The sequence below is a fragment of the Python bivittatus genome, unplaced genomic scaffold (assembly GCF_059951505.1).
Source record: "Python bivittatus isolate LINGU-HERP-01145 unplaced genomic scaffold, Pbiv_v1 ctg000020_np1212, whole genome shotgun sequence".
NCBI lineage: Eukaryota > Metazoa > Chordata > Lepidosauria > Squamata > Pythonidae > Python > Python bivittatus.
This window is the reverse complement of record NW_028277030.1, coordinates 101,062,011-101,206,189: the sequence shown is the minus strand read 5'-3', so window position 1 is coordinate 101,206,189 and position 144,179 is coordinate 101,062,011. Positions and strand designations below refer to the sequence as shown.

The window sequence follows — 144,179 nt, the reverse complement described above, 5'->3', positions numbered from 1 at the left end:
GACTAATTAAGTCTACCATACCATGAGGGGAATAGCAAATGCCTATAAAAGCCAGCTGTTGGTGTTGATCACAGCGCTCAGGAACATTTAGGTAAGGAAAATTCCATTTCAAAATATTTTTTCCATTTCACTGATGATGTAGAAAATAAATTCATTGCTGAATGCCAGTCACCAGCATGGCCAATGGTTAAGTGACCTGATGTACAAACCAAGTCTTTCAGAGAGCCAAGCTGCGTGAGCTGCAGGGGTACAAGACATAGTGCAACACTTCATGCTAGAAGTGAAGAATTTGTTTTACAACATTGAAAGAAAACCTATTTTAGGAATCTGAAGACCAAACTAGGTAGGATGTTGGGAGATCTATAACTTGGGGATATAATTTTTTTGTCCCTAATAGAAGAATTTTATTTTCCAGGGCTAGTGGTTGTAATGTTTGGAAAAGGAGCTGGGAAGAAAGAATGAAGTCGGAAACCATCTATTTATTTTCTGTGTTTATAAGCCCCTTTCCATAACAAAAGGAATGGTTTTCTAGGTAGAAAGAAATATTTGGATGCAACCAATAGAAAGCTGCTTTCTAAGACCTCTGCGTGTCCCTTTCAACCAGTATGCTTTGTAATGGCTTCTAAGAATTGTAGGGCTTGTCTGCATGTCTTGGTTGTTCTATTGTGAAGACGGCCCATTAACCATTTTTTGAGGAAATTAACACATGAAATTATCCTCAGCCTACTTATGGTCCACTGCAAAGGCAGCCTCCACCCATTTTTCCTTGCTGTATTTCAAAAATTATGTTTTTCAACTTCTGGCAGCAAAAGCCATACTGAGTGGTCAATCTGCAGTAAATGGTTTGGAGCTGATTTTCAGGTGGGGCCTATCCTGCTCTGATTGGTCATTGGGATCTACTGCAAGCACACACATCCCCCTGGTCCCCAGCCATGGGTTTTCAGGGTTTTTCCCCTTTTAGCAGTGGGAAAGTCCAATCTCTCCTCCTCCTCCTCTCAAACCATTGGTGGCAGGACAACTGGGATGGGATGACCAGTAGCAGCTCTTTTGGGTAGCTGTTCTTCAGTCTTATTGCCTACTGGCAGAGAACATTTTAACCTTTGAAATAGACTCAAGTTGAACTGACACAAGCAAGATCCTTCTGCCAAGAGGATGTACTGAAACTCAAATAATATTTTCTTTAATAAGAAGTGGGTAATATTAGCAATCTCCTTCATGTATCATGATAGAAGGAAATCATACACTTTCCAGGGATGAATATTTTGGCTAAATATTTTTCTTTATCAAGTACTAAGCAAAAGATCACAAGATTAGCACAAAATTATGCTAAACAGGAATACATAACTACCCCAAATCACATTTGTTTCCATGTTCTTTTTATCTGTTATTTGTTGCTCCAAAATAGTGTCTGTTATTTGTTGCACCAAAATAACCCTGGTACACTCTGGGTGATTTTCATTTATTTGTTTAGTTCATTTGTTTGCTTGTAGCAGCCTTGTGTATGAGGTTGATGTGGCAACCCCATACAGATAGGTTGACATATTTGACTTGTTGCTAGTTGTAGCAACCTGGGCTGGCAAGGCTGTGAATCCTGGCATTCAATCAGCAAATTAGAATACAGGTCATTAAATTGTGAAAGTAGAAGGACAGTCAAGGTATACTTTACTCCTTGTTTTTCTGTATTCTAAGTAATCCTTTCCTGCTTTTAAAAGGCAGGACTGAAATAATGCAGCCACATTCCATGCTCATTTATATAACATGCCTGTGTATTGTTACTACACATATTAGCCTGATGATATAAATGCCAACATATTGTTTATTTGTAGGCAAGGGAGAGATAAATGGAAAGGTAAAGTTAAATAAAGAGAAGTGAACATCATAAAAGTCATTGAAAAGTGTGCTTCTCAGGTTGACCCCTTTATCAACTACCAGCTGTTGTGTTCCTCCACAGTTCCACTTGCCCCCTTACTCTGGAGAAAGGAGATTTGCAATTTTGAGAGCCAGAAAAAACACAGATGAAGAGAACTGCCTCTGATTAAATTACTCTTTTCTCTTAACCAGCTATGAGACTATTTGGAGCTCTTCCCCTTCCCTTTCTTGAGAGATAAGTCCCTGGAACCTAGACTGTGTCATTTCTTTCCTCAAAATACCCAGTCTATGAAGAAAGGAGTTTATCTTGGATTATTTCTAAATAAATTGCATTGGGGTATAGCTTTTTTAAGGACCACCCTACTCTTAGGCCAAGGAAATGGTCATTTTGGCAGCAGATCCTGGCAAGTGATAGCAAGCTGTTGGAGGAGCAAGTGAATCCCTTGTCTTCAAGGGACAGTCCCCAAAAGAATTCTAATTGAAAGTGAAAAAAGGAGATGGATTATGGTTTTGGCTATAATGAAGCACTCTTCCACTAAGAGTGGATGAAACCTGAATGCCCTGCAAAACTGAAGCCAACCTAGATTTGAGATGGCCACCTAAAGAAGGAGATGGAAGAGATGGAAAAAGGACAGGTTTTGTTGGCCCTGAACTGAATAGCTCCTCTTGGCTGCTATTTGTATTTCAAAAGAAGCTGCCATCTACACAGTTATAAACCACAATTTTAGGCTGCTTAAATGTTTCCAGCATCTAAGAAAGCTAGTAGCTACACTGCCAAGATTTTATTGAGTTAGTTATTTGATTCTTCACTTTCATTTTTTAAAAATTATCTAAGTGGATTTTAAAAATACAAATTTAAAACTGCCACAATAAACAACACATTAGGACAGCTTGGCCAAATAAATATTTTGTTAAGCTTTCAGCACTCAATGAAGACCTACATGTTGTCCCAGACGTGGGGTTGAACTAAGGCTAAGTTGTTTAAGATGTTGCAATCTTGCTTTGATGTTTTAGTTTTTGTGATTATATATGGCTTTATTGGACTGTATTATTACACCCTGTTTTGGGATTAACTTTTAATCAAAAGCAGGCCAAAACAATATAAACAACTGATATTTACAAGTGGTGGGTAAATAGAAAGGATTTCACTGGTGCCACAAAGGTGCCAAACTTTGTTTCAGAAAAAGCTCTCTTCAGGAAAATTCCTTCTTGCTTGTTGCATGTCCAGGTGAGTCAGCAGAAAGAAACAGGTTTACTTTTGATGCACCTACCTGTATGACTAGTTGGCCTGCCCTGTCTCTTCTGAAGCCAGAACAATTCTGCACTTACATGAATCAGCAGCAATTCTAGGTTGTTCTTTCTTTCTTCTGTTAATTCTGAATTCACTCTGGATTTTCCCAGTGACTCACAATGGCATTTATTGCTTGGCCCTGAATTTTTGGGTCTGTAATTCCAGTACTGTGATTTTACATTTCCTATTTATTTATTTATTTATTTATTTATTTATTTATTTATTTATGTGTGCTATTTGTGTGTGACTTATTTAATGATCTTCCTCTTAGTGACTTCAGTTATGCCTTTAAAATTAAAGATGAGAAAACAACCATCTCATACACAGAATTCCAACTAAAATCAACACAACCAATCTAGTTAAACTATTTATATATTGTCTTCTTGAATAAAATCTTTGGTTTCAGTATGTGTTCATTATGAAAAGGATACTTAGATAAGTCACCTGGGCCTCCTGCTTGGATATTTATAGCCCGATCCCCCTTGTTCCTCTTGTTTATCATCCTCCTTTCCCTCTGAAAGCCAGATTGTTTGGGGAGACTGATTGTGGCTTTGCCCATCTATGATGTCTGAGATCAGAAAGTATCCAGGGCCTAAATCCATCATCCTAATGACCCCTGGAGGAATTACACCAACACACTGTTTTTCACTGGTTGTGCTTTTTAATAAATGAGATCAGATAGGAGAGGTTTTATTGGGAAAGAAAAACTTAATTCTATCTATTCAGGTCTTGTAGCACAGTATTATACAGAGCTTCTCAACCTTGTTGACCTGAAGATGTGTGGACTTCAACTCCCAGAATTCCCCAGCCAGCCATGCTGGCTGGGGAATTCTGGGAGTTGAAGTCCACACATCTTCAGGTCAACAAGGTTGAGAAACACTGGTATAATAGAATATAAGGGCTGGAAAGGACATCTAGTCAAGTCACTTGCCCTGTGCAGAAATTCACTGCTACAGCATCCCTGGCAGTTGACCATCTAGCCTCTATTTAATTGGGTCAATTTATCAGCTGCTTTAGCATGCTAAAACTATGGGCTTGTCACAGCAGGGAAATAAAATTAACATAGTAGTGCGGTCCTGCATGCTGCATTTAATCGATTTTACTCCCTAATAAGCAAGACCTGCATTTGAAAAGGTCTGGACCTACTTCTAGTTTTTGTTAGAAGCAAAAGTTAACAGGAAGGATAAAATTTCTTCCACCTTAAGATGGCAACTGGAAGTTGAAGAACCTTCATTATCCAGACCTAGAAGTATATTTTGTTGTGCAAAAACAATTGCAGAAGCGCTAACCCTGTATAATAAAAGGTAACCCCATCTAACATCAGGATTCACTTTTTCACACTGAGATCTAGATCTCTGAGTGGAGTCCTGGGAACTACACTTCACAAAGTGAATTTCATCTAATTAGAGTTAATGATTACTCCCCATCAATTTATTTTCACCCATGTCACAGTGGCAACTTTTGAATGGACTCTAGAAGCCACACTGAAAGTTTTGAGGAGTCACATCTGCTTTGTGAAAGCACATACTCCTGATTTAGCACAAAGGTACAAAGTGTATATGTTAATTATAGCATTATGTATATTCACATGCCAAACCCAAAGGGGAGAAACAATGGCATGCATAGATATCCAAAGCCTAGGGAGAAATACAATTAAAGTAGGAAATAAAAAGCAAATAATCTCACTGAATTAGAGGATAAGATGCATCTGACTGTTGCAGCAAAACACACATCACATGCACACCCAACTTTAGATGCTATAAAACAATCTTCTCCAATCTGTATCCTCTTGATGTGATGGGACTGCAGTTCCTAGAATTTCCAGACAGCATGTCTAAATGAATAATCTGCAGGGCACCAAGTTGGAAACCTGGTTTCAAAAACTAATGAATTTCTGAAGGTACCTGTTTCTTACCTGCAACATTGGCTATGTTTGGATGCCATGACTGACCAAGTCATCCACTTGCCTACCCAGCGGGCTTCTTCCCAGGCAGCAGCTACACATGATGGTCCATCATTTGGTTCATTGGGAAGCAGCCCTTCATTGGGAAGGCCCAGTGTGCAGAATATGCCCATTTTCATGGGGCTGCTGTAGACTTAGGTAATTTCTCCAAAAGCGATGCTCAGTGTTTTCTAAAGCAATCTATCAATGTGTGAAAATAACAGTATGAGGAGAGGCTGTATATCACTTCAGCAAAGGCTGTTGGATAATGCTATGAAGATGCTCTAAGTCTAATACAAAACAGGGTTTAGTCTCTGCCTTGGAAGCTAGAAGGGACAGTTAACCCAACTCTCCTCCTGGAAAACAATTTTCATGATATTTCTGATTGAGGGGAGTTACTTCAGCTTTGAAGCAATCCCAAGCTAGGCTGAGCTAAAACTAACACCTACTGTGTTAGCTACGTGTGTCATGCGAACAGGACTTAGAAATAGCAAATGGAGGGCCTTTCCTGGTTGCTTTGATTTCAGCAACATTATCTCATAACAGTCACTTCTGATTTAGCATTCTGTCAAAACCCCATATTTTCCATCTTTTTGACCTCTTGTTTAACAGATGCCATTACAAAACTGCCAAGCTACCACAAACCAATTTCTGAGCTATCACAAGTAGACAAGTGTCAGAAGCCTTGCAACTTCTGCTGTCCCTGGGGACCTTGGTCAGTCAGACTCAGTATGAAGCCATTTCCTATATGCCCACAATACAAAAGAAGGAAACAGCAATTTGGCTGTTGAGATTTGAAATCCTTTTCTTGTCAGGTGGAATGTATCATCACTGTCCATGTTATCTGGAATTGATTCTTGTTGTTTGGCTTTGTATGCATGTCAATAATTCTAATGACAATTTGCATAAGCAGTAAGTTTACCTCTTTTATTCTTAAAAGAGAAGCTTTTAAATTTTGAAAAATACCCATAACGCATCTCCATGTAGCTTAGAATACTGCCAACTGCTCCATTCTTAACACACACACACACACACACACACACACACACACATATTCTACCTCCCTCTTCACCCAGAGCAGAGTTGCTATTAAGGAATTGGAAAGGAATCCAGAAGTTATGCTGTAAACTCTTTCTCTACTTTCTTATTTTTGAAATTCCTTCACTGGGAAGCAAGAAAAGGATACAGTTCTACCACCCCTGAACTTCATGGACATATGGCTGTTCCACACCATATATTTTCACTCTGTCTTATACAATATCTTGCCTGTTGTCTCCAGACATTCTGACACAGCTCAGAATGATGATACAACCAGAGCTGGTGAGAAGTTTCATAGAGCAAAGAAGGAAGTTTCACAGAACAGATCAGAAGGAAGTTCTGCTTACAATAAGCAGACAAAAAGGTGTTGTCCTCAGTTACTGGATTTCATTATCAATATATTCAACAGTGTAATTCAACACTGACTCGGGGATGTTTTTTTCATATAGCCAAACCAACATCCAATCTTTGATACCATCGTGGTTGCTGGTTCACACTGTAGAACAACAACAATGTTGACAGGCAGATGCATCTTTTTAAAGTCTAAACTCTACACTTGGACTAGAGCAGCTTTTCTCAGTCTGATGTCCTCGAGATGTTTTGGAGTTATATCTCCCAGAATTCAGACAACTGCTGACTGGCAGTTTGGGGAGTTTAATCCGCACAGATTTGGAAGGCATGAGGTCAGAAAAAGCTGTGTTATGTCTTTATTTCTTGGGTCAGGGCCAGCTGTAGTTCCTAAAGCTCTTTATGCAGTCCCATTTCTCCATCTTTACCTAAATTCCTTTTGTAAATAAACTAACATTTAACTTTGTTCTTTAAAGCCAGGATAAGTGGGAAAGAGTTGAGGACGAAAATCAGTTTATGAAGAAAAGTAGAGTGACTTAAGAACAATTAGTACTTTTTATTGTTGTTGTCTTACTGCTTTACTCTTGATAATGCTTGATGTCAAGCCTGCCTTTCTTCCTTGGCCCACCTACATGCAGCTTTTGATACATTCCCAGAGACCCACATGTATACCTGTGCTTGATATGATGTATAATCATGCTTTCCTGGAATCAACCAAAATGTTACAAAACAAGAAGGAAATGTTTAAGGGCTCCACACTTCTTAATATTGTTGAGTGTTATGCAAAGCAGAGGATGGAAGAAGAGAAAAAAGAGCGAGAAGGAAATCAGCTGATGTAGCTGTAATGACTATTTCCCTGCTAGTGGCTTAGCGTCTTTATATCACCTACCTCTGAACTATATTAAAACCAATAGCTTTAGAAGAAAGATATTCATACAGAGGTGTGTGAAAAGGACAAAACAAAATGCATCCCAGGAACACAGGTTATTTTCCCACTATTGTCTAGAGTCTTCTATCATTGTGTCAAAATAATGGTAATGAAGATAGGCTTGATATTACTTCTTTGATGGCTGGGTGGTGCTATGAGTCACTAGTGGGGAAATGACCATAGTCCATCTAGGGCTGCAACTGACTCTCAGCAGAAACATTCAGAAAACTATTAAAATATAATGAACTGGAATGCAGCCCCCTTATTGTGCTAATGGGCTTGACATCTCTTTATAATGAGGCACCACTTGAGTTAATTGAGAGTAGTTAGCACATCTCTGATTATTTTATAGCTGCCCTTCCATTCAATTAACACTTCACTTCTTCCTTCCCCTTTCCCATGAATTAAGAAGGAGGGCAAACTGATCTGTCAATTGTTTAAAAAGAAAAGAAAATTGCCTGACCTGAAGACAAAGTCGAGTGGCTGACCTTGAAAAACTGGCTGGTGTATTTTTCTGAGTGGAGAAAATATGCCTCTGCAGGAGTCATTATGGAAGAAGAGCTGCTGTCTCCTGCGGGTATATCTGAACTGTGTTTTACATCAAATGGAACATTATCCTTTCAAAGGGCACTTTGAATCTACCTCAGGCTGCCCGTAAACTCATCTATGACACAGGTTGATCACAGGATAAGGAGCTAACTCCCTCACAGATAACCTGTTTTAGGAAAAACAAAAACGTAACAGCTTTGGGGATAAATATTCAAGACAGCTGTTTGGGAAGTCAAAACTACATTCGCTTAACACATCCAAGAAACCTTGGAAGCTGCAGTATGCAGCTGTGTTTTGTTAATTACAGATCAAACTTTTGCATTTCAGTTGAGAGGCAGCTGCTTGAAATGTTACAGTTGCAATTGGATACCAGAATTATGCTATACCATGTCTGAAATATGAAGTTAGTACTGTAATTAAGGCAGAACAGCTTAAAATGTCACCATGAGTTGCCGGAAGATCTACAGCGTCCAAAGGCTCCAGCGTTCTAGAAACAGTCTTTGGGCTTTTGTGTTTAAGCAGCTAAAGGAGGCTCTGATTTTAATTTTGACTAGAATAATGCAAGTGGGGAAAAAGGGGCTTAATTGTCCCATATTAGCAGAGATTTCCCAGTTTAGATCACCTACTCTGTCACCCATCGTATTTGTTTCACATGGGGAAGGAAGGAAGGAAGGAAGGAAGGGAGGGAGGGAGGGAGGGAGGGAGGGAGGAAGGAAGGAAGGAAGGAAGGAAGGAAGGAAGGAAGGAAGGAAGGAAGGAAGGAAGGAAGGAAGGAAGGAAGGAAGGAAGGAAGGAAGGAAGGAAAAGAAATGCCCCCCCTATTCAGGGGTTTAGCATTGGGGGGAAATGTGTATCAGAGAAAGAAGAATATGGGGAAATAGCTGACTCTCTTTCCTCAGCAATAAATAAGTGAAAAACTAGATAAGATGATAAAGTTGTTCCATTATATTTGGTTAGATTCTGAAATTTTGGAATATGGCAGTCTGCCAGCAATGCTAATAGAAGATTATGTATGTATTTTAAGATACAGACAGGCTACCTATAGGAGAACCACCCCTTTCATGAAGGTGTGCAACATTAAGTATCAATAATACCCAGTTAGAATCTTTTTCAAAAAATGTAATATCTAGTAAAAAATCCAAATAATAGAAGTAACAACATTAAAATCAATGGCAAAGTGAAAGTAATGGGATGGCAGAGGAAATGTAGAAGAATAAATACTGTACTTGGTGATGTCAAATGCAATATGAAAATTGTGATATTAAAACCACAATGGGTATAATTTATTTTTCAGCAATTATAGTTCGATAACATAATTTATTTTAACATGATAAAGTCTATTAAAATAAGACTTCATAAAGCAATTGTCAATGGATATATTTCTCCATCCTTATGGTTCAATGCCATATATACTTGGAGTTTTGTACAAGTGGGTGGCTGCCAACATTGAGGAATGTATAAATATATATATAACTGTTATAAATTATATCTTGTAAATTTCATGGAGGTTTCTTCCAACTGATAATTATGTTAGATTGCAACATTAGACTTAATCCACCCTACAGTTTCTAATCAGTTTAATCCTACTTGATCACCTTTAGAATAAATATAAATAGTGTATATTTGGAGACCTAGTAATGGTTCCTGTCCTTTTTTGTGTCTCTATGATGGTGCCTTATTATCTATTAACTACTAAAACTCTCACGTCTGTAACCTTCAGCTGGGCTAAACGGTGCATCCTAAGGCAACAATTTTTGAACCAAAGTACCTCAAATGGGCTAACTTACAGAATGTGTCCAAGATCTGGGACCCATTATGCCCATGGGATTGAAATGTAGGAAATTTGTGGCTGCTTCAGCACTGCTGTGCTGCTGTGCCGCTGCAGTCAGCCCAGGTCATGTGATCATCATTTATGGGAGGGGGAGGGAGGAAGGAAGGGGGAGGGAAGGAGGAAGGAAGGAAAGGGGAGGGAGGGAATAAGGAAGAAAGGAAGATTTCCAATGCTCCCTGACAGCTTCCCACAAAGTCAATGGGGAAGCCAGCAGCAAGTTGGAAGTCGGTCCTACTCCCAATGTTTTTTTGCCCACCCTTGATCATTCTGCTTCTCTGTTTAAATAAGGAAATACCTTTGAAATGATGACCCAACAGTCACTGGTTGTCTAGTGTGTCTCTAAAATTCCCACATGTTCCTATAACTGGGCATTTTCCTATTCATCTCAGGAATTTTACAAAAAACTCTAAAGGTTTCCCCTATGATATACCTGTTCAGCTTTGTCAATATAAAAATATACCAGTTATAATGTTAGCCTGAGGGAAAATCTTGTTTCTTTAACTAAAAAATTATTATCATAGTTTTCTTGTTATCTAACACTGGGCTTGGTTCCAGGAAGGGATATAAGCAAGGAGGTCATCTTCATTCTTTTCAGTTCTACCAAATAAACAACATTCCTCATTCCTTCTTCCTACTTTTCGAAGAGGGGTGATCTGTTTTTCTTCCTGATTGTGTCCCCCCCCCCCCCATGACAACTAATCAACAGAGGAAGCCTAATAGAGTGGTAGAATGCTGGTGAAGTAGAATGAAACTGCAGGTTAGATCATGCCACTTTAGAAAGTAGGTGAGGAGATATGATTTTGCATGCTCCCCCCTTAAAAACATGGACACTGAAAAAAACTGAGCCAGTATTGCTCCTTATTTTTTCCTTCTTTATACAGAAGCATTTTTAAATACCATACAAAAATGTGATCTCCTACCTACAGTAAGAATATATTCTTGGGGCCCAGTGTACTTCTCTTAACAGTGTATTCATAAGATGATGATATCTCTTTCTAAATATATTGTGAAGACCATCAATTCTGGCAGGTTTGAAAAGAAATTTAGACAAATTTATGGAAGAGAAACAGATTTCTGGGCATTATGGCTGTACATTATCTCCATTTTCAGAGAGAGTTCTAGTTGCTGAAGAACATCAGTCAGAAGAAGTTACTCCAGTCATATTTGCCTTTGAGCCTCCCAGAGGGAACTGTTTGGCCAATGTTGGAAACAGAAAGATGTACTAGCTAAACTGGTACCATCTAGCAAGATTCTTTTACATTTTTAATACTGTGACTTATATATTTGGAAATGATTTCTATCTTAATGAAAATTAGTTAGAATTCATCTGTACATTCTGAGAGCATATCAACCCCTAGCTGAGGTGTTGAAAAAAATATTAGTTCTTTCTTTGTATAACTCATCAACTACATTATTATTAGGGCTTTGTTTTACAATGAGACAAACACAGAGCAAAAGATGTGGGTGCTGAAACTATTATGAATGATAATCTAATTAGTTCCATTTTAATTTGGTTGCAACACAGAGGTATTTCCATTGAGCTTTATTTAAAAGTTGTTCAACGTATGAAGGACATATTAAAATTTATGGCTTTGAAAACAGAAGAAAATTATTGGATTTTGGATGGAAAATACCTTAGGTAAACAGGAATGATACAAAACAAGGCTACGTTCTTATCTGCAGAAACTGCTTTATTGGCACTGCATTTCCAGATTCTTATCAGGTTTTGCCAGCTTTCACACTTTTCTATTACACTACATCATTGCAGTATGAAATTTGTTATTGTAGTACTTCAAGACGTAACAAAAAATGAAACAAGGTGCAGAATTTGTATAAAATGGGATAATGTATAAGATATGGATGATATCTGTATATGGTAACCTATAAAAATGTTATGCATACATACTATTCAGGGTGGATTATAGCAATATTTTTTTCCTGAACTATTATCGCATTGTTCCTAATGATATCTTAAGCTACTAACCTGCTTCCATTACTGCTGCTGCCTTTAATATGGAAATAAATGAAGATCAAAAGAACATGAGACACCATTGCACGTGTGTCCTCTATGAATTAGTCTAATGCTATTTTGAAGCCCTCTAAATTAGTAACTAACACTGCATCCTGTTGCAATAAGATCCACAAATTCACCTTACATTGTATAAACTACTTCCTTTTTTACCCATTTATTAACCAGTGATACCCTTCAAATTGCCAAAGTGATGCATTCAGAATAGCAATATGGCTTTATTTGCTTTGATCCTATTCTATCCTAAACTTTATGACAGTAATGACAGCTGATCTACCAAAAAGAAAAATATAGAGTGCTCTTGTTCAATAATTTAGCTAGGCAGCTATGATCCCTTTCAGGTTGTTCCATTTCTTTACTTCTCCCTCTGATTTCTGGTATACACAGCACTTACCTCTGTGATCACTTAGTGTGGCCAGCCTCTATTGGAATCTTTGAGGGATTTCTTTAAGTGCAGTAATCTACTTTGTTGGGAGGAAAAGGGCCTTGTAATTTCCTCTGTATTTCCAGATAAAGAAAAAAATTACTACACTGCTAAATAAACACAACAGCCACAGTTTTGCTCTCCTTTGTGGGGACTGGGGAACCATGAGCCTCACCTCTAGCCTTTTCCCTCCTGCAAAGATAAACCAGATTGTTGTAAAATTACAGCCCATTGGCTCTCATTCTCTGGTCGAAAAAGGCAAGATCCTTGCTGCTCTCTCACCCACTCCTAATGTTGTGAAAGGGCTTAAAATCTGTCTGCTGCCCAGTAAAAGTAAAGAAGCTTTTGAATTATGTTATATATTAATATATTAACTTGTTTATTACATTTGTACATCACTTTCCATTATTATACGTTTCATTATATATATGTGGTGGAAGTGAGTACTGAGAATACACATGAATGAATACATGAGTGAATTTTATATTGTGCGAATATTTTAAAAAACCCTCTGCTTACACATTTGTGGGTCTTGACTCCTGGATCCAGAGTTTTCCTATCTGTGGTATAAAAAATACCTTTAAAACACAAAGAGAATGGATACATACTTCCCATTGCTCACACAGAAACTTCCAAATAACCCTGCCGTACTTCATGTATTTGTCCAAAGCCACAGTAATTCAACAGCAATTTTAAAAATCTAAATTAATGGGTAGCCTTGTGTTTTTATCTTATTTTACACATTTATATCTCACATTTCTTCTAGGATTTCCAAGTGCATCATCTCACATTTCTTCTTGAGTAGAATTGAAGATAATTCAATTGAAAATCTTGTGAAAGTCCTTCATCCAGGAACTGGTCAGTTTCAGAACTGTTTAGCTGCATCTTATGCCTTCAGAGAACCCAAAGTATATTCATATGCTACATTTTTGTTTTCCTTCTGCCAATGCCCTCAAGGTAGTTCACAACTTAAAAGAATGGAATGGATATTAATGAAAAGCAATGGGAAGAGAAAAGAGCAACCAGTAACTTCAGGAGTATAATCTTGGGATGGAATTCTTGGCAAGAGCCATCAAGAATTCTTGGATATGATAATGATGGAAAGATTAAATAGAACTATTGATACGCTCTAGTTTTCCACATGGACATAACCTTCTGTTATTTTTTCTCCAGGTTCTTTAAAACAGCTGAGTGAGACTTTCTTTTCTACTCTAAGTGTCAGCACCAATAGCATACCTTTCCTAAAACACAGTGCATTTAATCTTGTGTGGGTTGTGAGCCAACTTATTCCACTCCATGTGAGGCATTCTTGACATCTTCTGTTTATTTCACTTAGGAGATAATATATGATTCATGCTTAAATTCAATTATTAACATCATTGTACTGGTGAATACCAGGTAGTCTAATAAATACTCAGCAGCACTTCAATTGTGTTTTCAATTGGTATTTTCAGGTCACTAGCTCATGGAGCTGCTAGATATACAATAGTCTCCCTTGGTAATTGGCTATGGTTGAATACTGGTAAACAACTCTTGCTAAACAAGTTGTCACTCTTCTGATGACTGTTTGTGAAACATGGGGCATTTGGCAATGCGAAAGAACATGTAGCAGAATTATGAACCTGTGTCTGAAATGAAACAACAAATTGTCCTTTAATTACCTCTATTCCACAGGCTTTCCAGAACATCAGCTATAGTACAAAAGAAAGAAAATATCAATACAGAATTTCTATGATTTAAGAATGCACGGTACTATAATTCATTGAATACTAAGTTCCTACTGGGATAGGTGTCTTCTATTCCATTATTTATTTGATTTATACTTGGCTTCTTTACCCACAGGACACTAAAGTAATCAATGAAATGGATCCAGAAATTCAACAAGATATACATAAGAGTTCTTTGTTTCAGCAAAGAAAATAGTTTGCCTGAATATATTACTTGTTTCTTAAAGAAATAATGAGTGAATGGAATGCTTTCACTCAGTAACTTGTGAAGTTAATTAAATCATTGCTTTCTTTGACATCACACAAGATACTTACAGTGCCTTCAAAGATTATTTTTACATTGCAGGTTGAGTTAATAATTTTATTCCTTTTGGTGGTTTGACAGAATCAATTCATAATGTAAAAATATAAACTAACATAATATGAATAATGAGACAAAAACAAATGCTTTCACAATTATTTCCATAGAATTTTGATTATATTATAATGGGGGTTAAAAAATGCATAACTGTGGCTGGATTATATCTCAATTATTCTACTACTGTAAAATGTATGAACAATAATCAGCAATTAGAAATAGAGATTTGGTAATGAGGTAATCAAGAGCCACTGATGTACACAAAAGATAACTGGAATGGCACACATGCTACAAAATTTCTAAATGGCTTAATAAGCATTTATTTAAAGAACCATTTACCCCTATAATATTTCTGAATGTATGGACTTCATTAAAGACCCAGCTCCAGATTCGCTTAGTGGATTAAATAAGGCATAAGTGACTTTGAAAAAGATAGTTTCAGTTGTGGCTTTCCTATGGATTCCTCTGCTTCCCCAACTGGTGAGATGGTATTCACACTTTTATCATTCAGATGACATTAAGACTTCTGATTGTCCAACACTGTAAACATCTTTTCATAGCTCTTGTTGTTGTGGGACCCTATTTTCTTTTTGGTTTGATATTAATCGATGCATTTATCCTCATTGTTTCGAATGTAGGAATGCGAATTATTATCTGCACTGTTGTCTGTTCTTTAGATTGTTAAATTTATTTTCTGCATGTCACTTTAAGTATAAATAATAAAGCACCTATAAATACTTTAAACAAATAGGAATAAATTCAGAGCCTATAGAACTTGCATATTTAACCATATATAATGCCAACAAGTGCATTAGTTGCTTGACAGGCACAAATATACAGACAGATGACAAAAACATTATCTACAGAGTTCCCTTGGGCAATCTTCAACACCTTTTCTGTCAAATGTGCATCTTCCAATGTTCAATCTATCTTGGATTTCTTCTTACAGGTTGGCTCTTACACTCTAGTTATTACATAAATGTGAAAACTATGAAAAAAGAAATTATCTGAATCCACCCTATTTATTTAAAACAGTTTCCTTTTCGCAAACTATGCAAACTAATTCCAGTTGAATGTGAGAATTCTTCCTTTTGCCTGGAAACATTAGCTAGAATCAATTAACTACTACTACTACTATTTTCATAACATGTAACAAAAACAAGAATTGAAAATCCTGTCCTTCCCTAATCAGCATTGTTACTCAATGAAAAACATGAGCTCTTATTTTGACTAAGCTATGCAGGAGTCAAGGAGTTCACACAAATAGTATTGCATGGGAATATTGTTTGACTAAAATCTAAATATAATTAGGCTGTTACACTGGAAATGGGTGGCAAATACTGTACTGGGCAACCCTGTGACCAGAAGGACAGAGTATTAGACTTCAACTGGAAGTCAGCTAAAGCCTGAAATGTAACAACAACAACAGATTAAATTTGTATGCCACTTGACTGGTGTCCTTCAGATGTACTGAACTTTAATTTCCAGAATCCCAATGCTGACTAGGATTTTTTGAAGTCAAAGTCCAACATGTATTTCACTTCAGGGAAGGTCAAATACACTGCTAGAATAAAAGAATGCATGTGGCACCTAAATCAGTAACCCCTTTTAATAAAAGTTTGAAGGAAGTTGATAAAATTAGTATTAGTTATTGTGTTCCACTAAAATTGGAATTTTACTGAGAATAGCATGGCCCTGCTATTAGTTATTTATGTGACCTCTGGAATAAGGCACTTAAATATCCTGTCAGTGGAGGACAATGAGGGGAGCTAATTTCACATTATTTAAAGCAAATCTCCAGTGTTGCTTTGCAAAGCCATTTTGCCAAGGTGCTTTATAGAAAGCAAAGAAGGAAACTTTTGAAGCTTTGCACAGCCGTAAATAAAAACAGTTCTAATTTTTAAGATATAGAGATGATTCTCTGGCTATTGGTCTAAGCTAAGAAGATTGCGATGGGATACCAGAACACAAAATTTGAATGTTAAAGAAGTTATTCTCAAATCTTCACTAGTCATGCAAACAGCAGCTGAGATATCCCTTTAGTTTAAATGAACAAAAGCAATGTGGAATGGTTTTGATTTCCATAAAGATTAAATTTAGTTTTAAAGCATGTAGCTATCTACTAACAGAATTATCTGCAAGGGAAAGACAGTTTTAAATTTCAAGACTGAAAGAAAGAATTGTCTCTAAAGGAAAGGGCCCAGACTCATTGCATTCCCTTTGCTTTTTTGTGAGAGACTTTTATAAAGTATACTTGCCTAACCAGCTTCATTTTGGATCAGTACTTGTCATTGCCTCCCTCTGGAGAAGAACCTCTTGGTGCTATAATTGTGCATTGTCAGTCGGGGTAGTCTCAGGGCAACTGAAGTGAATTGGATAAATTGGAAGGCATCATGATTACCTCCAAAGCTGTGTTTCTTAACCTAAGCAACTTTAAGATGTGTGGACTTCAGCTCCCAGAATTCCTCAGCCACCATACTTGGTACGAAAAAGTACTTCCTTTTATTGATCATAAATCACTCAACAAATACCTGTGAGGGATGATCTTACGTTCTAACAGTGTGAGAAAATGAGAAAAACTTTCCCTCATCCACATTTTCTTTAGCATGTATCATATCATATATTTCTATCATGTTTCCTCTTTCTCATCTTTGCTATTACTTAAAAAACCACTACTCTGTAATTTATCTCTGTTGGGGAGTTGCTCTAATCTCGTAATCACGTTAGCTGCTCTTTTTTTTTTTTACCCCTTTTCTACTTCTGCAATATCTTTTTCCAGGGGATAAATTGCAGTCCAACTGAAGTCTCACCAAAAAAGATTTGCTAGATTGGCTGTTGATGATTGTTTAAAAATCCTAACAATTGCAAACACAGAATTTGCCTTTCTTTTTACAGCTGTTATACATTATTGACATTTTCATCAAGTTATGCAGCAGGAATCTAAGATATCATTTCTTATTATTACCATTTCAGATTCCATTAACATATATGCAAAATTTGAATGGGGGGGCAATGAGCATCTTGTTTAAATTTATTTGTATTTGCCATTTTGGGGCCCATTCACCCAGTTTGAAGAGAGTATTTTAGCATTTTGCAATACCTTTTTGAATCGACTAGCCTCAAGAGTTTGGAAATCAAGAAATCTATGTATTTCACTATGTATCAGTCCAATTACTGATAATTTATAAATTAATGAAATAGTATCATTCTCCTTTCCAATTGCAGAGGAACCTCATTATGAATATCCTTCCAACTCAAAAACGACTTTTATTCCTGCTCCCTGCTTTCTGTTCTTCAGCAAATCACCAGACAAAAAAAACACCAGTCATCTTATCTTATGAGTTCTGAATTTACAAGCAGGATATACAAAAAATGGCTTATTAGAGGAAAAACGTGCATGAGCATTTGCACCATTTGATATAGACTTTAAGGATACACAGGCAAACTGATGTTAAAGTGGGAAAAATTAATTTAAAGTTACAAATAAGAAATTGGGACAAATCAAATGGGAAGCTTCATCCATTTCTGTTACATGCAACTCTTCTTACATGGAAAGAATGCAGAGGGGAATGGCAAATCTGCATACAAAGATTTTTGCCCGTGCTAAGAATTTCACGTAACATTTCAAGTCAGAAAGGTACTTCTCAGGACATGGCACTTGATTTGTACTGTTAGTGATGAACCAGACAAATTTGTTTACAATCTAGTAATCACAAATATTGGTGCCATCACTAAAACTATCAGGTCATGGACAGATTTAAGGGGGGGAAAAAGTCGGGTTTTTTTTATGTTTACTGACTTTTCAAATCCTGATATTGGCAACTTATCAAAAGCCAGTTTTACTGGCTGGGCCACTTATGTAATGCAGGATTGGAAACTGCCTAAGGGGAAAGACATACGTTTCTGTGGGAATTGCAACTAAGGGAAACCTTCAGTGAGTTTAAATCGTCGTCCCTGTTTGTCATTTGCATAAGGATCCCATAAACAGACTTCAATCCAAGAAAGGGATTGTTATCCAGCAAGGTACACAATAAAGACTGGTTTATCAGAGGGCCTATAAAAATACATGGAAGCTTTAAGTTCAGTGCAGTTTTTCATATTTGCAGCTTCCAGACAGCAGGTGATCAGAACAAAAACAAAGTAGGTTTTACACACAACATACAAACTTCCTTCCTTATTGAATTAATGGAGTGTGAGTGATGGGAAATGAATTTGATATAGACTATCACAGAGTTAGGAGTGCTTAAACCCACAACTAACTGTTGGACTGTGAGTATGACTAAAAGTTAGTTCAACAAGGCAAAGAGGCTTATTCTACTTTCTATGAGGAGGTGGCAAAGTATGGCGCTCCACATATTGTTGGATTTCAGCTCTTATCATTCTTAGCAAAAATGGCCAATGGTCAAGAATGCTGGGTATTTGAGTGCCATAGTCCGAATTGTATATGGATATGAAGGTTAGGTTTATACAGCACACTAAACATCATTCAAATTTTTGTGAATAAACAGGATTCATAGGATAGGCCAAGTCCCAATCAAGCAAATCATATTATGATTTTGCACAATGTATGAACCTAGCCAATAAAAAACCAAGTCCAGATGCAAATATTCTTATAAATTACTACCCCCAAAGAGTGATAGTACTTGATGGCCCTGTCTTTGGTATGTCTTCCATAACTTTTTTCTTAAAGCTGAAATCTTTGAAAATTGTGCATAAGGTTTAGGCATCATCATCAAAGTTCACTGCATTGCTAACTTATTACATTATTTTCAATGTATTGCTTTATGTTTACCATTTTTCTCACCCTGAATGTATCAGTCAGAACATGTACTTCCTACTGACAAGATGAGAGTATAGTGGCTTGCAAGGTTGTCCCTAGTTCTGAGATCCTAGCTTTCATAGAATAGTATCAGCATGCTTGGGATAAAACTAGGGTTTGGTTGCACTTGTGACATCCTGGCCAAAATGTGCCTATACTGACTGCATCACCCATACCATTAGTAGACAATGTTCTGCATGTGGTGCAGATGCAGTCAAGGCTGCTAACCTAGTTCACATATTGTCTATATTACTAAAAAGCATTATATGAAAGGCTCAATTGACCAAATCCATGATGGTCCACAGAGGTCAGTATCTTTGGGACAATCTCATAAAGACCATGGCATATGGCAGATTGTGACTTGGAATGTAAAAGGTCTAAGTGGTAAACTGCATGAATTAATGGACTGAAAGAAAAGAAATAGATTTACTATGGGTGTGACAAAGAGAAAGGAGGAGGATCTAATAGATCTGAATGAAGGTGGTCTTATATTGTGAAGGATGATTGATAAATACATGGAGGAAAGGGAATATATAGGTTTCATTAGGACTGAAATATATCTCCAAAAACATGAATTGGGATCATCTAGATTGTTATGGGTGCATATGTGCATAGAAATTCATATATTTTGTGATAGTTGTATACTATGCTCCAGCAAATGGTGACAATGAAAAAAAAAATAGATGAGTTTTGAGAAAAATTGGGCAACATTCCCTAACTGAATGTGATCTAAAATTATTCTGTTAGATGACATGAATGGATTGGTGGAAATGAGGTAACAGAGTAAATAAAAAGTAACTGGGTGATTTGGAGACCCAAGAATGAAACACAATGGTGAGTGATGAGCATATACTTAGAAAAAAATCTGTTTTGAATAACTGGCTTAAACATAAGGCTATTCATATGTACACATGGAAAAGGAATGAACCAAAAAGTATGATTGACCTGATTGTTGTATAAGAAAGACTGAGAGAATTACTGAATGATAAAAGAGTAATGAGAGATTCTAAATGTGGAACAGATCATTTGGTAGTGTGAAGGGTAGGTTTTGGAAAAAATGGATATGGAGGAGGAAAAAAGTAAAAGAAATTAGAGTGAAAGAAGAAAGATTCAAAAGAGAAAGTACAAGCTTTTATGAAAAGTATCAGAAGATAATCAAAAGAATGAATGGAAAGTGGACAGATAATCTCTCAAAAGAATGAATGGAAAGTGGACAAAAAGAAGCAGAATGTGAAGGCTGCTTGGAATAGCTGCAAGAATTATATTACAAAGGGCCACAGAAATGTTCAGAGTTATACTAATGGGAAATATGAAAGAGGATGATTGGTGGAATTATGAAGTGAAATAGCACAATTCAAAGTACTGATTAGCACCCATAAAGCCCTTCATGACACAGGGCTGGCTTATTTGCTGGGTGACCTGTCTCCAATCATTTCTGCCCAACCCACAAAATCCGACAGAGTGCTCCGGGTCCCTTCCATCGAACAATGCCATCTGATGGGACCCAGAACATGAGACTCTCTGTCCTGGCACATTCCTTATAGAAGAGCTTCCCCCTGAGGTTCAGATGGCCCTGACCTGCTGGCCTCTTGAGGTGCTAAAGATCTGGTTCTTCTCCTGAGCAAAGGGCCAGGCTGCTGAGTAAGCCCATCTTTGGTGAAAAGATTGTGTGCCTAAAAGTCACCCTAAGCATGAGATGTTATTTTTGTTTTTTTTATCACTTATGGTTATTTTTCATGGATTGTTAGCCACCCAGAGTCATAGGCTGAGTGGGTGGCTATATGAATTGAAGTAATAAATAAAAGAACAAACAAATCAATAAATAATCAAGCAAACTGTGGATGAGAAATAAAGATAAGGAAAGCATGCAGAGCCTGGCTTCTGGATTTCTTTACAACCTCCTTAGCAACAATAGCCAGAAGAGAAACACACATTTTCTTCTGTGTATCAAAGTAACATGTTCCATTTGGGTATGTCTCTCTGTGCATCTCTCTTTGCAGCTGTCTGTGTTTTGGGGTACAGGAAGGGGTGGCCTCTGTATGTTCCATTCTGAGTCATGTGAACAGAAGAGAAAGCTGAGGGGAGAGGGATAGAATGGAACATTTGCCAACACGTTGAGCTGTTTCTTAAGAGGGGCAATTTTCAGGAATCTAGTTCTACATAGCTCCTGGCCTGATCTGGTCCATTTCAAACTTGATTTCTTTTTTTATGGGAGAAGGGAGGGTGGGCTTCTTGCCCTATACCAAATTCGGTCCTACAGTATTCTATTCAGTTTCATACAGCTATCATGCCTACAGATACACAGAGTCCCAATCCTCTTTACATAAATTCTTACTTAGTTTTGGTTACCTTGGAAAGAATAAAGAATGCATATCGGAGAATGGTGCTGCTAAAAATGAGGATAAGAGAAGATTATTATATAGAATATATATAGAGAAAAATGTAGCTGCAAAAAATGTTATCAATGAGAGCAAGGCACAGTTAAATTTAAAAAGGAAGAGAGAATGCAGAGTGATTTTGATGGAAATAAAAAGTAGTTTTGGAAGCAAGTGAAAAGAGTTCAGCAAGGAACCTCAAGCACAGTGAATGGAATTAAAAAATGATGAAATGATTTGAGATGAAACTGAAGTGAGAGAATGATGGAAGGAGTATTTGAGAGATTTGTATGGGTATGACATTGATATATTGAAGAGTGGAATTGGAACAAATGCTAAAGAAGTTAATGTGAAAGAAAGAATTGATGAAAAGTCATAAATGCTGTGAAAATGTTTACAAATGGCAAGCCTGCATGAGTAGCTGATATAACTGGAGAAATGTTAAAATATGGACGTAGTTGCTTATGAAGCAGCTATGCAGTTTGTATAATGTCTTTATGAAGACTGCATCAGTGCCTGATGACTGGGAGAAGGCCACTATTATTCCCTTGTGCAAAGGAAAAGATAGCACAAGTGAATGCAAATGCTACAGAAGCATTAGTTTATTATATGTCTGGGAAGTGTTTTGCCAACTTCTAATTGAAAGGGCATAAGAGGTGACGATGAAAATTCAGAATTTGGGAAGGTGGTGTGTAGACCAGAATTTTGCTCTTCAGCAGGTTATTGAGAAACACGTGAATATCAAGGAAAAAGTACATTGTACATTTGTTGATTTAGAGAAGGTGTATGATAAAGTGAATAGACATGAACCTTGGAATGTTTTGTGCAGATGTGGAGTTGAAGGCCAGCTGCTGAATGTGATAAGAACAGTATGGAATTAAAGGATGCACGAGAATAAATGGAATCATTAGTGAATTGTTCAGCATTAACAGGGAATAAGGCAAGGATACATAATGTCCCTTTAGTTCTTTAATATAATTAAGGATAAATGTATAAGGACTATTGTAATGATGGCAAAGTCATGTTGCTTGAAGACATGAACGTATATGTACTTTTTTATGCAAATGATGCCCTGCAGCTGAGAGCCTGAATGACTTGCAGCCAATATCAAACAGATTACATGATGAAATGAGGAATATGATCTGAAAATTAATGTATCAAAGACCAAGATAGCTTGTTTGGCAAGATAAACGAGGTGAATGATTGCAAATTAAATGACAAAAAACCTATAGCAAGTTGTACCTTCGTAGAATCTGTATTAAAGATGTGAAAATAAATAGAAACATCTGAAGATGTGATAATGCTAGTAGAAAGGTAGTGGATACTATGTAGTCTGTTATGGATGAATGTTTGTAAAAGAGTAGAGTATGCTTACTCTGTTGGAGGGAACAGTGTTGTAGGGGAATTGGATCTGTATGAAAAAAACTTAACAAAAATTGAATGCAGTGGGAACACATACATGTGTGCAGTACTTGATTATGTCAACTTTTATCATCATGTTGGTGTCAGGTTTTAGTAACCACATAGATAAACCTTCTCTAGAATTATCTGTCCTCAGTGTGCAATAAAACAAAAAAGTATGTTGAGATAGTTTGATTACACAAAATGAGTAAGGACTGAGTAGTAAAACAAACTTATGAAGGGAAAATGAATGGGTCAGGAGGAAAGACTAGGAAACTTGTGGTTGGATAGAGTTGATGAGATTCTTAAAAAGGAAAAAGTGAATCAAATGCAATGTATGAAGCAATGAATGACATGATGGAAGCAAGGATGGTATGCAGGGCCAGAGAAGTATGAAAAGATATACTGAATGTGTTGATATAATCTATATTCCTTTTTTCAGTGTTATAACTTTAATTTCCTTTGTGTACTATTTTATTTATTTTACAATATTTATAGACTATCCCAATCCAGACAACTCTAGGCAGTGAATATCAAATAATAAAAATAACATACAGTAATAATACATATCATAAAAATTACCCATGATGAATGCCCATAGTCAACTAGAGCTGAGAACATGTTGGAATTATTCAATTTTTACTAGTTGCAATGTGCAGCAAAGAACGGGGTTCAGTGAACCTCTGGGAGAAGCATGTTCCAAAGAAGGCTTGTTGCTTAGCCCACACCCATGTTCCCATCTGGGTGAGAATTCTTAACAGACATTCTCTAGGTGTTTGGAGCAGACAGGCAGAGTCATTTCTGACAAGGCATTGGCTGATGTATCTTGGTGCTGCATACATAGGGCTTTAAAACTAATAAGCAGCACTCTGAATTGGGCCCATAAGTCTACTGGTAACGTGCAAAATAGTTGTTAACATTGGTGATATTCTACAGTGGCAGGGCAGTCCTTTATAGTTGATTCCTTACCACCTTCTCAACAATCTTCTCTAAAAATAGAATACTGAAAACTGGGTGAAAGTTATAAAAAAATGGCCAGATCCAAGAAAGGCCTCAAAAGAAGCCTGGCTCCTTCAATGCAGGAAGCATTAGACCCTTTCTCAGGAAACCATTTCCTATCTCCTGGATCTCTCACTCACTCTCCACCTAGCCACCCAAAGGAACCACGAGGGTCTTGGATCAAACTTGTAGATGACAGAGTTCAAAATGCAAAGAACCATATCACCTTCCTCAAGTTCCACAGATTCAAAGGAATCCCAAAAGGGAACACAAAATGCTCCCTTACTCACCACAGTAGACTCTGCCCAATTGGTGCGTATTCATCTGGAATGCCTGCAGGCATTTTGCCCACCAATCTTTCCCTAAAAGAGTCTGAGCTACTCTGATTCTTTTAGGGAAAGGACTGATAGGTAGGAATTTGCAGATGCAATAAAGTGCAAGAATAATTAATGCTTCACCACTCACATCCTTACTATGTAGGTTCAAACATAAGCTTTTACCAATGCTCAGTCATTTCCACCTCTGGTTTTTCACCACTGTTGCTTTAGACAACTTTTCATTCACTTAAATGTCCTCAGCTCCTCAGTAAGCTAAGGAGCCACTGGGGATCAGTGCCCGGGAAGAGGCCTTGTTGGCACAATCTCATCTGGTGCTCTGGCCATCTCCAGATTCTAGAAATTGAACAAGTAAAAGAGAAAGCCCACCAAATGTGGAGAAAATCCCTGAGTGGAAATCCTCTGGGTCTGTTAGACACCAGGAGGTGTCATTCTTAAGGATTAACTTATTTTAGGGGGGTCCAGGGCATCTGTGATCCATAATTTGACAAGAAAGTGATCTGACTATGAGAGATTTCAGTGTCCTCCATCCTCAGATCATTTCTCACCAGCTTCAAAGTAAAGAGCAGATCAAGATTGTGGACCCCCATATCTGTGTGCACTCTGATTACTTATGCCAAGCTCATGGTAACCATGGAGGCCATGAACATAATAGTATTATTATCATTATTAATACTAATAAATCCCTCCTCTAGTGCATGGAGGTTGACCTGACACCAGACCCAAGATGAGATCCAGGAGCTTATGGAGGGCTACTCCTGGGCAGCTAGATTATCAATACACCATCAGCAGCCCAACCCTAGCTTGTTGTTGTGGCCCAATTCCATGCACAGGTACTTATATCCAGTCACCTCTGAAGCAATGTTTCTTGTCACTCTGAGAGTCTCACACATAGTACTTTCTTATTCCTTTTCTGTGCTTTGCCTAGGAATGCAGGGATGACCATGCATGCATATATGTGAAAGTTAATGTAAAATAGGCTTAGATTTTACATTAGATCACATTCAGGTGATGATTAGATGGCACCAAGCCAAGAATCTCTTGGGATTGTGACAATCTATAAATTAGATAGATAGATAGATAGATAGATAGATAGATAGATAGATAGATAGATAGATAGATAGATAGATAGATAGAATTTGCAGTCCAGTTTGGGTAACCTTAATGAAGAACAAGATATATTTAAATGTATAATCAGCATCTGAAAATCTTCATAATCACTCCAAAAGAACAAGGGCCCATAAAGCTGACAGAAAGAATAATTACTGGAATTTGGATAATGAGTCTCTTCTGTTTTACTGAGTAGTAAGAACTTAGGAGCAACCCTGCTGCATCACACTAATCCATCATTCCGTTTCTCACACCACCGATTAAGATGCCCTTGGGAAGCACACAAGCAGGGTATCAAGGTAATTTTTTACTTAGTTCCCAACAACTATTTTATTATTTATTATTTATTAACTATTCATTGTGAACTGCCCAGAGTCATTCTTTGAGTGAGATGGGTGGTGACTAAATTTGAAATATAAATACGTAAATGAATAAAACTAGGATTCAGTGTTATGGTGTCTGTGAACATGGAAATGATGTACAGTAATTATGATGATAGCCATCATCTTCCATTCATTTCGTATACTCCCTTACACAATTGACTAAGCCAGGCACGGTCAGTATTTGACACAAGCACTAGGAATAGCCCCAGATTTCATTACTCTTCCAAACCCTTCTCACTGCATTGCTGAACTCTGGTTTCTTATTATCTTGACATAGGAAATGCATGCAAATTGTAGTGTAAGCTTAAAGTAAACATACCACACTTTTTAAAGGTAAAGACAAAAATTACCAAAAAGCAAGAAAAAAATCCCAACCTCATCCAAAATGCTTGATGTGGTCCTGTTATCTTTCTATCGCCCTCCCAATGGCTCCTGGTCCCCACCAACCTGTTAAATGCTGCACCTAGTTGTCAAAATATTGCCCTGATCTAAATTAATGACATAATAATCATAATGTGATGTAACTATGTCCTTGATGAAGAATTTAAGATTTTTTAATTCTAATCCTTAGGCCACATTCCTAGGAAGGCAAACCCTGAGCCAATGGAATTTACTTTTAAGTATACTTCTGAATATAGTTGCAGTGCACATTTGCAAGAAGAAAAGCCACACACAAAAAGAGGGGTGTTATTTTCATCTACTTTACTTGTAAATTCATGGGATGGCTATTTTTGTCAACATGATTAGACAGCTGTATTCTAAAAGCACAGCTTGACTGAAAATGCATCAGCTAATGAGGCAGTGATTGCAGGCAGGACCCTAACTTGTCTCCAAGATGAAGTTCACTCATTATTAAGACTGCATGTAACACCGTGTTCTTTATTATATTTTGTTCACTCCAAAAACCAAACTCTACGCATTTTCTTTACAATATTGCAACTCCATGCTGTTTTCCCATTAACTGTGATGTCATTTGTTGACAAGAAATTAACCTTTAAGGAAAGAAGGGCTGGGAGATAGGTGGCATTACTAATATGGGTATGAGTTTCTTTATTGGTTTAGTAGAGGAAAAATTATTTGCGGAAGAGGAATTAATGGAACTGCAATTAAGTTGAAACTGTATGTAATACATCAAATGAATGTTATTTATTTGTAGTTTCTTAGTTCTCCAGGTTCAAAATTAGTAGTTAACTCTACTATTAAAAAAAAAAAAACAACTGTTGTAGAACTCGATAAGAAGTTATTTGATGAATACACAATTATGTTTGTGCAGTTTACTATACCAATGAGGGCACTGGAGCTGTCCAATTTCTTTACCCCATTGCATCAAAAACAGCCCAATTGGTCTAGCTTCTGTGTGTGGATGTGGGTGTGGGTGTACAGACAGAGATAGAGATGATAGAGACAGAGAGATCCAACAGAAGAGAATATCTGTAGTTCAAGATTGAACTATGGAGTCCTTGGTGCTCTCTGAGCTTGGTGGTTTGCTTGCAAATGTTTCATTACCCAACTAGGTAACATTATCAGTGTGAGTGAATGTGGGGTTTGCTCCTTGTTTATATACAGTAGCTTGCCCTGCCACTGTTGGTGGGGGTGTGGTTTTCTCCTTGGTAGTTCCTTGATTAGGGTACTGTTTTGTGCTTGATTGTTTGCCTGGTGTTAATCCTTGCTTATCTGGGTGTTGGCTGCTGGAGAGGATGCATTATGATCTTTTTGTTTCCTTCTTAGCTTTTTTATTGCCTCTTTTGAATGGTGTGTAAATATGGTTTACCTCTATGTGTCTATTGATGGCTGATTTCTCTGAATGCCAAGCTTCCAGGAATTCCTAGAATTTTTGTACACGATGTTACCTAGTGTTGATGATGTTACCTAGTTGGATAAGTAAATGTTAACAAACAAACATCTGCAAACAAACAGCCAAACCAGAGAGCTCCAAGGACTTCACATAGATATAGAAATAATATTTCTAAGTGACTACCCTAACCCTAACCCCAACCCTTGCCTCCAAGTGCATTTTATTTCTTGATCAAAATACAGGCTTCCATGCTTCTAACATGATGAAAGCATAGTATGAAGACAAGCCCCCCTCATGGGCAAAACCAGCTGCTGTATTTTGGGGGCCTTTGCCTAGATCCGTTGAGAAACTTAGGGCAATACCTACTGGGCAATATTATAGAGAGAGCCAGTTTGGTCCAGTGATTAAGGCACCAGGCTAGAAACTGGGAGACCATGATATTCTCTCTCTCTATATAGACAATATATAGACAGCACAGTTTATGCTGGTGAGAGAATGTAACTGGCAGTAGAAACTGCTCTTCAGTTTTTGCACCCAAACATTTTCTCCAAGCCTATTGAGCTAATACATTCATCTTTGTTTTGAGTCAATGCATAGGACACTTTGCATTGATTTATTTGCCTGTTTGTTTTTCATGTATAAATTAAACAGCTGTCATAAAACAGGGTTCTTTTTTTTTTTTAGTTCTCTAATTTAAAGCTAAAGATCTGTAAGTAGAAAAATCAGATCATAAACTGCTAACACCTGGACAGCAGACTGAGTAGTCCCGCAGGTCAATCACAATCTTCCCACTATGGGGTGATGTATTGCAGGGCTACTTAAATTAAATTAAAGCTCTACTTAAATTAAATTAAAGCCATTATTTTAAAATTTGCATCTATATACTCCATACAGGTCCAACACTGTAAATATAAATAAGCATACATTTATATCTTCCTTTCTTCTCTTTTCCAGTATATTAATAGCCACTGTATGTGGTGAAGTTATTACTTTACAGTAAACAAACTGGAGTAACAACATCAGTTTTTGATTGTTCTTTGTTTAGCACCACAATATTTATTTGCTTTTAAGGAACTAGTCAGAGATCAAGATATGACAATGAAGACCTTTTTATCCTATTAGATTACCAATTTAGGGGGAAAAAAAAGTAAATGTACAGATCTCAGGGATGGTTCTCAAATGTGAAGCCAAACATAAAGGCCAAAGAACATTTAACCTGTAGAGCTGTTTCTAACAGGAGATGATCTGAAAATCTACACTTAGGATACCTATTTAAAGATATATTCAAAAATACATAATATATTAGGATAGTTAATGTTAAAAGTTAGTGTGTGTGTGTGTGTGTGAGAGAGAGAGAGAGAGAGAGAGAGTCACATGATTGTGGTGGTTTAAAAATCTAATAATTAAATAAAAAACACACTAGTACAAAAGTTTTAAAATATTTCATGCTTGTCGGAAGAGCTTGGCATCTACCTGAGGTTATCAGCCAGATCTTCCAACGGGGAACATTCCACAGATGAAGAGATGATTTTAAGAATCCTATTTTTACAGTTTTATAAAACATAACACTCTAATTATTCTTGACAGTTGGCCTGTCAAAAATACAGCCTGTTTGAGGCTCTCTGTGGGATGTGCAAAGTCCAGTATAGCTCTCAAACTGACAATACTTAGACATCCCTGACCTAGGCCAAGGGCCTTCAAAATATCTTGTGCTTTAGTTCCCATAAATCCCAGTCAATACAGTTAATCCATCACTGCTCATGCTGAATTATGGCCCAGACATTTTAAGGGCACTAGGTAAAAAAAAAGCAGGGCTACTGTAGGTTTTCAGATGTATGAGGGAACTAAGGTATTGTTCTTTTGTTTTAATGCTGCCTGACATCAGTCTGACTGCCTAAATCCATCTCCTGGTTTTAAAGAAATCCTGTAACCGAATATTGATCATTGGTGATTTACAAAGACAAAAGTATTGTATTCCCCGTGAGTCCAATATCTCTTCTTTGCTATTGGATAAAGGAAACATCTGGGGAAGGAAAGCATGCTGAAAGCTCAGTCAGCCGAAACAAAGAATTTAAGTTGTTTGTCTTAGGGATCCCTGCCTATAATTCACTCTACTGGAAAGGTGCTATACCCTTAGGGCACTATTCTGTGAAAGGATGGTGACATCAGCAGTTCTACATTAGTGAATTGAGAAGAGCACATTGGTCAAAAATGGTCATATTTTACCACAGGAAAAATGGTTTCATACAGCACACTAGTCTAGATCAAAAAGGGCCCAGGTAGTCTGTGAATTAAGCCATCACATTAAGTCATATTATGTTATCCCCACTGCAATTCTATTGTGATTAACTTGGGTTAAAGTTTAGTATTTTGTGAATCCAATCACTATATTAAGTGCAATGATTAACCTGGTAAAATTATGACCAAAGGTGTGAAAATGGATACTTAAAATTTTGGAGTATAAAAGAGGACATATTACTTTGTTACAGATGATCTCTCCTTGAATAAAACATCACAACTCTTTAATTGGTACCAGTAATAGGTCAAGATTAAATTGTATTAGTATTAATTTTTATTTTCTCTCTATTATAATTAGATTTTCAATTCTTTGCTAGCTGGCTTAATTGCTACTTCTACCCATTTGTTTGCTTAATGTTTGACAATTAAAATAAAATATTAAATCTTTCTATCTTAATTTATTCTGTTCTACACACACACACACGGTTTCTTGTTCATTAATCAGAACTAGATCTCCCAGAAGTTCATTTTTATTCTTGTTGTCACTGATATACCTTATGAATTATAGTAAACCATTCTAATCAAATGTAATTTACCTGGTTTGTAACTAAGATAATGTGTGGTGAGCGACAGTATGAGAGAATGCTTAGCAGCAGCAAGATAGTTAAGGGAGTAAACGTGGCCATTACAGAAGACATTCTTGGGCCTGGCTGGGAGTGGGGGGAGGGAGAGAGTAGGAGCAGGTAAAGAGCCTCAGAATAACTGCCTTAATTATACTAGATATACTAAGTTATGTAGGAAATTTACTTTGGTTGTCTTTCAAGATTTTGTTATGTTATTCTACTAGCAATAAATATCTTTCCAGAAAACTAAGTGGACTGATTGACTGATGGTTCTTGTTCCTGGGTCTGCCAGCCTCATAAGGGCTTGACAGATGGGAAGGGAAGTACAGTGATACCTCGGTTCATGAACTTAATTCGTTCCGCGACTCTGGTCGCAAACCGAATTGGTCGTGAATCGAATCAAATTTCCCCATAAGGTTCAATGTAATTACGGTTAATCCGTTCTGAACCATATGTTGTTGTTTTTTTTTAAACTGCAAAAATATGACACAAAGTACAGCACGAAGAGAGAGAAAGCTAACCTTGCTCAACGCGACTTCTGGCGTGGAGGACAGGAAGGCGGGTGGGGAGGCGGATATTGCTTGGAGGGAGAGTCCCCCTCCCTACAGGAAGCCGCAACCACGTGTCACTGGAGGGAAGATGGCCACGGATCCTGTTCGTAACCCGATCCGGCGTTCGTGAACGGAGGCAAAATTTTGCGAACAGAGCTGTTCGTGAACCGAATTGTTCGTGAACAGAAGCGTTCGTGAACCGAGGTACCACTGTACAAAGGAAAATACAATATTCCTCCTCCCTCCCTCCCTCCCTCCGACCACTCACGTTTCAGAGAATAGCAAGGTAAATAGGTAGGTCTTTACTTATTTTCTAAAAATCCAGAGTGGATATTTCCCAGGTCCACCAGAAGTTCATTCTAACAGTCTGGTGCTGCTATGTAGAAGGCACTGAGTAAGTCTGGCATTGGGTAAGGCATTGGGTATGGTTGGTACTGGGTAAGGTGATCCAAATATCTAAGTCCGGCAGGATTTTATCATAAGGACCAGCTCCTTTAATCAGGTCAGGTATACCTTAATAGCCAGTTCACAATAGGGGAAATGCGTGTACCTATTTTTTTTTTTTAATTGAACAGTATCTTATACAAAGAAAGAAAGAAAGAAAGAAAGAAAGAAAGAACTAAGCAAAGTGTATACCATAATATGAGGAATAATATAACAAGTAATATGAATAAATAAAAAGTAAAACACACCATTAACAGAAAAGTCTGAAAGTTGTTTATAATTTCCATATACCATAAGAACTGACAAAGTTACGCCTGTTGCTATTAACATAATGAATATGTTACCAAACTTGATAAAAGATTCTTGCCTCTTAAAATTCATTAACAGTGGGTTTTTTTCTAATAAAGCAACTGAAAAAAACCTCTTTTAATCTATGAATCAATTGTTACATTTTCAAGAAATTTCCAGTATTGTGCAACAGTTAGTTTTGCTGCCAAAAGTAAGGAGACAATCAACTCATTTTTAAGAGAACTGTTAGATTGCATGAACAGATGTGAGAAGCCTAGCTCTGGAGATCATTTGACTCTTTGTTTTGTAATGATACTAATTTCGCTAAAAAAATTACATCAGAAAGGTACTATCTTCTCACATGTCCACCAGATATGTGTGTACAGCCTCTCCACCATTTTGAAGAATGATTATGTAAACTGTATGCTACTCTAGCAGAGGTTAAATGCCACCTTTGTAAAACTTTCATTTGCAACTCTTGGATAGAGGCAGGAAGAAAAGTTCCTGATTTCCACAACAATTGCCATTTTGGTTCCACTATTGGGTGGCCTAGATAAGGGTTCCTCAACCTCAGCAACTTTAAGATGGGTGGACTTCAACTCCCAGAATTCCCCAGCCACTTACCTCAGGCATCCTTTAGACCAGAAAGGAGTGGGGGGTGGGGTGGTCCCCTATTTCATTTTGCTATAATAGCATATAAATCTTTGACATTCCTTTTGATGTGCCAAATAATTTGATATTGAATTAATTGATATTAAATTAAGACATTGAGCTAATGCTCTGTAGTTTCTCAGGTCCACCCCTTTCATTAATTGAATACTGCAGTTATTATTTGTTCTTCTCCAGTCTTCTAGCTTCTCTCTAGTTCTTCAAAATTCTCAGACTACACTGAGTGAGTGGTTCTGAGATGACTTTTGCCAGTTTCTTGAGCACCCCGGAAGGGGAATTCTGCAATTTAAAATCATGCAATTGTAGACCTCTTACAATCAGATTCTGAGATCACTCTTTTGGCAAGCAGCCACCAAAAAGAAAAAGAGAAACAGAGCATTTATTTTAATAGGCAACTTAGAAAAAAATGAGGAACAATGTCAACAGACAGATGGCTGTAACCTGGCTAAACTGTTACTCTCATATAAGCCAAACCAAAGATATCCGATGTTTATTTGTTTTATAAGTTTATTGTAAAATAAAGCAGACACAGAAATTAAAGGACTTAGGTCACAATAAAGAAAGTAAGTGATTTACCTGGGTATTTTCCTCTCAGCTATTACAGGAATTGCAGACTAATTGTGGCACTACCTGTAGCTTTAATCGCAGACCTACAGGCATCACATGAATCATTAATTTCAGGGATCAGATGCTGTGCTCTTGGCTGACACCATTCCATCAGGATCAGCTACTAGAGATCTGCTTAGCCATTATCTTCTTAAATTAGTCTTTGAAAAGTTATTTCCCAGTGAGATTAGAGAGAAGAACTGAAGTTTCAGAACTCATGTGACTTAAACAACCAGTCTGTACTTGACAGCTCCCTCACTCAGATAATAGTTTCATTTCTTCAGCTTCATGTTGCATGAATTGCACTTGACAATTTCCCTGAGCTGGATACCAAGGTCAGATGGATATACTGATTTAATATAACTCTAAAATATTCAAGTGAGATGGGTTGTTACAAGATGTTTTGCTGACACGCAAAACCTGAAGTTTTGAAGACTCCTTTTGCTTTATTTACCTCGTATATTTCAAAGGGATTATTTGCATTTTGATTTTTATTACCTTTAATTTTCATCTCTGAGAGCAAATCAGTCATTTACTTTGTAAAAATTCTCTGTACTTTCTAAGGTGTCATGAATATGAGACTAGGGGACATTTGAGGAAGATAAACAGTGTGCAAAAGAAGAGGTAAATAACTTCCACTCTGCTATTTCCCCCCATACTCACCTTAATATTTACTAGCAAAATAGCTCAGAGGAGAAAATATAGTGGAAAAGAATGGGTGAGAAAGAGGTTTACTGATTCTTCTTCACAAACGCTTGCCTCACATTTGTCTCACAATGCTAATAAAGATTTGGGGATACTGGTGCCCTCTGATGTATCTCTCTGTCCTAAAACTGAAATCTCTGAGAGATTAAGGGGTGGGGCTTGCACTGCAACGCTGTAACGCTGCTTGCATCACTTTAACCCCTCTTGCCTCCCATTATGGGCACTGCTGACCATGGCCCCAATAGGCATACAGTCAAATAAAAATCCCATCCTACCCATCGTCCTATTTCGTACAGTGGCCAGTCAGATTCTGCGAGAAATCCACAAGCAGGAGTTGGGACCAATAGCCAGCTCTGACCTCCCTGAACTAAAGCACCTCCTATATGCCACTGTGCCATTAAAGAGCTTTTCCCCCAGGTTCCTTTGCTTACTCAGACTCTCCACCACCTTCTCCACCCCACTAGGCCATGTTTCTTAGCTGGTCCCTAGCTGATGGTATGCAGAGCCTTGTCTTCTGTAAATAAAGATAACCCCCCCTTTGAATGGACCTCAACTCCTGGTGACTTCAAAGACAAGTCTATCTAGTTTTCTTGACAACAATACAGAACTGATTCATATTGCCTTCCATTGTGGCATTTTTTCTAACTTTCCAGCCTAGTGTATACCTCTAGTTTTTTTGGTGGTCTCCTATCCAAGTATTAACTAGTGTACTGAGGCAGTTAAAGTGTTGGATTAAGATTGAGAAGACTGAGGTTCAAATCCATCTTTAGCCATGGAAGCTCACTGGGTGACTTTGGCCAGTCACACATTGGCAATGGCACCTTCCTCTGATGTTTTCCAGTGACTTGTATTTATTTGCAAGATACCTGGAGAGAATATATAGCCATCAAGGCTACTTGTAGAATTCACCATTACTATGTCTAATTTAAATACATTCTTCTGATATTTTTATATTTACGGGTTCCAACTATTTAAATTAGCTTAACCACAACTAACTTTTTATCTCAAATATGTTTTACTTATATTTAGTAGAAGCAATTGAACTTACTTTAGAAACTACAATAATTTTATTGTTTCAAATAGATTTTTATCACAATCCTTCCTCCTCTAACATTTTCCTGTTTAGTACTAAGTGGGCAGTCCACTAGGAAATAGCAGGTCTGTGTTAAACTTAAGAAGCTAAAAAAATCCAGAGAAAAAAGCAATGGCAAAGTTCCATATTATTGTCAATAAAACTATATAGAGAAGTAGTCCCATTGGCCTACTTCACATACATGAACGGTTAATTTATATCCAAACGGTGTGAGAGTTATAACACATGGCAACCTGTTTGTTGTTTCAGATTTTGAGCCTTTTTTATCTAAGAATTAATCTTATTATTTATCATGTGTATAATCCAGTGTGACATTATCATTTTTTTAATTCTGAGATTTGAGTAGGATAGTTTTAGAATTATCTCCCAACTGAGATCAATGGGATTTTAAGATAAGTAATTTTGATTAAAACTCTACTGCATAAAGCCAATAAATTTATTTCAGTTTGATAGTAATATTTCATAGTAGAAACAATCCATATTTTTATAAATATGTTAAAGGTAATGTAAATCAAACAACTAATGTGCATAGCAACCAGCTATTGCACATATTTACTATGCTTTTAAAAGAAGAATGCATCAACTCTGTCCAATTAGAAGGAATTTGTACATTTTCCCATTAAGGGAATACTCTCCAGCAGACTTGGGAGAATGTGCCTATTTCAATAGGGACTTGAAAGTTTTATGTATCTTCTTGATACACTTCTTACATATATTGGAAAATGCATGTAGATTAACAACATTGTGTACAACAATCAGTCAATATTCACATTTACAGTCAGTAGAAATGTGGAGATGCCCAAGGCATTCAGAACATAATCAGTGAATGCATGTTATCTATGGTAAACACAGTACAAATTTGCACGTTAAAAAAGTCATCCAACATAAAACCTGTGCAGGAATGGCCCTGAGGGAGCAAGTGAAATGGTAGAAAATGTTATTTGAATTCACATTCTTCCAGGTTGGTGATAGGAATGCCAGAAATATGGATATCAATTTTTGTTGGAATATATTGTCTTAAAAATTAAAAAATAAACATTAAAAAAGTATGTCTTAAAAATATGTTACTTATTGGGGGGGGGGGGGCTAGTTTCTGTTAAATGATACCTGAGAAAAAGTTGAAGCCCTTGATGGCCACAGATTTTACCCATTTAAGTACAAGAATGTCCTACATACCTTCAAGTATCAAAGCAGCTAACTTTCTTATAGCAAGTAGCACATCCCATCACAAACAAGGAAAAAATATACTGAAAATGCCTTCTTTGTGTTCCATACTCATACAATTTTATTCATTACATTAGAAGTATTATATCAATTTAAAATGTTAAATACCTTACTCTTGCCTAAGATAAGAAAAATCATTCATAAATAGATAGACAGACAGACAGAGGTTTAGCAGCATAAGTAATAGATCATACAAATTGTCACATATGTTAATAATTCTGTTTCCAATTTGAAATGATTGCTTGGAAATATTCTCAGTATCACAAATATCTGGCAACAATGCTAACACCCTGTTTAAGTATTTCATAACATTTTTAATGTTGAAACAATAAAGCTATTTCATCCATTTTTATTTTCCTGTTTTTAGAAATGTTCTAATATTGCCTTGAAGCTAAATTTATATTCTCCAATAGTACTTTAGATGTCAAGCTTCTAGCTTGCATTTCTAGTGGGAATTATTTCTAATTGCCTAACATTGTACCCTGAAGCCTTGAAAAGTTTGCAGCTACTATAGAGAGAAACCTAAAATGTAATTTTTTGAGACCTTACAGGTAGACTGGAAAATGGGCAGACACTACCAATAAAGTAAGTTTTACCAATTCATTTTGCCCCTGAATTTCAGCAGCATAGTTTCAAGCTAATGTTGGGAAATTGGCAGACTCATTTTCAGCAGATTCATTTTCTCAATGCTGCTCAGTGATATCACAGAATCTCTTCATGACCTTCTTTTATTGATTATGCCACAAGATTTACCTCACCCCGCAGGATTTTTCTAACAATGAAATGACCTCTAGATTACTCAGAATAACCCTTCTGAAGCTACTTTCTCCTCTACAGCAACATTCCTATTATTTTATCTCCGTCCTTCCTAATTTTTGATATCTAAATAGTATTTGCCAGGTTCAACAATGTCAGTAACGTTTTCCCATCATGGTATTCCCACATAGTGTCTGGTTGGACAGGTTTTGAGAGCACTTCATGAATGGAGGTGGTATAATGTTGCAAATAATATCCTGCAAATGCTAAATTTCAATAAGGAATATCCTTTCTAATTGAGTGTAATGTTAACTTCTAGTCTAAATATTCTTGGTGAATATGTCTCTTTGATAAAGCTTATTTAAGAATCCCATCTCTTGCTTTGTGGAAGGAATACAAAGTGCCTTAAAATCAGACAAAAAGTTCCAAACTATGCTAAATCTTACTTTCATTGCTGGCATGACTTAACACTTTGAAAAAGAGCACGGCTCATGCCAACATTCATCTTAATAACATGACTATTTCTTTTGATCTGCAAACTGAACATAATGCCATGTATTCAAAGGATGTAGTGCATGTGAGTTTATTGTGCAATAAGTCTTTGAGGTTGCTGAAAGAGTTACGTTTTTGTGGTCGTCATAACAGATAAAGGCAGCTGCCCTCTGGAAACAACTCTTTATTTGTTCTACAGGAAAATGAACAAATATAAAAATTATATTTTCACCATATAGTGTCTACATTAACTGTTTAACTGCCAGCGTTATTTCTACTGTATCCACTGATTATGTGAGCTCATCATGGATTTTCCAGTACCTTTTATGGCAGTGTTATCCAAACTTGGCCACTTTAAGATGAGTGGACTTCAACTCCCAGAATTCCCCAGCCAGCATGGCTGGCTGGGGAATTCTGGGAGTTGAAGTCCACTCATCTTAAAGTGGCCAAGTTTGGACAACACTGTTTTATGGTGATGGAAGTGATTCTCACTCTGTTATCAGTGCTGTGTAATTGCTTCTGGTGCTTTGGCTTTCCCTATCTTTAACTAATAGTAATCCACCATCAAATCAACAGGAAGTATATTTAAAGCCACAAACTTTTATAGTTGCAACCTAATATTGGAGTTAAACATAAAAGATTTTGAATCATACTAGGGAAAGATGTGATTGGGCTTTGGCTTAGTCTTGGGCCCAACAGATCCTGAAACAATTCAAGAAACAGGGCAGAACTAAATAAATCCATAACTATTCCAGAAAATGAAGCAGCAATTTAAAAAAAAAAAAATTGAAAGGCTACCAATTGGGTGGATAGCTCAATATTATAAAGAGTTAGATGAAGAACTGTTAGAACCATTGACAAAAATAAAAGAGAGAAAGGCAATACCACAAACATGGGAAGAAACATATGTAACCTTGATTCAAAAAGAAGGGAATGATCTGGAGAAACCTCAGACATATGGACCAATTTCTTTACTGAACATAGACTATAAAATTTGAACCACAACATCAGCCAAACATCTAATGAAGCGTGTTCTAGAAATCATGCATAGAGATTGAACAGGTTATATTCCCAAGAGGAAAATGCAGGACAACAGCAGATTCATAATAAATGTAGTAGAATTTATTAGCCACAAGAACAAGAAAGCAGCAGTAATCTTTTCAGAAACAGCCTTTGACAATCTGGAGTGGCCATTTCTACTAGCAGTATTAAATAAAATGAATCCTGGAGAGGAATTCAAAGCCTGGGTAGAAAACAGACCAATGGCAAATGGCAAAGATCACAGCTCATGGAACACTTTCTGCAAACTTTTCCGTAAGCCAAGGCACCAGACAAGGTTATCTACTCTCCCCTTTACTGTTTGTGACAGCTTTAGAAGTATTAGCAGATAAGGTTCAAAAAGACAAGAAGTTTCAAAAAGTATCAGGTATCAAGATTCAGGTTGAGGAATATCAGTTGAAATGTTTTGCAGATGATGTAATATTATCATGCAATCAGAAAGCGCAGTAAGACAGCTGATGAAAATAATTAATGGTTTTGGTGGATTTTCTGGATACAAAATTAACAAAAAACACGAAGATAATAACAAGATATTTAATTTGAGAAGAAGTTCATTTTGTGCAGAAAGAGTCTGGTTGCTAGTTAGCAAAAGACTCGGTGAAATATCTGGGATTGTACCTGACAGGTAGCAATAAAGACATATTTCAAAATAATTATAATAAATTATGTAGAGAAATTTAAAAAACATATTGAAAGGTGAAAAAACTTTAAAAACTCCTGTTTGGGCTCTATTGCAACTGTCAAAACATTTGTTTTGTTTTTTAAATTTCAAATGGTGCCAATTTCAATCTCAGATAAAAATCCTGCAAGGCTGGCAAAGAACAGCCAACAGATTTATATGGAATGGGGGAAAAAACTAAAAGTAAAAAGTAAAATTCAAAATTTTATAAGATTCAAAAGATAGAGGTGGACTTCAAATTATATTACCATGAAAGCTGGATTACAGAATGGATAAAATCCTCAAATAGCAGAATGTCATGCCCCCTCGCCTCCAGGAGCTAACCACTGCTCTATACAGCCACTTTGTCCTGGATTGCCAAGCTGCTATGTTCACTGTTGGTTGGAAATTGCTGGGGTTGTTGTTTGATTTGTTTTTTATAATCTTGTGGTGGTTCATTAACTCAATAAACTATCCCCAACCTTAGAAGCTTATGCTCCATCTTCCAGCGGCCACCCTTTTCTACTCAGGCTGGGTGAAGTATGCTCCTCTTGCGTTCTCTTACTCCTCCTGACCGATTCATGATTTAGAAAGCATGTGAGTTAGTGTGTGTTAGGTGCTGCTGATTCATTTTTAAAAAGCTTTTTCTAGACTAACAATCCAAATCATGTTAGCCTTGTCTTTTATAGAAAGGAAAGGGAAGAGCTGGAACTAAGATTTAGTAATTATCCTATGCTTTGTTCAGAGAGTGTTAAAAGTTATTGTACTTATTTTATTTGTATGTCTTACTTTATTTGTATTTTATTTAAACTTGCCTCCATGGGAAGGTTTCCACTGAATGGAATAAAGCCAGGATTTTAAAATGTATCACTATCAAATTCTATTTGTGTCCTATTTCATTACTTTGACTGCTGTTATGGATGGCTTGCCCCCACTATCTTACTATGCATGAGAGGGTTCTCCATAGATTTTCACCTGAACCTCACAGGCTTAACTGCTGTGGTTTCACCTATCTTGCAATCTGAGAGCTGTTCTGAAAATTATGAGGCTATCCCACACCTCTCTCATACTGCTTCATTTCTCTTCAACTTCCACCATAATGCAAATGTCATGGCCTTTGTGCAATAACACTTAAAGCTGAGTGTTATTATTACATTCATTTCTTTTAAATTGCATTGTACTTTGAACACCACCCAGAGTCTGTATGGATTGGGGCAAATTATAAATACTCTTAAACAACAAACGAAGGGTAAGAGAAGCAGATCATTAGCAGTACATGAGTCATGGGAAAATTTAATATTATTTGAAATAAGCAGCCATATTACCACTCACATAACTCAACAGCTGGAAGGTATCTAGCAAGATCAGTTCTACCATTAGGTAGAACAAAGGACTACTTCAGAAGCTAAGTAAGCAGTTGCAATCCTTGGCTCTTTCTTCACTGTTGCAAGATAGATTTATACATTCCCCATGGCCTTTGTCTGGGCATCCTACTGGTATGGAAGTTCTGTACCATAACTACTGTTAAAGTAATATTCAGCTGCCTATTCAGCAGATTTTTGAACATGGAATGAGGAGAGGGCACAAATTTGCCTCCAGTGCAAGCAGCAAAACATCTTGACTTAGCCATGGATGGGAGCAGGAAGCCAATTGTCCTGACCTTCCATTATTTCTCCATAGCTTATTTCAACATTTTCATAACAAAACAGTCAAATCCAGCTCTTTTAACATATAGCTGGTCCTCGTTTAATGACCACCCTTTCAGCGATTGTTCAAACTTGTGACAGCGCTGAACAAGTTGTAGTTACAACTAACTGGTCCTTGAAGTTCCAGCTGGAGCAGCACCCCTGCAGTCACATGATTGTGATCCAGGTGCTTGGCAACTGGCCCAGATTTCCAACCATCGCAACATCCCACAGTCACATGATAGCAGTTTGTGACCTTCCCTGCCAGCTTCCCACAAGCAAAGTCAATTGTTCACGTGAGGTCCTTGCTTAATGATCTGTGTAGTCTTCACTTAACGATAGTAATCGGGGACTGCTGGAACTGCCATTGCTAAGCGATGAAGTCACGTGGCATCATGCTTTACGACCACATTGCTTAGCGATGGAAATTCCGGTCCCAATTACCATAGTTAACTGAGGACTATCTGTTTTGTCTAAACCATGCCGTCACTCCAGAGCTATGTATTTCAAAGATAAAAATTGATTGTGCATCCTCAACTTCTTTCATCTTATATCATCTGGTTCAGTCATTTACTGCTTTCAGGTGAAAGGCAGCCAGAAGGCATTTTTTTAACTGGTCAGTCCAGATCGTGGAGGAATAAAACCAGAGAACTGGTATGAAATAGATGGTTAAGAGATGCAGGAGATAAAAGAAAGGGCAAAACAAAACAAAAACAAAACAAAACAAAACTGTTGAGAGATTCTTTCCTACCTGCAGGGCTGCCAAGGTTCTGTACTGCAGGTTAGATTGACATTTTCCAAAGTCATTTAAATCTCTCTTAGTTTCTTTTGGATTGTTTGGAAATAAACATAATATAGTACTTGAATGAACTTTTGCGTGTTTAAGAATAAAGTACACTGTAAGGGAAATAATATGTTACTTTCAAAAGCAAAATAAAACAAAGCTGTAATCCTTTCTATATTTTAGGAATTGTGTAGAAGCAGCATTTCCCTTATTTGATCCCTCATCTCATTTATAATCCTTTATCTAAAACAATGATCATTCCTTTTCCTCTACAAACTAAAGCAATTTAAAAAAAACCCTAAAATTTAAAATTCTTCTGTGGCAAGATTTTATCCCAGATTCTTTTTTATAAAGTTGAAGTTTGGAGCTAGCATAATAATTTATTCCAGGCTCTTGAAATTATACAGAATCCATTCTTTAATCATGAATGTGATGAGTATGTGTTTAAAAGAACTCAAAGAAGTTACTGACAATCTGAGCAAACAATGTTCCATCAGGTTGCAAAGAGTCAGAAGCAACTGAGTAACAGCAACAACAATTACAATGCTTTCAATGATTAGTAATGTTTTTATCTATTGCAACTGTTGCAATAGATCTTGGCCTATTTTCAGTGAATTGATTCACAAAACATTGATTAATTATTATAAACACATTTGCCCACATATATCCAAAATACCTTGGAAAGCCTTTTGAGTGGATGTGCTAAGCCGTTGGGAGGATCAGCCACATCAACATTTAAATGTGCACCCGTCTAAATGGATTGCACAACCCTAACCATTAGCCTCCAGTCAAATGGAGCTCTGCAGTGCTCAAATGTCAGCAAGCATAGAAACAGGCATCAGTTGTTTATTCCAGTTCTGTTCTCTTACAGATATTTCTATGATGAATCGTCTACGGGAACAGAATTACTGGATTTATTTATTTAGGCATGGCTTTGGGACTGATAGGCAAGCCATAAAATGGTAGTCTGAAAATAGACCATCAGAGAACTAAGTACCTAGTAAACATATCTTTGTGTAGATTGGATTAGATTTTCACAGAACTAAAGTATCCAACTGTGCTAATAGTGGTGATCAGTGGGATATATCATCAAATTCTACCAAGGCAAAGTTCTATATATAGTGCCACTTCTAGACTGAAGATCTGCCTCATTACTGGGTGCTGGTCTAGGACTGTGGAGATAAAGATTCAAGTTTACCCTCAGCCATAGAAAGTAATTGGGTGACTTTGAAGCATTCTCACTTTCTTAGCCCAATCTATCTCACAGGGTTTCTGTGGTAGGAATACAACTGCAGGAAGTTGAACTATGTCTGCCACTTCCAGCTCCTGGAGAGAAAGTGGAATATAAATCTTAAAAACCATCATTATCACGTCTGTGTGCAAAAAGATCCTAAAATTTCAGTGAGACAACTTTCAACTGTTTGAGGGCAGGTTGCGGTACTAGAAGTGATTTGCTTCCCAACTACTTCTGGTGTAGTCACTGCAACACAGGAAGGCATCCTGTAGCCTTTCTAGAGTCAGAGGAGGATAAAGTGGTGCTTTTGTTTTGAGAACATGTTGCTCATCTCTCTCAGTGTGTGGCTTCTTTTGTCACAACAGCCTTAAAAGCAGCTACTTGGGGATCATGGAAACTGATTGTGAAGTAGATTCCCCCCCTTTAATAGTCAAATAAATGGGATTAATTTGGTGAAGGTTAATTTGATTCTTCTGCATCTTGCTGTATATAAATGCCCTGTGGCCACACACTTAATAAACTTGGATTGAAAATAAAATAATAAAAGCAGCAGAATAAACAGCATAGAAAAACAAAACAAACAATCATTAAAACAATTTAATCTGTTTCTAGTAAGTCTAAACAATTCCATAAAGAGCAACCACACATTTCCCAAAGACTTCCGTGGGAATTTCAGGGCTGTAGATTGAAAAGTTAACAGAACATTTCTGAAGAAAGCAATGGTAAACCGCTTTTATATTCTTGCTGAGAAAATCACATCGATATGTCCACATTGCCATGACAAGTTGAACTTGACTTGAAGATGTCTTTTCTTTTTAACCCCCAACATCATGTACATGGCTGGGCTAGTCTTGTATGCTTTTCTCATAAAATTCATTTTTCAATCCAAGATTGAGGGGAAACCATCAGATGAGAAGAGCTGCCTGAGTTTATACCTCATCCTAAGTGAAGATTTTTAAAATCATGGTTTAAGTAAATCATGGTAGCCTGGTTCACACAAAACACAAATCTAAAATGCACGGGTTCATTCATTGGGTTAAGCCACCAAAAAGCGCAGTGAATGTACAGGTGTGTATTTATTTATACATTTATATCCCACTGTAATCTCAAAGGACTCAGTGTTATATATTAACCAGTACATTGGCCCTGGCTAGTTCAATAAACCATTGTTAAACAAAGTGTGCAGTTATGCAACTAGGATGCCAGGCCTTTGGGTATTACAATGGCAACATGAAATACATCCGTGGAAAAGCACATTTTCGGTAGAAGTACAAAACATATCTCATAGGTATAAGGGTTTTTTTCCCAGCAGAAATTGCAGCAAATTGTTATATCTCATATAACTTTCCTTCTCACTTCTGGGAAATATATTTCCTTCTCACTTCTGGGAACTATATTTAGGATCATGGATGGCAATTATACCTGTCAATCTTTTAGACAATTCATATCCTTGCAATTTAAATTCCTTCTCTAATACCAACCACACAAATCGTCCTTCCCTTCCTCCCTTTGTCCACATTTTCACAATGAAGGCACTACATGCCTATACTGGGTACGGTTGACAGGAGCCTCTCATTTTCAGGGCATGCCTTTTATCCCAGAAGACATAAAAACTAATTATTGTCTTTTGTTTTAGATGACTCAATCTCTGCCACGCTCCCAGAAATAAATCATTAACACTCAATGCTGTGGAGGGATTATTTTTCCTGACACAAGTTCTTTTCCTCTGGAGTGCTCTGTTGCTCCTTTGATCAAGATAATAGCAGGAAGGGCTACCCCACTTCTATTTTGCTACGATACCTCTTCTCACTCTCTGTCACTCTCTTTCTCTTTTCTTCCTGTCTTTCACCCTCTTCTGCCAGTGTTGCAAAGAAGCAGATTGCCCTCGACAGAACTCTAAACTGATGACTTGCAGAAGATGTAACACTTCTACTGTTCTGTTCATGTCACTGTTTCTCCCACCTGGCTGGAAGTCTGAATTAATCTTTGCAGCTCACCTCTCTATCTCCATCTGTTCATTTCAGGGCTCCATCCCCATTTTTGCCTCCTACATCTTTCTATCTCACTGGGCTACTCCACCTGTATGAAATTATGCAAATGTTTTATATACGTTGCCATCATCTATTGTAAGTAGTATTTTAGTATTTTGAACAGCATATCTATTGATGGATGAAAATAAATTATTATGTGTTCTGATTTAAAGGTGGCAAACACTTCCTATGTCAGTTTTACTTCTATTTGTGTAACACAAGGAGTCACGCTATTGAGTCTAAAATAATTCCCTTCATAGGCAAAATGGCAGGACACATATTAAAAAACCCAGTAGTCTAGAGACATACAACTTGAGGTTAATGCTGCATGTGGCCCCTGAAAGCCTTGGGTGCATCCCCCAGCGTTCTACAAAAGTTGCTACTGAATTGTAACATTTAGTTACAATTATGAACGTTCATTATAAATAAATATACAGTAGATGAAATCAAGCTTTTGCCCTGACTCTAGTGACTGCTTTTTGGAGGGCAATTCTAAACCCATCTCTCAAAGACAATGAGCAGCCTTTGACCCAGAAAGAAGCTGAGCATCCCTGATCTAGTCCTGTTAGACCAACATGCTGTCTCCAGTGTTAGTCAAGCAACTTTGGAAATCTGGCGATTAGACTAAATATAAACAGCCATTCCCCACTGCCATTCCCCATTTCACTGCCCTGGTGAAGAAAGATGAAATCATTGATCATGGCTGCATTTAGAGAAAGAATCCAAAATTGTGAACTGTAGAACTGTAGCTGCTTTAAATTATCTCTACCAATGATTACCAGTAAGTATTACAACAAAGAGATCCTCATTTCACAACAACAAATGATCCTCATTTCACAATTTTCTTCCCTGCTAGAATCAGATAACCCACCAACCTTGTTGGTGGATTACTTACTGCACTTCCTGTTTTTTTGTATGACTTCTAAAATTTGAGGGGGGAAAAGCCCAGAGAATATTCCCAATCCTTTTCATGACTTTGATTGACATGCACACAGGGGGTGAAAAAAAGCCACAGCAGTGAAAACATTTGTGCTAGATCGGCCAAACTGTGCAGCCATTCTACCAGCCTGTGTCTATGTTGTCCAAATGCATGATAATAGCTGAGATCTAATAAATGACAAAACTGGGTCATTTCACAAGATAAACTACAATTAAGGAAAGCTAATCAAAACAAAGTCAGAGTTATGAACTGAGGATTTTAGGCACTCTGCCTTAATCACAAACTGACCCTTGATCTGGTTTCTGATGATCAGCTAAGCCAAACCACAATATGCTACAAAAAATGTCTACTTGTATTAATATTATATTTATTCCCAATTACAAATTAACATGGCTACCTCTCTGTGTAATCCACAGAGGAAAGAGAAAAAACACTCTGTTGTAGTTCTTCCAACTTGTTGCTTCAACATCTATCTTCCTCCCTGTGTGTGTGTTTTTTTAATCAGAAGGATTTGTTAGAATAGACATCTGCAGTCACCTTCTGTATGCCAAAAAAATACTGCAAAGGTTTGCAATGCAGGAACAGAAAAGATAACATATGCCTATGTTAGCAAAATAAAGCTATTTGGCTTGCATATGCATATCAAAAATTAATCTAATAATGAAACAGAGCATGAATCAAGTTCTTTCTTCCTTTTATTATGTAAAAATCTGTCTTATGTTATTATTTGTCATGAGTTAATCTGGCACTGGTACTGCAAAACAGAAACTCCTCTTTTCTGAACAAGCCTGAGAACTTGCAGTTTGGCTTTACCATTAATAACTCCCCACATAATTTGTTTAAGGGGTTTTCCCCAACCATCTTTGTTTGCCATTATGTACAGACTGCCAGGTCTCACTTGTTGGTATGCTCCGCCCAAGACACCTGCTGGGTGCTTGTGACACACATGCTTATATGCTGACATTCACAATTCTTTCTGTTGATATTGCAAAACAAAAAGCAGTAAAAATCAAGAGATTTATCATCCTAAGTTAATTTTCCTACCCATATGTAAGTTTGGCCTCTGAGTTTACACTTCATAATAACTCAGGAAATCTTTCTGAAATGATATTTCCTATTATTCAAAACCACAATAAATTCCCCTTGAAGTTTAAGTATCACCAGTATGCATAGCATAATAATTTCACTTTCTCAGGAGTAGCTCAAGTTTTCATCCAATATTTGTTTTCGCTTCTCAGCAAGACTCCAGGATGATGCATATTTTTAAATGTTTCATTAAAAATATAAGACTCTTTTAAGTCAAACTCAGTTCTGGGTGACATCAAAGACATGCCCATGTCATTTTGTTGGCAATAAAATGGAAATGGTTTGCAACTGCCTTCGTCCGAGGTTTTTAATTTCCTGATGTCGCCTATAGTCCTGGATGCCCTGAGAGTCTTCTATCCAAATACAAATAGGATGTAACCCTGCTTAACTTTGCAAGATCAGCTCAAGGGTATATGGTGCACCCAGGTCGCATTGACTGAAGGCACCAACTCCTGCTGATGCTAAGATTTGCATTTTTAGAGTAACCTTGGTTTTCAGGAGGAGGGGCAGTGTTGGCACCTCCTAAGCTTTGGCATCCTAGGACAGTCCCAACTTGGCTTTAGGCTAAAGCTAGCCCTAAGATCAGCCAAAGTCAGCTTCGTGCTGCCATCTTGTTGGGCAGTTATTCATATGTATGGCTAAAAAACAGAGTCAGATTTTAGAAATGGAGAAAAATCCATGTTTAACAGGGCATATATATATATATATATATATATATATATATATATATATATAAAAAGATATATAGATATAGATATAGATATAGATATAGATATAGAATATAGATATATATATAAAAAGATAAAAAGTTGCTTGTCTCCATGTAATCAGAAAAAATGAAAGATTAGACATTGTGTACTTCAGTGATTCTGAAGGACAAGAAATAGCATCTGAAGGCAGCAAGCATATGCAAGGAGATAACCTAAATAAGCATATTGAAACTATTTCAAATTAGATCTTAATAACTTATTTCCAGGGGCCACTTGAAAAAGTCGCAGACAATTGCATTTGTGCATCACAATATACATTTGATAGATTTCTACTGAATTTATCTGTAGGTAATTGTGTAGAGGATTGCAATTTAATCATTAATAATTCAGTCCTAAACAAGATCATGCTAATAATGGAGCTAAGTAAAAGTATAATGTAACATCCAGAGGTGCTGCACATAAGCATCAGCTGCTGCTGCAAAAACTGATCCGTCTAAAGATGGTACCTGAATCTTCCATTTCCTACAAAACAATCCTATTCTTGGGGAAAAGAAAAAAAAAGGTTCACAAGGCAGTATAATAACGAGGATGTCTGCAAAACCTGTCAAAACAAGTGTTCCATAATTTAGGTGTGGCCACTCTTTCATTTTTCTCCATCAACAAGGCCTTGACATACACGCAGAAAAGAAGTCTCTTCATTGCATCTAGGACAAAAACAGGCTGATATTGAAAAACATGATGTCTAGGAATCCCTGATCTAAATTCTTTAAGGCTTTAAATAAAATCAGAAGTTTGAACTGTGTTGTGACAATTGTAATGTGGCCCTGCCAGTAAAAAAAAAAAAAAAGATAGAATATAAGAGGGAAGAGATATGGAGGTAAGGAATAGCATTTTTGAAGTACTGCAGTAGACAGAAACTATGCTGATATTTTACACTGCCTTTGATCCAGAGTATTTTTTTTAAAGTCAATAGGAGGACTTGCCTTGCTATATGAGACCCATCCTTGCTTCTCCTGAATAGCATCTCATAAACTATACTTAGTTTGGCTGAAATTTTAAGATTGTACTCTTTGTGTTTATATTTACTGGTGAGTTTCTTTAGTGAAATTGTAAGCATTCCATCCCATGGAGGAAAACAGTTGAATTTTTATTCTTTTTGGCTGAAGAGCTTTGTTTCATTGTGTATGATAGACCTTGAGTGGGGAATGTACCTTCAGAAATGATCAACACCCTTCAAATTCTTATCTAAAGGAATCCAACAGGAAACCTTGGAGCTCTTACAAAAATTTGGGCTGTCTGTTATTTATCAGTTTTACAAGGACACTAATCTTTGGCTATTGAGCCCTTGTGTAAATGACCAACTCACTCTCCCCTCCTACTCTTTTTAACTTAATAGAAGAGGAAAACACTGCTCCATAGAATTACATATAAAGGAAACATATTAACTAAAATGCTAGTTACAGTCTAGCTTATGATTAGCCACTGAACTTTAAACTTAAAATCAATACTGATTATGTCAGCATGACATACAGTCCAGCACATAGTTGACCAAATAAGTAGAATCTAATGAAGATATTGCTCAACTGTAGATTTTATGTTTTTCCCCCCTCACGGACTATTTCCTTGTTTTTTATATTTACAAGTTTTCACATTATAACTCATAATTATTGATTATATCTTATCATTAATCTTTCTGGGGCAGCCGCAGAGTTGGATTTAGAAATAACTTCTTACCTTAAAATATTAGCTATGTTGGCCTTTTTACATGTTTATTTTTGTCACTGTATTCAGTAAGTTATTCTTAAATACAAGTGTGTGCAAATGGTTCTTAGTGCGAAAGATTCAGATGTTTATTTATTTGTACCTTCTCTTTTCTGCCAAAGCACTCCAAGGTGGCTTACAGCAAACAAAACAAAACACAGAACAAGTACACAGTAAAAGCATTCAATTAACAAATATCAGCAATAATAAAAAGCACAACCAGGCAAATAAAAACACATTTCATGTAGAGCAAATACCTTCTGAAATAAAACAGTCTTAACTTTTTGCCAAAAAAAATCAGTGGAGAGGCAGTGTGGATGTGTGTGTTCTTTTTGCCAGAAAAGAGCACATGAAACTGATTTTTGTGAGATTACTTTTTACATATATTTCACCAGTTTGCAAAGTACAGGAGCTTTACATGACAATGAGAACTAGGGAGGGTAGATACGTATTACAAGCTACACTCACTATCTAGTATGCAGAACACAAGGTTCTCAGCTTTCTGTTAGCTACTGGAATAAATATCACTAGTACATATTGTGCTTATTGCCAGTTATACAAATTCTTCAGCATTGGAGCAACAATATTTTTTTTCTAACCAGAAATAATGTATCATTGCACTGGAAAAGCCTGAGATTTAGACTTAGGAGAACTATCATGAGCAGTCAGGGAATACAGTGAAAATCCTTTACTGCACCCCATCACTCTTACCCCAAACAATGAGGATCATACCATAGCAATATATTTTTTTAAGTGGAGACTCCTGTAATGTAGTGGGTTATCACTCTTGGATAATGAAGCTTCCTATGATCTAATAGGGTTACTTGATTATCTTGGCCCACCTGTATATGCTGTTCTTTCTGAAGACTCACTGGAATGAATTCTTCCAGACGTTTCAGTAAAGAAGCAGCAGAAAACCTAGTCCTAACCCTGTAACTGACCAGTAGAAAGGACACAATATTGGCAACATTTTAAAAAAGAAGCTTCTTAAGCCTTGCCTTAAGTGGGAGAGGAAAGGGAGGAAAACAAACAAACAAACAGGAAGAATATAACTGAACTGATTGAAGTGAGTAAAGACAAAAAGAGTTGCTGGAAAAAAGTACCTGTTTTACTGAGTGTCATGGAAGACAAAGAATACAGCTTAATACAAAGCTTAACTGCCCTCATAATTCAGCTTTACAGAATTACTAAAATGCACTGAGAGATTGATTGATTTGTGGAATTCTGAAATTAAATATTAAAAAGGCCTTTAACAGAGGCAGATTTAACATTTAAGAGAGCATTTGAAACTGCTATCTCCATGGAAACTACCGCTAGAGGTACTACAGAGCTGCAGTTAGGAGTAAAAGGAAATCCTGTATGAATACTTACACAATGACATGCAAATAAAGTATCAGATCAAAATGAACTGTGATATCATCGTGGCAGAGGTTTACACATACCTCCGTGCAGTTTTAAGGGAGATTTAAAGAGAAAATCAGCAGAAAATACAATGTGGGACATGTTCACCAAGTCTTGTCATACAGGGAGACTCAAACCATTTGCTAAAGATAAACAGCCAAGCCATTACTTTAAAAGGAGTGCAGTGATGCATGCTATAATTGAAAAAAAAATTAAATGAAAATAAAACAGGGAAATTGTTACATAAAAGGTAAAATGAGACCAGCAATGTGTCTCATCCTAGATGTGAGTGGCAAAATCATATTAATGCAATTGCATGCTGGTCCAGCTACATCAGTTATATCACAGCATGAATGTGAGCAGTATACCAGAAGTGCTAAAGTAAAGCCACCAAAAATACAACAAAATTCAATGGAGTTTGTTCTTTCAAGTTTCAGTAAAGCAAGCAGCAGAAAAATGTACTCATGACTCTAATGCCTTTGAATAATTAGTAGAAAAGGGCACTCACTCCCTAAGTTGGTATACAGGAAGTCCTCTTATAGTCAAGACTTGGATCCAGGTAAGCATGTCTATGATTTCAGCCTTAAAATTAATACCAAGTCAAAATTAAACATGTAGTTTTCTAAACAAAACTTTTGTTTTTTGCAAAAACTTTGCAAAATATTTTAAAATTGGAATTTTAAAAGTGTTTAGTGTATGTATGTGTATATATGTCTGTGTGTGTATGTATAAACATAACTGACAGTTAATGTTAACACTTTCTGAACTAGCAATATATACTGTATGTAGCATAATTGTCAACATTAGCCTCTATTCTATACTTGTGGAATTCCTTAATCACAGTAGACAATGTCCTAAGGCACATTACCTAGTAAAGTACAATATTGGGGGAGGTGGGGATCACAGAAGTCCTAAGACTAATGTAATAAGAATGGGCAGAAAACTGAGATTGCTATTTTTTAAGTGATACAATCTCTGAATCTGAGCTGCCGGTGATGTCATCCTGTTGAAATCAGTGCTTTCAGAAAGGAAGAAAACACCACAGACCCTATGCCCGTGTTGTCCAAACTTGGCCACTTTAAGATGAGTGGACTTCAACTCCCAGAATTCCCCAGCCAGCATGCTGGCTGGGGAATTCTGGGAGTTGAAGTCCACTCATCTTAAAGTGGCCAAGTTTGGACAACACTACCCTATGCATTATCCCCTGGAAATGAAAATGATGGGCTCTCTCAAGCTAGCTACATTGAAACTGTCAAACGCCTTTCTGCCTGATCCATTTTAATTTTGTTTGGTGGTTGTTGGCTTTTTTGGACAAAGAACATACAGTTATTACCCATTATTTAAGTGTATGGAGAAGCATCTATATGTCGTTTATTCAATTTACTGCTCAACCAGATGGAAATGGCTATTCATTTACAGAATGTAATGAGCATGTACATGTTCCCCCAATGCTGCTACTGGCTGTAGGAAACTGCTTGTCCTTGTATTAAAGCCCTTGCCACTTCATAGGTCCCTGGAATTGCAAGCTGTCCCCAGCAGAAGGAAGCCCAGCCTGCTTTCGCTCTGCTTCAGTCTCGCTTGCTATTTGCAAACTACAGGCTGGGAGGCAGAGGTGGGGTGGGGAGTCAACTTTCCCAAGCAAGAAGCAGAGTTCAGGAGACATATATCTAAATACACGTTCTTGTGGAAGCAAAGAAACTGGGGAATAGGGAGGAAATTCATTTGGGGAGGTTTCGAACAGCTGGATTTTGGGGGACTGCAATTATAGACATATCACCAGATAGAAACACTGTCACAGAAGATTGGAATAGTATTTTGCACTAGACATGCAGCTTTTGATGTCTGTGGCAGACCTCATTGTTCTGGAAATACACCCCTGAATTCCAGCTTAACAGTCACAGAGTTGAATGTTATTTAAAGCCCAGTTGTGGTACATTTTATCCCTTGGATGTGATTTTATTGTGACCGGCAATACAAACCCATATACGTGTGCATGTTGAAAATCTCTTCCTTGTCTGAAAAAATGCAGTCACTACGTGCACCCTAATAGCAAATCTGTGTTCCAGAAGCAAGGCTACCCTCACTGAGTTTTTTTCCTAATGGAAATAAAGCAACACTGACGATGGATGAGGCGAGCCCAAATGGAAGGAACATTATCCTCATGCAAACAGTCCGGGCAACCCCACCTATTAAGGACAAGTTTTACCTGCAATTCAGGGCCCTAAACCAGGACCTGCATCCTATCTGCAGTACTGGATTTTACTCATAAGAAGTGAAATAAAGATTTATGGTCACTAAAATACTATTAAGGTGGCTTAACAACTCTGTATTTTAAGGTATACAGAAGTTTTTTGATTTATTGAACCTACCATGTATTCTGATTTTCTGAACATACTTGGTGTAACTGTGTCTTATATAGCAAAAGACAATAACTAGAAGCATTTCTAAAATTTAGGTCTGTTTAATCTTTCATTAATAATTGGAAAATTGTTGTTTTCCATTTAATTTTCTGTTCTATTTTGGGGCACTGTCTTTGACAAAATGAGGAATGTCACTGTTTTAGAGTACATTTGAAAGCCTTGAACTGGGATAGCATCATATTAGTTATACTCTGTATCATTTTGAGTCCTCTTGGTAAGGTTTTGATGGAAAGCAATGTCCCAGTGGGAAATCTGACAATTATAGTATAAATCATTAACAAATGGGTTCTATTGAGTTATAACAGTTCTGAATAGAAACAAAGTACTACTGTCAAATCATGCAGATAAATTATAAATGTTGGGGCTGGCTGGCTTTGTTTATTTTACAAAAATTGTCCTAAAGCCAAAGTTTTGTCAGAAATGTAACAGTGCATGCCATACCACTTTGAATCTGAAAGAAAAAAGATACTTCCTTTTTTAAAAAAATACCCATTTAATACCAAACTGTTCCTATCAAGAATCTAGGTGTGGGTGTGGACTACCTTGTGGGCTCGAGGGAGAGTTCTGAGAATGGTTTGATATAGTTTTGGTCACCCTGGAGGTCATCCAAGCTGACTTGGTCCGGGCAAAATTCACAAAAACAGAGCTTTCTTCCGTGGTGTCCTTGGTGCTCTCTGAGCTGTCAAACCATGGGAATCAGTTCTGAGCAGTTTACAAACTTTTATGAATTATCTTCAATGTCTACTTTGGTGTAGACTATAGCATACAATTTTTATTGTAATAGTTCTTAAAAATAATTAGGCTTTTAAAATGAAAATAAACATGGAGTGAGGGTGTTCAAATCACAGTATACTTCAGTACCATTCTACAAAGTAATTAAAAAGGCAAAATACATTATCTCTGTGAAATACTGGAATATACAGGTCTCAATATTATTTTTGCCCTATAAAACAAAACAAAAATTGCTTGGGATGTTGTATATCCATCTGTATGTAATTTAAGTTAAGCTTCTGTATTTCAGTACAAGTGCCTGCTTCTGCATCTTGAGCTTCCATACTTCCATCAGGCCTGCTGCCATTTCAGTGAATGTTTTTATTCAATACTGCACTGTATACTGAATGAATGCATACATTTTATATTAACTGCTTTGACACTGTGGTTTTATTTTATTTTTAAACGTAACTGTAAAGCACTTGAAATAGTTTTTTTTTTTAAATAAATAAAGTACATTTCCTGTTGAACAATTTCAGGCTGTTAGAAAAACACTACCTCAAGAAAAGATAGACAGTATAGATCAGGCCCAACACGTGGGAATATTCCAAGTTATCTTCTGAGGCTCACAGATGAAAACCACTGCTTTAAAACTACAGTATTATAACAATCACATTTGAACAATGTACAGTATTATAAAGCAATCGGTGGAAGCCTTCTAAAAGTAAAACTATCAGTAAAGGAAAGGATTCTTTCTGTCTGTTAATTCTCTTATGTGTTCCTCTTCTGATTAGTTATTGACTCTTATCCTGACAGTAGAAATAAGTTTAATTGGAGGAAAAAAATGTGCTGGGATGCTCTTTGGAAAATAAAGCAGATGGGCAAAACATCATGCCTCCAACTGCCACTGCTTCCATTACCAATGCCTCACCAGATTTTTAAACTTTCCTGCTAAACAAATGCCAGTCTACAGCACCAGTGCAGCTTAAGCCTGTCCAAACTCATTTACTTCAGTTGTGAAGCAAAATCATTACTATTGTGATTACTTTTGTTGTTTGAATATGGTATCAAGAAAATAAGGAAAATATATATCTCTGCTACTATATATTTTTGTTATATTTGCTGCTTATTCTTCTGTGGGATAAAACTCTACCTCTGCCTAGAGTCCTTTCTGGAAAAGCTGCAGCAATTCTTCTGCCAGCATCTGTGGCCTCTGACAGGTTAAGCAAGACAGAGTTACAAAGCATTTTGAACATCAACATTTTAAACAGACATTTCAATTTATCACCATTAGCAACACCTCAAGCAGTTGCTTATATAATACAGACTTCCTTTACTGTCCTTTTCCATTTGCTTGATCTAGAACAATTTTTCTGACACTTATTTATTTGTTCATACACTTGATTTAGGAAACATCTGTACTGCAAATGTGTCTTAGACATACAGCTTGGCTGAAAGATATTTCCCTTCTGGATGGACAGGCTGAAACAACTGATGACCTACGCAAATAGTACGAATGATTGATAATCATGGAATTGCTCACAACAGTATTATCTGTTCCTCCTCACAGTGGCTTTTCTGCTTTAATTTGGTTTATTTTTAGCCATTTAAATGAACCATTTTAGTCTTTTTCATTAACTCAACTAACAGGAAAAATGGTGGGGCCCATGTGACAGGTGCTCAGAGTGAACAATAAAGATGCTGTTTAAACAGAATGGGTGAGAAAGAGGCAGGGAGTGGAAAAGAAGGTTAAAAAAAGAATGAACAATTTATGAGGTCAAGAAAAGAGGCACTTTGAACCGGCAGACATAATGAGAGTTGCCAGCTATGGAAAACCACTTAAGGAAAAGTCCACCCCTACGAATGTGGAATAAAAGTATCTGTGCCTTAGACAGATTCTTTCTTGCCATGGGTACTCGTTCTGCAAGAATGGGGAAAAAAAATAGCTAGTTGTAATTCAAATAACAAGAGAGCCTGAAGTGAAAGTTCCAAAGAAAAAAGAATATTTGACATAATCATAAGATTACTCTTGCTTCTAACTGAGTTTCTTTCCCACTAAAATTATATTTAAATGTTTTCTCACACTGGCTCGGATTGGCTGTTTAAAAAAAGAAAGGGGGAAAAAAAGCCAAAGGAAACAAGCTGGCAAGGTGTGGTGCACCTAATAATGTTTCCTCACAGAAAAGGGATCTTAATGTGTGGGTTTTATTGCCTTATTTTGCTAAATGTCAACTGATTCAGTTACTGGCCATCTTCACAAAAAGGACAAGTAAGTACGACATTTTTCTCTGAAGAATCAGTCTTTTTGTACATTTGATAACAGTATAAAACCAAACTTCCTTCATCTTGCAAAGCTTCAGGAAGTAGATAAGCAATCACAGTCTTCCATCTCCAAATGTTTCATGAAGGCAATGAAAAATCCAATATAATATATCAGAATTTGAACCTTTGGTGCAATCGGCAAGCCAACTATTTCAGAATACTCATGATCACGTCAGTGGGTGTATCCTAGTAACTTTTCCTGAGTATGTAATTTAAGGTTTAGAACTTGTGATGAAATGTATTTGTACTTATTGCTTAGAGAATTAGGTACTACTAGAAGTTCTCTCACACACACACTGTGTTAGCAAATAGAGTATAACCATTTGTTAACATTCAGTTCTACTTACCATCATATTATATTCCTGAACCTCAAGAAAATGGTTGATTAAAATATCCTAAAGTGGCAATGAGTTGCACAGGATAACTTAGAAAAAGTAAATCTTCATCAACAATCATTTTAATTTAATGTCATAAAATGCATTTTGTTCTAATGTATGCTGAGCCTGCTTATTACAGGCTCCAGAAGAAAAACGAATCTAAACAATTAACATCATTAAATACATTGCAGTTTTTGGTTTTGTTTTAAATGCCAGGAAGTAGATTGATATTCTCAATCTACTGCACACGCATCACAGGGGATATCTTTCAGGGGTGCGATATACACAAAATCTCAGATGATACAGATGCAGTGAATACAAACCAGTTCCTTCGTTAAAAGCACACAAACCTCTCCCTGTATGTCTTAGTTCCGTAGCATGAAACATTTACCCATTCCCTTTTATCTATACTGTCAAAAGCTTGTTGGCATGTGGGAGTCCACCTTACTTTGGATGGCTTGTTTTTCAGATTAAATCTGTATGGATTTGGTTTTGGGTGGCGAAATGAAGGATAAATCTACTACAATACCCCACTAACCTTTTTTTGTTGCTTCTCCCCTATGTTTATATCCCAGGGCAGAGTTAAATTTTCTGTAGGGTGTCCTCTACTTTTATCAGCCTTACACAAACATTTTTCTTTCTTTGGACACCCCTGAGTCCCTAATAATCCTCAGTGTGTGGGAAGTATATTCCAGCCTCTTCTAGTTTCCCTTCCTGTTTGGCCTGAGGTCTTGTGGTGACTCCAACTACTTCTGAGGACTTCTGTTGTCTGACGTTTTCAATTAACTTCCATTAGGAAAGAAAATTAGTCCCTATAAGATCAAAAGGAAGCCTTGGGACTTTTTCTACTAGAAGATTCCTAACAGTTCTTTCTATTTTAATCTGAGCCTGTACTAAAGACACCGTATGTTTTTTTTCAAGGACACTTGTAAGGTTTTCTTTATCTTGCTGAGTCACACTGAGAACTAAAGGGGGAGAGACCTTTAGTTCTTCTGCTCAGTGTCCACAGGAAATCCTTGATTTATGACCACAATTGGGACCAGAATTTCTGTCACTAAGCAATGCAGTTGTTAAGTGAGTCACATCTGATTTTATGACTTTTTTGCTGTGGTCATTAAGCAAATTACCACGGTCATTAAGCAAATCACACAGTTGTTAAGCGAATCTGGCTTCCCCTATTGCTTGTCAGAAGCCCCCTGGGAAGGTCGCAAATGGCAATCACATGACCCCAGGACACTACAACCATCATAGATACATGCTAGTTTTCAAGGGCCCAAATTTTGATCATGTGACTGCGTGGACGCTGCGACTATTGTAAGTGCGTAAGTAAATCTCTTTACTTTCTGCTTGTACTTGGGAGTTAGGGTGTGCCTTTTTCTTCTTCTCTATTTCTAGCCTCCTTACATAAAGACAAAACTGTGGATATGTGCCTAGAGAGAGAGCCTGGGCAATGCCTTATAGAGCCCTAGCCCTTCTAGGACCAAACTCCCTTTTCCTGGGTGCAGGTTCTGTTTTCCTTTTCATTCAAAACTCTTGCATGTTTAGCATCCCACCGCTAGCACCAAATGTGAGGGATTCTTTTGAGAAATGGTACAGATCACCAACAAAGAGACCGTTGTTATCTTCCTTGTGTTTCCAGGAGGCTTTTATTACACAAAAATTTAACAAACTTATTTCTAACCTCTACCTTAACACATCACTAAACCTATGTTATATTATATTATACTAATGTCTCTATGCCTATGAGTTTATCTAATTCCTAAATAGTCTTATAAACAGTTCTGTTCTCCTTTGCTGCCTGAGCTTATAACAAAGTCTTTAGCCACCATTTAGCCAGCTTCAGGTTAGTTGGCTTCTGTTGCTGTCAGCTGCTGAAGCATTGGCTTTGCAGAGTTTCTCAGTCTGGGCTAGGGGCAGGGGGGAAGAAAAGGTGCTTTCAGCAGTTGCTGGCTGTAGGCTCTCAGCATCTCTGCTTCCCCTTTCTGCTTGTCTGTTGTTGGTTTGCTGTAGTCTAAACCTGCTCCCGCTTTACCATCAGTCACCTGTTAAGCTGATGGCTGCTCCACTCCCTTGGCTGCAAATTCTTCCTCTCTGCTCTCCCACAGGACACACATTGTCCGCTCTCCAGTGCTATCAGCATTTTCCTTTTATAACTGGAAACCAGGTGTGGTCCAGTGCTCTTCAGGCTACCGTAAAGTCCCAGGGGAGCAAACAAAGGGAAGGAAGAGTGCTGGCCACTTTCTTTCACAATCATTTTTTCTAACATTAAATGTGTGCCTTTCTTAAAATAGTCTCATTTCATTTATTACAAGCATGTTAAAGCTTAAGCTAAAATGAAAAGTATAAAACTTATGAATTGAATGATGATTCCATATCAAACAGATTATTGATGGGGTTCACACAGCAAACTATACATAATATCATTTGTTTGGACTTGGCTTAATGCAGTAAGCCAGTGTTGTGCAAACTTGGCCACTTTAAGATGAGTGGACTTCAACTCCCAGAATTCCCCAGCCAGCCATGCTGGCTGAGGAATTCTGGGAGTTGAACTCCACTCATCTTAAAGTGGCCAAGTTTGGACAACACTGCAGTAAGCAAATGCAACCGCAGCCACTGTTGTTTGTAAGTCAGTATGAATATAACACAAAAAGTTTAGTGCACTGTGTGAATCTAGCCAGAATTGCAGTACAATCCTGTTTATGCCTATGCAGAAGAAGATCCCATTAATTTCAATGAGACTTAGTCCCAGAAAAACTAATACAGTTTTCTATATGAAAAACCCATAGATATGTCTGACTTTATAGATGACATAATAAGCAATAAAATGTCATCCTCCATCTAATTTGACTTTTGGCCCGGAAATCATCACTCATCCTAAGATCTTGAGAATGTCAATAGGTTCAGTCATACAGCACATAAGAAGACTGGTACTTCTATTTATGCATTCCATCTCTTAAACTCATCAATGTATTCAGCATTCAAATGTATTTATAGCTTATCTTTCCTAACTGTCCAGGCTGGCTCACAATAATAACATTAAAATGGCTATTAAATCAATCAAAGAGCAAGTGTAGTGATTGAACTGTTGGACTGACATCAGGGAGAATCAGATTCTAGGTTACCCTTAACCACAGAAATTCACTGGCTGACTTTGGGCCATTCAGTTTCTGTACATCACAGGATTATTCTTGTGAGAAAAACAAGAGGGAGTACCTTGTACACTGCCTTGAACTCCTGAATGAAAAGGGGATATAGATCTAACAACTAAATAAATAAATGATAACTAAAATATTGTAATTAAGGTTGTAAGTTATATTCCAATATGACATATGGGCTCTATTGAGCTGGAAACCACTAAATGTAATTCTCCTAGCAAGCAGGTAATGCACATTCATTTCAGAATGGTAACCAGATTCAAACAATTAAGAGTCACTTTTTGTGAGATGAGTGGTATCTAAATTTGAAATATGAATAAATACATAAATACATAATTTAAATTTCTTCGATTGTATTAAATGTCATCTCTCAGTTTTAGCTCTACCTCTCCCGGTATCCGTAGTACTTCCCATGTTTGTAAAATTCTTTATGGAGAAAAGTGTATGATTATCATCCAAAGAAAAAATAATAGAGTCTCTCTTTAAATACTTCAAATGCTTTATTTTGGCTTTTATATAAGTATTTTAAATAATCCAGCAGTTAATTCAAAGAAAAATCAAGGAACTGGGCCTCAAAGGTTCCTTTCATTTCCATGGTTCTTCAGATATACATAGCACTGATCACTGAAACATCTTCCATCTGAAATTCTTAATTTTTTCCAGAATTCCACTAAATATGAATAAAATCAGCACTTGGTTTCAAGCATTTCCATTGCTTATCAATGATGTTTCTATTCATTTTAACACCCAATAGCCTATTTCATTTTATTGGCTGGAAAGGAGACTGTTCATGAATATGTCTACCCTATATTTATTCTACTATTCTACTAGCAACTATGGGATTGCTATTTATGTCAGCATTTAGCTGCTTTCACAAATGCCCAATCATCTCCCATGTTAAAGAGGCCAAAAGAACAAAACTAAAACTAAAAGAACAAAAGTTAGCAGCTACAAGCATTATGCTAGTTGAAGACATAATTCATTTCATGCACCATTTGATTATTTAAAGTTGATTGTTACGTAAGCATTCATAATCGCTCTCTAAATACAACAGAGATTTGCGGGAAATCATTCTACTTAAATTACATGCATTTTGTCTAGACTTATCATGACTGGTGATTTAGTCTTAAGGCATTCATTAGGAGTGTAAAGGACTTAATGAAGGGCTTAAGTAAAATTACACATTTCTGCAGAGGTGCAAATAAAATATTTTCAGCTGTCTCAAGAAAACAAAATGCAGGTAAGTTTCCTTTGCCTCTATAAATTCTACACATGCTTGGCAGAAACAACTTGGTTGACTTCTAAGTTTGGGCGTGGGAAGAATGTGATGAAAATCAATGCTTGAAAATTCCTAGAGCCCAGAATCAGCAGGAATGGGAGGATACCAAGGTAGGGGAAACTTGTAGAACAAAGTTTCTGGAATTCTTTTCAACCTCTTATAGAAGCAAAACTCTGGAGCATGTGACCTGGAGGAAGGAGAACTTAGAATGGAGCAGACACCAGCATTCCAAGCCATTGCCCCATTGTCTCTCCCTCAGAGATGCACTGAGGATCCCCCCCTTGCCCCGGATGCCGTTTTTGACAGCCCTGGGCCAGATCCAGTCCATTTTCAAATGCATTGTTGTTGTTGCCAGCTTCTCTTGCCCTACCAAATTTGGTCAGGTCTCTACTGTTTTCAGAGAGTTATCCTGTTGATGGACAGACAGAATTCTAAGCCCTATTATGTAATTTCTTTCCAGCATGCCATTGAGTTGCAAAGAATAAATTCACTTATTTATTTAATTTATATGCTACCATATCTCTTGGTGGTTCACAACAATTATAAAACACAACAATAAAATCTTCACAATTCATCTCAAAGCCGTCTGGAATAACCAGCTTCTGGAAGACTGTTAACAATGGAGCTAATCACACCTCCAAGGGAAAGCCATTTGAGGGACTGGGGCCATCTTACAGGAATAACACTAAGCTACGTCCCTGAAATGGGGTTCTATTAACAGCCTCTCCTGGGAGATTTTCAGATAGCTCAAATATGATTGGAGGAGATGGTCCTGAGAGTGCTGTCAAGCCATAAAGGGCTTTATAGTTTAAATCAGCATTTTGAATTCCATTTGGAAACCTACAATAGGGACTGCAAAACAATAATAAGCTACTGTCATGTGAAATATTGATGAACTTTAAGTAAATACTGAGTTTCATCAGGCTGAAAGGGCAAAAATAAAAATGCAGGAACCTTCTTTATTGTGCTTCCCCTTTAAAATTATATAAAGTTATTTAAAAACATATTTATTTAATTTCTATAGATTCAACAGCAGAAGCAAAAATATACTAAATTAAAACACCATAATGCTAGCCAGATATAATGCATCTACTCTTTATCCTATATGATAAATATGATCTCTCTTTCCACAGCCTATAGTTTTACAAAACAGGATTTATATATTTATTCGATTGATGTGGCCACTCAATTCACAAGAGCAACTCTGGGTGACTTGCAGTTTGAAGAAATGCAAAAAAAAAAAAAAAGGAATTTAAAATAAAACAAAATATAATAATAAAAAAAAACCTTTAGAACATAAGAACCAACTGGATAATGGAACAATAGAAATAACAATAATGACAAAAGCAACCAAAGGCAAATAACACAAGTTTCATTCAAGGATCTTACATTCTAGATAGGTTCATCCCATGGTCTCAGGGGAAGAGCCAGGTCTTTAGGGCCCTGCAGAAGGACAGAAGAAGTGGGGCTGTCTCAATCTCAGGAAGGAATGACATTCCATAGGTTCTTCCCTTCATCAATAGCAGCATCCTAATTAAGATGATCCAAGATATAAGCCATTTCAGGTTCAAAGGACATAGTAAGCTTGAAACTGGAGGGCCCTTGGGAAATGAATGGTCACCCCTGTGCCTACGTATTGTATTACAGTATTGCAGGTTTGAGTTTTATCATGATTTCAGATTTTTTAAAAAATTATATTTAGTGTATAAAAATATAATAAATATAATAAATAAACCTCAGTTAATGAGAGTGCATGATAAAGTATCATTATATGTTAGAGTTGTGTAGCACTTTGGATGCAACATGGAAAAGGTGTTTTGGAGTGCTTGGGAGTGCTCATCCAAGCGCTCGTTGGCAACTTCTTAAAGCATCTGTGGCTTTTCCTGGGTCTTTTCCTGAGTAGCTACCCTCCACTGCTGCAGGGCAATCTCAGGAAAGGATGCACTAGGAACCCATGTGCCGCACAGCCCTACCAAATGTGCTTATATAACTGCAAGTGTCATGTGAATATGGCCAGTAAGTATCATACAAAGAGAGGCAATGGCTGACATTGACTTAATTAAGAGCAATGACTACAGAGAAATAACAGACTTGGACATAAAAGGCACTATCTCCTAACAAAAATATGATTAATGAAACCTGTCAGATGATTTCCCCAATCTTCTCAAAGAGCTTTGCATAAGATGTTTGAATTCATAGCTGCCTGGAGCATTAAATATTCTAACACAAGGCATCAAAAGCCTTACAACAATTGCTTTCTATAGAACTGAAACAAGAGATAAAAATAAATGGATGAGATGCAAAGACTTATTAGAAAAAGAACAAGGAGAATATAAAATCAAATCAAAAGAGCAATTGGCTTTAGAAGGATATACTTTTCAATGGCTTTCTTATATGCAATATAAAGAAAAATTTAAAATTGATAAAAAAGAATTTGGCTTTGAACAGAATAAATCAGAATTTGAAATTCAATTATGTGAAACAGGTGTACACTTAATAGCAAAAATGTATAAATTATTGTTGAGAGAAGAAATGGTTGAAGAACAAGTTAAAGAATGCATGATTAAATGGGCAAAAAATATTGGACATAATAGATATATGCAGCAATGGGAAAATATGTGGTCTAAAGGATTAAAATTTACTTTATGTTATAATTTGAAAGAAAATTTTTATAAAATGTTGTATCGATGGTATATGACACCCCAAAGACTATCAAAGATGTATGGGACAATTTCCAACGTTTGTTGGAAATGTAACCAACAAGAGGAGTCGTTTTACCATATGTGGTGGACATGTAAAATTGCAAAGAAATTTTGGACTCAAATACAAACCTTGATGCAGAGCATACTACAAATACAGATTCCATTTAAACCAGAACTATTCCTGTTGGGGATAATGGATTTTCAAATAGGAAAACATCTTATTAGAATTACTCAATACATGATTACCGCAGCAAGACTTCTTTATGCACAATTTTGGAAAACCCAGACACTACCAACAATACAAGAATGGTTGTTAAAACTGATGGAAATGGCAGAAAATGATAAACTGACTTGCTTATTAAAAGAAAACTCAAATAACTATTACCTTAAAGAATGGACACCATTGATGGACTATTTGCAAAATGCAGGTGGGGTGAAGCTTACATGGGGATTTGAAGATTAGATTATAACTGTAATGGGATATACTTTGACAAAGAATTACTCCTACTTAATGTATTAAAAACTAGCACTTATGATAGTCTTACTATTCCTAAGACCAGAGATAGATTGGAAGTTATCTATTTTTCATATCTTTTTTCTTTTTCTATTACTTTATCTCACTTTTTCTTTTCCTTTCCTTTATAATTTGTATTTCCAATTTTCTTTTTCATTTCTAACTTTTAACTTTGTAACTTTAAAATTTCAACAAAATATTATTTTAAAAAAAAGCCTTACAACAATTAAAGCAACTTGTTAATATGTAATACTTTCTTCTACTTTCTCCAATGCAAGACATATTTTTAAAATCACATTTCTTATATGTTTCAACTTTGTCAACCGAATTTCACAATAAAAAAAAAACATGCCAGCCCTTAGCCGTACTTTACCTGCAGTTCTGCAGCATCTGGTTTTGTAAGCATGCAGGTAAATAACTAAATAGGTAGTTGTGACAATCAGATGCCTCTGATGTTAGTATTTGCTGCATTTCCAACAGCCAATCGTTGGTATCGTGAATTTCCTGATTGCACACAATGCTTATGGCACTGCATATTTCTGCCTATGACTTCTTCGGCTTAGTTTCCTTCAGATTGTTTGCACACCTCTGTGCCCCATAGTTTAAAGAATTAACTCAGATGCTTGAGTTTACGTAAGAACTGAACCATGAATTAATTATACTGGCTAGATTAGTGTAACATATTGAGCCACAAGTTAATCAAACACATTTTAGCCTGTTGGGTTCTACAAAGCCAGCTAGGGTTTCTTATTCTTTTATGTCATTTTGCCTTTTCTCCCTTGCTTCAGCTTATACCTGGAACTCCCCAACAGAATTACATAATGCTGCTTTTCTATTTTTCTTTAAATTCCTTTGCAGAGCTCAATTTTCCCATGACGACTTTGCATGAACCTTTGGTTCCCATTCACTATGCAGCAATAGGTAAATGTAGTTCTTCAAATCTTTCTAATTCCATCTTCTATCAGCCTTAGTCAGGTGGAATTCTTTTGTTGCTGTTGTGCTACTCACAGTTACAAGCACTGAATTCATTTGCCAATTACTAGTCTAGTCATATCATTCTGGCCTACCACATCTGGGTTGTTAAAATATGGATAACCACTAAATGGCAGCAAAGAGATCTTCCTTCTTCTTTCTTTTTTTCCCCCAGTATCTCTTTGCATTTAGTGTTTGTCCAGGTTTTTGTAGCCCAGATAAATTAGACTTAGGTCACGAATCTCAAACTCCCAGCTTGTGGCTGACAACAGAGCTAGGGAGAGCAGTTTGCCAACCTCAGGTGGACTCTGCAGGTCTTCTCTTGGGTTGGGAGGAGTGGGTAGCTCTATGAAAGGGCTGGGGGAGCTGTGTTCCTGGCCTGCATTGGCACATTGTCACAGATGGGATCAAGATTCACTTTCTACTGCTGCAGCTTCTCCTTTGGGAAGGGTGCAACTTAGTGCTTGGGAGGAAGTAGGTTGCTGCAGGTGGAGTAGCTCCAGGGGCAGCTCTACTCCTGACCCTGAATCAGAGGACCATCTTCATCAGAGCCTGAGGACCATAGATGGTTGCCATACTTCTCAAAATCAGATCTGTTTGATGAGTGGAACTTTTCTTGAGGTTCAGGGAAGGGAGGGGGGATTTCACTGGAGGCTCTGTTTTGTAGTAGAGTTTGTTATTTGACAGATTATGTATGGTGGTGTGCTGTGGTGCTCTTCATTTTATTCTTTTTTTTTTCCTTACTAGAGACTTTTCTACTGGTGTATGGGAGAGCTACAGTGTTATAACCCTTGGACTGGTCCTTATGTGGCTCTTGTAGCAATCTGAGTTTGAGATCCCTGGCCTAGATCCTTTTGTATCCTGGCATTACTACTTTGCCCTTTAGTTCTTATATAAACTGGGAGTAAGAATTGGTCTTTAAATGTTCACAGAAAGCCGTGGGAAATGTTCTGAATGCAACACCAATATTTAAACAGCAACATATGAAGGAAGAGATTAAATAAGTATTTATTTATGGACTTTATCCGCTGCCTCAACCCAAGTAGATTACTTTGTAATCAGGGCTGCATTCCCATGCACATATATGAGAATAAGTCATGCCCTAGGAACAATATAGGTATTTACCTGATACCAGTTATGTATCATGTAGACATCTAATATAGGTAGCTAGATACTTAAGGTGACAAGAGCAGCTCTCCATATCTGAAGACAGGAGCCATCTCAGTCTACCTGAAAATTCTGTTATGAAAGCACCTAAAGTTTCAAGAGGAAAAAGGATAAAAAATAGATTAACCACACTGGATTGCCTACTAATGTATGAATTCCACAGTTAAATCAAAAGCACACACTGTTGACAGAGGGAGAAATTGTCAAGCTTTGCTTATGTGGAAACTACTCAAGAATCAGCATTAAAATTATCTGATTTTTCTACAACTTTCCTATAGTAAATGCATATGTAAGATCATACATACATACATACATACATACATACACCTAATAAAACATTTGCAAAGTACATAGAGGATGAAGACAAGTCACTGACAGCCTGAGCCTGTGAATACAGGATACAAACCAAAATTCAATTCTAATTACCAATAGTTTCTTTGATTACTCCAGAGAAGTTCAGATTACGTATGAGAATTGAATCACCTGTATTACACAGCAAGAAACAATGTGGGGAACACAGGCATCTAGTACAAGCTACGATGATGCAAAAATGATGTAACATCTGTTGTACTGCCACAACAAATCTTAATCTTTTGTGCTTATTATCAGATGCAGGTATGCAAGTCATAGGGTATGTGTCATAATGCACATTTCATTGCTTGCCCCTTCCACGCAGACATTGATGATGTAGGACTATAAAGACTGAGTTATTAAGTTTACATATTGTATTCTCTGTATGGGATTTATCAGGTTTAGTTAACATATTTAAAGTTTTATAATTTCTAAACTAAAGGAAAATATTCTGGCAAATCACATAATGGTTTACCCAGAGAGCAATTATTCCAAATGTTCCATATGATTATCTTTCTGCAGCATTGAATTAGACATGGGAAAAAGCTGCAGAAAATGATAGAAAGAAGCATCAGTTACTAAACACAGATTTGTTTTATCTCAAGGCTTTTTATCTCACAGCTTTCAACAATGTTGCAAGGATAGTTGGGCATAAAACTTTTAGAAACTGCACTCCATTTTCCTGGTGTCCCTTAAATTACTGACAATGTTAGTTCTCAGTATGTGTGTTACATGTGTAATTTCTTCCTTGTATCTTTATTGGCCTTAGCCTGACACTATGTCCATACTGGTTCTCTGTACACATGTAGCTCAAGCTTTGCATCTATGATGACATTATCCTGTTATCTTGATTAAAGATTCATTTTGCAGTAGCAGAGATTGGAAACTACCATGAATAAGGTGAGCTCTACATGGCTGCCAAGTCCAGAAATTACTTTTATATTGATTGTTTGGTTGGTTGGTATGTGCCATCAAGTCATTTTTGACTCCTAGTGACCACATAGATAGATTTTCTCCATGATGATCTATCCTTAACCTGTTCTTTCAGGTCTCCCAATGGTGCACTCATCACCACTGTAACTGAGTCCATCCACCTTGCTGTTAGTCATCCTCTTCTTCTATTTCCTTCCACCTTTCCCAGCATTAGAGCCTTTTCCAGACAGCTGGGTCTTCACATAAAAAGTCCTTAGTATGATAATTTCAGCTTGGTCATTTGTGCCTCAAGTGAGAACTCTGAGTTGATTTGTTCAATGATCCATCGGTTCATCAATACTTATATATATATTTCCCTAATTAATTATTCTAACAACAAATGCTACTGGAATTCCAAGTCACCATCCAGCCATCCAATCCACCAGGGTAGATTAGCCAATGATCTCATCCTGGATTAGCTGGTTAAAAATACCTTGCTCTCTGTGAGTAAAACAGCCACAAAAATGAAGACTCAACTCCAAATTTTCCATGGTAAGAGGGCAGGTAAGCAGAAGTTTCTGAAATGTAAGTACAGGAAAGTAATCAGAAGCAGCTGCCACTGCTTTCTACTGCTATTGCTCACCTAATTTTCTCAGCTATGAAGGGCAGAAAAAGTGAGCAGAGGAAAAAGAGATGGCCACTGCTTCCTTTTGCAAGTTATTTTGGTTTTTCAGTCCCAGTATATTTTGAGGACACCAGAGAGAGGAAAATTGGCCTTGATGGTGCTGCACCAGCCAGGAGAAAAGTAAATGAGGTAGCTACTCCTGACACATGTGGTGGTAGAGAGGCCCAGACAAGGAAACAGACTGACATGATACTGCTCTGCAGACAAGGCCAGCAGCCCAAATTGTTAGGCAGCACTAGGCTGCCTAACAAAAGACAATACATGATCCTCTTCCTGTGTCCCTTCAGTGATGTGGCTGGAAGATGGAGCTCATTGAGAGAAGAAAACAGAGACACCATCAAAGCAGATTGCCAAAGGCCATCCATAATTTGTAATGAGGACTGCCCAACCTCCCCATCAACATAGCTATTGGTGAAGAGTTTTAACTCTAAAACAATAATTTTACGTGGTTCCAGCTGTGTTCATCTGTTACAGCAACAACAAAAAGTTTTGTGGCACTCTAAAGACTCATGTTAATAATCACATTTTCTTAAAACACTGAGAAAACATGGAACCCACTCTGACAATTAAAGTATCAGAGCCTTAGTTATCACAGCATCGCAACAACATTAGCCCTTATCTCCATGCAACTCAACAGATCCTGGCCTTGGCTCACTTTTTCTCTACCACAAAACCCAGAAGAACAAAGAGAGCCAGGGCTGATCACAGTAGACATGGAGTCTACTAATAACTAACTTTATTAGGGGATAATCAGTGGCTCCCTTCATCAGATAGGCTCTTGGTCTCAAAGGTGTTACAAGACAGTGATTCTACCTGAGGGAACCAAAATGCCTATATCTTGAGGGTTTTTGCTTGTTTCGAAACAGCTGACCGGTGTTAATCTTTCTCGCAGCCCTAAGAGGGCAGGAAAATGTAAGTGTGGGCGTGGGTGTCACTCGCCAGGGCATATTACGCAGGACCCCACCCACTTCAAGGTAAGAATTAGTATATATCTCAGTTATCTGCGCTGTTTGCAGCTCACCCCACCCAGGCGGTGGCAGTAGCAAGCCCTAACCGTCCCACAAGCTGGCACAGCACCTAAAGACTGCACGCATTCAAGGGCCACGCTTCAGTTGCGAGAGCGCCGCCGACTGCGCGGGCTGAAGGAAAGTCAAAGCGGAAGCGCAGGTTTTCGTACGTAGCCGCGGCGGTTTCGATCAAACCCGCCGTACAGCGCGCCGAGCCGGGCACCACGAGGGGGTCTCGCCACGTGGGACAGAGCGAAGCCGAGAGACCCTCGCTCTTTTGGCCGCTGCTGTTAGTGCCGCCGCCGCTGGCAGCCAGCTGGAAAACGCTCCGCATGCGCCGCTCGAGGAGGCGAGTGGGAGAAGAGAAGGGCTCCAAATTCAAACGACGGATGCCGCGAGGAAACCGTAGGAGTAGCCCGAAGCAAACTGCTCGAGGAGCAGAGCAATAACAGGGACAAGAAAGAAACGGCGGTGGGAGGAGAGGAAAATAAAAATAGGAGTTGGGGGAGGAGGAAGGGGTGGGAAGCAGAGGCCGGGTGAGGAAAGAGAGCGCGCAAGCGAGGATCCCTGGCATTCTCTGCAGACGGAGGGTCGATCTCTTCCTCGCTTATTGCTTTCCTGCCGGGGCACCCCCGAGTCGTTTCCTCTCCCTTCCGCTGAAGCTGAGGCTACCTACTGTGCACCGCCATGGTAGACAGGGGTCCTCTGTTGACGTCGGCTATTATCTTCTACCTGTCCATCGGAGCAGCTATCTTCGAAGTACTGGAGCATCCTTATTTGCGAGAGGCGGCCGAGGGCTATAAGCTGAAGAAGACGGAGCTCCTGAAAGAGTTTCCCTGCCTGGGCCAGGAAGGACTAGATAAAATCCTGCGGGTGAGTTTAAAATAAAGTTCCTTCCCGCCTTCTCTTCCGACTCGAACAAAATGGGTTGTCTGCTTTCAGAGTGCATTGCTCCTGGTTGCAGATTCTCAAAGGGCACTCGTTACATTGTAAGATTAAGCAAATGGCACCTGCAGGAATTCAGATATGCACCCATTCTCATAGCTGTCTTACCTTGCAATATGAAAAAGAGGGATATTGTCCCCTGAATGAGATATGATTGTATTTCTCTCGGAGGTAGGAGCCAGATCTTGGAACACAGTAAAAACATTGTTCAACTCCCGAGGGCCTATTGCTAGGTATGTGCCTCTTCCTGCACTGAATTGCACAAACTTAACAGGGCATGAGTAACATTCAGAGTCACTGAACTCTGCTATAGTGGAAAGTATGGGTTTGCAGAACAAATATCGATCTCTGAAATTGTAGTTAAAAACAGATTGCTTCAGAAGTGTCCACATTCACCTGGCTTGTTCCTTATATTGTGAAAACCAAGCTGGTCATATTTTAGTAGAAGTTGTTATGCTTTGCCAGGGACAGACTTGGTACCATGTTGGAGCGTTTATCTCAATAGCAGGTGCTTTGCTTGCCGTTTCTTTTCTTTCAAATGCTGTGCATTAATGCTATCAAAATTTACCATGTGAGCAGATGAAGAGAATTGTATTTATGTCTCTAACGTGCAAGGGAGGCCAACTCTGTAATCAAATTGTAGTCTTTAAGTTTCCTTGCAGTTCTTGAATGGTGGCTTTTAAGATTCTTGCCAAAAGGAAAAGGTTATATGTCAGTAGGCAGGTAAAAAATTTTGTTGAATAGATACGGGCAGCATAACCCCTGGAATAGTTGGTACATCTCTGGTTCTCAAAAGGTCAAAGGTGAGCTGTAAAATAATTTACTGGAAATTATCCTCCATGTGGCACATGAGTTATGCAACTTCTTGTTCCTTTAACTTGTTTTATTTTCAAAAACCCTTACTTAGATACAGTGATACATCTAAAGTGAGTAGAGACGCAGTAGACCTCAGGGAATTTAGACTGCAAGAACCCCACTGACTGGACTTCATAAGGATCTGAAAAACAAAGGAGGGTGCTGAATGCTTACTTCCCTTGGACCTTTGTTTTGCCTGCCTCTTCTTATCTATCTGTTAAGCTCCAGTAAGTGGGAAAGTTTGTCTGGCACTTGTGTTAAGCTCTGTCATGCACAGAGGCCAGAGAGTACAATAAAGAATGCAGTATATTTGTTATGACTGAGTGAGTCACGGTTTAGGCCGGGTCCTTGCTGCACTTCTAGCCTTTTGCCTTTAGCATAGAAGTGTTAGCCTCTTCTGCAGCAAGAGTCTTGTGGCTCCCTTTAAATGAATGTTTAGCATATGGTTTTCTGGATTACAATCCAATTCTTGTAATGCAAATCTTTCATTTTTTAAAAGATGTTATGCTCCTTAAGGAAAAGACACTAACTTTTTTTCCTGTAAAAGAATGGCATGTTAGATATTGGCATACTGTATGTATATGTATGGATTACATAGTTATAGAAAAAAAATATTGTGCTCACTAGTGCACTATGTGCCATATATTTCATGGCATCAAAACAGTTTTGTGACACGTTGGCGGACAATTCTAGAAGCTCTAATCCCAACACTCTAGGAGTTGGTGTGTTTGAGGAAGGCAGACTCAAGCTGTCCTTAAATGAATGTTCCAAAATAAAAATATAGTTTCAGGGGCAATCTTCCACCTGTGTTTTAGCATTTTTGAGCTTCTGTGGCAGAGGAGTACAACCTGACCGAGTTACTTGGTTCAGCCAAGGCTGGATGTTTGGAGTTTTATATGTTTCCCTCTTTCCACTCTTGTCTAAGATGCAGTAGATTCACCGTTTGAATGAGGATTTCTAGAAGGAAGATGAGGAAGGACTTCAGATAGTTTTGTCATAATGCAGTCATATGTCACATTTTGCATTATATATGTGGCATCTTTCACCTTACAGTTTTTTATAATCCTTAAATTGTCTTCATTGTGGCTTATATCATGATGGCCATTAATACACCCTATTTAAACTGAGCGAATTGAAACTGGGAGAAATTAGTCCATAAGTCACCTGATGAACCTGTGATGTAATCTAAGTAAATCTGTATGTCATAATCTGGGAGAACTGAGCTGCCTATTTAGCATGATGTGGGAGCTCTGTTTCAGTCTATAAGACGAGTTAGATGACTTGGTAATTCCTCATTCTTCAAATTATTCTACAACTTGATTTTCCTCTTGTCCATTTGTAATTGAAAAAGCCCCTTATTTAGGACAGTGAAGTTCTTAAACTTTAATGCATTAAACAGTGCTGCTCTGTCTGCTTGTTCTTTATAGACTTGTATTTTCTTGTCTTACACCCACGTGGGAGGATGCTTGGCAGACTTCCAAATTAAAACTCTTCTACCACATAACCTGCTGAAGTGATTTGGGCACATATGCTGAACCATTCACACAGGTGATGGCTATTTCAGAGTTTTCAGGAAAGTTGCTTGCTCTGTGTAAGAGGCACGTTTATGCATTTTAAAATGTAAATATTTACCTGAGAAGCAAGAAACGCTTCAGAAACCTCTACTTCTTAGCATGTCCTCTATCTTAACTGCCGTTTCACAGACCATCTAAAACATACCAAGGAAGTTGGGTGAAAGATTCCTGAAGTAAAGGTTCAGAATCACTGATCTTACATCTGGTTAGTCTGTTGTTAGAACGTTGCATAGTTCTGATTTAAGTGAAGTGTCCGTATCACTTAATTGCACGGAATGATCATGTAAGGCTTTCAAACTTGTGTTACAAGTATGCTTTTTCTGATACCAGAGTATGTTTTTTGATTTGATAAGTCCTGAGTTTTCTTACGTTTTTTTTGCAGTTCAACTTGATCATTTGCTTTCCATTTCCATTAATGAAAATTTTGAACCCTTTCTATTTGAGCACCTAGAACTTCTAGTTTTTTTTAATTCTTAAGTGAATCCAGAAGTTCTGCTAGTATGACTATCTCCTTTTCCCTTTGCTCAAATTGTGCCACACCCATGACTGAATCCCTTAGTACAGGGTTCCTCAACCTTAGCAACTTTAAGATGGGTGGACTTCAACTCCCAGAATTCCCCAGCCAGCCATGCTGGCTGGGGAATTCTGGGAGTTGAAGTCCACCCATCTTAAAGTTGCTAAGGTTGAGGAACCCTGCCTTAGTAAGTCTCATATGGAGCTTGGATGCAACTTGATTCTTGTTTTGCTCAGTTGCACTCTGTTCGGCATATACTGCATTGTTATCTACTTTCCTTCACTCCCTCAATTTCTGTGAAGCCTATATCAGGTTTCCAGTTATAGATCCTCTTCTTTAGCCTACTTATCTTCCTCCTATTTTATTCTAAAATTCCTGGAAGTTACCCATAAGCTTTCCTTTTGTTCCCCTTTAAAATGGTTATGTTTTCATAGGAGAATATGCTCAAAAGCTAACACTAGAAGGTGTTAATTTGAGTATGGAAGGGCTTTCTCCTGAGTTTTTGCAAAAAATCCACTCCTAGTTAGTCTTTAATCCCACACCATGAAAATGTGAAAGATAGTGCTTAAATGCAACAAAATACTGCATTTCCATGGCTTTCTACTTCATAGCAGGTACTACTGGGTGTGTGTAATTTTTGTAATGTTCTATGAATTGCTGTTTCAAAAGTCTGTGTTTATGCTAAATTTTCCTTAACAGATAATTCATTACATTTTATTCTGGCAATGAAGCAACATAGATATAGCTTGTAATGATAAAATGTTCCTTATTTTGTTGCTTCATTGAGTCATAAAATGTAACCGTTAATAGCTGGTTTCATTTCCTGTAACACAAAACTTAAACTCTTTTTAGTCTTTAAAAGCACAGGTGCATTTCTCAGTCTTAAAGATGTCATGAACTTCTGAATAGGACTATTAGAAGAGGTTTTTTTCCCCTCTGTATGTCTACAGGGGTGGGTTTAAAATAGCATAATCTTATGCATGTTTATTTTGGAACATATCCTACTGATTTTAGAAGGGCTTATTATCTAATATGTATGCATAGGGTGGCAACTTTACTGGGTATGAGCTTCTGAGGATTAGATCATGTTTTCTCAGATGTATGAAGCATTATCAGTTAAAATTGGATTGAGTACAGGAATGTATTTGTGTTTCATGACTACGGGGCCAGAAAACCACAAAACGTAAGAATTGTTAGTTCGTGACTTTTTCATACAGAGAAATAATGTATGAAAGATAACATCAAAGTTAGCTATTCACTGTGCTAATGTTATTTTTCTAGTTACGTTATATTTAATTTGTTTGGTGTTGAAAAGAGCCCAGTTACATTGACTGATACTCTGAATGGGTACCTGATACAGTGGTACCTCTAGTTACGAACTTAATCCGTTCCGTGACTCTGGTTGCAACTCGAGTTGGTCTCAAGTCGAGGTAAAGTTTCCCATAAGGTTCAATGTAAATATGGTTAATCCGTTCCACCCTCCGAATTTGGTTGCACCACGAGGCAAATTTCCCCATAAGGTTCAATGTAAATACGGCTAATCCGCCCTCCGAATTTGGTTGCACCCCAAGGTAAATTTCCCCCATAAGGTTCAGAATGGCTAAACGGTTCTGAAACACATGCATTTTATTTTTAAACCTCAAAAACATGAAAAAAAGTACAGTACAGCACAGTATGAAGAGGGAGAATGGGGTGGGGAGGCAGTTATTGTTTGGAGGGAGAGTCCCCCTCCAAAGGGACATCGGGGAGATCTCCTTCAGGGGTTTCCTCTCTTCTTTGCCTCTTAGCTGCAGGCTCAGTTCTGGGGAAAAACCTGTCTAAAGTCAGTTGCCAGCCTGCTCTGCATTTTCTTTGGAGCCATGCTGACAAGCACACCAAAAACCTTCCAAACGCCACAAAACACACCACAAGCCTCACCGAATGTCTCCTTGCTACTGCGATCTCGCCCACAGGAAGCCACGACCACGTGGCAGCAGGGAAAATGGCCGCGGATCCGGTTCGTAACTCGAGGCGGAGTTCGCAAGTAGAGGTAAATTTTTGGGGCCGGAGCTGATCATATCTCGAAAAATTCATAAGGAGGGGTGTTTGTAAGTAGAGGTACCACTGTATATGTTTGGGCTCCCTACAGAAATGTTAAGGCCTCGTTCCTGCTTTTGAATTCCATGGTTCTTTACTTACATTTTTTTCCCCTCTCCCACCTCAGTGTCTTAGCAACATGTTAAACCCAAATCAATCAAACTACATCATGGAGTAACCCGCCAAAATCTAAGATGTCATTTTTAAAATGTTTCTGAAGAGTGAAGACTTAAGTATAATAAAGTATTGGAACAAAAGCTTCTCCAGAACTTTGTTGGCCTTCTATCAACCTTATAAATGCAACCTTGATTATTTCATATTGTCAGACTTAGTTATCATTTGTGAAACTGAAATGAGAGGCAGTGCTTAGAAATATGTTTGTAAAAACAATGACATAAATTCAAAAAATAGGCTAGTTATATCGTACTCACTCTATTGAACAGGGTAACATTGTTTAGTCAAGAATCTTAGCATATACCAAAGAGGGTTTATTAGCATTTACCACAGAGGGCTTATACTTTCTTACATCAAAAGAATTAACCAGGGACTTTTTTTCAACTTGATAAATTGATAAACTTGATGCAATTTCCACTTTCTCAGTACTCAACCACTAGGAAAGTGGAACTTGGTTTTATTTTTTCCTAGCTTCCCTTTCAGATTGATACTACTAACTAATGGGATGACATACTCTGTTATTTAGAATGTGAGCAAGATAAATTTTCTGTACTTCTCAGTCATAAGTTGAATGTGGATCCATCTATCTTTGTGCACAGCTTTTACTAGTTGACAGGAAACTTGCTATATGCCACTAAAGCACTTTAGCCTGCTTTAATTTTGTCACAGCATCATTTGCATGTTACAACACTTCCCATCTTGCAGAAAGTATTGCAGTCTTTTTTTTCCATTTCCTGTCTTGTATTTTTTAAAACAAGGATGTATTTGCCAGTTAGTAATACTTTTTTTTTTTTTAACATGGGTGTACTTGAATTTGATCTTTTATCCTGTTGTGACAATTAAACAGAAGTAAAAAAAAGAAAAATATTTACTTGTGTTTAATTAAACACATTGCATCAGTGCCGGTGGATGAAGAAGCAACTGGCAGGCACATCATAAATCAGTTTCATAGAGCCAAGATGGGAGGAGTTTCTCCATCTTAGCAAAAATGAATAGGCTCATTTTCTTTTCTCAGTTGGATATATTGGCGAAGGATATTTACTAACATTGTAAAAGAGATGACCCCAGTAATAATCAGAATAACATGGGAATGGGAGGACATCCCCTAAAAAAAGGGGGGGGGGATGATCATATTGTCATGACTTACAACTTGATAATCTTTAGAAAAAGCTTAGTCTTCCTTAAACTGGATAACTGTCATAGTATTGAAAACTTATTTTAGCATACCTGTCTATTGAAAAGTCCTTTAGGAAATTATATTTGATTTTTGTTCTTTTTTGAAGTATGCTGTATAATTATGGTTCTGGTCCCATGTCAAAATATGTTGTCAGTGCCTTGAGAGTAATGTTTGATTCATATGTGAACAGATGGGAGAGTGAAAATGTGGTTATATTTGTCACCCCTTAGGTTTCCTAAGGGAAGACTTGAAAATGCTGCAGATGATGATAATGATGATTTTGTTAATAAAAATATTCTGGGAACTTTTATATGAAGTGTACACCTTGCACAATTAAGAAAAACATTTTTTTCCCAGAAACACAATTTGTAGCGCTAAACATATTGATAAGATGCTATGTTTCCTAAGTCAAATGTCTGTTTCCTAGATATTTATCTGAACTATTTAAAAAAAATCCCAATTCTACATTTTATAGGCTAGGAGTAAACAGCATCCGGTCCAGATGGTGTTCTGGCATTGCCATTGAAAAGTGTGAGATTGCCTCTCCAGCTGATCAGTTCATAATACAAGAAAAGGCATACTTTCACTTGAGTAGGTTTCAGAGCTCTTAAGATGGTACTAGTGGCATTTTTCTCAGTGTTCAAACAGTATGACACTGTCACTGTGCAAATGTAATTTTATTGGCAAGAAAGGCCATTGCAATTCAGGATTCTGTCAAAATGTGATTGTAGAAGAGTCATAGACAGCCAGTTTCCCTTCAGGTCATACATGTATAAATCATGATTTGAACAGGATCTTCCACTGAGGAGTTGAATAGCTTGAGGTTTTTATTAAACTTTCAGTGAAGCTAATCAGCTTCAGTCCCACAATCTGCCCACTAGTTGGATGATCACTTCCTCTCTCATGTGCTAGACTGCATGTTATCTGTTGGGGGCAGGGAGGAACAACACCCGCATAGATCTTATCCTCTTTCCTCTCTACAAGTTGGGCAATAAATAACTGTTCTTGAATTTAGAGTTATAAGATTATTTCATAAGATGGGTAGTAGTTTGATTTGATGCTGTGCCTAAAAGAAGTTTGGTTCATGCATGATACTTATGAAAGCAGATTACATGTGGAAAGTGGGTAGGGAGCCATATCCCCAAGACCATGTAGCACCTTAGCCTTTTTCCTTACATGCAGGGAAAAGCCTAGGAGCTTAAGTTTATCATGTTCTGTGCAGCTGGGTAGTGAAATGCAGACTTTTCTCTATGGTGCAACTGTGCTTAAGAAATTAGTCCTGGTGTATGGCTAAGAAACTTCATATCTTCTCCATTAGTTATGCTCATTTATGAAATTAATGTGTGAACGTGGCTTTATTTTCCATTAATCTCTGAATTCCATAAACCACATGAGAAATCTTGTGATGTACTGGTGTCATGAGAATTCTTACGTATTACATGAAATCAAGCCACTGAAAGCTTGCACTGTGACGATCTTGTGCCCCTTTTATTAGTCTTGCAGTTTCTCATTGAGAGCTATAAATCACTTTTTAGGAAAACCAATTGACTTGTCAGTGCTGTCACTCGCCAACCCCAAATTGGAAGGGTGTGCACAGATAAGTAAGAGCAGCATCTTCTTTTCCAAGGAGGGATAACTATTCTTTTAAAGCATTACTCATACTTTCACAAAATCCTTCACTCCAGCTCCTGCCGGTCATGTGCTAAGGTAGATGAATCCAGAGCAGAGCAGCTTGTATTACAGACAGTGAATTAAGGACAATGGTTTTCACAGCCTTTTAAGATAGACATACCATACCACTGATTGTGTCATTTGGATAAGATTGTAGGGTGGGGGAAGAAGCAGCTGCAGCAGCAGCTACAGGAAATTCTAAATGTGAATAGCAAGTTTGTGGTTCCTTAAAAAGAAGAGGATGCTGTCTTTGACAAAGCATTCTCTTGTCCTACATTTGATTTACTTCTGGGTATTTTTAAATTTAAAAAAAATCACAAAGTCTGGGTCCCAAGTAAATGTGTGTTGCATGATGTAAGTATCTTGTATTCTCTTGCTGGAACTGAAACAGTGTATTTTTCCAAACCAAACCTGAATAACTTCCATTTACAAATTGGAAAGAGTTATCAGGAAAACTTCTGGCCAAGGACAACGCCCTAAGTGATTGGCTATTTCTGCCATCTGCTCTATGAAGTCCGTCCCTTTTGATTATATACAATCAGTTTAAAATGTTGAGGGAGTATTGTATCACAAGTGCAGTTTGGCTAAGCTTCCAGAGAGATTTCTCCATTTTACTTTCCCAGGGTTATATAATTAAAATAGTGACATGATGTTTTATCCTGAATTGAGATGTAAAATAGTATAAAACGTGTGTGACAATAGTAATCCATGAAACATTTAGGGAGGATTCAAGCTTCCATTTTACAGACATCTGAAGAATTTATATCCGAGCCTCCTCCAATATGGACAGCTGCTTCTTGGACTGAGGTCTGAACAGCTGCTGTCCCTTTTGTGACCAGCAGTGATTGAGATGGTCACATTTCAGACTTTATGATGCAACAGCACTTGCAGCTGCACTTGTTTCAAAAGAAGGGCGTTCCATTTTCAGTGGTTACTGAAAACGCAACTTGGCCAAGAGAAGTTTGTGATAAGATTCTTTCTTTCTTTCTTAATAGATTGAGACTATTAAAATGGGGACAAGGTGAAAAAGAATGAGTGGGAATCTTTTGCTTCAAGCAAATAATGTCCTGTTTAAAAATGTGAACAACAGCAGGTTTTCCTTCCATGCCATCATATATACAAATATCTCTTAATAGAATTGTGGTCTGTTTTCTTAGAAAACTTGTTGGTAAGAGCTGACTGTGTGTGGTTTGTCAGTATAACGTGCAATGGTGTTAATTATAGGAAGAGCCACCCACAATTTGTGTGAAGCATGAAGTTTTGGGTGCTGAAGAATACTATGTATAGTCGTAATCCAGTATTCAAAGCAGGGCTGTTCATTATTTCTTCATTACAATCTGCTTAAAAGGCCCATGCTTCCTTTAAAAGTTAGCTTTATTACACATCCTGTTAGCTGAATTCTAATTAGAACTTTGGTGGGAGCATCCACTTGGGGAGGTTTTCCTCATAAGATATTAGGATTGGAAGTCCTATGGGGCAGGCATTTTTTCCGGTGGCCCTGTCACCTCTGCCCCCACACCAATACCCTTTTTTTTTTTTTTAATCCGCACTCATTCGTTACCGGTTCTGCGGCAACTGCCTGGACGAGTCCCTGCAGTTTTCAAGGCAAGGTGTTTCGGAAGTGGTTTGCCAGTGCCTCCTTCCTAGAGCAGAGCCCAGCTGGCGAGCGCAGGAGGCAGGGTTTCCGTTGCTTCACGCCTTTTTTGGGCGTGCGTGGCTTCCGTGTTACCGGCAACTTGGTCCCATCTTCCATGCAAGCGCCGCCAGCATTTTTCCTCCCACCTAGGTGAGAGTACCCATTTATCTACTCACGTAAGTTTTCGAGCTGCTGGGTTGACAGGAGCTGGGGAGGAAGCAGGAGTGTGGAGTTGGGCTCGAACTGCTGAAGTGTCAACCATTTCTGGATGGCAACTTTCAGTGTCATTAAGGCGCTGTGCCACCGCGTCCCCTCACACCAATACCCTAGTGTCCTTGAAATATATTCTGTTTGTGGAAGAGAATTTGAGATCCAACTTATAATCAGCTGCTTCTTTCTAACCATCCTAGTCAAAGATGTGAGTGGTAGATTGGACAATTTCAAGAAACATGCCGAAATCCCTCATTCTGAAATAACTGAGAATGGTTGCAATGGAAAGAAGCCAAAAAGTTTTATCAGGAAAGTGTCTTGCAAGCATGTACTATGACTTGGTGCTCTTACTAGATGGTGATTAGGGCTACAATATCTGGGCTGCAAAAATCAGGGGAGCCTCTCGGTGACAACAAAGATTTAACTTCTTGTACCTCTTTGCTGTTATCTACTGGTCTTCCAAGTGTTTGCAGCCCAGATTAAATAATCCTACAGGAGATGTCAGATTTCATAAATCCCCCAAATTACTTGAGTAATACTCAACTAACAAAAATAACTTTTCTTAGCCATTCTTCCCTGAGCACCCAGAAATCTGTTCAGAAGAGAGAGTAGAGCAGTGTTTCTCAGCCTTGGCAACTTTAAGATGTGTGGACTTAAACATGGCTGGCTGGGGAATTCTGGGAGTTGAAGTCCGTACATCTTAAAGTTGCCAAGATTGAGAAACACTGGGGTAGAGGAAAGAGAGGTACATTTGCATGAGCTAAAAGACTTCTAATGTGAAGTTGGATGTAATCCTAAATATATTTTGTTCAAGTATATATTTTATTTAAATATATTTTTGTTTAAATGTATTTTGTTAAATATATATTTTGTTTAAATAACATGGTTAGAGCTCAGTATAATAGTTAATTTAAATAGAAATTTGTAGGATGCTGAAATTTGCAAGTTGCTTTTCATCATCTAAATTTCTTGGGTAGCAAAGTACAATTAGCTTCTTAATTAATCAAAGTTTAATACTGAATGTTAGGTATGGTGCTGATTTTGATTCTAGGGTGGACACCAAAGATTTAGGATGCAGTTCAGTGTCCTGTCATGTGTTTACTCCTGTTGGCTGTAATCCTGTGCATGAATGGAGAAGAATTGAATGAGGACTAATCTTTTATCTAAATTGGGTCATTAATTCTAGGTAATAAAGGTTCTGTTATATGTAATGCATAATCTTATGAACATGCAGGTATCTCTATTTGGACGGAATATATACCTACTTTTTTTTTTTTTTTTTTTGCGGGACTTTTGTGTTAAGGGATGAGGGATCACTATTTAGTTTATTTAATGGAGATGTTCTTTCTTGGCTGCATTCACCCACATACGAAAAACACACATGTTGCATATATATAGGCCATCAAGTATAAAGTTCATTAAAGCAGAATTAGATATGTTTATCTCTACTGCAAATCTCTCTGCAAAGAAGATGCTGACTAGTGCTGGGAAAGGATTATGCTGAAATTATTTTACTTAGAATAATATATTTTATTAGAAACCTCAGAAGACATACACTTTAGAAAATGACAGCAACTGTTAAAATATGATGCAGTCTGAAAGCAATAGAAGAAAAAAATGTGGAGTGGCCTGTGTCCAGTGATTCATGTATGGATTAAAATTGATTGCATTTCTGCTAATGTGTTGTGTTACAACTGCAGTTTTACTGTTAATTGCACGCAAGTTCATCAATATGACAGTATTGTCAGGTAAACCTATTCCCCATGCTGTAATTTCATTTACGTTGACTAAAAATGTTTCTAAATAGAATTTTTTAAAGGCTCTAAAATAGAGAAATTTGAATAGCTACTCCATGAAACAGCAACTGGTTTTGTTTTATTTTGCTTTTCATAGTTTGTTCAAACATGTCTCCTTTTTAATTATATGGGAAATGTTTTCTCTAATCTTACTTCATCTACACAAGATAGTTAGATGCAGGTTCTCTATGAAAATATGAGCTTGCTGTTATATAAAAAATAAGAGCGCTTATATCTACAGTGATCCATCCAAGCAGTTTCTCAGACTAATATATATCTTTTCAAATATATTACTGATTTTCCAGCTTTCTAGAATTTATAATCCAATCCTAAGCAAATGTATTGCAATTAATGAAGCTTAGTGACAGGCAGATGTGCATAAGGTGGTTTGTCTTCAGGATATAGCTAAAATTACAATGGTAAAAAAGTGGTCCAGTGCTTTTAAACATCCATCAAGCTAACAAATTTCTTAGAAACTTTTGTAGGAACCTAGAAAGATATAGAAGGCTTATACTATAATGCTGTACAGTACAGAAAACTGCACCTGATTCCCTTGTGCTTGCCACCAAGTTTCATCAGTTTGAGAATCATGGGTCAACAACTTACTACAACTGTTAAATAATAAAATTCTGCTTTTTTTTTTTACTTACATAAAAATTAGTATCTGTTAAGAAGACTCATTATCAAGAGAAGCTGTCCTCTTCAAGAATGCTTATAACAAGAGGTAGCTTCTGTGATTGGGGACAGGGAGAGAAAGCAAGTTCAGTCTTATTGAGAAGAGATAATTGTGTTTTCCTTAGCTTCTACTTATTTGTTCTGAGATAATGCAGGTAGGTCGAAAGTTCAGGGGTGACAATGATTTGCTTTGGGTGGAATCCAGCAGTCTGAGTCCTAGCTGGTGCAGGACTGTCAAGAAAAAGTACTCAGTTTATGACTACTGCAGAGCAGGATTCCTCCCACATACTATGCTAAGCCTGTCATGTTTTGTTCCTCTGGTGAGGACAAATGTTTTATTTTTTATATTCATACACACACACACACACACACACACACATATATATACACATACATATATATATATATATTTATATATATATATGTGTGTGTGTGTGTATATATACACACACACACACACACACACACATGGATAATTTGCTTAAGGTATCAACTATGTTTTAAGGTAATTTATCAATAACTATCAAGCTATGCATACATGAAGTTGTGTTACAGTTGCCGAACAGATACCTTTGTACAGTAAAGGCAAAGTGTTTGCTAGCTATCTAAGCTAAATTTAACACTGATGCTAAAGCAGCATCTTTCCTTTGTCATTTTACATGAATTGCTTCATCTTCTCCACACTAAATAGCATTAATTATCCATGGAATTGACCTTTAGGTATCCTTAAGCTTGATGGTTAACATCTTTAGTTTTGTGCGCATATTCTAAAGCCATTTGTCCTGGTATTTCTTATCCTTTCTACCTCAGTTTATGCTGATTCCTTTTCTTGAAGCTTGAATCATTCCAGTATTCGCTGCAATGCAGATTTATCCCATATTACATGTAGCAAAATTCACGAATGAGAATTAAATAATGGAATGCACCAAAGACATTGAAATACTAAGAAGCATACGAAGAAGCATTCCTCTCCCATTTTCTCCCAAGTTGTGTCAGAAATAAAACTCTGTTCACTGCATTGTTCGGTCATATAACAAATACAAGGGGACGCGGTGGTGCAGCGGCTTAATGACGCTGAAAGTTGCTGGCCAGAAATGGTCGACACTTCAGCGGTTCGAGCCCAGCTCCGCACAGCAGAGCGAGCTCCTGCTTCCTCCCCAGCTCCTGTCAACCCAGCAGCCCGAAAACTTACATGAGTAGATAAATGGGGACTCTCACCCCGGTGGGAGGAAAAATGCTGGCGGCGCCTTGCAAAGGAGACGGGAGCAGTTGCCGGTAGCGCAAAAGCCACGCACGCCCGAAAAAGGCGCGAAGCAACGGAAACCCCGCCTCCTGCTCTCGCCAGCTGGGCTCTGCTCTAGGAAGGAGGCAAGGCAAACCACTTCCGAAACACCTTGCCTTGAAAACTGCAGGGACTCATCCAGGCAGTCGCTGCAGAATCGGTAACGATGGAGTGCGGATAAAAAAACAAACAAATAAAGCAGGCAATCTTTGCTCCCGTGTTTTAGATTTCTGATTTCCCTATATGCTCTGTGATGCTCTGTTAGGTAAGAAAGAGGCTCCTTTGGACGCATGATCAGGTTGCTGCCTTGGTAATTATACAAATTAAAAATAATAAATAAGGCAGTCTACTTTGCAGCCTTAAAATATCTGAACTGCCACACTGTTACATAAATGGTGAAAAAACAGTCAAAATGGGCAAAGCTGTTGTCAGATCTGTTTTTCTTTTGTATTAAAAAGAGCTGTAATGTACATCAAGGTTAGGTATTCTACCTGTTCTGTTTTTGAGTTGAAAATGGTAAATATCTAGTAATTTGTTCATCTCTGTGCAATCCCTACAATTTCTGTATTTACTCAGAAATTGCTTTATTGATTTCAACCAGATTGCAGTCCTGGTCGTTTTGATGAAAAATTAAATTTTATTTCTTTCCACAGTTGTATCATTTTTCATACTATGCATTGCCTAGCAGCCTAATAATTAGAAAAGGCTACATCTAAATTTTTATTTTGATTATACCCTGACTCACAAAATAATCCGGTGCTGTGCATAAAATTATCTAACTATACATGTACAGGTGGGAAAAATTTATGCTTCAGCAGAGATATTGCAATATCACTGTGAACTTTGTGGCCGTTCTTTGAAAAGATAACTACAAATGGAATAAGTCGCTGAAATGAACAAATGGTTATCTGCTAGCAACAATCAGTTCTTTACAATAGGCAGCGTAGGGACAACTTGAGTAAGGCCTTAGCAAATTTAAACAGTTACCAAAGGACACAAATAATGTTAATACCTGTATTTGAGCACTGTTTTTTTCCCCTACTTTTCTTTGCCTGAGTGAAGCAAGAGAAATGGCAGCAGCATGTTATTGAAGTGGTTATTGCAAAGAGCTGTAGTGTAAAGGGTAGAAATTCATATGTATGTTATATAAAGTTATAAATGGATCCCCCTTTCTCCCCAAATCACAATTTCAACAGGAACATACTTGCCTTACCCAATACTATATGTAGATGACCCACCAAAGCTGCTTCCACCCTAGAATCAGACCTGCAAGTAGATTCTAAAAATTATTCAGATAATCTCATTTAAGAAAACCTTGGATTTGTGATATGGTATTATGGAAATCAATACGGTTTAAGGTGGGAGTGTACTTTTGAATTATATACCACATTTTTGAACTTTACCATTTGATGAACCATTATACACTGAGTGAGCATGGGGCACAGCAGAAAAGATTACTGCTCTGTGTTGGAAAGGCAGTGTGGCCCCAGATTTCCTGACAATCAGTGATATGTCTTCACTTTCTGGTTATGAACTGATATTCTACCAGAGTAATGGAAAGCCTGATCAATATTGTTCAGAGTGGACAATGTTTGAAAACTGGACTGAATGACCTTATATATAAGGTTTTTGTTGATTCTGTTTTTCTTTTGCCTGTTGTAGTTTTTGCTCATTTATGGTCCATGTTTATTTCAGTCTCTTTGTATATTAAAGCAATTAAAAATATATTCTGAGATACTTAGAAAGTATCTATCCTCCAAACAATGACAACTTATTAAAAATAGCTGTATACTGCTTTCTTTAAAGGGGTTAGAACAAGCATTTTGAGGAAGCATTTATAACTTCTGCCAAAACCTCAACTTATCAGTGAAGATGGGCTCATTTTTATAATGGCCATTGGTCTATGGTTAGCCTTGTTTCTTTGAATAACTGTTCCACATCCTTAGGAAAAGAAACTAAAATTCATCCATTAAAATAGAAGGGTAAACTGAATTTGTATGCCAGTTAACATACAATAGATTGTTATGTTGTTGTTTCAAGAAGTGGCAAATCTCTGATCTATAGAATATGTTAAGTCCAACTTTAGTCATAACAAATTTAGAGTAAACAAACATTTCCCATTTGATTGGGGTTATCAGTAACCTCTGGGGTGGTAAAATACATAAAAGGATTCCAATGCCACATAAGATTTTAAAAATCTGATGAAGTCTTAAAGATTTCAGGATTTATGGGACTAAATTTACTGAGAGGTTGCTTTGAAGCTTTTGGCTGAAACAAATAATCAAAACAGGAAATGCCTCTTGAATATATTTTGGTCAATAATACACTTGACCAATAATAAACATTTCATGCTGATGTTGGATTAGCTATATGCAACTCATTCTCAGATGAGAATGTTTGTGAGGTTTTTCAACTTTTAATTAATGATCTCTTATTTCCTAAATGCAAGCACAAAGGAATACTGAGTGATATCCTGTTTTTGTTGGGTTTTTTTTTGTTTTTTTGTCCATTGCATCTTTCAGTTTTGTTTTTTCATAAATACCAGCTAAATGAAAGTGTAAAATCCCAGTAGGGGGCAATGAATTCTAGCATCTAGCTTGAGTTTATCTTTTGTTTTCTCTTATCCAAAGGTCATAGAGTGTTCCAGAAAATCCAAGCGTGAAGTTGAATTTCAAATAATATTATAAGGGGGGGGGGGGAGCGGGGACCAGAGAAAAAATTATCAGCCATGCTACATTAATTTTCTAGAATCATTGAGAGGTTAGTATGTCAAGTGCCTGAAGCTACTTATAAGAGTTGCTTCCTTGGTTGCTTGCTCTTGACCCTGATCATGTGCTACTATGCAAACAGCTGGGGTCTGGGAGGCCAAATGAAGGTTCATAACATTTCCATTTATGCCTGGTGTGGGAATCTGGGATAGACAGTAATCAAGGATCATATGTTTATGATTTGAATATACTTTGAGGCAGCCATAATACCTGGGAATTAATTTGCTTGTGCACATTTTACATATATTTGACTTTATGTGAAATGCCTAAAAGGGTACTGACACCAGTTGAACTTAAGAGAGGTGCAGGTTACATCAGCTCTGTTCTTGTTCCTTTTTGCAACTTTTACTTGGTCCATCCTTAAATATTTTTCTGTGATTCTTGAAAAAAAAGTTAATGTCATGTGATTCCTCACACTTGCGGGAGGAGAAGCGTCTGCCTCAGTGGTGAGCTATTGTTGTGACATGAATTTATGGAGACCCATATGGACACCTGTCATCCAATTCCTGGATTCCCTTCTTTTTCTTATTCGATCTCTCTTTCCCTCTCAAAGGGGCTTGTGATAAAATCAAAGGAAAGACTGAATTGCAGGTGGCTGGACACACTTGCTGTCCTATTTTGTTGTGTTGCTACTGTCTTCTGTTTAAAATAACTGAAGGTTTTTTAAAAGCTGCTGAGAGATGAACAATGTTATAAGTTTTCACCTAATTCCATATCCAGGCCCCATGCTTTTGGAAAGTTTTGTGGAAATTGGCTAATTTATTGACATTAGGATGTTTCTATAATTAGATGACTGAGGCACAGAATTTTTCATATCTTAAACTAGCAAGGGATTTGGAAGCAAGTGTAAAAAAGCAGATTTTAAACCTGAGGAAAACACAAACATAAACTAGAATATATTCACTTTTAATATGTTTTAGATAACATACTACATTTCTAACTTGAAAATGCAGTGGAGACTTTCCTCCTAGGACTAATAGCTTCAATTGGGACAATTCTAGAGTGTCATCATAACAAATATGGCTACAGTCCAACATATGTTGTCCATATTTTTTTTAAAAAATGAAGCTCTGCAGCCAAATTGGGGAAGGGGGAAGAAAGACTTGGAATGTTGTATGTGTGTGTGATTCCCTCAATCCAGCACCTTCCATTTGCACATGATAATCCCCATCCTATAAGTACGTGTGTAAGGAAGTTTGCTCATGTGTATAGATTTTGGTTGTCTGAGGAATATGAAGACATACAGATTTTCAAGGGGCCTTCTAAGCCTGTCTTAATTTTTTCTGTCCAAATCTTTTCATTTTTATACTTACTTTATGCTGTTTTTAAAACTGTAAAATTGCAGTTTGTTTTTAAGTTGTACTTTTACCTTTACTTTTTATAGGATGCTTATCAAGCTGCAGCAAGGTAGCTAATAAATGTTTTAAATTTAATAAACCAAATATTCCAGATAAAATAGATATGTGCTTCAGATATCTACTGAACCAAAGAGTACAGAGCAACTCTACAAATTCCCTCTGTTTTATGTTATGCTGGTAGTCAAATTTTATGTTGCATGTTGCTCATCTGGGTCTGTCCCCATTTTACAAAATATAGGAAATATATAATTCAGAATGCTTTAATTGTTGAACAAAAATTTTATGCTTACAGTATTTATGTGTTTTTCTACAAAAAAAAAGGGGGGGGGACTTTATGATCTAAGTAGCCCTACATATATTATGATAGAAAAGACTGAATATATGAAACTAGTTTAAATGAATACTGGAAAAATCTTTATGCATGCAGAACTTGTGAAATTTTTCTGAATGTGTAATATGCAAACAGAAAAAGGGGGAAAACGAAGAAACATGAAGTGTGGTTGAGCCACATATTAAAAAAGGGGAACCAGCTACAGCCTAACTTTGGTGTGCGGATCATATTGTGGAATCTGAGTACACTTGTACAGGATAATACCAATGAAATTTTCTAACAAAACAAAATGCAGTAACTTTCATATTAATATAACACGGGTGGCTTAACTTCTTGAAATTCACATTTATGCAGACTATACTGCCTAGGTTCCTAACGCGTGGCCAAGTTTTATAGTAGTTTGTACCCAACACACATTATGAATTCTGAAGGAAGATGTAAACTTAAATCTGTCAATTAGCTTTGTTTCCAGTAGAACTAAAATTGAATCCATTACATATCACAACACTGGTAAGTAACTAGAAACAAGTCACTGGAATTACTTTGCCATTCAGATGTGAGCTACTAATTAACCATTACTAAAGTAGCTCATTTTCTGTAATATCTGCCCAATATTGGGAGAAATATCTGTGATAATTGAATATGAACCTCATGGTATTCATACTAAATGAAATGGCTTAATTGTGTGAGCAGTTTAAAAAGAGGACCAAAAATCCTGCCATATCAGAATAGCAAGCAAAGCTAATATTTTCCATTTTAACAGTTTGATACAGGATTGAAAAATGGGCAAAATGTTTAGGGTTCCTACAGGGTTCCTTCCTGCCCCCACAGTGTCAATTTGTACAATATGAAGAAATGGATTTTGTTGTGATCATCTTCTCTAAAATGGCAAAGTGTTTCTAGTTTTCCAGTTCCAAGTTAGCTTGACATAGCCCACAGTGCACTGTGATTCCTCTCAGTTTGTGTGTACTTTGCTTGCCCTACAGACCAAAATGTCTGTAATTTTAGTTAAGTGCCTACTTAATTTGCTTCATTGGCCTTAGTAGTAGCAGAGTAAGAAAAAAATGCTCAACAATGATGGTTGGGACTCTTAATATATGAGGCCCAGTGTACAGGTAGTCCCCAGTTTAAGAACAAGTTCCGTTCCTAAGGTTTGTCCTTAAGTCAAATTTGTATGTAAGCCAGAGCAGCATGATTGTATAAAACTGTATAAATGGTGTTGTGTAATGAATCTGAACCTTTGTGTATTTAACTTGAATCATTGTGTATTTAACTCAAATTTTGCTACATTAGGCTCCATTCTAAACTATGGGTTTTCCTTAAACTGGGCGTTCTGAACCCAGGGACTACCTGTATTGGAGACTACATCTCAGATGCCTGCCATGCTCACTGCTCTGCCTAAAAATACTACTTTAATCAAAAGTGCCATATCCTGCGGTCATTGCTGCAATAGAATATAAAAGTAGGTTGTTACACCTCAGTGCTTTCTTGGGAAGTGGGCCTTCCTGCCAGGGAAAAAGACATCTTGAGGACTAGAGAGTACATTGGGGAACAAATTCACTAGCTTGCCATCCAGGAAACTGATGGTTTGTAACTGGCATATCCGCCATGACAGCCCTGTGGTGAATTGGCAGCTGTCCCCTATGTCAATAATGTTGTGAGTCTATAAATTGCAGATGTACCCACCAGTCACAAGGGACTGGGGCCTCCTGAGTTAAATTCTGAGAAAACATTGGGGAGAGGAGGAGAGGAAGGTTTGAGCAGTACTTTAAATATCACAAAACGTAACTGCCCTAAAAGTATTAACTGGTAAATATTCAGGCAATCCTATATGGAATTCTGGAGTCAAACACTTATTTTATGCCTTCAGTATAGCTTTTTCTTGGCACTAAGAAACTCATGTTATTGCTGCTTGTGCTGTTGATCCTACTTGTATTGGCATGTAAACTTCCTTATGCCAAGGGGTAAAGCTATTAACATAATCTCGTGAAACCTGTTGGAGCTATAATGTAACAAGTTTTATATGTCCATTGTAATATTCTGCTTTAACTGAGCTGATTAGAATTTTGACTGCACCAATATAACTTTAGATAATAGTGCCCTAGTAACAACTGTTTAAAAAAACAGCAGCCTTTCATGAGAAAATTTTGGCTAAGCTTGGTGCCTCCACTTTGGCAGCTAGTCACATAAATGTTCCAAGTGTTAAGGGATGTACCACATATCTTTCAAGGAAGTTTATAGCCATGAGAAGTTAGAAGATATTTACAGTAAACCCTTGTTTTCATGAACCTTTTCAGAAGAACTTTGGATATAACAAACAACATTTAAATTTTAGTCAGTAACAGACTTGTCTAAAGCAACAATCAAGGTTGTCATTTTGGCATATCAGTGCAGATAATGTTCAAGCATTTTACATACATTTTATGCATTCAAAATCCAATTTGCCATTTAACAGTCAGCTCCAGTGGACAGCCCTTTTTCCGTTAGTCTGTTAAATTGAGGATTTACTTTATTGTTTTGTTGAAACCTTAAAAACTGTTCGGAAGACTAGCCAATGTTTCCAGAATTCAGGGTGTTAGCTCTCCCTGCCACTTCCCAAAATACTGCCTGTGATTTATTCTTTCAGTAATTTGTACAGTGAGAGTTCACAGACCTAAAATAAGTATTTCCATACAGTGCTTGCTTATATGAATACTAAATTATTTTATGCTCCTTCAACACAGTGCAGAACTTTTTCAACTCAACTCCGCTACGTGCTTCTGCATTATGTAATGCCTTTTTTCTATCCTGTGTTTTTTTTTTTTATTTTAACCTCAGAGTGATAAGATTATATATGCCAAGTCTGTCTCAAGATTGTATATGTATCCTAAGGCATTCTGTGCAGCAGATAGCATGGCTAAAAGATTTACTTTCAAAAAAGAATCCCGTTGGACTGTATTCCTTTGACTAGAATTTATTTAAACTTAACTTGTATTTCCTTAAAGGTTTAGGGTGGATAACAAGAATTATAAAGCATGAAACTCAAATTATAAGGGCTCTGTGATTTAGTCATGCGAATGGATTGCCATGTGGCTTTAAACATGCATTGGACAGATACTCATAGCTGTATACTGGAAATCATTGTGGTTTTGCTACTGCTTCCCATAATACAGAATTACTTTACAAATCTATAGAACAGCTTCTTCGGCTGTCTCCTGATCAGACTGAAAATGGCAAAATATAGCCAGTGTACTGAATTTCTAAGAATCTGAAGAAGTTTAAATATAATATTTTAAAAAGCATGGTTTTTCAGGAGGGGATCTCCTACAAATAGCAATGGCTTAGTCAAAGCATGAAGTTTGCAAGAAAAATCTATGAGGGAAATACTTTCAGCCAAGAAGAATATTACATCTCTCCTATAGCTTTCTATAATTGCCATAAATGTACACTTTTGATTTTTTTTTGAAGTTTCCAGATTATAAAACCTGAAAGAACTTTAGAAAAAAAAATCTAGATATCATAATGATAACTAGATTCTCTTTTAAAAGCAACAATAGGACAATGCTTGTTCTGTTCCAGGCTACAAATTGTCAGAAGTATCCTGAATTGTTATGGGTATTCTGTGCATTATGAAATTATTTTTGTTGCTTCAATCTCACATTAAGATGTACTATAGCTAAAATATGTGGGAAATATAATGAAAGCAGTGTCAAGCAAGGCCACAGCTCATCCTAAGTCAAAGTGTGCCAATGGGGACCAGAGGGAGGTGCATCTTTGGCAGAGGAACAGCTGTGAGTGTAAACTTGTGAAATGTTGACACAGCAATGAAGAGAGTTGGCCCTGTAGCTTTCTCAGGATGTGAACTGAAATGATAGGCTCTTCCTTTCCATCTGCTGATTTATGCTTTCCACCTCTTACCCTGCAACACAAACACTTAAAGATTGTTTCAGCTATTTCGTGGATAAGAAATCAGAGCGAACCCGTTTGGGTGGAAACTTTGTTAACGGTTAAAACTGACATAAATCAAATAAAGCCCAGTGAAATTTACTTCTGCTTAATACAGTTTTTCTAATTTAATGGCTAGCAGTAAAATAGAAACAAAGCAGAGGTACAGCCGTGTGCTTGTCAGAAAATAATTATTTTTCACATCTGTCTGCACTGACTCTGCTAGTCCTGGTGTGTTAAAAGCTGAAATGGCCAAAGTGATGTCTAAACATCTTGCACAAGGTATTTATATATTGAGGTGGTTTGGCTTTTATAATAATAAATATAGCTTGCTGTGGGGGTACTAGTGTCAGTCTTAAGTTCACATGCTGTTTTTATTTTCCTCACCTTTTAATTAATACCATTTGTGGCATTGTAACTATAGATACAGCGGGAACTTAGCAAAGTAGCTCTTGCCATTCACACATGCAGTATAGTAGTATGAGGAGTCAATATAATTGGGTGGATACTGTTGTGCACAGCAAGGTGGCTAATGCAAAGCAATTCTTCATATGATTCCGGGTGGCATAGATCATGCCAAACTGAATCCTTATATCTGCTATAGTTGTTTAAAAAGTGCATGATGAAAAGTCACCAAAGCCATGACATCATCGATTTGCCTATTAATGTATTTAGCTATCCCTTCTGAATCAGGAATGGGGTAAGGGGGTGGGGAGTGGAGACCCTTTCAGTTGATACTGGCCCACAGCTCCACCATCCCTGTCCATTGGCCACTCTATTTGCAGTGGAGGACATAGCAACTCAACAATGTCACTTGTGCCTGACCTGACTATAGAAATAGTCTCTTGGCTGGGCTTGCATTTTGTTCTGATATTAACTTTATTCTTATCTTCCGCTTAATCTTCTCTGTCTTATTACAAAGCCATCCTTTGTGCTCAATGTGTTATCTGACCCTGAACTATGAGGCAGATTATAATTATCAGATGTTTCTGCATGAAGGCTTTGGCATTATAATCAGTGTTACCTGTTCATCGCTGAATAGAGAGTGAAGGTAGGGCTTAACATATGCGGGAAGTATAAGAGTTGGTATGTTACAGGAATTGCCTGAAGTTTCCATATATGCTCTACTGTGGAGCGAATGATGTGGCTTGTTTTGCAAGTCATATTTGCATGTTTCATTCAAATCACCCTTTTCGGTTTCAGCCTCCATTAAATCTTTACCTAAAGCAAAGGTTAAAGAAATTATGCAAGTCTGTTTCATTCCTTTTCACTGGCTTTATGATGTGTTTATTTTGTGGCATTACTGTCCCACCATTTTCTGAAGCCTAAGGTGGTATGTGTGGAAGTCTAACCTTATTTTATCACCATAACAAAAATCTTGTGAAGTAGCTGGTGCTGAGATAGTGTCTGGCCCAGTCATCCAGTAAACGATGTGGCTGAATAAGACCTAAAATGGAGTCTTCCCAGGCCCAATCAAATGCTTCAACCACTAGACTACACTGCTTTTCTCTCTGCTGGAAATATATACACATACACACCTCCCTCAGAGAACTAGCACAATGATGTAATGGATAACTGTTGGAGTACAACCAGGAAGACTAGTTTCAAATCCACCCTCAGCCATGGAAACTCATTGGATGATTCCAGGCCAGTGGCATATCCTACCCCACCGAGTTACTATAGTGGGAACAAAATAAGGTTGATCCCCATGGGCCTGGAGCTCCTGGAGAAATGGTGGCTGTGCATTTAAAATAAATAAGACAATAAGAAATGGTGTAAGTTGTCTCAGAGTAATGACTGTGCAGAGCAGTAGTTGAATTTCTGAAATAACGTTACTGGATAAATGCTTGAAACACTGAATGCTTTAACAATCACGGAACTTAGTTTGCTTTTAATAATCACATTTCAGTAATGAGTAACAAAGTATAATTTGTCCTTTCTCAAATATCAAGAGACAGTTTGATCTTTGAAATTTGAGCTGACAGTATAAAATTCATTTAGGAAATGAAGCAAAGAAAAATAACTTGGAAAAGTCCAATTTTATGTGAGCTTATCCAAGCAGATCGAGTATACAGGCACTCCACTGTGCTTTTATTGTTTTTATTATTATTTTTTTTAGCAACTTTGCCAGAAGTCTCCATTTGCCATGCTCATGCTCTGGCCTGGAGGTGGTGGTGATATTGGTTGTTTTTAAACAACAATAACAGCAGTCAGACGCCCTTCAAATTTAGGTTACTAGTTTCTGCATATAGGAATTGTATTACATTTTTCCAAGTGAGTTCAGAATTAAATGATTTACGATGGAATATTGCTTTTCTATCCAGTTTCCAAAATCCACAATTATTAAACATTGTGTTTTTGTGCTGGTAGCAAATGCATTTTCTTTTGCAATTTAAAACTAGTTACCATGGCCATATTTTTCATTAGACAACAAACATATGAAGGATTGAGAAAGCACATTTTCTTTTTCTTTTTTTAATAACATCATATTTTGCTGTGTTTTGAGTGACTTGTATCATTTTTTTATAGGTGGTCTCAGAAGCTGCTGGGCAAGGGGTTTCAATTGATGCTAATGACACATTTAATTACTGGAACTGGCCCAATGCTGTCATCTTTGCTGCTACAGTGATTACAACCATTGGCAAGTATCAATTTGTCCATATGGGAGATTCATGTATATATTAAAGAATATGGGGAAATACTATTTAAGAAAATGACAAAACTGAAACATTGGAAGACACTAGTGAGGCTGATTCTCTGCTGTCTTAGTTTGGCAGTCCTCTAGAGCAGTGTTCCTCAACCTTGTCAGTTTGGAGATGTGTGGACTTCAACTCCCAGAATTCCCCAGCCAGCATGGCTGGCTGGGGAATTCTGGAAATTGAAGTCCGCATATCTCCAAGCTGACAAGGTTGAGGAACACTGCTCTAGATCTCAAACTCTCTTTGTCTTTTTAAGATCAGCAATTTAGAGACGCAGGTATAATCACCTTCCCTAGTAGGAACAGCTTCTCTGTTGACTAACTTTGAATCAATCTACTATGGAAAACGTAGGGAAAGAAAGCAGTATAAGCCCAGGGCAAGATAGAGGTTTTTATGGCAATATTTTTCTTCCATAGAAGTGCCTCATAATTAGACCTCTCAATCCATATGCTTCTCCTCCTAAATATATAGCCATTTGTTTTGTGAGCAGATTACTTTTCAGAAGCTATGTATTTGAAGATGGTGGTTTTACAATACCCTAGGAAGAAATGTTTTCCTTGCTGTATCAAGATGTTGCTGACTTTGATGGAAAAACTGCAGAATAAATATGATAACGGAACTGTTGGATGACATTTTTTTCTGGTTTGCTTTTGTGCTATCCCTGTAAGATACAGAAAAAACAAAAAAGAGTCACAATTTGTTTGTTCTGATGCAGGACACACATAGTGCTGGAAAACAGACTGGGCAGGGAAAGTGGGAGAGGGGAATTAGAAACCTTGCTGCTAAATCAAATAAAGTACCATGTTTCATTTGTTACTATTATTAAAATCAATTTGAAATATATGCGACAGTTCCTCTCTTCCAAGACTTCCCATTAACAACTCAAGGAAACCAAAACAACATTTTTATATTCTGTGCCTCCTAATAATTACTAGAAGGTGAAGTTATATCTGCACTCTGGTCATTACCGAGTTGGAAGGCTACAGGAACTGATGGAATACCCACTGAAATATGGCAAGCAACAGAAGAAGAATCAGTCAAGGTTCTAACCAAGCTATGCCAGCAAATCTGGAGGATGACACAGTGGCTAACTGACTAGAAGAGGTCAATCTACATTCCAATACCCCCCAAAGAGATTTAACAGTGTGTAAACTATCATACAATAGCCTTAATTTCACATGCTATAGCAAAATAATGCTTAGGACCATCCAATGGAGATTAGAGCACTATATGGAAAAGGAGATGCCAGATGTTCAACTGGCTTTAGAAAAGACCAAGGAATATGAGATGTTATTGCTGATGCACGCTGGATAATTGAGAAAGCCAAAGTACATACAAAAAACAAGTCGTCATGTGCTTCATTGATTATAGAAATGCTTTTGATTGTATCAATCATGTCAAGTTGTGGAATGTGCTTAGAACAATGGGAATCCCAGGACATTCCATTGTCCTCATGAGAAACCTTTATACAGGTCAGGAAGCAACAGATTGGCTCCAGGTTGGCAAAGGAGTGAGGCAAGATTGTATACTCTCCCCTTATTTATTTAACCTATATGCTGAATGTATATTAAGGGAAGCTGGTTTGGAAGAAGATGATCATGGTTGTAAAATTGGGGGAAGAAACATCAATAACTTGTACTATGCTGATGACACTACCCTGATAGCTGAAAGTGCAAAGGATCTGCAAGCTCTAGTAATAAAAGTTAAGGAGCATAGTGAAAAAATGGGACTAAAATTAAATATAAAGAAGACTAAACTAATGACAACAGGTAGAATAACTAGCCTTAGAATTGACTGTGAAGATATTGAAGTGGCAGTACCTTCTGCCTTTTAGGATCAACCTTCAATAATAAAGGAACAAGTAGTCAAGAAATATGTCACAGATTAGCACTTGGTAAAGCAGCCGTGAAGGCCTTGGAAAACATACTCAGATGCTGCAAAACAAATAGATAATTGAACAAATCAGCCTAGAGTTCTCACTCAAGGCACAAATCATTGAACAAATCAACCCAGAGTTCTCACTTGAGGCACAAATGACCAGGTTCAAATTATCCTACTTGGGATACATTATGCAAAGACCTAGGTCTCTGGAGAAAGTCATAATGCTGAGAATGGTGGAAGGAAAGAGAAGAGGACAGTCAGCAGCAAGGTGGATAAAGTCAGTTACAGTGGCAATGAGTCACCATAGGGAGACCTGATAGACCAGGTTAGGGACAGATCATCATGGAGAAAATCTATTTATGTGACTGCTAAGAGTCCACACTGACTTGATGGCTCATAATCAATCTCTTAATAATAAATGGTCACTCTGATCCCAAGGCTCTTTCTTAGCTTATTTTCATTTTGCCTAAGTCCTGTTTCTCTCTTTTGCCGAGAAGTTGTTGAGAGAATCTGAAACAATATAATAAAACAATATAATATACTGTAAATTGGGGTCCATTGTGATAGGTCATTTCCCTCCAGTTTGATGCATTGTGGAACAATTAGAAGTTTTCACTGAGAAGCTGGTAGTACTGGGCCAGTACTCAAACAAGAAGAGTCTATGAAATCTACAGAAGGTAGAGAGAAAAGCAGGAATGCTTCAGTCAGCATCTTGCAGGTGCAGGTTTATTGACTACTGTCTGAAATGTCACTCTTTCATTTTCATTTTCAAAAGAATCTTCAGAGCTAGAAGCCCTTTTTTAAAGAAAAAATGCTTCTGTAATTTACAAGATAAATAATCGAATTCTTTGTTCAGGTCAACACTCTTTTATCCCTTGCTATAAATATTCCCAACTGTGTGATACTGTAGATATCAGTGATGCTATTAGTCATAAATCCTAAATGACCATGTTTTACATGATAGAAGCAAATCCAAAATCAGAACACCTGATATCATCTGTGAATAACTTCTATAATTTTCCAAGCATCTGATGATAAAAGAGAAATTACACCTCTTACCAAACATGACTCTCCCAGCATGGCTAACTTTTTATCACAATATTCTTTCAGGTTATGGAAATGTTGCTCCAAAAACTTCAGCTGGGCGACTTTTCTGTATATTTTATGGACTTTTTGGCGTTCCGCTCTGCTTAACGTGGATCAGTGCTTTGGGGAAATTTTTCGGTGGTCGTGCCAAGAGACTGGGCCAGTTCTTGACAAAGAGAGGAGTAAGCCTGGTATGGAATGAATTTCTGTTTAAATTGCTTCCCCACATGATGGATGTAATTCACCACATTGGGTGAGGAGTATTGGAAGTGGACTATAAACCATCTGGAGTAGACCCAATTTAGGGGAAAATTCTCTAGGACCTTTAAATCCCAACTAATATTTAATCTGATTTTAATTTTTTTTTAAAAAAAGATGGCAAGCCATATCTTTGCCCTGGGGGGGGGGGAAACTAAACTAAAATAGCTATAATTTATGTTAAACACAAAATTCTTCATAATTTTGGATTATTTGGGCCAGAACTGCCACTACATTTTCTGTAGTAGCTGTTGTATAGCAAGTAATTTGATGAGTAGCATGGTCTATAATGTAAGAAGGTAGAATACTGTCTAAAACAAATTTGCTTAAATTGTGTGCCATTTCCTTGCTCTTGTGTTGCAGCCATGTGGTTTCAGAGGATTTCCATTTTTCTCTTCTCCTTTAAATTCCCTAGATTTGAGGATTCCGCTTACTCAACCAGACAGTGTATTTATGTTCTGGTCATCTTGTCCAACCTCTGCTTTTCTGCTATGTCAGTTCTTCGTTTCCTGTTCCTTGGTGCTAGTTATAACTTCCTTGGCTAAAAAGAAAGTTGATGGTATACCAGAACAGGCTAACAATTAAGATTTTACTGCAACATTCACCAAGCCAATATCATAATACTCCTATATAAATCAATGTTGCAACTGCATCTGGAATATTGTGTCTGGCTCTGGTCGCCAGACCTCAAAAAGGATATAAAGGAGCCAGAGAAGGTTCCAGAGGAGGACAACTGAGATGATCAAGGGACTGTAGCAGCTTCTCTATGAGGAAAGGTGACATTTGAAGCTTTTTAGTCTAGAAAGGAAGTGAGTGAGAGGGGACATAATTGAAGTGTGCAAAATTATGAAAGATGTGGATAAAGTGGACAAGGAGAAACTATTTTCCTCTTCCCAAAGTACAAGAACCAGCGGTCACCCAGTGAAATTGAATCAGGACAGGCAAAAGAAAACTTTTTTGCATAATGTTAATTGAACTTTGGAACTTTGAGATGAGATGCTGACTACCAGCTTGGCTAGCTTCAAAAATGTGTTGGACCAATTCATAGAAATCATGAGGATCAGTAGCTATAGCTCTGATGGCAATGTGACTGTGTCTAAAGGCAACTGCTGGGAAACTAGCAGGCTTCCTTGTGCAATTGATTGGCCATTGTGAGAACAGACTGCTGGACTAGATGGGCCTTGGGTCCAGTCCAGCAGGGCACTGCTTATGTTCTAAGCCTGAATATTACCTTGATTTAACAGATCATATTTTATACGGTAACAGTTTTGGAAAATGCATCTGGTATATCATTTTTCAGTAGTGAAATGTGTGTAAGAACCTTTATATGGACATTTTGAAATTATAAAACTGTCTATGAAAAGGGCATTTCCCAAGGGATTGGTATAATTTATTATTATAGTTGATGAAGTAGGAATGGATGGAATCAATGCAAACACTTCACCAAGCAAAAATGACATGGTGTTAATCCACCATATGGGACTTCATGCCCACACATGAAGCAGGAAGTAAAGTGGAAATTTTCAGCCTTGTTTCTGTCTGCACAAAATAGCCAGAAATAATAGCAACTTCCTTTGTATAGCTTACAGTTATTTTGTTGTTGCTGCAAGACAGCATTTCAATCTAGTGGATCAGAAATATGATAGGATGGACTTTCTAAATATGGGGAAAAAATCTGCTAAAGGCACTGTATGATTAATCCTTCTTCCCTTCTTCTTCCATTTATTACAGAGAAAGGCACAAATTACTTGCACAGCTATCTTCATCATTTGGGGCATACTAGTCCACTTGGTTCTTCCTCCGTTCGTTTTTATGATGACTGAGGAATGGGATTATATTGAAGGCCTCTACTTCTCATTCATCACCATTACCACAATAGGATTTGGAGACTACGTTGCTGGTCAGTAATAAGCCTGTCATCTGAGTAGCTTCTAACATGAATATTTTGTGAGTTTTCAGCAGTTTGTTAGTCTTTAGTGGTTTTAAAATATGCCAATAGGAATAAGCAGTATTACAAGTAATGACAATTAAGATTAACTAATACGTTGGTCTCTGTGTTATGCAGAGGCTCAGACAAAAAAAAAAAAAGGGGGAAAGACAGAATGAAAAATTAGCTCAGGGAACAACCATGGAACTAACTGTATTTGCTGTTCTGCTTCCTCTAAGACAGATGATATCTGAAACCCTTGCATTGTCTAAACTTGTAGGCCACTTGACAAATAAATAAGCCTAGATTATAAAATGTTATTTATTATTTGTGTATGTTTGATACTGAAATAATCAAAACTCTAACTCTGTATAACCATTTAGTTAACGAACTTTGAATGCTTTTCTTCGTAATTTCCAGAATAGTCAGGTCTCAGCTTGATAGCTGAGCCTCACTCAGTATACCATTTGACTACTGAAGTCACAAAAAGGGCATGAGCTTGACTTCCAGAGATTTTCAGAAACTTCTGATAAGTGCTCCATAAGTACAACCTATCCATGAAAATGTTGAGTTTTTAGTAATGTTAACAAATTTCTGTCTCAATTGCACACATACAGATGTATGGTAACTGAATTTATATTTCTTATGCTGTCTTTTTTCCTTTTAGGTGTGAATCCAAATATAAACTACCACTCCCTCTATAGATATTTTGTGGAGCTGTGGATCTACCTAGGCCTTGCTTGGCTTTCACTGTTTGTCAACTGGAAAGTCAGCATGTTTGTAGAGGTTCACAAAGCAATCAAGAAACGAAGGAAAAAAAGAAAGGAGTCCTTTGAAAATCACTCTCCCACCAAAAAAGCTCTTCAGATGTCTAACACAAAAGATATCAACATATTCAGTTTCCTTTCCAAAAAGGAAGAAAGTTACAATGATCTCATTAAGCAGATTGGAAAGAAGGCTTTAAAAACAAGCAGTGACAAAATTCTAAATTCAGAGCAAGCCAACCCAACCTTACAACATACCAACAAAGACCTCAAAGTGATGTACACAAGGAACAATATGTTTGATTATGATAAGGTTTCTATTGGACAGCAAAACTATCATGTTATGAAGCATTTGACTGACAAACGTCTTGGGGATAGCCCAATTGAGGGCAACGTGTTTGTAAATCAGCTGGACCGGATCAGCGAAGAAGAAGGGGAGGCATGGGATTCGCGGGATTATCGACCTCTGATTTTTGAAAATGCCAACATAACATTTGTAAATGAGGATGAGGATGAAGAGGAGGACCTTTCAGATGATGAGGAAACTTCAAAGTCTTCTGTGGATGACAATCTTGCAGAGGAACCTCAAAGCCCCCAGAAACTGATGAAATTTCCATCCTCTGATGGATCTACTTTTACCAGTAATGAGATGGAGATATCAGTGCCTTATGAACAGCTTATGAATGAGTATAACACAACAAATACTGCAAATGCTGCAACGTGAGAAAGGTGGGAGGGGGTTTCTTGAAATCATATGATGCAAGTTTTGAATAGGTAACGATTTGAACCAACAACTGTAAGTGAAGAAGGAATATCCTATCAGATATTTTCCACTATTTCCTTCTGTTAGCAAACTGAAAATACTTGTTGCCTGGATTTTATCTCTTGATGAATTTTACTCACTGTGAAATAACTGTTCTAGAACCTTGAAGGTTCCTTAGGGAGTTGGTGGTTCTTGAATTTAAGAGGGAAAAAAGCCTAGAATTATTGGGCCTGTTTCCTTCCTTCCTTCCTTCCTTCCTTCCTTCCTTCCTTCCTTCCTTCCTTCCTTCCTTCCTTCCTTCCTTCCTTCCTTCCTTCCTTCCTTCCTTCCATGCTGGAGTAAAGCTCTTAAGATTGCAGTCAGACTGGTTTGGGTTGATTGCAGGCCATGATTGCCTTGGATTACTGCACTAACTCTTCAGCTCTGAAGAAACTGAATACAAATCATGCTGAGGTTCAGAACCGAAATTGTTGATAGATTTATCAGTCACACCACAAAACTCTCTTCATTCTCCTTTAAGGGATGCTTGAACTGGAAGAGCAGAGTATTCTGAAGGCCAGAGTTGAGATACATGGGTGACTTGAATAGTGTCTAATCAAGTTAAACTAGCTTTGTTGAATTATGAGCTGAAGTTCATGAACAAAAATACTAACTTGAAACACAGGATCAGTCTACTGGAAATATGGATCTTGTGTATACAAGAAACTAAATATTTCCAAATGCTTCTGGTGTTCATGAAAAGCACATATAACTGATGTTTGAAATACAGTAAAACAGAATGGTGCAAGAAGATACATAGAGGACAAGTTTAAAAATGAAGAAAAGCACAGTGACAAACCTCTTTTGCATCAGAAGTGCCCTTTCACCATCTGTACTCTAGAGGAAATACTTGAATGAACTTCATTTATAGGTCTAAATGAAGTTTAAAGGAACTCTGCTTTTGAATCAGTGTCTGAATAGCTGAAGTTCCATCTGAAGGATATAATAACTACAGTGGCTCCATTTCTATAAAGTTCTCCACTCCATCCGGTACTTTAGAATAGGTAATATTTTGTTATGAGCTGAAATACTGTTGTAGTATTTCAGTTGGCTTTCTAAATAAACTGAAGTGTTAGCTTATTTTTAATGAACTCCCTTAACACAAGAGACGTAGTATGAGAAGTTGCAGAAGCAACAAAATGTAATTATCATATTAAAATTGATCTATCTTTTTATATTGCTACAAAACTGACACAATTAATTGGGATTATTTTTGAAGTAGAAAACTGCCTATAATTTGTAACTTTCCGCTGAAAAACAATTCTCAAAAATATTCTAGCAGTGTAAGTACTAAAGTTGCTTGGATGATTTAGTTGTAAGTCACTCCAGTGTAAACCTTTCTGTTATAGTTCTGTGCTTCAATCTGGAAGTGGATTGAAAATTATGGCTAGTGAAAACTTGGGGAGAGGATTTCTGAATTTAAAATGGTAGGACAGGCCAATTGGAACTTTGCAGTACTAATTGTGAATAATAAGGTACATTCAAATCCACTCATATACTATAATGTTGACCTCTGTGTTGAGAGTGGATGAATTCTATTCTCTTTAGAAACATGTCTCTGACTAGCCATGCACTCCTGTTAGTAAACTCTTCTTGAAAAGACAGTTTTAAAATATTTGCTGAAAAAAAAGGTCTATTCCTGTTAGGAACTGTGTACAGTCTGGGTAGAAGTGTTTGCAGAAACTTGATGAACAGGTAACCCAAACAGTTGTATTTTCATACAGTTATTTCATTGAATGTGCCAGTGTTACCCTATGGATTGTATAATTATTTTAGCCATTGCTGAATTCTAGCTCAGGAGGCTATTGTTGCTCTCAAAAACTTGGTAGCTATTTGACTAGATAGCTCCTTGAAAGAGAAGGTTGATTTTTACTGCTATACAGTAAAACCATCTTTAACATCAAAAGGCTCAAAGAGCCAGAGGTGCTGGCTTGCAGTTACATTTCTAACTGGGTGGTTCTTCGTAATGAGTACTACTAGTGCCATGTCTATGTGACAAAAGTATATCTAGCTTTCCTAAAGGTAACTTTGTAAAGCTGATGTTGTATTCTTGGATATATTTCATAAATGAATGGCTGAAAGGTTTGTCTCTGCACTAAAGAAGTACACAATGATGTGTAAAATGAATGTTATTAATGTTTTACGGCAGTTTAAATATAGTATAGGAGCAGAAAAGAGAGTGTATGATAAGTGTACGTTGCTGCTTTTGGTGTGACTGTTGCATTGCATTGTTTATGTGCTGGATTGCACAGGCAGACAGATATGAAATGATACAAGTTTGAAACAGCTCTGCATCTAGAGATAAGGTCCTTTCTAAAATTCAGGCTTGGTGCTGCTCTTTAGGTTTGATATAGAGGCTATTAACACCTTCCTTTAAAAATGCCCCAAAATTTTAGGGACTTGTCTAGCTGTCAAATAAATTTCATATTTTTAAATTTGAAATCAAGATAAAATTGATAGTTAGGCTTTGATTTTCCACCTGATGTTTGGGAGAAGATCTCATTAATATTAGTGGAGATTTATTCCAAGCACTTGGACCGCTGATAAGAGCCTTAATTCTTAATAATTCCATTTTGTGCCTTGCTACAGGTGAAATTACAAAATGTACTTACTGTATCTCACTGTGACTAGCACAAAGGTGCATGAAAAGCTTTATTAGCTGCATCATATGTTCAATTGCCCTTTATCCTTGAGTACAGTTTTCCAGCGGGCATTATATGGTGGTAGCTTGGACCTGTTAGAGAACTGATCCTCCTTGCCATTCTGATTGTTTTCGGTGTGTTAAAGGAAACTAGTCGTTTCATTCTGAGTCTTTATTTATGGCCCCAGACCAATAAATAAATGAAAGATGATGACAGGGGAGACAGTTCTTGTTCTGACTGTGGAATTTGATGAAGTAACTATTAAAAGAAGCATTGATTCATGGGGGAAGTTCAATAGCATTTGAAGTGCCTTTGATTCTCTGGCTTCTTGGCTACATTTTGGGAAGAATTTGCATAATATGAAACACCCTGGAATGTAAGGTTTGCAGACCACTACTGTTTTTTATTGGGGGGGTTATACAGTTTAACAAAGCTAACCAGCTTAGCTTTGGGCTCATGTTATATAATGTTGTTTTCAGAAGGCATTTAAAAAGAGAGATTGTTGCTAACCATCAAAAGCACCAGAGCGTCAATATTATTCATGTGTTTCAAAACAAAAGGGAGGGTTCTTCCCAGTTATCTCTATAAATTGTGGATCATGAAGCCTTAATACTGCTGCTTTTTCTTGTTTTTTGTTCTTGTTTTGCCCCATAACCAATATTGTGAGCTGGATCAGAAAAACTGAGAACCTGGTTAGCTAAGCTTTATAACTGTTATTGGAAAATAAGATTGTTTCAGAAGTTGAAGCAATGAGATGATCGACTGGTCTTCCTTTGACTCAGTAAAATTTTCCCCTGACAAGAATTAATCAACCCTGGTAGTATTTCCTGGAGTTGTTTTCAATAATTATATGGTAAAAGTGGTAAAAAATAGAAAACTACTCTTACTGTTCTGAGTATATTTAATACAATTCTGACTCAGTTTCTGTGACAGGTTTATGTAAAGCACTATACCACTCATGCCTGTTTAAAAGTGGGCCATCGAATGAACAGAGTAAAGTATTGTTAAGCAAGAATGAAAAAAGTTGAAAAGTGCCCTCTCTTTGCAGATATGATTAACTCCATTGCTGGCAATGGATCTATCAAAACATAATAAAACCACAGCGCATTCTTATTGTTGTCTTGTATCCCTAAATGTGGCCTGATTTATCACTTTTGTTTATAGGATGTTACTCTTTGCATCTTGCTTTAATTGGAAATAAAAAGCAATACATAAGACTCCTATTGATCATAAATGTTGCCTAGCAGTTTGACTCATCTTGAACTCATCTCTGTCACTCCATCACATAAAGAGATACAAGGTTTTTTTGATCAGTTCTTTTTTGTTAATTTGTCACTGGAATCACTGTATGTAAATATTAGACTTTATAAAATGTAATTTATTTTAACATTTTTTCAATAAAAATGAAGCTTTTTTTTTAAAAAATGTTCTCATTCTTAAAGGGAATAGATGAGAAATGGGAGAAATGGGAAAAGTTGTAATGGGTTTGTTCCATTTAATTAACATTTGTCCAGGCCCTATGTTGAAAGTAAGCATTGACCACAAACATTTATAAATACATGTTTAAAATTCACTATTACACCACCATGCAATTGGATGCAAGCCCATTTTGTCATAAATAGCAGCTTTGGCTATTTGAAGGGCATTTGGGATAAATTGTGGAATTTTCAGTATAATATTGGCTTACATATCCATTATCAAAGTTACAGGTAGTCCTCACCTACCGCAATTGGGACCAGCAACTCTGTCACTAAGTGACGCAGACATAAAGTGAAATGTCATGTGACCGCACCCGACTTGTGGCGTCAGTTCCAGCTGTAGTTGTTAAGCGCGTTGCTGAGGGTTGTTAAGTTCGATATCATGTGATGACCACTTGCAACCTCCTGCTGGCTTTCCCATTGACTTTGCTTGTTGGAAGCCACCTGTGAAGGTTGCAAATGGTGATCACATGACCACAGGACACTGCGACGGTCATAAATGCATGCCAATTGCCTGAATCATGATCACATGACCACAAGGATGCTGTGATGGCCTCAATTTCAAGGACCAGTCCTTTTTCAGTGCTGTTGTAACTTTGGCCACTGAACAAGTGGTCGGTAAGCAGCAACTACCTGTATTTCAATGCAGGAAAAGATTAATAAAATGCAGTGACCAACCACTGTTTGCAAGGCATGTTATCTACATCTCACCTTCAGGAGCTAAAGCCAATATACACACATCCCCTCCATTTTTTTTTCCCCCACAACAATCCCGTGAAGTATATTGATCTGAGAGAGTGTGACTGGTCCAAAGTCAGCTTCCAGGGAAAAGGGTGAACTTGAACCTAGGTTCATCATCATACCATACTGGCTCTGTGTCTTGGATGTTCTGCTCTAAATGTATCTCCTTTCCAAATTAAGATAGTTCTGTGTCCTTTGTTACAGCCCCCCTTTGTACAAAGCTCATTAACATGAATTCTATGACTCTTTCATCTAATCCATTCCTGTTCCCTGTACTTATATTTGTCCTTCCATGAATGTGTCCTACTATAATCTTAAATATATGGGTGTTCCTATGTGCAAAAATCTTGCCTTGGCGATAGCACTGCTCAGAAAAAGAGGACACACACAGGAATGGAGGGGGAACTGTAATTCAGCAGAGAAGAAAAGTACAGAAATAGTCTCATCAATTCTGTATTAAGGATGCATTGGAAAAGAAATAAATGAATAGGTTTTTCTCCACAAAAGTCTGTTGTGCTAAAGCAGGGGTTGGCCACATCCAACTTGCTACCTGCTTTTGTACAGTCTGTGAGCTACGCATGGATGAGTAGGCAGGTGGCAGATTGACAGGCCTGAGCCTCAGTCAAGCTTCCAGGGCAAGGGGCATAGCCAAGGTCCCAGGTGGTGAGGTTGGTGGACTATCAGTCGTCTCCTTTCTGGTGGGTTGCCATGTCCAATGGCTTCCATGCTCCTTAACTTGCAGATCAGCCATGGAGGTGGAGGAGAGGTGGGACTACCAGAGCCGTCAACCTCACACAGGCCAGTGCCACTTCGTAGGAACTACTGTACCAGGTGAGCCACTGTACTGGCGCACAAGGGAACCAGAGGGAGAGAATTTCATCAATTAAAAAAACTCTGAAAGTATGTTTTCTGTCTTGGTACTTACATAATTTGAATTGGCCTCCACTAAGCCTAAAATATTTACTATATGGCCAAAGTTTGCCAACCCCTGTGCTAAAGCAGTAAGAGACACGTTCCCCTGCATAACTAAGAAATAAATTGAATATTAATTTATTTAAAAAGATTTGTATGGCTGTCCATCTTAAAACAGCTCTGGGCAGCTCACAGCAGTAGTAAAACTACAAACTCTGAAATCATACATTTATAAAAACAAAACAAACCATCATAAGCACTATTTTGTGCATGAATGTCACTTGCAGGTGGTGAGAAATTGAAAGGCAGCCCTTATCTGAGATTCAGTTTTCTCAGAAGTCATTGGATGGATGTTAATCTATATGCCCATGCCAAGGGTGAGGGATGAGGGGAAGTGCTGCCAGACACTTTCTGGAGAGTATCATGGTGCCCAGCCCTTTTATCCTAATAGGACTAAAGGATTATCTTTTTCCATCAGGCAACTCTTAGGATGTGGCTGGGCTGGCTCCAACCAGTCCACATTCCTTAACAGGGTGGGGTTCCCACCAGAAACCTACATCTTGAAATCAGAAGTCTTGGGCTTAAGGGATTCCCTCCATCCTAAAGGATGAATCAGGCCAATCTCAAATCTACCATTACTGAAGGAATCGGTGACGCATAGAGGAGGGCCTGATCAGAGAAACGTTTTTGGGCCAATTCAAATTCTTAAATGGTACTAAGGCTGAAATTTTGGAGAGGGGTTGCTACATCATTGGGTAGTAATTATTCTTTTCTACACCTCCTGCCACTGTGAAGCCCTTGCTGGATTTTGTTGCTATTTTCCAGTTGTACAGCAATTAGATTTCCAGACAAATGCCTAAAGAACCACATTCAAAAAATGCATAGATTCTGTGTCATCAGTGAATAGTAAATTCGAAATATGCATGGTCTCAATCTGGATCTTAAAAACATTGCAGAGTAACTTTGGATCTTTATAATTATCTGTTGATTGTATATGTTCTTAACAAGTAAAAACGTCTTGTTATGGCTTTTATCTCTTTGTAATCAGTTTCTGGGAGTATTAGGAGACATTGCTCTCTAATGATTGGTAACAGAAGGTGATTACAGTTACAGGAGCTATGTATGTCTTGTTTTTCTTCAAGGTTGGCAAGGTGACCTGCATAAATGACTGCCAGAACTTTTAGTGAATCAAGTGTAATATATCAGCTGGAGTGTCAGATTAAGACTAAAGATACCTGAATACAGACCTCCCCTTCGCCATAAAGATCACTGGATTATTTTGTATCTATCATTGGTTAGATGCATGCAGTACATCCTGCTAGGACATAATAAATAAAGTTGAGTTTGGTTTTGACATCACACAGTATATAAACACAGTCATTATGATGTAAGGGTTACTGTGTTGTCTGAAACTAGCCAGTTGTGGCTTAGCCAACAAGCTATGGCTTATTGAAAAGTGTCAGTCATGTTATCCTGTCTGGGTCTAACCCATTTAGGGTTATTATGATGAAGGGGGAGATTGATATATACTCCTTTGAACTCTACAGATGATGTAAGTATGTAGGAAGTTTTGATAAATGTTTGAAGAATACTGAACTTGTGTTTTGGTCCTCAAAAAAAAAAAATGGGGATTTGATCATATAGAGAGAATTAAAGGACTGAATTGCAAAACAAATACAAGGAATTTGTTTTGTATGAAACAAATTATGAATGTATGAATTTGTATGAAGGAAGATTGGATGAATGGGGAAAAAAGTTATGGTTAGGGTTAATGAAATCTCCCAAGAGATAGAGGTGAGAAGTTCAAAGAACAAAAGGGAATGTATGAAGAAATGTATGGACATGATGGAAACAAGGATGTGTTGCAAGGATAAAAGTTATGGAAAAATAGAACAAACTTGATTTAGCTACTTTTCCTCTTCTTTTTCTTATCTCATGCCTTTAATTTCTTTTGTATTTTCTGCACTTTGCATAACACTCATTATTGTGAAAGAGAATAGTGTGATATATACATGTCATGGGAAAAATTATACAGAAGGCTTTTTTGCTTTCCAAGACTCCATTTTGCATAGCCCTTACTTTAACCCAGACTCTACACCAGTGTTTCTCAACCTTGGCAACTTGGCTGGCTGGGGAATTCTGGGAGTTGAAGTCCACACATCTTAAAGTTCTCAAGGTTGAGAAACACTGCTCTACACTACAGTAACTCTATTACCTTTGCTCCATTTTCTATTGTAGGAAATAATTTGGCTATAATGATAAATATGGGCTTAAGTACATCATATTTGATTGCATCACAGAAGTGTATGACAGCAAAACATGGAAACTCAATATGCTAAATCCAATTTAATATAGGTTCCCCCCTCCCCAAAATCCAGTTCATGAAGGAAGCAACAACAGACACACATTAGATTTAAATTTGACATTTTGCCAAACTCCCTCTTCCAACTCATCCTCTCATCAACTTATTTCTGATTGCGGGCATCGTAATGCTGTAGTATTGTAGTTGTGCTGACACTATTGAATCATGGAAGGGTGGTTTATTTAACCATGTTTTTTTAGAAAGTACAACTAGCTGGATTCACACAAAATGCTAAGTTGTAATCATAGTATATATAAATCAGAAGGAAAGCATATTAGGGCTTGATAAAGTAATTGATGATGATGAAGATGAAGATGATGATGATGTAATGTGATTCTGACTGGTAACTCATGGGTCTGTAAAAAATAGTTTCAGGCAGAATTTTCTCCTCCCCCTCACCTTCGCAATCTAAACAAAATGGATGCCTTCAGCAATAGCTGATGTAATTATAATAGACTACAAGTGAAACGATATTGCTTGACTATCAGGAAGTAGCTAGTGGTTTTTTTTTTCTATATATAAATTTTTATTGCTTTTCAATTAAAAGAAAAACAAAAATAAGAATGCACTATCAAGAAGAAGAAGAAAACTTTAAAAAGTGCTACTATGAAAAAGTGACAAAAATACAACAAAATAAATAAAAAGCTGTTATAACAGTAGATAGTTGCAGATCTATATATTTATTTATTTGATGCAAATATTATTCAGATGCATATATGTTCCCAATACATTTATATGACTCACATTAATATATATAAAAAATAGTGTTTATTTCTTTTTAAAAAGCGCTTTCCACATTGAGCACCTAACAGAACTCTGCCCTGAAAAAGCTGACACCCTTAAGATAAAGGAGAAAACAAATATTAAGCAGCAAAACAAACACCTGGAGTGTGTCAGTTGTGCTACCCCACACAACTCTGTACCTGCCCTGCAGAGATGTGGAAGATGGCAGGAAAGAATGTGAACTTTCTGTATCTCTTTCTTGACATCCAGTGGCTGTCCAGATTTTAGCAACCTTAAGTACCTGCTTAAACTCATAGATAATTTAGCTGGCAGGCAAAAAGCACTGGATTTTTAAAAATTATTAAAAATTAGAAGGGGCTGTGAGGAATTATGTTTTATAAATTGTTATATATTGGTGAAACTTTCTGATATTTTGTTATGAAAGTTTTAGCTGCAATTCAGCTAATCTAGTTAGGCAAGCTTAAGAGAATAGTAATCTTGTTAAGGCCCATAATAAGAAGGAAAATCATAAAAGCAACCAGACAGTCTTTAAAAGTGCTAAAGGGGGTGGGGGGAAGCAGGAGTACTAGCTCTGTGAACAAAGACACAACTTAAATTCAACATGGCTCATACAGAAAGCCTGACAAAAATAAAATATTCAGAAGTATTTTTTTTCTGAGATAGAATTTTGATCTTGAATACTTTATCTGGAATACTCAGGATAAAGCAACAATGCCTTAAAAACTGTTTTTTTAAGTAATAGTACATACATAGAGAAGGTGCCATTATCACTGGGAGTCAGACGGCATATACAGTACATTTAATTAATAATAATAATTATTATTATTATTATTTTCTGGGTTGCAGAAATCTGGATGACCGCTCTTTCCTGTCATACAACAGTTGTCTGGATTTTTGCAGCCCAGATATGGTAATTCTGACACACATACACAGGAGAAGGATTATCTACTTTATTTCAGTGAACTGAAGTGCAATCAACTGCATGCCATTTATTTATGATTATGATGATTTGCACATCATTATTTGCCCAAAGTGAATGCCGTTTGCAGAACTTATTTGCAGTCTATGTTTGTGCAGAACTGTAGCCAGTGTAGATATACAATATTTATTTCTGCCCTCTCTCCTACCCCCAGAAAATTAAAACTTATCAGGAATAAACTTAACATCTATATATCTGAAGTTTGATCACACAATGCTTTCAAAAATTGCCTTTTGTTCTCACTGTCCCATCTTGCTATGGTGGACTGCATTTGATTGCATTTTCCCCTCTTGTTAATTCATACAAAGATAGATTTCCTTAGTATGATAGCATAAGTGAGTCTTCCTGAAGTGTCAATCAAGGACATTGTTGCTCCTCCTAAAACATAATAGAAATATTACCACAGGTAGTTTGTAATGAATCATCATGAAAGGCAGATTTGAAATGTATTTACAGGAGTAAATCCTAAAGATGACACAATGCCAGAAGAATCTTTATATACCATTGGCACTGTGTCACTGCTGGCATTCAGTCCTGTAAATAAGTTCCCAGCCTTCTGTCTTTTGTGATGATTCACAGCCTGTTACCACTGTGAGTCAGGAAAAGTTATAATTCCCTTGATTTACTCTTCTAGAAACATACACCTGACCACTTCTGCTACTACTTCAGTTATATTTGGCTGTGTATATAAGTATCCATGAATGGGAACATTTTTCTTTTCCATTGATCCATCTCACCACATGGCAATGGTTCCATACTGTGATGAGGAACAGCCAACTTTGCTCTGGTTATCAGCTGTTCTGTTACCAAGAATAGGTCACCAAGCAGTTAATCCTTGTCAGAAAAAAGATTACAGATATAAAGCGATAGTCACTAGTGTCCAAAAACTATAACAAAGGCTTTACTTAGAAGTTAAGAAATCTTGCAGCTGAACAAAATGCTTTAAATAAGATCAAGATTGATAAAGTGAGGAGAAGGTTTGTAAGTGAATTGCATTGCAAGTGAAACAAACGCATATAAGGGACAGTACATAAATTTAGTAAAATAATGATTAATAATAGCATGACCTAGAGAAAACAAAACACACCTTGTTAACTCTACAACTTACCTAGAAGATGACTCTTGAAATATGCATGTATGCATTCAACATGTGCTCCTACTCTCAACAGTATAGAATGGAAAAGTTACCAAATACAGTATGTTGTTGTTTCACTAAGGGCTCTTCCACATGGCATCACATGATGCTCTCATCCTGTGCAGGAGCTGGCACAAATACATAGTGACTCAAAGAAGGGCTGACTGCATTTCAAAGCCTCTATTCTGCCTTAGCAATGAAACAATAGGGGTTCTGCCTGCAGGGAGGGCCCAGTGGAAGAGAGAGGCAGAGTAGGGAAACACTTCTTTTGGTGCCAGTTACGGACAATAGAAGACCCATAGATCTTCTGCTATCAGTTTTCCAATCCCATGGCTGGAAAAGTGGAATGCAGGTGGTCCTCGTTTAATGACCACTTGTTCAGTGACCATTTAAACTTGCAAAGACACTGAACAAATGATACTTATGACTGGTCCTTGAAGTTCCAGCCGTCACGGCACCTCCATGTCCTGTGATTGCGATTTGCAACTTTCCCTGCTGGCTTCCCACAAGCAAAGTCAGTGGGGAAGACAGCAGGAAGTTGAAAGTCATGGTCATGTGAGGTCATTGCTTAATGAGCCATGCAGTCCTCACTTAATGATGGTAACTGGGAACTGCTGGAATGGCCGTCGCTAAGCAGCACAGTCACATGACATCATGCTTTACAGCCACATTGCTTACCAATGGTAATTCTGGTCCCAATTACCATAGATAGGAAAGTAGGTCTGTTTACTCTTTCCCACAGCAGTCCAGGCTGCAGAGCTGCCTCTCCAGGGTGCAGGACACATCTGGGTGAAGTACTTCTGCAGCCTGCAACCCCTCACTTCCAAGTGGCTATGCAGCTGGTACCCCAACTGTAAGGGTGCATCTTCCTCTCTGGTACAGCACTGCCAAAGCTATGGAAAGGGGCCAGTGTACTGGCGTGGAGGGCATTTGAGACACATGTGCAGTGGTCTATTAGAAGACCAGTGGACCTCACCCTTTGGCTTTGGTGCTGCAGTGCCAAAGATGCAGGAAGTCTGGGCAGCTGTTCCTTGAGAGTTGCTTTGCTCTACTGTGTGGAGGTGTGGGCTTAAAAGCCAGTTGCACCACTTTTGCCTTTTCCTCTTCAGCCACTCCATAGAGGAAAGTAGGTCTTTTGAGTCCTAAAAATCTTTCTTCCTTCCTTCCTTCCTTCCTTCCTTCCTTCCTTCCTTCCTTCCTTCCTTCCTTCCTTCCTTCCTTCCTTCCTTCCTTCCTTCCTTCCTCTTGCTACTTTCAGTTGGCAAAGGAGAGTGGAAAAGATGCCTTTTTGGCACTGTGGGAGAGTCCTGATTTTCCTTCTGCCAGAACTGAATGTCCCTAACAACCATTGGCAATGGACCAGGACAGAGGAGCCTACCCATAATAGCCTCAGGTGGCCTATGACCTCACAGCAGACCTGCCTCTCAACCTACGTTAGAATGATTCACTGCAGAATGATTGCTCTACACAGCTTGTGTCAGCTGAAGCTGAAAGCACCACTTCTGAAGTAAAGGAAAAGATAAGCAGGAGCTGCCTTTGTGGTGGGCTGAGGGGGTCTTGACACAACATGTGTACATAACCTCAACAGCTAGTCAGCATCTTCATGCCAGGTCGTACAGATGAATCTTAAGTTTTCAGTGAACTCACATAGCCAGTGATATGGGTTGTTTGTATTTTTGCTGCTAAGAGGTTTTCATCAGCTTCCTTCTGTTGCAAGTGAAGAAAAAACCATATTACACAAGCCACTTTGAGGAACCAGATTCTCAGGTTCAGCTGTGCAATCTTTTACTCATACTATAAGTACGGAACTTATTATGGGAAGATGTTGCGCACGCCTTTCGTTTTCATTGATACATAAAATGGCCAATTATTCATCTAGGAATCTCACTAGATGTAATATGGGTAGACATGTATTTCCTTTTACTTGTCTGTTCTATTCCCTTATAAGAAAGGGTGGTGATGTAACTTTTATAGGAACACAGAAGACAGAGCAACTGCTCTCTACACTGCCCCTTCCCTTAGTCAATTATCCAAACACCTTTCTTTCTTCATAGTCAACCTTCAGTATCAGAGCAAGACCTACACTGGCCACATCAGGGAAAGAGAGAGTACAGTATACGGAAATGTGAGGGCCTCTTCCACATATTGATTTCATGCTTCATTTATATGCCACCCCTCTGCCAGATCACTCTTCCCTCCTTTGTTTTATTATTTTATTAATATTTTATTAATTATTTTATTCAAGTTATATGTCTGCTCATCTTAATAATGTGACTCTGGACAGCTGACAATTATTAAAAACAATAAATCAACACCAAAACAAATACATAGCTGCAGCCAAGATAAACAACAAACAACTCTCAGTACAAACATCTCACGGGCTCTGAGATTCTGACCCTCATGCCTAGGAACACAGCCATGTTTTTAAGTCCTGATGAAAGTCCAACAGGGTTTGGAGCCAATCAAATCTCCAGGGCATGATATTCCAAAGGGCAGGCACTGTGATAGAAAAGGCTCTCTTTCTGGATACTCCCAGATAGCACACTTTAATCAGTGGGACCCACAGCATGTCTCTCTTGCTGGATCTAATGGGATGGGGAGAGATGGTCCTGCAAATAACCCAGCCCCATGTCATGCAAGGCTTTATAAGTAACCACTAACCAGGAAGCACACTGGCAACTAATTAATTAATTAATTTATATGCCACCCATCTCCCACAGAGGGTGATTCTGGGCAGCTCACCAATGCAACTTACAGAAGAGAGGCATAACATACACTGATCAAGGAGTGCACATAACTGAATCAGCTGCAGCTTCTGGATGAACTACAAACCTGTGGCCACAATGTACTCATCCCCCGTCCATTCCAGTCCTGCCAGACATGTGAAATGGAAGAGACAATATTTTGCCCTCAGGGATTCCTTTTTTTTTTTTTTTTTTTGCCCACAGAACCTGATAAGAGTGAGTCCAATTAATAAAAAAAAAATAAGACGTCACAAATACAGCTGGCTTCCAGCTGCAGCCTCCTCCTCCAACACACAGAAGGCATCAGATCTAACAGGAGACATGACCGTCTGAACCATGGCCAGCTGATGTCTTCACCATAAGCAAACAAGAGTGAGTGAATAGGACTGGAGTCTCACTAGGATCTTCCTATCTTATGTTTATCCAGGCAGACACTTTTGAAAAGAATAAATTGGAAACCAGCAGAGAAGCCTCTATCCTTATTTCCTGCTGTGGCAAGCAATCTTCCTGGAAGTTTTGTAAATTATTTGATAATTGTTCACAGCCAGCAGTTTCCTGCCTGTCATTGTCTCTTTCCAGTTTCCCTGTTGGAGTACAATCAGCTAAGTTTTATCCCCATCCCCAAACTGAGATATCAGTGGCCATGGAGTTTACCCCCAGAGCAGCACTGCTGGTTCCCAGGCGCTCTGCACTGCCATTCCTGACGCAGCAGGGTCATTCCTGTCATCGCTTAGCCCTGAAATGGAAAACAGACAACCAAGCCAGTCGCTTGTACAAATAAGGCCTTGGCTCCCAATCAGCAGCAGTTCCACAAAAGAAAAGTTTCTGGACTGCCAGGGCATAGTATTATCTGTGTAACTAAAGGAGGCAGTGACCTTGGGAAGGAAAACAAAGGACAGGGACCAAGAAGGCAGGTGAACTCCCAGTAAGTGCCAAAGTGATTTGTACTTTTCAAAAAATGCCATCAAAGTGAAAAGATGGCAGTGATCTGCATCAGAGTTTGCACAATAAGCTGAGAAAATAAATATTTTGTGTTCCTGTCCTTTACTACCTAGAGCTAACTCAACCATTCAGCCTCAACTGTTATGTATGTATGATCTCTAGGGAGATAGTGCTCACTGTTTGCCTCAACCATGGCTGGCTGGGGAATTCTGGGAGGTGAACACATCTTCAAGTTGCTGAGGTTGAGAAACCCTGGCCTAAACCCTGGCCTAAAACAGGTCATTTTGCAGCAGAGGCAATTAAGATCGATTCCCCAAATTTGTATTTCAAAATACATAATCAGTGATATTATTTTATGCACGTATCTTCACCTTTCCTTCAGAGACAAGTGACAAAGTTTGGATCTCATGATGTATTTATCTCCATCCCCATACTATACATGTGGACACTTCACAACAGCCCCAGGGATGTTTTGCTTTGTCAGTTGATTTTGACCAGAGCAATAGAACAGATATTTGCTTCTGGTGGCGGTGTGTGTGTGTGTGTGTGTGTGTGTGTGTGTGTAGGGGACAGATTATATTATTCTAATGATATTTATACCCACTGCTTTCCAAAACAGTTTAGAAACAGCAGTTCAAAATATATGCACAAGATGGCTAACTGCAATAGCATTGATGGGATTCAGGATCTTTATCTGTGTACTAATAACATTAGAGATTTTCAGAAATTAACTTTCCATCTGTTTTTCCTTGTTGTTGTTCAGTCGTTAAGTCATGTCCGACTCTTCGTGACCCCATGAACCATATTGCGCCAGGCCTTCCTGTCCTTCACTGCCTCCCTGAGTTTGCTCAGTTTCATGCTCATTGCTTCAGTGATGCTATCTAACCATCTCATCCTCTGCCGTCCCCTTCTCCTTTTGCCTTCAATCTTTCCCAGCATCAGGGTCTTTTCCAAAGAGTCCTCTCTTCGCATTAGGTGACCAAAGTATCTGAGCTTGAGCTTCATTATCAGTCCTTCCAATGAGCAATCAGGGTTGATTTCCTTTAAGATTGACTGGTTTGACCTCCTAGCAGTCCAGGGGACTCTTAAGAGTCTTCTCCAGCACCACAGTTCAAAGGCATCAATTCTTCGGCGCTCAGCCTTCTTTATGGTCCAGCTCTCACAGCCATACATTACTACTGGATGTTTTTCCTTAAAATTATATATATCTACACTGTTAAAGAGACAAAGAATTCAAAAATGGTTCAGATTTTGGGGGCATATTAAACTATTCTGGATTAATATAAATTACAATGTTATGATTTGATAGAACAAATCATATAATTCTATTCTTATTTCAACTTTATATTAATTATTAATTTATTAATTTTTATATCTTACCTTTGTATCCAGAAGGCACTCAAGAAGGCATTACTATCTTTTGCAAGGCAATGTCATATTAATCTTCATAACCATAACAAAAAAATGAGTAAAAAATTAAAAGAGGAAGGAGGAAGATCCAGGTAAAACCAGATCGCCTAATATCAATATCTGGGAAGATTCTAGAACAGATCATAGAAAATCAGTCTATATCCATCTTAAAACAATACAGTGAAGTTATCTTGGATTTGTCAAGTACAGACTTTTCCACACTACTTTCATCTCAATTTTTTAAATCAGTAACTTCCTTAGTAGATTATGGGAATGCTTTAGTCATTATATATCTTAGTTTTATAAAAACATTTGTCAAAATATCACATGACATTCTGTTTAGCAAGCAAGATAATTGTCATGCCATCAAAAGGACACTTAACTGGATCCAAAGCAGGCTCAAAAATCTTTCTTAAACTGTGTTCGTCAATGGCTCCTCATTAGACAGGAACAAAGTCTTGAGTAGAAAGTCTTGAGTAGGGTGCCACATGGTTCAGCTTAGGCTTTGTATTCTTCAATATGTTTATTAATTATTTGGATAAGAAGGTGGAGGTCATGCTTATCAAACGTATGAGAAGACAGAAATAAAATTAAAAACACCCTTGAAAGGTTAGAGAAATAGGTTGAAAATAGAATAAAATTTAATAGAGGAATGCATAGAAGTTTCATGAAATTTAGTTTCAAATTACTGTCTTTCATCCTGATCATTATTTTATGTATGTAAAATCTTAATCCTGTTACTTAATCCTGATACTGGTTTACCATTTACATAGTCCAACTCAGATGCCAAGAAGATATTAGCAGAGTTTCATAACATTTTTGGAGTATGGCCTTCAACATGCTATACACATCTGGTGGTCCTTGAGCTGTTAGATACTGTACATGCCTGTCTCTGTTGTGTAAGCCCAGCCATTGTGGTTTATTCAATAAACCATATTTAATAATTTACCTGTCATTCCTGACAAAACTGTCCCTGTCTTAACTCAGAAGGCAGCAAGCATTCCATTTCAGTTTCATGAGAAGGTTTTGTAATCACAAAACTTTTCAGAGTTCACTCCACCCTCCTTGCCTTTAGAAATTAGCTGCTTTCATTTATGCTGTCCTGATTCTCAATCTTCTTTGCATTTCCTTCCTCGTTTCCTTGGTTGCCTTTGAGATTTAAATAATGATAACTAATTATGGCATCCTTTGTCATCAATTCAATCCAACACTAATGGTTACTCTAAACTGGAGAAACATTGCTTATTTTTGCATACCATGGTTAAGCAAATTATGACTTTGTTTCGTTTTTGTGAACCCAGACTCAGATTGCTTCATTTTTTCTTTTTTTCTTTTTTTTGCATTTGGTGCTTTCCTCTACCCTTCCCTTAATGAATTATATATTACTCAGAAGGTTTCATTGATAGGGTGTAGTATAAAAGAAACTGAAAGGTCAACCCTGGTTGATCTTGGAAACTAAACAAGGTCATCCTTAGTACTTAGATGGGGACCATCTGAGAATTTCAGACTGTTGGCCATGCTGGGAAATCAAAAAAATATATTGAAGAAGGCAAATGGCAAATTACTTCAACACAGTTGCTAAGAAAACTGCACAGATATGTAGTCTAATAAAGCCCTAGGGCTAGGAATATAGATTTCTGGATTTGTAGAAAGTGGATAAGGTCTAGTTTCACCAAGAAGCTAGACACTTGATTTCATTTTCCAGCAAATTCTGTTTAGAGGGAGATGTTGAAGCAGCTAGGAAGGTATTATACCCATGAAAACTTCAGCCAATAACACCAAGGAGGCTTCAGCATGAATATTAAATAGCGTGTTTTCTCTGGCTAAATTGACTGACATTTACCTGATTTGTCTGGGCAACATTTTAATTTGTTGTGCATTTTTAATCTATATTTTAAATCTGGTAATCCATTCAGGAAGTGTTTTTCAAATATAGAGTATGTACATTGTTAGGTCTGCCCTCATCTTACAATACCGCTCCTCTGATCATAAATCCCCAGTTACTTTAGGAACAAAAAAACCCCAAACAAACAAACAGACAAAAAAACCCTAAAGGAATTGGATCATATATTTCTTATATCTATATGGGCTCTATCTCAGCTTTATCCAAGCTGATGTTCTCCAGATATTCTGTAACTTCATCTCCCAAATTCTGGACTAGCCAGAACTGCAGATATTGAACTGCATCCCCAACATCCCTGGAAGACTGCTTTTCATAAATATTTTATATTCTAGATATTATCTATGTACAGTGGTACCTCTAGTTACGAACGCCCCTCCTTACGAATTTTTCAAGATACGACCAGCTCCAGCCCCAAAAAATTACCTCTACTTGCGAACTCTGCCTCTACTTACGAACCGGATCTGCGGCCATTTTCCCTGCTGCCACGCGGTCGCGGCTTCCTGTGGGCGAGATCGCGGTAGCAAGGAGACGTTCGGTGAGGCTTGTGGTGTGTTTTATGGCATTTGGAAGGTTCTTGTGGTGTTTGGAAGGTTTTTGAGGTTTAAAAATAAAATGCATATGTTTCAGAACTGTTTAGCTGTATTTACATTGAACCTTATGGGGAAATTTGCCTCGTGGTGCGACCAAATTCGGAGGGCGGAACGGATTAACCGTATTTACATTGAACCTTATGGGAAACTTTACCTCGACTTGAGACCAACTTGAGTTGCAACCAGAGTCACAGAATGGATTAAGTTCGTAACTAGAGGTACCACTGTATATATTTACTACATTTATATGCTGTAATCTGAACAGATTTACGGCAGTTTACAGAAATCAGGCAGAGTCTGGTAGCACCATTTCGGTCTAACACATTCTATGAAAAGCATATGTTTTTGTGAACCCACAGCTCACTTCATGAGATGCATGGAGCGGCTAAACTAATGTAGGATTTAAATTGGGATGTGGGAGTGGGGAAGGGAGGAGAAAACAGGTTGGTTATGCAGATGCTGGTTACATGTGAGACAGACTATAAGTACCTTATCAATTAACAATTGTTTAAAAACCCATTGATTTTGAACCCTTTTGACACAGCCCAAACCTTTTGATGTACATGAGTTCAGCAATCTCTTGCTCAATGGTACTGTTAAAATTTACTTTTTCCAACATGGTACACAATAACAAAACTTCCACAATCCAACTTAAAATACAAAATAAATAAAACTTCCCTGGTAAATTTAAATAAAATCTCTATAGTAAGCACCATAACATTAAAACAACCTATAACCAACAATTTAAAAAATCACTATAATGATCACTGTTTTCAGAGTGATGAATATTGCTAGTTGAATTGTTGGATTACACTAGCAATATTAATCACTCTGAAAACAGTCCTTCAGTAATATCTATCATGCTAGCAATCTCACAGCTAGAAACCAAGATGACACTCTGTCTCAAAAGCCCCTGAAAATATAACAACATTATTGCAGTTTGAGAATGTGATTTGCTGGCCCTCTCCAGAGCTATGGCACATTGCAGACTGCTGGCTTCATGTGTCTTCTCTTGACACATCCCTGATATATGGGCACAAAGGTTTTCACTAGAGCCAGCAACCTGTTCTCCTTCTGCCTCTTCCTACTTTTCCTGTGATATACTGTAAACCTGGTAGGAATTTGGAAGTGGTGCCTCCTTCACAATGGATTTCCTTATTGTGTCCCCAAAGGTTTGCTCCATTTAAAGGAAGCCTTTAAAGGGCTGGCTACACATTTGCCCTGTTCCCTGCCATACACACAAATATCGGCCAAGTGTTGCCTCCCCACATCAATGTGAGTTTAACATTCATGACAAGAAACAGCTGGCTATGATGTATGGCTCCTCAACTCATGCTGCCCACCATTTTCATGAGCTACAATTAACCTTAATGTGAGCCTCATCTCAGATTACTGTAGGAATGAAAAGACAAACAGGCAATGCAACTGTTTAAGATATAATTTTAAGATATCATCATGAAACATTTGTATGTTTTTCACTTTATTTGAAAACAAAGGGCTAATTATTATTTCAGAAGTCTTTGTTCTGCTTGTCTGTCTTCCGGGAAAGACCAATCAATCAATCAATCAATCAATCCTAAAACCTCAGTTCCTCCATACTGAATGACCTTGACCAGTGTCTGGTCTAGCAACCCCTTCCCTTCCAGTGGATCAAAATACCATCATTTGTGAAAGTCTGGGAATCAAGTCAAAAAGAAAATTTCTTACTAGAGAATTCTGGCTTTTTCAAAAGAGAGCTTAGATACATTTTACTGGTTTCAAAACACCTGTGAGTGAGAACATCTGGCCCTCTCTCTCTCTCTATCCCCCATCTATCATCCTTAAAGACAATCACAGACTTTTCCTGGCAGGAACTCTTGGGACAGGGGCTTTCAGTGTTTGCCCCCCAAATTTTCTTGAACTAAGCACGGCTGCCAACTTTAATTTGTTTATAGGTGTACATGCAGAGAGACATACACACACATACTGCCTTTTCTGCAAGGAGCTCGACCTAGTGGATATGCCCTTACAACAACTTTGTACGGCGAGCTAAACTTTTTGAATGTGGGGTTCTGCAGTAGTAGCTCAATATGGCTCAGGACCTGTCAGTCTTTATGGGCCAGTGGGCAAAATGATTGCTCCAGAGGGCTTGCATGTTCACAAATTAATTACAGTGAGAATGTGACCAATCAAAATACATACATTTATTAGACACTTTCATCTTTCTCTCCCCACTCCCACCCCCCTGGTCTAATGAGCACTTTCTCACACATAGCACTGGGCTGCAGTGTTTATTTTCTCATAATGTCTAGAGGCCCACGTGAGCTGTTAGTTGTTTATGGGAATTAAGGTGATGCTGGAGACTGGCAATGTCCTCTGCAGCACATCAACTTCTTCCCATATAATTATAAGAATTAGTACCACTACATTAGGTCTGGGCAACCTTCATACTATATGAAATTAGCTGCTTCTTTTTTTTCAGCCTTGCAATTCAAAGTAATCATGCTGCCAAATTTCAGTGACAACCAACCAAAGAATGGTACAATTCAGTGCTGTTTTGATGAAAAATAATAATTTTCTTTTTAAGATTTAGCATACTCAGAGAAACCTCAGCTTTGCCTAAACATTTTTCTTACTTCAAATCCCAGCACTGCTCATTTACACGGTGTCTCTGTTTAACTAGTTGTCACCCTACCCATGGCAGCCTTTGGCTCCAAAATACATTTTGGTTGCTGCTCCTTACAGATAGATGATATAGATATACAATAGATACAGATAATATTTCTGGCAGAGTAACACAAGCCTTACAGGTATATTTTGACAAACTAGTATAATTCTGGTAGAAGATTAAGAACTGACAACCACCATTATTTACTATAAGAAGAGAATTAATTAGAAGCTGAAAAAAAAGGAAGACCCAGATGATTGATTTCAACATGAACCAGATACATTAACCATAAGTCAACATATGCACATTATAACATTTATTTAATATAAAATATAAATAAAATGCACTAGTCGTACTTTTTACCTTATTGCCATTTAGAATGGCATATTAGGCTGAGATAGACAACTAAGTTGAGTTTCTTTGTTTATTTATACATGCTACGTTTTATTTTATTACATAATATATATATTTTAAAGTTCTGGTCTGGAATGTTGGACCGGTTGACCCTGTCTTAGTTCTGAAGCTCAACAGTGGTGGAGCCTAGTTCGTATGGGAAGGGATGAGAGGCATCCAGGGAATTCCGGGACTATGGACTAGACTGGGAATATAAACCATATCCCAAAAGAAGGTAATGTCAAGCCACTTCCCAACTCTTGTCAGGTTATTGTATGGAGGTGTCCATGTCATCATCAGGTGATGAGGGGATGTGACTTGAAGGCATTGTTACCTTATTTAAAATGCATCAAATAAAAGTAAAACATCTAGAAAGCACAGAAGGCTGTTTGGCCAGCCCAATTATTATCACCAGTAGCAGCAATCCGGTCACTAGTAATATTATGTCACATTTGATCTCAATGTGCATAAACAGATTTTGGTCAGTGGTGATTGTTTTTCTGATGAGCAAGCAAATTGGTGGCAATCCTTTTGTTACTATACCTAAAGATTCCTTTAAGTGATTAAGATAACCTACCAACCTTTCATCTTAGACAACAAGCCAGAGGGCAGCATTTATTCTTTCTTCCCTTGATTACTGTACAGTAATTGTTTGAGGAACCTTATCATCATACACTTTACTTCTGAAGCCAAAAGAGAAATTGCTTAACATATAAAGGCTTGTGTGTCATTTCCCATAAATGGCTTTTCAAAGCAAGCCTCAAGGGTCAGCAAGTTTCCATTGAAAGATCACAGAGGAATTCCAGAATTTAACAGCCTTTTCTTATGCTAATAATTTGAGGCTGGTTCTTGCTGACATGTACTTCTTCCTAAGGCACACATTATATCACACTTCTTCCACATGAAGCCAGAGTGTTTAGAAAAATACTTTCTGCATGGAATAACCATTTCACTGTGTAAACACTGTAGGGTAACAATAGGTAACTTGCCATCAATCTGATATGGATCCCTAAAACAAATTTCAGAAACCTACCCAGAGCAGTGTAGGACAAACACAGTGAAAACTGCCTACGTGATAGTTCTTAACAACCCCAGTAAATCAACCACTACCACTATTTCTGATTGTCCCCATATAACGCTATAGAAATCATAAGTCCATAGCAGCACGTTTGGAGTATTTTAGGTATCCATCATTTAAGCCGATAAAAAGCTAGCCATCAGAGGATATGTGCAGATTTAATTCTCTTGGTGTCCTGTAGCTTTTGTAAAGCTCTTGTAAAGCTCTGAGAATTATCCCATAAGCTTATGTTAGTATCCATGATAAATGCTTCTAGTTCACTACATTTTAGCCTGTTTTAAGGGCATTATATGCAACAATACCTTAACAGAGACTCTGTGCTATTCTAGTTGGAAGTTCATTTTATTATTTCCTGTTCTTATTAAAAGTAAGAATAATTAGCTGTTGTCCTTCATTTAGTCATTCTGTTTAGTTTCTGGTCAGAAAGAAACTAAGAGACTTAGAGACCTATGCAAAACACCCAGGAAGGTTTAAAAACAGAACTCAACCAAGGTTGACAGTTAGCAGAATATTCAACAGATATAGAATAATGGCTGAACTATTAAACTCAAAATATTATTGTTTATGAGCAATGTTCTCAACTAAACATGCTTTAATAGCAATAGTAAGATATTAACATGTAGCATGAATCAAAGGATCAAACTTTGCAGTGAAGCCCTATATCATCCCTTCATTTCCTTGGGCATCAATGTTACATATGTCTCTATCTTAAATCCAGTTTTAAAAACCCAGTAATGAAATGAAACCTTGGAATATTTTTCACACAAATCATATGCTGTGTTAAACCCTTCAAGATTAATCAGCTTAACATCAATAACACTACAACGGGGGTTCATTTTCCTAACCTACACATTGCTTTTTATTATATACAGCATCACTTCACTGTAACATTCTGCAGCTGTTCAGAATACAAGCGAATGGATGCAAATGGAATGCTATAAACCAGAGCACGCAAAGCAGATATTTGCAGTCCTCTTGGACATTCTGTCTTCAACCTTGAGATCAAAGGAAGATGTAGAACAACGGCAAAATAAGAAACCAATTAAAAGGGCACATAGAAACATAAGCAGAGTTATTCTCTATTGGTATTTGAAGGCATGTGGCCTCTAAACTTGGAGGTAATATACACTACCCATTGCAACCAGTAATTATTGTTACAGTTATCCTTTATGAATTTGTCCAATCCCCTGCTAAATTTGTTTAAATTAATGTTTATTACCACATGTAGTGGTAAATTCCACCCTTTAACTATCTGGAGTGTGAAGACTTTCTTTTACCTGTCCTGAATCTTCCACCATTTAACTTCACAGGATGAATTCAGGTTCTAGTATGGAGAGAGAAGGAAGGAAACATCTCTCTCAATCCTTCCATTATTTATTTTTTTCTCTAAGCCAGATAGCCAAAAATATGGTAACTTTATTTTTAGAGGAGGTCTTTAGGCTCCATGATAACCTTGGTTCCCATTTCTTTATCTTCCCTGATTTCCTTCTTGAGGTGCAGAAACTGATTTGTACATGCCATTCAGAATGTAGTCACTCCACAGATGTGTATGAAGGTATTACAATACTGATCATTTTTATCCCCTTTCCAATGATCCTTGAATTAGATTTTTATGGTGGCCACACACTTGGAATATTTCATTCAGGTATCTACCACAGTCTGTCAAAATAAATACTACCAGTGCAAGCTGTACAAATGAAGTTTGCTACAACTCTAGATTATGTAAGACAATTACTGTATATAAATTCCAATAAAATGGTATATTCAAGGTGCATTTAAATAAAGCATAGATTTTAAAAGTTGTGTAAAAGTATATATTAGGGAAAGCCATGTATAAAATATGTGCATAAGAATAGCTACACAGAAATATATGCAAACTGAGCAATAAGGCACTTTTAACAACCCTGGCTTCCCTGGTTCTAGGTAGAAAGTATACTGTAGTATTTTCTGGATAAAAAAATATTGAAGTTAGCTTGTTTGTAGAATTACAAATATATAGTAATTTTGTCTGCTTTAAAAGCCACTTTTCAAAATTAGTTTAAATACATGAGCAATGGTGTGAGGCGCACTTCAACTCCTCTTGCCCAGCTACTTTTCCTCACCAAATGCCTCCTATCTACTTCCCCTTTTCATTGTGAAACAGCTAAGTTCTTCTTTTTCTTACTCCTTCCTTAATTAGAATAAATAAAATTTAAGAAAAAAACTTTTTTAGTGATGTGTAATATGTAGTTTGGCCCATAGCCTCATGATGAATGTAAATTCTCTACTTGTAACTCGGTGACCTCTACTGGATTATTGAGTAACTGCAAGGCTTTTTAGATATTTTCAAACAGTCAGAATGCAGCAGTAAGAAAGGCATTATAATTGTCCCAGATCACTTTTAATTTTAATGTACAAGATTCAGATATAGCCTTGGTTGTAAACTGGAAAACTCTGCCTTTTAATAAGAGTCCAGTGAAGGGCAGTTGGCTGTAACTTTACCAGACCTTCTTACTAAGCTGTATAAAACATTCAAAAGGAGCACTCTGTGTGCTGAAATGTTCTTTGAAGCACTAAAGCACCAGTGTCTTTTGGAGGGCTTGTGCAGGTGCTTAGAAGGCTGGCTGTGCATGTGAGCAGATCCAGCAGAAATACACACATAACAGACGTTGAAGCAACTGTGCAAGGATTCTAAAAGATGCAGCTACTTTAACACATTGGCAATGGGCATCTTGCTTGCTTTAACATTCTTTGGGAAGTGTTCCTTTTAAATGTGTTGCATAACTGTACTATTTACTGCATCCAAAAATAGGACAGATTGCCACCAGCTATTTATCAGAAGGCAATAAGTATTACGTATGATCCCATATGTGTGTTATTAATATTATTTGCTGATGGCCACAGCTATTTTCTTAATAAACAACATTATCTTCTTGTTGGTTACAGTTCCCTTAGAAGTTGTACCACAGCAGAACAATTTGGATATTGCCTCTTCAGGGAGATGTGGCACCCATGTATGAGTCAAAAGAACAAGAAGATGGTAATCTCCTTACTATCTAATTAAGGCTTCATGGTAGGTAACAAAAGAAACAACTATTACTATTATATTAGTTCAATTTGCATGTTGTCTTTCTTCCCAGACAGCACTCGATCATGCTAACAATATAAGGTAAAATATACATAGTTAAAAACTAATTCATTAACCAATTCACTCAGAAGGGGCCTGGCAACAAAGAAAGTATTAACTGGCTGGTGTGGGTCTTCCGGGCTGTGTGGCCGTGTTCTTGAAGTTTTGTTTCCTAACGTTTCGCCAGCACCTGTGACCGGCATCTTCAGAGTGCAGGAGCACAGACAGGAGCAGTTCTCTCTGTGCCCAGGGTGATGTCTGTGCTCCTGCACTCTGAAGATGCCGGTCACAGGTGCTGGCGAAACGTTAGGAAACAAAACTTCAAGAACACGGCCACACAGCCCGGAAGACCCACACCAGCCATCATATGCCGGCCGTGAAAGCCTTCGACAATACAAAGTATTAACTCTTTTTCTGAAATTAAAACTAGTGAGGATAGACAGCAACTCCTGAGGAACATAGTTTGGGAGCAATACAGGAGTAGGACTTTATGCATGATCTATAGTCAACCCAAGTGGTAAAAGGGTTTTCCATATGGGACACGCAATCAAACTGTCATTGCATTGGCAATCACCACTGATTACAACACACATCTGTACTGATTCTTGGGGATAGGAGTTTACAATATTTCTTTAACTATGGTTGTCAGTGCATTGCTATCAAAACATACCTACCTCAGGGAAGAATGTTATCCAGAGAAAAGCTTTTTTAAAAAACGTTTGGATCAACTATTATTATTTTTACTAAAGTTTTAGTAATATTTATAGAATATTACACCATTTACTTTCACAGGATGACCTGCAATTCTAGTATAATTGAGAGCCAGTTTGGTCTAGTGCTGGCCTAGAATCCAGGAGACTGAGAGTGCTAGTCCCGTCTTAGGCACGAGAGCCAGCTGGGTGACTTTGGGCCAGTCCCTCTCTCTCAGCTCAGCCCACCTCACAGGGTTGCTGCTGTGGGGAAAAAAGGAGGAGGAAGGAGTATTATGTATGTTCACTGCCTTGAGTTATTTATAAAAAATAATAAAGGTGGGATAAAAATGGAATAAATAAATAATAGGAGAGTATCATTCTTCTCAAATTTAATTTTATGCACCTATATACCTATAATTACTTCACTTGTCCTGTTTGAAAGAATCAGATGAGAAATACATTTAAGTTTGCTCCAGTTCCCTGGCCATTTTATTTGCTTGTTTCTGCATCTGAAACAATTCTTCCTGAGATACAGCGATCCAAAGCGTATACACCACTTACTTATAGAATAGAATAGAATAGAACAGAAAAGTATGGTAATATTGATGGATTTATTTTCAGTTGTTTTCCATATGAACGCCAATATGAAATTTACTATCATAGCAGTTGCATACTAAGACTCTCCACTATCTGAAAAATCCCCTTTGTTCTTTAGCATCACTAGTTCAGACTCCACTAATGTATACAGGAAATTATAATTCTTCTCTTCAGTGCATTTCACTTGTATTTCCTTGTATTGGGCCGAATTTGACTTCCTAATGTTGATTCCTCCAGTATGAAATTATCTTTTTGCTGTGCTTTGCTACAGAGATGCACTAAAGGTAGGCAGGCACAAATAACAAGCGCACACACAAAAAGGGAAGAAACTATCTCAAATATGTCTCAGCAAAGTAGTATTGTATTGCTGAACATGTTTTAGAGACACGGGGCTTTTATTTAAGGCATAGCAGTTAAAAGGTACAAAACAAAGCATAAATAGGTACTAGTGAGCACAGAATGAAAAGTGAAAACTGCATAATTTGTCCCCAGTTTGCTATGGTACAAAAATGGTTCTTGGTATAAAATGCATCTTTTCAGATACAGTAGAAGAGTTTCTTCTCGTTTTGCCATGGTATGAACAATTTCCCACACTATTTCCAGAGTGGAATTCCTTCAAAAAGATGTTTTTTACAAACTCTTCTTCTATTCCACTAGCAGTTTTGAACTTGCTTGCCCCTTCTTCTTAGACAAATCTGGACAAAGCTCAGTTATTTTATTTCAAACAACTGAAATATACCTCTTGGGGGCATTGCACAAAGGCTCAAGCCTGCTGTAATTCACCCTTCATAGAACCAGGAAAGTATATTCAAAGGAAATGAGAGCTTGCTCCTCAATATTCATTCTACTTTTTGGTTATGAAAACATTATAGCTGAATCCAAAGCATAATTAATGTGCCCTTTCATTGCAACCTTTTGAAAATATTGAACTATACACTTAAAAAAATGCATCTGATCTCCTTTGTTAAAAATGGGGAGATCTTTCACTGTAATATGCTGAGTTTAGCCTCTATATTTATCTCCATCTCTATCTCTATCTATCTATCTACATATATATTTGCTTAAGAATACAGGACATTGAAGCTTCCAGTTGCCAGTGGAAGTAGAGAAAGAGTTTGGTGAGAGGATTTGGACAGAATTCTAAAAATATCTCCTTGAGGGCATTATACTGTGGGAATAGTTGTTCCAGTCTGTCCCATAACAGCAACAAAAATTTGTATTTCCAATTGGAAGGATGCTTGTGTTTTATAAGAGCCTTGTTTTTTACTAGATCATAATTTGTTTTCATTCTGTGATGTTTAGATAAGAGTTTTTATTGAATAAATTCAAGTAGAGCATCTTGTGTTCACAAGTTTCTTTTTATATCTTTTAACTACATTGGCCTTGAAAAATAATCACATATGTCTGAAATGTATGAGACAATATCATAAATCTTTAGGTACCTGTTCTTTCTGTTTGCATATGATTTTTATTTTGACCACCTTAATGACCATCATAACTATTTATTATGGTCTCTTGGGGAAGGATGTTTTACAAAACATCTGTCCCCAAAAGTCCAGATAAGTTTTTGGGCCCTAAAAGACCATGAAAACATCATAGATCTTAAAAAAAAATAAATGCAAAGATTACCTTAGCAGAAGCTATGTTGGTTTTTCTTATGTATATGGAATTGTCCATCAATTTACTTAAAACAGATTTAAATTTCCCAAGATTTTTTAAAAAATTGTGCTTTCATTAACTAGTTTCCAGTTTTAGTGTTTAGTAACTTCATGGCTGAATTTTCAGAAAACTGTTAGATGGATATTCTCGGTCAAGTGATGATATATTTGGGGTTTAATTTGTTTAATACCACTATTTGCCTAAATTCCTCAGACTCCTTTCCTGACTTACTTGATACCTATCTTACATGTTCAATAAATAAAGACAGACACAAAGGCTGTCTTCAATTCCTCTGCATTTTCTTTTTCCTCGTTTAATTCCCCTATCACTCTTCAATTCAACTGTCTGCTTAGTTGCTTTTCTGCTACTATTTTTTTTATTGTTTGTCTTAATACTATACACTTCTCAAAGCATTTTTAAAATATTCAGTACAATTATTTTGGATTTCTGTTATGCACTTTTGTGTTTGTGTTTGTCTTCTCAATGTTTAATGCAATGTTTGTCCTATATCTAAAGGAACCTTTTGTTTCCATCATGACTGTCTTGTCACAGTTTGTTAACTGCACTGTAGTTTAGTTTGTGAACTATGTGACTTTGTGCAATCTTTTCTAATCTGCAGTATATAGTCTAGCTGAAGGCATGTTACTGTGGTTTTGAGTTACCTTCAAGCATTCTTGAGATATTTCATCTTCTTTACCCTCCCTTTCAACTTTCCTTTTAACAGTCCACTTGTATTTGAAAGCATTGAGTTGGCTGTTTCCTGTGGTTCAACAGCACTTCCATCTAGCTCTAGGTCCTCACCTCCTCATTCACCAATTCTCTAGTGCTCAGCTTCAGCATTCAGTTACATCAGCCTGGAAGAAGTAAACTAGTTCAATAAAACCAGAAGCTCAATCAAGCAAAGACCCATAACTTATGTCTTGCAAGAAGGGAGTCATATCTATCTATATCTATATCTATATCTATATCTATATCTATATCTATATCTATATCTATATCTATATCTATATCTATATCTATCTATCTATCTATCTATCTATCTATCTATCTATCTATCTATCTATCTATCTATCCATCAACTATCTCAGAATTCTATTGGCTCCTCTTCAGTCTTTCTGCCTTTATTATTTTTTAGTGCATTTTTTTAAACCTAGAAAGCGAAGTTATGTATAAGGAAATAGTTGGACTGTTCTTTGCCCTGTTGTTAAATGTGCAGGAATGCCTAACTCATGCATTTGCTTAACATTTCATTGCCAAAGAGATCTGGGGCTGAGATCAGAAATCAGAAATTCCCATATGAGAAGAAAAAATAATAATTAAAAAAAATACGCACACATAACTAAGCAGGACATATTATTTCTAAGTATTTCAGTACAGTACAAGACTAACCCCAAATAATGCATCTATTACTCATTGTGGTTTCATCCATGCTGAGAGCATCGCACTTCCTTGGGTGCAAACATGCATCCTTATATCAGCATCTTTGGAATGTTTCCTTCTTCCAGATGGGAAAAATAAACTCATCTCTTTTCTTGGACCTACTCTTCCTGACAGCAAGGCCTGTGACATACAGTACACTGTCACGTGCAAATCTTGCAAAAAAAAAAAAAAGAAGAAGAAGCTTTCTTTTCTGCCTTCCTTCTTTGAGCACATTGTTTTTCAACTGTATGTGTGTGTGTGTTTGCGTGTACACACGCACACACACAGACACATTAGCTGTCATATTTGCTCTCAGTGGCCACCCAATGATACTTAGATATATATGTTTGCTATATAGGAAGTCAGCTGTAAAACTACTCCTTACATTCTTGGGAGAGGTATTTTGCTCAAAGTCTGAAAATAGAGTTAGCAATAAATAGTGGATTTCTACAGCCATCAGTGCTATTTTCAATCTAATGTGTCTTCAGCCACATCTAAGGTGCTAACAAGGAGGTTCTGTAGTAATTTATAACAAAAACCTTGTTTAGAAATAAATAATACCCCTCTAGCTAAGCAAGGCAATTAGAAGCCTATTATCTTGTTATACTTACTGATTTGTTAGACTGTAAAATTATTCTGTACCTCTGAAATTCTTTTTAAAACAGCCCAATTATAAATCTTTTAACGGAAGGCAACAAATGACTCAATGTCGAGTGATGCAACTCTTCCAAGTCCTCCCTCACATCCTAGGCTGGCAATTTGCAGAGGTATGTTCTATTCTGAGAAGAGCTGATTCATTAGATAATCAAAGAGGAGAAATGTTAGAAATGGTTGAAAATCTGCAGAATATTTTTTTTGCTTTTTCCCGGAAAGAATTTTCAGTTTGGCTCCCACTCATGATGGAAACAGTAAAACTGTGTGTGTGTGTGTTCCTGTGTCCTATATAGTGGGACCACTTCTCCCAGAAGATATCTGCCTGTTCCACTAGATTGGATAGGATGGGCATGTTCCAAGTCCCTTCCCTTAAATATTGTCATCTGGTGGGACCTAAGAGATGCATCTTCTCCATAGCTGCCCCTACCCTCTGGAATACCCCCTACCTCAACATCGAGCAAGCTGCTTCACTTCTAGCCTTCTGGTCTTCTGGAAGGCCCTGAAATGCTGGCTCTTCCCCCCAATACTGAGCTAAGGTGATTCTGGAAGCTGCTAAATGCGAATGTTACTGTATGGAACAGTAATTTGATGTTGGCTTTACTGTTCTTTTTGTGAGCTGCCCAGGGTGATAGTACATAATATAGGTAGCCATATAAGTTGGAAGGAAGGAAGGAAGGAAGGAAGGAAGGAAGGAAGGAAGGAAGGAAGGAAGGAAGGAAGGAAGGAAGGAAGGAAGGAAGGAAGGAAGGAAGGATCCACAATAGGCTACCACTTGTAATCGGCTGTGTGAATATCCTTGTGGGGCAGGAGGAGGAAGAGCCGCAGCCAGGACAATGGTCAGGTAAGAGAATCTCAGCCCACTGAAGGAATGGGGACATGGCAAAATGTCTGAGAAGGGACCCTCCCTTGTTCCTTGAAAAGCAAACGCAAGGGGAGAGATAAGCTTTCCGACTTGCTAGATTGATGTTAGTCCAGAGAAGAAACCAAAACCATGAGTACTAACACTACCTTTATTGAAAGGTTACAGTAACAGAATCTTGTCCTGGTTGCGGCTCTTCTTCCTCCTGTCTCCCAAGGAAATTCCCACGGATCATTACACCACCTTAAAGCATAGGATCAATGTTAGCCTTACACAGAAACTTCTTATTCTTGAACAGGTCTTGTGAAATATTGGCAAGAAAGGAAAGCATTTGCTTTCGGGCAACGATTGGAGAGCATAGTCTTCATTAGGAAGATTTAGCACTGAGAATAATGGCTGAAAGGTTTGTTCCAAGTTTTCAGAAACTGTAGACAGATAAAGTGTTCTATCACTATGAAGCCCTACATGCCATAGGGACAGGATATTTGTGGGACTCCCTGTTCCCCATTGTTTCTGCCCATTCCAGGCCTAGCAAAAAGGGCATGCTCCAGGTCCCTACATCAAACAATATCATCTTGTTGGATCCTGGAGTCATGCTTCTCTGTGTCTGCACCTGCCCTGTGGAACAGCAGCCCCCCAGAGATTGGGATGGCCCTGACCCTTTTAGCTGTCTCTAATGTGAAGAAGGAGGAGAACATTAGATGAAAATAAGCCATGTGAGATGAAGGCAAGTTCTTTTGTGGATTCACTTTACCAGACCTCCCTCCCTCCCTCCCTCCCTCCCTCCCTCACACACACATACACACACACCACTTGCCCAAGCTGTTTAATGACCATCTGTTTGGAAAGTTGCATGGATCACTTTTCTGATCTCCTGGAGCAACCAAGGAGTGACCGCTAAGTAAAGACTTGATTGATTGCTTCCCTTAATCCTGGATCTCTATGGTTCTTTGCCAGCCCAAAGCTGAACTCCACTAGATCAGCGAGATGGAGTTCTGTAACAGAAAATAACACAATTTCTGCCTTCTGGAATTATTATTAGCACTCCCAATCTAAACTACAAATCTTAGGATTTCCTAGTGGTCTCCCATCCAAATAATGGGGTCCGATCCTGCTTAATTCATCTGTCCAAATTGTATCATTCAGTAAAAACTCCTTTTGGCCAGACCCTATAGCACCAACAATTAAAATTCTTCCTCAGTCTTGCCAACCAGTGACTAATCACTGTCATTATCACTGTTCCTGTTCTCTGCAACAACATTCCCCCTGAGATTTGTAAGGCCCCAACCCTGATCTTACTCAAAAAAGCCCTCAGAAGTTGGTTTTTCTCCCAAGCCTTGGGCTAACTGGAATGGTAGGATCTTTATTATCACTGTGGTGACAGTAGGCCAATGTTAGTTTTTGATATAGTACAGCACCCAGAGTCATCTTGAATAATAAACACAATACTTGAATTGTATTTGTGGGTGTGGATAGGTGCACGTATTTTATTGTAAACTGCTCAGAGAATTTTGCCTATTAGGCAATTAATTTTTTCAATAAAATAAAATAAAATAATTAAGACTAAATTAATTAAAATAAAGTAACATCAGTCCATTGCAATAATTGCCCAAACTATATTTAAATTGTATGGAGGTGGTTCTAAAGGCACATGGGGTAGATCAGAAAGAGATCTCTTTCTCCTTGATCATCTCCTGAGACTAGTCCACTGGCAACATGGCATGATTACTCTAGTAGATTTCACATAGGAAGTCTTTCCTTTAAACACTGCTTATTTACAAAAAGAGTGGCTGCCAACATTTCACCAGCTAACAGGAATGTAAGAATATAGAAGAAGCTACATATTTGGTCAAACATAGAAAATTAGAGAATGGAAACAAAACTTTATTGCAGAATGTGTTTGAAAAGTGAGTTGAGCACATATTTTTGCACATATATCAACTATTTGCATTTATAAAAAGCTCAGAATAAATGTGCATTCTACCTATAATTATCTATTTTTTAAGAAAAGAAAGTTTGTTCCACTGTTTTCTTTTTCTTTTTTGTAGACAAGATAATTGTGTAACTATATAAATGGACACAGAAACTAAAAGCAGAACACACCAACCCAGCTGTGAATCATCTCCCTGTAAAAACTTCTTAAGAGTTTGAAGAAATTTCTTTAGATGCATTTGTATGACTGTGCCAAGTGGCTGTGCACACACATACATGCAGAGACAGCAGCAAGCCTGGAAAAAGACATGGCTGCTTTAAAGATTCAAAGATGGGTGTTTCTTTCTTTCACACTGCAAAGCACCTGTTTCAAAGAATTTGTACAGCCCTATTAAAATATGATGTGAAACTCTCCAGCTTTCCCTTTTCTCTCAGGTGAATGGAAAAATGGTGAAACAGTGCACTGCTGGACTTAAAACAAAAAAAAGCAAAAAATAAGAAAGAGTCATTGGAAAATTCTGCTGGATTTCAAAACAGCAACCTTCTATTAACAAAGCACATGTTATGAACATTGTGCTATTAAAGAATTCATAGAAAAAAGGTAGCTTTCAAAGCTATTAGAGAACATGGTAGGCATTGGCTCAGTTGAGGGGGTCTTTCTTCCTCTACAAAGTAGCCAATGATCTGCTGTGTTAGCCTCCACTAACCCAAAGGGATAGGAGCACTTGAGGTGACCCACCATGGAAAAGTATATTTTGGAAATGTAGCAGAAAAACATGCCCTGTGTCTCTTTGATGGTGAGTGGGGGATTAATAGAGGTTGATATCATCCATTTTTGCCCTCCAGAAATGGTTCCCAGCCCATTCTGGCAGTGCAGATATGCCCTAAAGGATGGTTAAAATACTTGTGCAGATTTTTCCAGCTTGTGTTGGACTCGGGTTCTGATTGTCCCCAGTTCATTACAGTCATTAGTCATATTAATTGTTGTGAAATATCTCTGCAGGGTGTCACCTTGAGGAAGCCTGTGTAATCAGTTATTTCACTAATGAAATCTCACTAATGACTTAATATGTATGAAAAGGATGATGTAGTGGAGTCATAGAGATTCAGGCAATATTGTGATACCAGCCAAAAAAGCAGTAATATATCAGTGCTAAACTCAGAGTAGAATTATTATTTTTAAATGCACAATTCTTGCATTTAATCCATAGGCAGACAAAGCATTTTTCCTCAAATAATGATCTGTGAATGGGCTGGGGTTATCTCCTTATATTTGCTGATAAGAATAAGTGGTGCAAATGACTACAGACATTTGGGCAAGAAAGTTGACATGGAGGCATCTTTTGACATGGAGGCATGAGAGAAGTTCATAGCCTGGTGAAGTTCTGTAAGATCTAACCAAGACTTCTCTCCCTCTTCTTTCTTACTCTGATTATCTCTTCCCTTTGCTTCACCTCCATCCAGTTTGTTCACTCCCCCTTTGCCTTTTTTCCGCAGGGCAGTGACTCCATCTCTATTGGAAGGAGAGTTGTGTGTCTTGTGTGTTCCTTTGGAAGGGAACACAATTAAGGTATATGAAAGGAAATGGCTGGTATATGGAGATATAATTTTATAATACTTTAGTTTATTGCAACTATTTTATTTGTGTGTGTGTGTGTATGTGTGTGTGTATACACACACAAATAAAATAGTTGCAGTAAACTAAGGTATTATAAAATTACCTCTGTGTGTGTGTGTGTGTGTGTGTGTGTATCCTGCTCCTGCCTTTTGGGAATGGGAGGGGAAGGTGGCTTCTGGCAGCTCTATGTCCATGTACATATGTTTACATGGACACACATTTAGTGGGTTTGGGGAAAATTTCTAGGAGTGGCTTTAACTTGTGTTGGCAACCCAAGATTAACAAGATGAGAGACTGAGCATTTCATAGAATGTTCATATGTGTTTATAATTATTTTTCTGTATACTGAGTAAGCATCATTTTAACTTCAGGATCATCTTCCTGAATATAAAAGCTACTAAGGGGTACAGTGAGGTGACTGGCTGATAGAAGTACACATTCATCAATAAAAGCCTAGCTATTATTCACACTTGGCCTGCAAACCTGCTCTGTTGCGCTTGTCAGTTTTAAACATCCATTTATTTTAGACAGTGTTAACTCTTGCAAAGCTTATCTTAAGCTGCAGAGTCCAATTGTACACATGTTTATACAGGAGTAAAACCAGCCCTGTACCATTCCCAGGAATTGTCAGAGTGCCAGACATGTTCTGCCCTTCTTGTAAATTCCCGGAGAACAGTATTACTTCAATATTCTTGCAATGACGTATATTCCTAACAATATGCATTATAGATATTTTAGACAAGGATGGGACAAAATTCATATTGATTTGTCAACAGCTAGTGGCCATGTTAGCTAACTGGAATATCCATGGTCATAGGCAGGACATGTGAGAGAAAGAAAGTGAAAAAAATCAAATGGCCTTGTAAGCATGCATAGTGAGAGGAGGTGGAGAAAGGATGGAGTCTCCATCCCTACTTTTCAGACTCTGATGAGACACAGATGGAAAACAGTGGTAGGAAGATGCTCCTTCCTTCCTTCCTTCCTTCCTTCCTTCCTTCCTTCCTTCCTTCCTTCCTTCCTTCCTTCCTTCCTTCCTTCCTTCCTTCCTTCCTTCCTTCCCATCCCACTGACCTGGTGTGGCCAATGTTGTGAGGCAATGGCAGAACTCCTGTCCCCCCACTCTCTCCAACCATGGACCTAGGAAAAATATACTCCTACATTTGTATATACTAATGTATATCTATAGTTACAAACTTAGAGAAATAAGTATCATAAAGATAATTGGAAGAAGTGGTGGTGATGACAGCAACAACAGCTGTTTTTGAGGCTTCTGATTTGAAGATTTTTATGGTAAATAACAGCCTCTGTCTGCTGCCTATTTATGCAAATTCCCCAATAATCAGTGGGACTGTCTAATCAGAAAATTATTGCTAAGAAAAACTAAGGCTTGCTTATAGCAAGGACTCTGGGGACAGCTCCAGCCTTCAGGATTTTTTTTTTCGGGGGGGGGGGGGATTATGCTAGTCATTTACAAGAATTTCGCATTCCTTTCTCATGACACAACTGCAATTCATCAACAAAAACAACAGAATCAACTGACCACTTGAAAGAAAAAAATGTTTTTTTTCCTTTTCCAAATTAATAAGTAACAATTACACAAGAAGAATGTCTTATGGTACAGAGGTAGCCTCAGGTGTCCTTCTCTTGGGCAGTGAGGCCTCAAGCAAAGCACAGAAGGGAAGAAGCCAGCATATTATGGGGCATATTAAGCCCAAAGGCAGGTTTGGAATCCAACCAAACTCACAGGCAGGAATGTGGATCCAAGGTCTACCCTAGACTCAGACTGACAAAAATTAATAATTCAGGAGGATCTCAGTATACAGAACAGGCTCCAAACCAAGAACATAACTGTTGTTCCAGCACTAAATTACTGCAAACTGAGAAATTATATTCCAGCTTGCAGGATCCCATCCAGACTCAAATGTTAGCTTTGGGACTCAGCCAATTAGAATGGTTACTTATAAAGAAGGGATCACTCCCAAGTAAACCCATTAAGGAATCTTCTCTTTGGATAAGCATATCTTTATCAGGCAGCTCCCTGACTTTGTCTTCTTAAGCTTACTCAGGAGCTTGTAGGTCTAAACAGATGCTTGGACTATGTCAGAGGCTGGGACCAGGTGCTCAGGCTTCTGAGGAGAGGCTTCTAATAGCCAGCCTTGGGCTGGTTCAGTACTCAGGTATTCCTGTATCTCAGCTTCATCCCTTGAGGATGAATCCACCGGGGATTTGTGACATGACCTTAATGGCTAATTAGGGACATCTTGGGGGAGAGCGTAAAAAAAAAAAGTCAAGATGTCAACTGCAACCACAGGATCAAAGCCCTGTCCCTTTTTTACATGCATCATGGGTTTTTTGACCCCCCACCCCCACCTTCCCCCACAGATGCCTCTTTGGCTAATTAAAATGTTAGCAGTTGTTGACTTTGGCCTCCGCTCTGGTTAGACCTCATAAAACCCTGCCTTTACTGTTCTTTGTAACAATTCGGCTCTGTTTACAAAATTCTGAAGAACAGTAAGTGAAAAAAAAATCACTAAATAAAGAAGTGCATAAAGATAGGTAGGATGACAGCTGGCAAAGCTGCATTTATAACTGCACTTCTCTGTTCCAAGTCTGTGCCGTCGGCCATTGTGAAGGGCACACGGATACTGACTGTCCTTGCTAAAGCCAATAAGCAGCGTCAGTTCAGCATGTTTCTACCAATCCTCATTCTTTTCCTGCCATGGCAAGCATGTACTGTATTTGTTATGGAGGAACTTAGACAAACCCCTGGCTAACCAAGCATTTGTGTGATTCCATTAAAAATGACAGCATTTTCCTACACACAAGCAATTGGGGATCTCTTTAGCATGCATGCATTGTATGCGCAGGCAGAAAGCTTCAGAACAAAATGGCTTACAGTCTATCAGCAAGTTTACCTCCCTTGAGGATTCAATTGACTGAATATTATTTCCTGATATTGTGCTTACCTCTCTGGTTTTTCTGTCTTCCTTTGTTGAAAGAAGGACAGGCTTTCGGGGAAACAGTTTGCTGATTTTCTCTCATCTGCAAGAGGACAAGGTGTGATGAAGCACTTTGCATTTGGTTAATAGGATTTTCATTCATGGCAAAAAAAACCTTGCTCTTTTTCTGAGACCAGCTTCACTTGTACCTTCTTCTAAATCTTCTAAGCAAAATTCCTTCTAGAAAACACTTTCAGCTTTCCTGTGGCATTAAGCAAAGTCCAGCTGAATTGAATATCTGAAGTAGAAGTCTCATATAGAACCAGATTACTAGCTTGATAAATTCATAATAAATACAGCATCAGATTCTCCAACATTCTTATCCTCTCTATGCTCACAGCATAGCCCAGAGATATACACTGGACATACAAACAATACATTATGCCTTTTTTTCATAACCTGCTGCCTTCCCTGAGAATTCTGGAAAGTGTGGCGTAGTATCCTACTAACATATCTGGAGAATACTAGTGTGAAAAAGACTAAGGCAATGTATCTATTATTAACTAGTCATGCAAATAATCTAAATCAGCTCTTCAGTGAGAAATGACTTCAGCATCTGGGGCTTTCTGTCTTAAAAAGAAGCAAGAATACAATAATACTGCCCTTGTGTCCCACTTGTGAGTTTCCTGCATGTTCACTGTATGACACTGAATGCTGAACTAGATAAGCCTTTGGCTTAATCCTTCAGGGTTCTTCTGTGCCTACTATCAAGTCTATTGAATGCTCATGGCCTACTTACGCTCATTCTTATGTACATATAGATTACTAGAACATAGTTAATACATATCATATATGTTATCATCTCTATTAACATAGCTTGGGCTCCAGGTGATTCTGAACAGCCGCATAATATGAATGGCAAATAGACTGGTTGGAAGACACGTGGCTTTAGTGAGTTGTAATAGTAATCTCAAAGTTTGATTCTTGTAAGGTGCTCTTGAAGACAATCTGGAAACTGCAGCTAACCCAGCTGGTAAGCAGTACCTTATGGAGGACCCATTAGTGTTGAAAGACTTTCTCTGGTTGCTAGTTGCCCTTTGAGCCCAATTCAAGATACTCATTACAGTTTATAAGCCTTACATGACTTAAGCCCAAGTTACATCTCCTGTAGTCGGCCTTGGACTGTTAGATCATCAGTAAGATATCCATGGTGGGTCCCTCTATGACTATGTTTGACATCAGCAATTGATTCTGTTTTGTCTATTTTTTGGAACAAATCAGCTCATTGAAATAATTTATGAGGAGATAAAAGCATACTTTTCCCCCAAGCCTTTTGAAGTTTTCATATTTTAATGTTTAGCTTTTCCATTTTGAATGTTTTAAGTGCCTTGTTTCTAATTATGTTTTAATTACTGTTTTTAGTGTATTTTTGTAAGCTGCCCAGAGCTGTTATGGGAGTTGATAGCGTATAAGGTTCCTAAATAAAAATAAATAAAAACTGAAAAGTCAAATTTGACTTGATTTGAATGAATATAGCTCAAATCATTTTTCAAACTGAACATGTTAAGTTACACTTTGGGGATATGTTGCCATCTCCCCTAAACTTAACAACCACTAATTTAAATGCCAAGCAATTGACCAAATTTGAAGCAGCTGGTGGATACTGACCTATATTAGATGTATTTATTTTATATTTATTTGGTAAATTTATATAGCTGCCCATCTCACATATGTGACTTTGAGTGGTGTATAAAGTTAAAAAACACAAAAACATCCCAACAAAAGAAACAAAACTTCAAGAACACTCCCACACAGCCCGGAAGACCCACACCAGCCATTTAGAACATTTCTAATAATAAATTTAGAATTATCTTCTTTTGAGGCCTTTGTAAATCATCATATGGTTAAGTCTTCTCTAGCATGATGACCTCCAGGTGTCATAGAATCATAGAATGTAAGGGTTGGATGGGATCTGGAGATGACTGGATTCAACCCCTGCTCAGTGCAGGAATCAACTACTAGAGCATCCCTGACAGATGGCCTTTCAGCCTCATTGTTGGATTGCAACTCCCACTGAACTCTATGGGACTTCTGTGAGAGACATGGGTCTCCTTTAAATATGACATGGGTACAGTCCATTCTTGATCCCAGCACCTGCAATAAAGTACCTGACAGCTTTAAGTTAAAAGTGCACAGTTTTAATCATGCAATCAGTGAAGTGATAAATTAAATGCATTAGAGCTTCCATGCCTACTTGATATCTATTTTTTAAATTTAATTTATAGCCTGTTCCATTTCAAGTGTGTGTAGGGTATAGCCATGTTGGTTGAAACCCCATTATGTAAATTAAACCACATTTTGCCCTTTATTTCTGATTCCTGAAAGCAAATTGTCAGAAATGTAGTCTTGTGCACTACTGCACATTAAACAACACTTCTACATTTTCTTATCTGGAAGCAAGTCTGGTTGCCCTCAAAGGGACTTTCTTCTAGGCCTGTGCAAATCAGCCCTGATTTAATTCAAATTAGAGATTGAAGATTCAAAGAGACGATAATTTGATTCAAATTTCAGTTCAAGATCTGATGACAACAAAGATCAGTTGAACCCACTTTGAGAACCCAAATTTGATTTGAAAAAGGATTTGTCCAAAGGCTATAAAGGAGAAAATTCAAAACACCCAAAACAGGGGTATATGCAAGGTTGTCAGAAAAGCCAAGACTGCATGACAGAACTTCCACAATTTTTTTTACATGGGTTACATGTGACACACATGTAAATCAAAAGAGGTGGGGTTTCAATCATTGCCATGCCATGTTGAGTTTATTGATGACCTTGTAGACACCCCAGCAAAATTTCGCAGTGAAAAAGAGCTCATTTTTAAAAAAACAAAAGCTGTTAGCCCTTCATTTGCTTTTCAGAGACTTTTCTGCCTCAGAAAAGGTTTCTGGACTGCCAGAAGGTCAAACCAGTCAATCCTAAAGGAAATCAACCCTGTTAACTGTTCATTGGAAAGACTGATACTGAAGCTCAAGCTCAGATACTTTGGCCACCTAATGCAAAGAGAGGACCCTTTGGAAAAGACCCTGATGCTGGGAAAGATGGAAGGCAAAAGGAGAAGGGGACGGCAGAGGATGAGATGGTTAGATAGCATCACTGAAACAATGAGCATGAAACTGAGCAAACTCAGGGAGGCAGTGAAGGACAGGAAGGCCTGGCACAATATGGTCCGTGGGGTCACGAAGAATCAGACATGACTTAACAACTGAACAACGACAACAAAGGAGTGCTGGCACAGCTACCTAGCAAGCTATAGTTCCCTACATCATTGGCAGGAGTTAGTTGCATCAAGGTTATAGCTTTCTAGAAATATTCTGTGAGTAAATCAGTTAGTGAGGGGAGACACAGGAGCAGGAATGAGATACAAGGCCGCAGGAAGCCAACATTCCACCCCAATTTGTAGAGTACTAAAAATTTGTCCAGTGCCTGTAAGTGTTAACATGGCACCATTCACTCATTGTCAAGAGATTTAAATCTGCCCTAACTGCAGAATTTAAAATCAAGGCCAGCCATGAGCATAGGTGTCTGCAGCAAGTTGTGATGATGCCACAGTGATGAACTGATTGTGATATCACAACACGAGCTCTTCCCTTTCATACTTGAATCATGATGTTGAAAGGAATTATGTAAGGGAGTTATGTCACTTGCCTTGAGCCCATATTCAGGTGGCTTAGAGCTGAGCTGAACTCACCCTCTTCCTCACTGAATGCCTGGCAGAATTGAACTATGTTTACCAGTTTTCTAAAAAACAGAAGAGTCGGGGGACAACATAATTGCAGGAGGCAAGCTGTTCCAAAGTGAGGGGGCTGTCACTGAAAATGGCATTCTCCAAGTCCAATTCCTTTGATCTCTCTGGGGTGGGTATCCACAGAATCCTCTCCTAGTTAGACTAAAGAGGGTGGACAGCTTTTATCTGGAAAAGATGGTCCTGAAAGTAGCAAGGAGCCAAAGTGAATATGGTTTTACAAGTAATAATCACACCTTCAATTGGGCCTGGAAACTCTAGACTACCAATGCAGATCCTGCAAAATGGATGTTATTCTGCTAAAGTGGCTAGCGCTGGTTAGCAAGAGGCCATGTTCTAAGACAGTTGCAGCTTTTGGTCACCTTCAAGAGTGTACACATGTAAGGTGAATTATAGTAATCTAAGAGATGACAAGGTTCCTTATTTTCCAAACAAGTTTGATTGCTTGCTCATCTGCCAAACCAATTCTAGATTATTTCTAGGTTGTTCAACGAAGTATGGAAAAACAAACATCACCCCCCCACAAAAAAAAAATCACAGTGGTTTACTGTGATGTGTGAATTTCACCAGTATCAATGGTGAAACTGGTGAAACAATATCAAACTCTTGCATGTCAAGGAATGACTGTGTATTTGCAGTTAAAGTTGGCTACACTGG

The 144,179-nt window shown here is 37.7% G+C and overlaps 1 protein-coding gene across 1 annotated transcript; it reads left to right on the top strand.

Moving 5' to 3' along the window:
* The first annotated feature begins 68,435 nt into the window (after positions 1-68,435).
* On the top strand, positions 68,436-105,591 carry KCNK5 (potassium two pore domain channel subfamily K member 5). Its single transcript, XM_007429384.4, has 5 exons — positions 68,436-70,035; positions 94,658-94,769; positions 97,819-97,985; positions 99,784-99,952; positions 100,647-105,591. The coding sequence occupies exons 1-5, from the start codon at positions 69,850-69,852 to the stop codon at positions 101,465-101,467; spliced, it is 1,455 nt and encodes a 484-aa protein (XP_007429446.1). The 5' UTR covers positions 68,436-69,849; the 3' UTR covers positions 101,468-105,591.
* The last annotated feature ends 38,588 nt before the right edge of the window (positions 105,592-144,179 follow it).

What these genes read in the sequence shown, in the direction of transcription:
- KCNK5 (XM_007429384.4), top strand. Translation starts at nt 69,850, where the DNA reads ATGGTAGACAGGGGTCCTCTGTTGACGTCGGCTATTATCTTCTACCTG. An exon ending in TACAGTGATTACAACCATTG is followed by an intron (nt 94,770 to 97,818) that starts GCAAGTATCAAT and finishes ATATTCTTTCAG; the next exon opens with GTTATGGAAATGTTGCTCCA. An exon ending in ATTTGGAGACTACGTTGCTG is followed by an intron (nt 99,953 to 100,646) that starts GTCAGTAATAAG and finishes TTTTCCTTTTAG; the next exon opens with GTGTGAATCCAAATATAAAC.